Here is a 128,758-nt window from a genome sequence, read left to right on the forward strand (position 1 = left end):
AGTTCCCTCGTTATTTATGACCTAAGTTATCTATCGATTTATTACTATTAATACTCGAAATGAGACATTGAATTTATTGTTATCTTTTTCTGAGAGGGGATCAAACTATCACGACCACTAGAATAATTCACTTTGTCCCTCTTTCAAAACGAGTTTTGCCAGCGTTTACCATCTATTATTTCTCAGATTCAAACTCGCGACCCGTTGGAATGCTAACAATGCTTTATCCCTTTTAAAGCACTTCGGTCATATTGATAATAACGTTATACAGATTGCTTAAATGAAATAAAAACAGATACAAGTAAAAGGCTTTAACGCGTTGAACTAAATGAAAAGGTTGCATTAGAAATGTTTATAATACATTTGTTATAGGTACTAATATGTTATAAAGACATATCCAAGAAGTATTTATATATGTCTAATAAATTAAATATTAGTTTAGAAAATGTGTATGTTAAAATAATTCAAATGATGTTCAAATAAATCAAATTTTGATTCGCATTTGTTATCGCTTATAGCTTGCGCCATATTGGTGTGTAGGGGACACAAAGGGCAGAAAGAAAGGGGCGACGACAACCCTAAATAAAAGGGCTCCGAGAGAAAACTTTCCCTTCTTTTTGTTACGAAACTTATAGAACTTAGTTTAGTAGTAATATACGATATGTGGATCAACTGAATTGTTTTGCTTCGCGAGAGTGTCGCTGATAGCGCGAGTAATGAAAAAGAAGTCGATATCAAAGCAAATCTACAATGAAAGTTACTTTCTAAGAACAAACTTTTTATACATAGGACTTGTATGTATAAAAAGAGTCATGGAAAATGCTCGTTTTTTTTTTTAAACAACACAGCATTGTGTTAAAATATTTTAAGCATTACGCTTAATGGATTTATGTTTTCCTTTTAGGAGCATTGTTCCATGACTTTTATTTACAGAGTATTCAATGAAAATGGAATAAAAAGAATATATAATTCCGTTTTAATTAAATTATGGTTTTGTACAATTCATGATCTCTTGTTAAGATTATATTTTGACTTAATGCTTTGCAAATACCGAAATACAGATTCATAATAACTTGGACATGGAGAGGATTTTAAACATGCTGGTCTTCTTTTATTAAAGGTAGACTTGTCAATCAGGTCTGTAATTAACTCTTTTAGGTTCACCAGATGTTATCGATTGGTTGTGATCAATATTAAAATCCTTACATATACGTAGGTTCAAATCATACGGTTGTAAGACAAAAAATGTTAAAATATGACGAGAATTTTTATTCCTGTCTGCTAAGTTTCTACGTCATTGCTCTAATTTTAAGCCCGTTTGGTCAGTGATCAGTGAGTCACTCAGATCAGAAATATACCTGCTCGTTCTTGGAATTTTAGACATAATAACGATTTAGAGCCTCAAAGATAACATTGCTATCACTTAATATTATTTTAATTCATAATAACATCCACTTGGAATCTAAAGAATGTTTTTATTTTATTATTAAGAATTATTTGTATGAAGGTACTTCCGCTATATATATTTTTTGTTTTTTTTTTTTCAATAATTTCATAAACAGGCGATGGAATCAATTTAAGATGATAAAATACCACAGAGAGAGACAAAAATGTTGGAAATGTAGTGTTAGAGAAAGGTGACATTCACGACCTGACGTTCAATAACGATTTGTCAAAAGACTGCTTAAAAGTCTGCTTAAAACGGAATTTAACTTAAGAGACAGTAAAATTTTATGTAAGAATAGATGAAGTGCTAGTTTTTTCTCATCCAATATGTCAATTGTGAAATGTACTGTGACCAATAAAAGTCTTATAAAAATAAATGTATCGTACAAATGAAAACGTTGATATTGGAAAAATGTTCCACAAATTCAGTGCGAATGAAGCCATAGCTTAAATGAAAATAATATAATTCTCAATGCGCTTGACATTTACGTTAACAAGCTGGTAAACCGAGAAATATTTATCTGACATTGAATTAAATTATAACCCGAAACATACTATTTTATATACATTTTTTAAATCTTGATGAAAGCCATCGCTGAATTTCTATTTTAAGATATCTTTATATCAATATATGCAAAAAATTTTATATGAAACTAGATACAAGGTAACGAGGGATATTTAAAATTTTCAAAAAATATATTTGGAAAACTGTTTTTTAAGATCAAGTCTTTATTTAGCGATACGGAATATATATATATATATATATATATATATATATATAATCTTCCTTAATGTACAAAGAGAACAAATTCATGTACTTATTATTATTTTGTTGACATTAATTGATTATCTATTTAATAAAGAGTGTGAATCTATTAACATTATTAAAATAGTGATACCATAGAAATTAAAACCATTTTTTTTCCCCACAAAATAAGAAAAATATTAAGGAGCTATATTGAATTGTGCGGTAATAAAAAAATATATTATTACATTTTTAAATTATTTACCTATGAACAGTAATAGATTTTAAATGATAATATAATTGATTGTTTGTTGAAACGTCACGTCAATGTAATTAATTGACACGTTTCACATGCCTTTTATACAAATTATAAAATCAATACAACAGCCTACCACAATTATTGTGTTATAAATAATTCATACATAATGTATATACAGATAGAGTGATTCGTATTTTTGACTAGATTAAGGTGATTAACATAAATTTATTAGTAAAAAAAACATATGTTTTATTTGTGGCTGCATATAACATAATAAATGTAATGGATTAAAGTTCTTCTATTTTTGTCCTATGACTATAAGAACTTATTTTTTTTAATAAATTTTATGTTAAACAGACCTATAAGTCTCATATTTTATATTAACACGTGTATATGTAGTTATTTTTAACTGTGAACACTCCGCCTTTATCTTATCTCTTGATCATCGAATGCTTCATCCTTTCTTGTGTAAATTCGATCTAGTTTCAACGATAACTTAACCTAATTGTAAAATTTTGATATAAATATCTGCGTTGAAATAAGTTTTGACATTAATTTTTAAAAACAATATTTGTGTCAGATTTAAAAAGCATTTGTTCACGAAAACAATATTTAATCAAAGTTTTTATGTCTTAAAAAATTCATTGAAATGTTCTAGTAATAATTCACTTTGTATTTATACAAGTCGAAGCCAGAAGCGGCGATTGCAGCTTATTTCGTAAATCTCGTATTTGATTTAGTTCTAATGCACAGGACGGGCGGCGTGGAGCGTGTGCCCCGGCCTTTGTGACGCGATGACGTCACCCAGCGCATGCGCACACACAGACTCCTTTATACACAGACCAACGAAACAACTCAGAATATCATGAATATTATCAATAATGATAAAATTTTATCCAAACCCTTGAATTTCATACTAAAATATTCCGGTTAACTTCATGAGTGGAATATGAATTTAATAGTCTTATAATGTGTTATGTTTTTATATTCGATAGCGCTTATTATTTCTTAAAAAACATTATATATACATATATATATTTTAAAAACTGCACATAAAAAAATGTATGGTTTAATATATGAAGAGCGAGAATTTTTTTTCACAGAGCAAATAATTATTGGATTTCTTTCCCTATACTGTGTGCCACAGTCTGTATTCGCGTCGGCTGCGGGGCATCCAGTCGAGTTAGCCGCGTGAGCTACGCAGGTCCGCTACGAGCCGCTACGGTCGCTACGTAGTCTTTACGCTATAATCGTATCCTACGCTGAGTGTCTTTACCTGTCAATAGTTAAGGTAATCAGGATTGTCAGTGTGTGTACAGATTAAAGAAAGTGTTACTGAAGTTGTTCCAGCAAATAAGGTGGGTGGATATTTGTAGGCGAGATGAAAGCAATTGTTCTCAATTGCGAGTCATATGAATGTCAAGGACACAAATATTGATCAAAGACTTTTTAAGCCTTGCATGTCGTTAGTTCGCTTGTATGTTACATTACTTATTATATATATTTTGCTAGTGCGACAAAGGAATCGCTATCACAAGTGGGGTTGGAATTATTTATGGGGTAAAGTCCCAGACTGTTCCACAAGGGCAGTAAATATAATATGCTTTAAGTAAATTCACTAAAACGTCGGCAGGACGCCAGAAGTTACTTTAATTTAACTCATTTTATATGCTATATTTTTATGGTATAATAAACAAAGATTATACTCGGAGCTATAAAAACTGAATGTTACCGCCTAGAAAATAACATAACTCATTTTCGTTCATCTGACCTTGTTATTATTAATAGGTTTTTGGGTGAATATAGTTATATTTTGTAAAATGGCTTGCAAAAACTTTGACTTATACATAATATAAGGTTTGCTTATTTAATTACACTAACACGTTTATGCTAAAATAAATAGGGCCGTTTCTATTCATATGTTTTACATTACTAGAGTAATGAAAAAAATATAATTACATTAGTGCGGTTAAAATAAAAAAAAAATTACGTCTCATAGAAATATTTGAAGATACATTAATAAAAACTAAGAGGGTTGTTTATGAATAAATATTTTTAATTAAAATTGAAGTCGCTTGGATGTTTGCTATGTAAGAGCTTTATTATATGGAGATGGGCGTCCCTGGAAGATATATTTGCATGCGCCTCTCCGCATTAAAATGATGTGCTCTTTTATATTATTCCTGTGCTCTTTTATATGTTCCTTGATTTATATATCAAGGAACTTTGTGGGTTACGAGGGTTGAGTTTTAGAGTGTATCGTACGGACCACTTGTTCATACTTTGTAACATTTTATACGATGTGACGTTAATTACTATAACATTTATCGGTTAACTTTAAAGATTAATTAGTATGTATAATGCTTGAGTTATTTAAGATGTTCCGAAGATTAAAGCCGAGGTTTAAAACCGGTATTATTTTGTCGTTGTTATATATAAACTATTTTTTGATATTTTATTCTGATATATTCTGATAATTGCGTCCTGTTCCAACTTTTAGCTGGATATTTATAAATCGAGTTTTATCGAATTCAATGAAGTTTTCGATTGTTTAGTTTCCAAGACATCTTCATCGTTCAAGGCGTGTTCTATCGGATACATAATATATTAACTTACATCACACCGCACTGTACGGTAATGCTTTAGTTTATATACCTGGGAATTGAATGATTCTGTTACTCAAACATAAAACCTTCTATATATAGACGATCTTGGCGCGGAGCAGACGGTTAAGTATGTTACGCTTTGCCAAATGAAACTTTGTAGATGGGATTATTGCTCCATATTGCCAATTAGTGAGTATTAGTTAGAATTAACAAGTTTTCCTATAAATAATTAAGTATACATTTACGTATGGTCTCATTAGACTGTTTTCAATATTTAATATGTACATATTAGACCGTATTACACATCCATGGCAAAAAAATATAAGTCGTTTAACTAAGATGTGTTATGTCAATTCTGAAGTCTTAGAAATATTTTCAATCTAGAAATTGGTGTTACATTTAAAACTAAAGTGCTGCACGAACTGTGAATGTTTCAGTATATTGCAAGAAGTTGAAAATGATTGGATATTTAAATGTTCTATAGAAATTAAAGCTAATAATATATAATAGTAATGCATTCTTGAAATTTGTAATTTTTGATATTCGTCTACCTGAGGCTAAATTAAACGATCTAGGAACGATCGTTTGGGAATGTTACAATGCATATATAATTAGAACGGTCTGCTTAAATTGAAGCAAGTGCCTCCTATTACGATAAGGAGACCATTCCCTTAGATGGGTCTTGTATTTTTTATTATATATATTAATGGAATTATTTTTACCAAAGCATTTCGAATTGTTGATTTTTAATGGTATTATATATTAAAATAAAAATGTGTCACGTGATTTGATTTATAAAAAGTCGTTTGTTTTACTTAAAAACGTTTTAGTAATTTTACGTAACATAAACGTTATGTCGACAGAAACAACAGTTACATTTCATACGCTATATATTGGAAATTCCACGTAATTCAATTCTAGATATAAATGGTTATCTTCAGTACGAGTCGGTGATGAATCTAAGTCGTTAGAGAAGTTTCCAGCGCTTCAGTGGTCTCTACGGGGAGCAGCTATACGGACAGGACTCTAGGCCTTAATTGACGTTACATATAACTCATATATAGATATATAAATACACACCCACACATATATATTATTCATTTCATCGAATAACAATTTCTTTATATAAATATCGTATCGTAAAATAAACATAAAAGGCAAATAAAATTATGTAAGTGAAATCCGCACAATAACATTTGCCGTTTGATATTGTAATTTTTGCTTTTTGTATCCTTCCTTCATACAGTCACTGGGAGTAAAGAATGCTTATATAAAATAATATTCATACCCTTTCCATTACAGCTCCTTTGAAGTAAATACCGTCCCAAAGCGTGTCTCCGTTTAAATAAAAACATCCATCACAATACCTTTCAAGTATCTTGATAAATGTAGCGAGTAATTTCAAAGTATTTGTATATAATAGATACTTTGTAACGTTTATTTTTATAAGATATTACAGTTATTTTATTTATTTATTCTATTCTGTTTTACTCTATTAGATTTTGATATATTAAAGTTCTAAAATAGCTAAAGTATTTGTACAAAAATTTAATACTGGAATAATATTAGTGAAGACTTTATTGATACGAACAAAATTTGAATCTGAAACCTCAGTAGTATCATGTTCCAGTTCTTGCCTCTCTTGTCCATTATGTTATCGTGTCTTGCCTCGTTTGGGTGAGTTTTATATAAACATCCTATAAATTTGCGCGTCGTATAGTTAATTTAGCTACTCGAGACAGGTCACGATAGTTCAATTCGCAAAGTGACTGGAACACCCTATTGCGAAGGTCACAGGTTTGAATTTTGCTGGTACAAATTTTCATTCTCACTTTTTTTATTTGGCCTTTAACAAGTAAAAACTCTACATTGGTTTAAAGTTTAAAACATATACTAATAGGCAAAGTACATTTTATATTTATTCATATATTTTTTTGTTTACTATTTATGGATTGAAAGTATAATGCAGAGATTTAATTGTGGCTATAATAATATAGTTCGGAAAATTGCTTAACCTTTTCTCATTTTAGTTAGAGGTCAGAGGACATCGTCTAGAAGCGCGCTCCAATTCTCCAAATTCTATGAAAGGCTTTCAAAGTGGGCCATGACATTTTAGTTACGTCAGATAAAACATATTTTAATTAGTACTAAAAATAATTAATTATTTTCATATAAAATTTAAGAGTAACAAAGAAATAAAAGTTAACTTACTCGTACTAATATCGTAAAATTTGAATTCAATTTATTTAACTCAACCTTATATTTGCAGAAAATATATGGCTAATCATTAAAAAGGAGTCTTTCTTGTGGGTATATATTTTATATATAATCAGGAAACGCAACAGATAAGCATACAGCAAATATTATTACAGTCAATTTCCTGGTAGGAATAAGCCGATTATCATTAATCACTATTAACCTTTAACATTCGTCTAATTTAGCCGCAGTAATAATCTGATCCCTACCAGGGTAAGGTTTATTCCGTCGCATTCTAAAGTGATATCGTGTTACAAAACGGTAATGGTCGACAGTGACTCCAATTTATCTTCCTTCGTGTGGGGAGGGAGCGGGTCGACGCGCAAGCAAATAAAGGGGCCATCTTACAGGTTGAAGTGACTGTCGCGAAATGTATTGATGGCTTAAGATGATTTACACCTTTATAGGGCAACTTTCTTATTGATTATAATGTTAAAGCTAACATGGATTTACAGTTTTAAGATAGATATATGCAAACTTTTAATAATGATATGAAATTCAGTGTGCTTAAATAGGTTATCATAATATAAAAAAGTTTTGCAATTCCCAGTCAATTGTGGCTTCTATGTGAGTTGTAATATACAGGAAATATTTTAAAGTCACAGAGAGTATATCCGCTGTATTGGGCAATATTTTTTGTTTTAAGTACCGTCAAGTTGGTATTTGAATGAAAATTGAAAAAGTTTTATCTCCGGAGACATTACAGGCGTTTTAAACGTATTTTACATTGCTGTAACTCAGAAAATATTGGTACGGGGCTTTTGATACCGACTCAGGATTTACTTAAAAATTATTATTAGCTGGAAGTTGTGGTGGTTTATTTTTCTTGCCAGCTATAAATTTTATTTTAACCTTTTTATTAAACCTGGTCTTAAAATTGTTGTATACTATAGAATTTAATTTGAAATAAGAACTTCATGCCGTGTCGAAAATGTATCAAAAGATATACAATATTTAAACTAAATTTCCAAAGACATGAAAGAATTGAAGATGATATAATTCGTGAGTTATCATTTGTGACCTCATAAACATGTTGTCTTATAGTTTACTTCATCACGTCTTAGTAGCTAGTTATAGAACAGAATTCTATTCGATTTATATTATAGACATCAGTTAGCGGAAAATATTAGTATTTCTTCCCACTTTCATTATATGTGTATCATTATTAGAGATTACTAAATAGTAAACTAACTATTACGTATTACTAACAATAAAGTACACTTAACATTATTATAATTTTAAACAGCTTCATAATATTTGTGGCACTAATAATACATTTTTGATGTAGAAAATAATTTTCTATATCAATATTTCGGCATGTTTAAGAAATTCGATGTGAATGACTCCGGAAATTATTAGTGACTTGGTTTTGGAGCGCGTTTCATGCATAAAATTTACATTTATATTATGCGTAAATAAGAAATGTTTATGGCTTAAACAATATCAAAAAATATCCATGAGATTGTTTGTTTATTACTTAGTAATATTGAATAGCATATTAGGACGGTACTTATCGGTGCTAATTAAAAATGTATTATTTAGGTGACATCGCATGACATAGACTGTCGCACGACATCCGGCATTACGTGACACCATTTCGTGTATTGTCTGTTGATCTTGTCGTCAATTTCCATCATTATCACAAACAATAGGTGTGACTCTGTACGTGTTAATGTCAGTTATCATAGGAATTAATTAACTGGGTTTTTCCGACGGAATCGAATACATCAAATTTATGCGTCGCCTTGTATGATCGGTATTTTTGTCTGTTACTTGGACTATATCAACAGCACACACGCGCATACTCACACACACAGGCAAAGAATCACACAATAGAGGCACATAAATCACACAGAATTTATTATAATATTATAAATACGAAGATTATGATAAGGAGCATTATTTTCATAGTACATAAGACATTAAAAATAGAAACTAAAGAAATTATTTTCGTGTACTTTAAATGTCCAAGTAAGTTTTTGAATGAGACTAATTTTATAGATGAGAAAGTTTGCATGTCTCAAAGAAATAAATGTTATTATCTCTTATGAACCCGACTTTGTCATTATCGAAAATAAAGTTAGTTTCTGAAGTACCTATATGCAGAAAAATTATATCAATTCAATATCCAATCCGGGGTCCGGACCATGTGTAAGAGAAACTAACCAACTAAATTGATGTGACATACCCACAAGTATTACATAGACGACCTCCATGCTATAATGGATTTAGTGCGGTTCAAAATGCTACCGATGTTTCGATGGTAATGTGATGACAGGTGAAAATTAAGCCTAATTTAGTATTTTAGACATCGATATCTGATACCAGGTAATTAGAATCCGTGATTATAACAATCGCTTTGTTGTACCAAATACGCTTAATTAAAGGATTTATTTACGAGTAAAATGTATATATTTATATTAATTTACAGGTGCTGTTTTGTTTATGAAAATTTAAATATCTAATACATTTACATGTTTGTATACGAATATGAAATTAATGTTACAGATTATTAATTTAAACAAACATAAATATATGATGTATGGATCGAATGTGAGGCACTATTCAAATTCTTGCTCTTAATGTAGGTGGGGCATTACGGAACTTAGTACTTTGTTGCAATTGGAACACGCATTGTTCACTAAATTGTTCATGATCGCCCGCATCTTCAATACCTATCAGCTGCCTTTAAACTGAAACGAGATAAGCTGTATAGAAATGCTATTTGCATCACCAGTCGGGACTACAATGGAATCTGACTTTGGATATCGGTTTATGACGTTAATTGTTTGATTGTATTTGAAGTCTTTCTTCATCTGATATTTTCGTGAATGTCAAAAGGTCTTGGTTTCTCAATTGACTATCGTTTAGTTTAATGTATAGTCAATTTAAATTTAATAAAGAATTTTAAATTGTTATAAAACAGAAAGTAATATAAAATATGTCAACTATATTTAACATATTACTTATGACTAACGAAACATGATGAATAAAAGGTAAATCCATTTGGGGTGTACGCTTAATGTTATGTTCACTGAGCGTGAGTAATTTAAAATGATAGTGTTTTTACTATAACATATCTATATATATTGATAATGTTCTAAATGTCTCTTTGATGTAGTGTATTGCTGAATGCCTCGACCGCTCTGACCCCACGATCGATAAACAGGGCTGTCCCTTTAATTTGCTTTACATTTACATTTTATACATGTATTTGTCGTTATATGAAACATTGATAATATATTATTAATCATGTTTTAACAGCAGTGAATTGGAAATATATAATGACAAAGTTATAAACACAAACGAATCCTTTTATTGTAGTTGGGTAACAGAAAAAAAAAAAATTCAAATTCGATTTTTCACCATTTTCAATTTAAACTATTATCGATTCAGTAATATGAAATATTGAAAGAATTTTGATCATAAGATTTGATTCAACTATCATTACTCTGTTTGTTTGGGTAATTTGGTAATAAAAACCAATGATCCTGGATTATTTACCGTAAATGTCACTGGAAACTACTCAGCGGATTGTATAAGAAAGATAATATTTTAAACGTCGGTATTAAGTGTCAAGTTAGCGGTGAAAGTGCTATGTCGTCAACGGATTATGTTAGAGCACAGTGCTTAAGTTTCATGTTTCCTTCGATTAGGAAGCCTTTGTCGCGTAACCCACTTTTTGTATTTAATGTTTTTTGATTTCATTTTCTATGAAGTCGTATCAAAATGGAAGACGAAACAAAAACTGTTGTAGCTTTTGAAGTGGTTGATTATATAAGATCAACAAGTAAGGATTATGAATGAGAATTATTATTTGTCTGCTTTTTATTACTCTATACCTCATTTAGTAATATGTATAAATGGAGAAGATGTTTCAGAGTCTGACGTTAGGCTTTATTTAAATATTTACAAGATATTTTACTAAGTGAAATTTTTGGTAGGATTCACCTTCATGCTCGTGAAAAAGCTAGCAAGTTTTAATATGCTAATAATTTTATAGAAATTATACATATATTTTTAATTTAATTTCGCGAGCATCCCTAGGAGGTGTTAGAGGTTTGATTTATTAGATGTGAAACTGAATGGAGCAGCAGGTTCCTACAATTGTGATACGTATTGTCGTCCATTACTGGTAGTTTAAAGTCTATATTTAGAATAATAAGTTAATGGAACGTTGTTATATAATGGCTCTGTCAGAATCTGATAGATGTACATATAAAAAGTTAAATCTTGGATTAGATATCAAAATTAAAATTAATTTATATAAAAAAATATTTAGATATAGAAACAAAGTTCTATATAATATTTGATGTAGTTTATTCAATATATAAATTTGTATCAAATTCATATATATGAGTACGTTGTTTACGGATGGGTCTGTGCTTCGGGAATTCGTAATAGAAAGGCAACATTAAAACAATGTTCAATGTGAGGCAAGTATTGCAAGTGTAATGAAAGGATGGCGGAGGGTGAGGTCGAATCGATACACACCCCTCTAATGCACCCCAACGTTACTAAGCAAATGCAATACAAGGCAAGATAAACTGGGTCGGCATTTTATTTTATCAGTATTTCGTAGGGGTTTATATTATATGAAATAAATAAATATATATATATATATATATATATATATATATATGAATGTTAATGTGAAAACTGTTAAATAAATTGTAAATTTATATAATAAAATGTACCTGAAATAGAAAGTAAAAAAAATGTATGACTGTATATTAGGTTTAGGGCGAGAACTAATAATTTGCTCCGAGCGTCGTCGAGGGACCGCTGAAGAAAAAGGCTTTTTCTAATAGCATGAACCCTTTAATTTTTATAATGGGATTATTTTCTTAATAATAAAATTATATATTCATATCTTCTTCTTCATTGCTTTGTATTAAAAAAAATATACGTTTTTTTGAAATGTATAGTATAATAATACCTAAATATATTGTAATGTAGAGGAGAGGGTATATCAAAAAAAGGTAATCATAAGCCTCTATTTCTTATATATTTTACTTCAATATAATTTCATTAAATGGACTAGATATCAAAGACCTATACGTATATTACAAACATATTGTCTTTATGATCTGTTATGTGTAGCATCCCCCTTTTTATATCATAACTCTGTTTCCCTTTTTTTTACATCGGAAAAAATATTATGAAAGTTCAATGGACAAAAAGATAATATATACAAACACGTTTACTAATATTTGTGTTACAAAACAATAATTTTATAGAAAAAAGTTTAGAAAAACAAATACAAAATCGTATACAATGAAGTAATTATGACATATTGCGAAATTAAGTAAGCAGATGCTAAATTTCAAACGTTTGAAATTAATGTAGTTGAATCCATAAAAGCCAGTGGGACGTTGTGGTTCTTGTTTTATTGCTTTTTTCCTTAAGTAACCGCAACCGCAATTACTAATAGTACGATTTTACAAACAATGTTTCATGATTAATTGACTGAGACATTAAAAAAGAAATAATGTACTGGAACGAAGATAGACGTTTTAATTTCGACGTCTCGAGTGAGAGCACAATAGATTAATTAGCGAAAGTGACTGGGAGGCAATATTGGGATGTCATCGCTTCGAGTCGTGTTTGTGTCGATTAACGTTTTTTGTTTTTTTTTTAATTTAATTCATCTTAACGATTTGTTAATCATACCTTCTGTAACTTAGAACATGTAGTATATATCTTCACAATGCAATATAAATAAAACTTCTCTAAGACATAAGATAATGTAAATTATATCTTAAATAGTTTAATATTATTATAAAAAAATATTAGCATCTTTAAAACGTGAAAAATGCTGAAAATCATTAATAAAGTGACATTAGATAAAAATAGTTGATAGATAAATTATTACGATTTAGAACGATTCCTATAGATTTCTATAGATAGCAATTTCTATAGATAACACGCATTTAAAAAAATGCCTAATTTCTCATTGACCATCAGTTCGGCGTTGTTCGAACATTTATTTCTCTTATAAAGGCTTTTCAAACCAAAGAGTTATTACTGTTTTTAAACCACAACCTTAAATCTATAAGTACATTTTTACTTGCAATCGAATCGAATGCTGTTGTGGTAGATGAAAGTAGTGAATATAAAGACCATAGTCGAAACATTCTAAGAATGAAAGTTCGTATAATGTGTAACAAAAATATCTTAAATGGCTTCTGAGTGTACTTTCAATGTGTCCTTAAGTTTTGTTAAAACATGCAAATCACGTACCTAAACAAAACTTGATTGATTATATTTAGAATGTAATAAATCATAAGAGGAACTCTCGTAAAAATTTGGATAGCAAATATGTGAATGTTTGCTGAGATGAAAATGTTTGCATATATCTAAAGATCGTTCGAAATAATTCGCTAGTCGTTTCCCCTGAAGCGTTGCGACTACGGAAGAGTACAAAGCCCTGATTCGATTGATTTTTTTTTTACATTGCGAATACTTTACAAAGTTGTAGAAATTTCAATTATGTTTAGTTAAGAAATTCATACTTTCAGTAAAATTGAGGAACGTATTCGCTTTATTTATTATTAACCGCGGTAATTGATCACATTTTCTTGTTAAAAGGATTTTATTTGCGTCGATTTTAATTACTAAGTTTTACAGTCAAGTCAGTTATTCCATTGAATTCTAAGTCTGCTGTTGACAGTATCTGCCTCGCGGTCGAGTAGAGGTTACCAGAGAAGTGCAAATTGCTATCCACTTTTCTAACTTAAGAATTAGCGGAATGTTGTTAAGAGTACTGAAGATTGAGTTTTCTTTTTATTTTTACGTATAGATGAAGTCTTACAGCCTTTTTCAAAACCCTAGTACATGTACATGTAAATATATAATAACTTTGAAACCCTTCATAGTCTATCTATTGGGATCTTATCTCACAACAGACATTATGTAAATAGGTGCCGTATACAATATTGCAAAGCACTTGCTCTTGTTTGCTCAGTACTGGCGACGGATTCATACTCTATTATAGGCGACAAAGAGCATGACTACAATACATTTGAGATTCAAATTTCATGATTTCAATATACGATACTTGAGATAGACTAAAAATTATTCTGTCTGTACAAAACTGGAACTGTACACTCGTAACTACGTACTTTATTCAGTATATATAGTCTTAATAATATTATATTCCAAGTAGTGACAATCTGTATTCATGTTTTTCCAATAACTTAAATATTTAAGTCGAACTCATTTCATTTACTTATCGGTTTTGAAGTATTAATGATCAATTTTTATATTTAAATGTTGATTAATAAACAATCTTTTTTAAGATGGTCCACAAGATAAGCTCACAATAATATAGTTTTTTACCTACATATGTGATCTTGTGATATCACCCACTGTATATAAAATGGTTTGATACAAAACAAATTCGACAGCGAAATTGTTTGCTATTTTCAAGGCAATTGGTCACAATAGCCCTTATGAAATAGCCCTCTAGGGAAATTCTCTTCTTTTATATTAAAGTAAATTATTTTAGCATTAACAGTAGGAATATATTTATGTCCATTATGTTTAATGTTGTAAAAAGATCATAAAGCTTGTATATTTGTCGCTCTCGTTAAGTCTTTTATTTTAAATTATCTAATTAGAAATTTATTTTTCCATTGTTTGAGAATATTTATACGTTTTGAATCAAAATTTTATTATAACGTTTTTGCAATTAAATGTTTTTCCAATATCGTGTTGTTATGTATTTTTGTCTGGTGAGAGCTATGGTCTGGTTGAATCTCAATTTATTATATTATAGTGTGCTAATTATTTGATATGGTTGTTTAAATATTTTATTCTTATCTAGGATATATTATTATTAAAGTATGAGGCATTTTTGAATTTTTCCATATGTATGGTCTATGTAATAAGAATATCATAGCAGAACCCAAATGTTCGGTTCAGTTGTAGATTAATAACTATAGAGAAGAAATAAAAGGATAGAAGTAATATAAAAAAATATGAATAAAAACAAAAATAATGTGTTATTATAAAACCTCGGAAATGTGTATTGGCACGGAATGATAAATCAGAGAGAGCAAAAGTGTATTTATATTATAGTATATTAACTGAAAATATGGGTGTGGTAATAAAAATAAGATGGTGTGCCTGTTTATTATTACGGTTTGAAGCTTCCATCTTTAGAGTCGTGAAATTTTCACGTTCTTCACGTATAAAAAGCCATAGAATGCCCTTTATATATATAAAGGACCGTTCTTGGATATGAATGACCTCAAAGCAGACGTAGTCGCTGGAAAAACTTAATACGTCACCATTTAAATTTTCGCTTTCGAATTCGGAGGAAAGAAATAAAAAATTCATGTTTAGCAGACGCTTTCGGAAAGTAAATTTCCCGAATGTCTAGACTTATTTCCGTTACCAAAAATTATATTATGGGCGTTCGATGTGGTGTGAAGAGGTTTGGAGTTTCTATATTATATGCCTGGGGGCAATGAGCGGTAAATGTGTTTATATGTTATAAATTCAAAGCGCCTACAGCCGGGCGACCCGTGTCAACGAAAATTTCTTCAACAAACAAGTCTACTGCCGATGAAATATTTCGTACACGCAAACCAATTCAATTACCTATGTAACGACCCCGTGTACCTATGTTATATATGGTCCCAATACCTAAAGTATATTTTCTTATAAAATGCTATGTTTTACATATAAAATCAATAGCTGTGAGTCAAACCCTATTTTTACATTGGACGTTGAAGTTCTATTTAAAACTTACTTTAACTATTGTTTATTTTCGAAAATATATTTTTCGAATTTTCGAATTTCGAATTTCGAATTTGCGAAAATATATTCGATACAACAATAAAAATTTATATTAAAACTATATTATATAACAACGAAATAATATTCTAAGCGGTTTCGTATTCACATTTTGAACTAGTTTGCAGTTCTGGTGTCCGGTAAGCCACAATAGAAACGCATAAAACCAGCATGCATCTTGGACATTGAACGACATTATAAAGGATTTGTTTCGAAACGGGTTTGAATCACAGTCTGCAGTTGTTCCGTGCTGATAATATTGAATGTGATGCCTTTGGTGTCACGTTACTCTGAATGCAGTCAGCTTGTTTTACTTCGAGCTTGGATTTGATGAGAACTTCCATTATTAATGCTATCCTTTCAGAAAATGTCGAAAATAATAAAAATATGACATTACATTTACAATAAAAATATGTTCTTTAAATTTCAGTTGTTATTTAAATTTAGATTTTAAAAACAAATTTTTGATAGTATCTCTATTGATTTGTCAGATTAGAGATATTTGGTTGATTGTTTGAATGGCTTGGTTTACAACACATTATCATAACAATGGGTATGTATATTTTATATTTTGATTGTGAGATTATATTTTCATGTGTTACTTTGCGTCAAAATTGCATGAAAAATTAAAAAAATGTACAACAAAGTACCAATAGCTATTATTCCGTGCTTATAATGATAATAGACTAGAATAGACCGTGCTGATAATAGACATTGACCTGCTATAATAGTTATATGTTTTTATGTGAAATTATAAATAAAATAGTCATAATCATGGAAAAAATATATTACAACTATAAAAATAAATACAACGAAAAAATAAAAAGATACGACCTTTCAATCTAAAATAAGTTTACATAAATTTGTATAAATAATGAAAGGTATTTTTTATTGTTAACATGTATTTTACGTTCAGAAATGTTGAATGCGCTCATTTTAATGATGGCCAGATATTTTACTTGTCAAAAATAATATGCCCGGTAACAAACTTAGAACATCAAAGTCGATTTTAAAAATATAGGAATTTGAGAAATATTTTATTTCAAAGAATGTATTTTAAATAAAGTGTAATTTTAGTAATTTTCACTACCAAAAACTTGTAAATTATTATCATTAATGCTGTATCTGTGTATAATTTACATGTTTTATATTATATGGTTTCAAATAACTATGATTTATGATGAAGAATCATTAAGGATCAACAAAACTAAATAATTAATAAAAACTTCCCTTTATAGCGTTATGTTGGTAAAGTTTATTTAGTCAGTTAAAAGCATTAACATTTAGTGTTTCCAAGAAATTAGTATAATCGTTTGGGCTGCAGCTAATTGTGTGTTAAGGTCTTTGTAACAGTTTATAACAGAACTATGTAAGAGAGCTGTGCTATTCAGGAGACGTAAATTACTAAAGGTACTGTAATAGTTACGAATGTATTTGTTACATGATGGCTGATAGTTAATAATGAACCTAACTCCATAAGACGACATTAGTGGGTTAATCCAGGTGTTTCTGCAACAGCTGCTATGGGTATTTTAAAAATTTAAAGTGAATAAATGGATAAGACAGAGGAAATTAATCCGAGAGTATTGATTCTTTCAATTATTAAATGTAATCTGAATCATTCTTCATTTTGATTATGCTGTTCAGTGAATCGTATTACGCTAGTCAAGCACGGCTATATTAAATCTGTGATCTACGTTTAGAGAGCTTTAACTTAGAAATCTTTATTTATAAATAGCCGACAATTTGAAATTAATCTTATATATTTTATTTATTTATATAAAAAAAAATATAATGACATACATGCGACGCAACCAAATAAAAATCTGCGGTTGAAATCACCTGGTCAATTATCGAATGTTATTAGAAAATGGCAAGTGATTCTACAACTGCAACCAGCAAATGTTTTTCCATTTTGTATGGAACATTTTAATTTTTACAAGTTCATTATATTTTCATGTTTATGGCTTCTAGCCTTGAGAAACGGTTATATTAACAGTCACTGTTCTTTGAGGTGCTGCCAGTATTCCCGAGTATTATTATTCTTTGTCTCTAAAAGGCTTTGTATAAAATATTTTTAAAAACGTTCATTTACTTGAGACAAGGGCACGAATAGTCAGAGTTTTAAATTAAATTGTAAATTGGATAAAAATAAAACGATAACTTTAAAAAGTGTATTTTGTAATCTGTAAAACAACGAACAGCTTATTTAGTAGTTTAAATTGAGCGAATAATATTTTTTTAAGTCCATTTCAATAAAAAACTAAGAAAATAAATGTTTTTTTGTTTTAAAAGAATATAAACTTTAGTATATCAGATATAAAGTTTGATTTCGTACAAAATAAAATGTCTTAGTTGATCTTGACTCTGATACAGAGAGTTTTTCGAATTAAGCATTCGAAAAAGCAATGTTTTGTTAAGTTATGGTATTGCTTAGACTTTTATTACAAGTACAATGAAATTGTTATACTCAAAAGTACTGATTTACTAAAAATGTTCTTATTGAAATCAATTACAAAGTATTTTTTGCATACGTTTAAATATTATCTTTATAATTTTATTTTTCTATTTTCTTTTTAACAGCTGTAATGCATATATGTTTAATGTTGTAGTTATGCAAAATTAGAAAAATTTTTTAATTTAAAAAAGGTCAAAATATATTAATTCCAGCAACATGACTGATATATACATATTTGTACAATAATGGATGAAAGTAAGAAAGGTTTAATTATGGCGATGATTATAATATTAGCAGCCACTCTCTATATCATTAGTAGGGTAAACTCAAGTTTGCGTCGTTGGTCGTTTCTCATTTAATGTCAAAACGTGCGAAGTTCTATGAGCAAAAAACTGTGAACGCTCCGTTTGCAGTGTGACGATGCCAGCTAATACTTATCAGACCGGTCGTATATGGAAGATTTTTATATGTGAACCTATAAACTTTCCATAACCATACTGAAAATTTTAATTTACATTAAAAATCGTATTCGTTATTCTGTCGAATTGTTATTTTATATCAAAAGCGGTAGTAATGAAACCGCCATCTAAATGACGAAACCAAACCATGATGATTTTCCAAGCATTCAAAAAGTAGCATTATAAATTTAAATCAAAACAAACTTTCCCGTTTTGGTTGTCGAATACAAAATTCTGACCTTAAAATGTATTTTTAGCTCCAAGAGTTAAACATCACTAATTGCCTACGTAATGTGAATTTTAATTATAAGCGATGTGCAAATGGGTGCCGTTTGAAATGAACTTTAATATTTAAATGGTTTCGAGAGTTCATTGTGAATCACACACTCACTGAGATGGAAACTGTTTGGGATCTTTATTATATAATTATTTATTCTATTCACACGAATGTATGTAAGTTTGTTTGTTACTGAAAGTTTTGGGTATAATTAACTTTGACAAAAGGGAATGTTTCAGGCTTATAATGTCAAATTGTTGAATGTTTTAAACAAAAGGCGTTTGTTTAGTAGAAATAAATGTGTATATAGTTATTATATACAAGCTATATAACTATTAAGATTTATGAAAATATCACTTATATTATACTCGATCACTTTCAAAACATCTTATTTAAAATACAATTAGAAAATGATTTTTTCTTCGTTTCAATATATAAGCGTATAAGTATTAATGATATATCAGATGTGCCCGTGACCATGGTTACTGCAAAGTAATGATTGTCGAATAAAAAACAGCATACTTTTATTAAATTCTCCATTAAATCAGATAAATATAGTTTTATTAAAACTATTATCAACAAAACAAAGTTTTTTATAAAGATAAAAAGAAACGGGAACCTATTATTTTTAGTTCCGAGTGTATTTTCACGAGACTATAAATATTCAGTTCCTCTTACCCATATCAATATTGTCGGTCGTCTGGAAAAAAATAACTCAGGTCAACAAACTATATATCTGCAAAAAAAAAATACATTTATCCCTTGAGAACTCTGAAAATAATTGAAAAGTTAGAGATATGTTATCAATTTTGTTTTAAGCTACAGTCCTAGCATGCGTTTAAGTCATTTAAAATCTATAATTATCTGTGGTAAAATAAATCTAACCTTTTTGGAAAGTTTAATAAAATTTTGTCTGTTTTTAAATTATACACCTCTATGTATAATGGGTTGAAGATATTAAAAAAATAATATAATGTTAAGGACGGGTAAGATGGGGTAGATTGATTATTAATTTACATAAATCTAATAAGATTAAAGAGATCGTAAAAGGCTCTTATAAAAATTTTGGTATCATATTATTGTGAACCGTAACTAAAAATTACAACGGGTAGAATTGCTTATGTCTCAATAATACCAAGTGTGTACTTATACCTTAATTTTAAAATAACAAACGGTACAATTTAACCGGAAAATTCTCCACAGATTATCAGAAACCTTTTTTACCGCACAGCTACGAAACATCAAATTGATCTTAAATAAAGCGACAGTTCCAGAAACAGCTGCTAGGATTATGTTTAAATAAAAAAAAAAAAATATCTTCATTTCTAAAATTAAAATTAAATTGTCAATAATTATTTGTTATTAACAAGAAAAAACGAAACGTATTTTTATGATACTTGACCATTACAGATAAACAATTTTTTAAATTATCAATTACCAATTTAAAAAATTGTTTATCTGTGATGTTTCAGTAGTAAATAGAGAGGCCGTCTGTATTTACATTTTAAATGACTAACCATAACTGTTGGTTTCCTTTTAAAGCTTAGAATTAAGTGTAAGATCGTCTCCGAGCGATGTAATAGGCTGTTTAATTCATAACGGTAATATCTCGGCTCGGTTTAACTAAAACTTTCTTAATACCACGTTTCATCCAAGATTTACATTTTAAGTCTTTCTATTTTATATATAACGACAATATAATCTGTGTTATAGATATAAAGCAAAATATAACTTTGATATTGTTGCAAATTTTACTATTAAGATAGATAAAAGGAAAATTTCATTTTTCATAATAAGCAACCAGATTACCAGATCGTTTATGTATTGTAAATGTGAATGTCTAGATTTCCTATATATTACAAATTAATTGAACAATTTTTTTTATTATTATCGTAGAACAAAGCTACTAAAATATAACATATCTTAGTAGTAAAAATTTCTTAGAATACCAAATAAGCAAACATACAATAATTTTTTATTTAGTTTTATATGTATGTAAAATGCAGTAACGAATCAAATATATGACTTTCAGTCAACACATATATTTTTTATGGTGCAACGTTGTTCAAATCAAATACTTAAGTAACATTACTGATACAAATATTCCACTAACTTGGTGTATTACTTAAAATCACCATATGTGGTTTAATTGTTTTGCTACGGCTGAAATCTTGAACCCGTTTGATTGAAATTCGGTATGGTGGTGGAGAACGCCAAAAGAAAAAATAGTCTATTGCTTTGATATCAAAACTATACCCAGAGTTGATGGGTTAAGTTGATTATACATAAATATTCGAGAGACGTTTTCTATAAAACTCTAAAGAAATATACTTGCATTATCTTTAATTTTCTAAGTTAGATTTCGAGTCAGCTTTATTCCTCGAAAATAAATTCTAAGCATAAAGTTGAATGAAGTAAAGCGTCAGTCATGGAATAATAAATACAAATGGAGTGGAGGACAAGTAGGGACTTACTGTCACTGAGTATCCTTATTCTTTTTGCCACTAAATTTAATGTAGAGATTGACTTGAAATTTTATAATTAACTTACCTTATTCCGGATAAGGAAAAATATAGAAAATGACATGATTGCATCATTTGAACATCGTTACAAAATTTTATAAAATGAATTTATAAAATGGTGTGTTTATAAACATATATACATATGTAGGTAGATAATAACTTAAACATCGCAACTAAGTTTGATCTATATAAGTATACATCAGTTAAAAAAAAGTTTGTTCATTAATACTATATTATTTTTTTTTGATATACATATTTTACTTTTTATTTATTATAAAACAAAAGTGACAATCTTACCCAGATTGCGACCTTATAAAGTAAATGAAACGGAAAAACTCCCTCTCTTTAATTTTTACTCAAATTACAACGAATTTAAATAACAATATGTTAGAATCTACGGAAGGAATACGCTGTTACTCATTACTGTACTACGGAGGGTTAAGTGCGATGTTTAAAGTTAACCCTTTTAGTTGAAGAACAAAAGGGGTCGTAAACACTGAGCACGTAGTTGTTTCTACAAGCGGGAACTAATGTTTTTTAAGGATCGTCTAATCGTTTTAAAAACGGTTTAACCGGCTTTTGTCAACCACATAACTAGATATGTCACTGAAAATAATTATATTAAGATGTGCTTTTTTAATTAATTAATTATAAACATGTGAAAATTACACAAATAAAGTTATCTATCAATTATATAATGTTGAAACATTTTAATTATATAGTAACATGGGATCTTATGATATTTAATTTTACACTAATATGTTGTTGAATTCCTATTAAATAATATTATTATATGTTTTTAAACTAGGTGGTGAAACTAAGATTTATATAAATGAAACTAGTATTATTCGGATTTACTTCGTGGACTATATTATTTAAAAACTACATAATCCCGACGTTTCGGTTATTTTGCAGCAACCGTGATCACGGGCAGACGAGGTGTGATCACGGTTGCTGCGAAGTAAATCCGAATAATACTAGTTTCATTTAAATGAATACTCGCGAAAATCTTAGATCTAATTACTAAGATTTATACTTTGCAAATATATAATTTTTTACAACTAATAAAATAAACTAAAGAAGGGGTTAGAAAAATTTCAAAACAATATATTTCATTTCACATAATGGATTAATGGATTCTTAAAATTTAAAAGATTCTCTTTGAAAACGTCCTTGGTCCATTTCGTTTTGAATTAAGAAATATATCCATTGTTCGTTGCTACGGAGAAATCTCAAACGGATAAACTGCAGGGGCGTACCGGCTAAAAGGGACACGGAAGGTAAAGCTGGAGACGGTGTCGGGGTTAAATCTAATTTTTCCCCCGCTAATGCCCATTCGCCCTCGCTCAAGGTTGAGTGAGCGCGAAAATTGTAACTTCAGAGAGTTTCTGGAACGGGGGTTTTTAATGTGTGAACGCGATGGAAAACGCTCGTGGCTTACACTTTGGATGATGTAATTGTTTTTTACATTTTCAGGTAATAAAATTTCTTTTAGTGTTAATTACAGCTTCGAGACTTAGAAGCTTAAGTTTTGTATTTGTAATGTAATAAACGGATATTATGTAATAACGAACGCATTGTTATCGGTGGATTTTATAGCTTTGTGCTGCTTATATTTTTAGAGTTCAAATTGCTGTCAGCATAAAATTTTGAAACGCGAGCGATATCAGAAAAAACTAGGCTTGGAAATTAATAATAAAAATGAAATTAATATCAAAATTATAAACTCTGATATATATCGATATATTGTTTCTTTTTATAATGTAATAGAAAAATCATTTTAGCAGAGACATAAAATTAAAGTAACTTATCTCATACGACGTAATTAATCTGAACAATGCTACTTCATTACTGTACGTATATACTAGATACATCTACTAATAGGCTATTCTGTGAAGACAATTACTATTATAAATCCGTCTGTATCCATTTTATTTGCACAGGTCACGTATATTTAGCGTGTGGATTGGACCATTGATTCCTGCGGTGTTCTGACCGAGGTTATACCTTTGTTAAATGATTGAAATACTGCGGTTTTTTCGTACCAGAATCGAGTTTTTCATCAAGTAACGTTCATTCGACGGAGGTTGTTTTGCATTTTAACTTTCGAACAAAGTTTCAAGTTATTTCGAAATTTTAAAATTAAAGTTTTTATTTATTTTGTTTCGTTTAAATATTTGAGCGTATTTCAGTGTTAGCGATCATAAATTATGAAATTACGTCGGCTTGTCGCATGTTCGGATGTTATTTTAAATTATTGATTTAAAAACGCTCCGAGTCTTTACGCTCATGTCAGTAATCAGTCGGGAAATGCAAACTTTTCCGTAGTAATGAGTTTCTACATACCAACTAACATGCCAACCAACATCAGAAACTTAAAATTACGCGGACAGTTTCTATAACACACTCATATATATATATACTGCTAATGAAAAACAAAATTAAATACGCTCTCAAAGCATATTCAAAAAGTTCCTTCGTCATGGAAAGTTTGTTTGGAGATATTTGGAAATTAAAATATTTCGCATTTTATATAGAAGCTGTAAAACAGAAATGTTTACAGACAACATTGGAGGATAATCTTTCAAGAATACTAAATAAATTATTAAAAAAATTTACGAAGTTCTAATTAACCATATCTTATTAACAACATTTTTTTTAAATAATATCAATATTCCTATATTTAATTGGTTATATCAGTCCAGTTATTGTCTCGTACTTTCTTCATCACATTTTTATATATCCTGTTCTTATAAAGCAATTAAAATAATCATATTCAAAGCTGAGCCAAAACTGAGCGAAACAAGATTTAGAACCCCTGGCTTATAAATGAAAAAGGAAAATAAAAGTCATGAAATGAGTTGAATTAAGCCTCGGAGCCATCCTAGCAGGATTCTAATTAAATTCTGTAAATATGCTGCATGAAAATGGTTTTATTTAGTTTATGTTCACCAACTGCGTTTCTGTTTGTACTTTATTCTGAAATTAGTTTGAATTTTTTTATGAAACTCAACTCCTCATATATCGAGCTTTGTTACTTTTTTAAAATATAAACAGTTTTCTACTTGCGAGATATTTAAAATTTTTCTATAATAAAAGAAATATAAACACAAACGGCATCCGTTTAAATGATTTTTATGCAAAGATCTTTCGTTAAATCATAACAAGATATACAAGTTCATGTTAGACATTGTTATGTTGTATAATTAAACAAAAGATGTTATTTTTCTTTAAGCAAAACAGCGCGTCTTGTTTCTACATATTTATGGAACAATGAAAATACATATACAATTTTAAATCCTATTAAGTTCTTTTGTCTAACAAAGAAGTCTTTAAATGAGTATGTACAAATAAAATTCAGATATTATTTAAATAACAAAACTGATTTAATTCATGAAATGTAAAGAAGACTTGTATCAAACATTTCCCTTTCGATGACTCACAGCTAAAGATATATTTATTGTCTAGTCTAGATTTATGGCCATTCCAATAGATCATCAATCATGTTGATCGGTCATTAATTAGTTTCAGACGCGAAGATTTAGGCTTTTTAGCATCATCTATCAACTATGCAAACAGATAGTAAGTTTATCCATTTTAATTAAAAAGAATAGTTTTGTAAAAGAACAGATCTTTTAAGTGTTTTTACCTATTCGAAGGAAATAGGACTGAATGGTTCGTTAGTGTTACATTCTATAGAACGATACAAGTTGGCGTACCTGCAAGTAACGCTAATGGATTCGCGAGTGTAAACCAGTATGTTTGCTTACATTCGTTTTGTTGGGAAATATGTTGAAATTGAAAAGGGTAAAAACCCTTCTGTCCTTCACTAAAGTGAAATGTAAATGCTGAGTCCGAAACACAATATAACATTGTTACAATGTAACGACCCCTATTACTTAATACATATATTTATGAACGGTAAGATTTCCATTGAATAGACGGGATATGAATAAATAACCGTAAACAATCGACTTTTAATACCTCCATTGAACCTATCTCAAACGAAATCTGAAATTAAATTTCAATCCACAGTTCCATTTTCCTCATGGTTACAGTTTAATGTGCGGACAAGAGAGAAATCCATAAAATCTAATGGGAGGAATTCTATGGGGCGCCTGAGCCGTCCAGATTTATTTCTGTGGGCATATTTAACGACAGTGGTTTAAGTCTTATTGCATTTCAACCTACTTATAAAGAATTGATCGAATTGCTAACGGAAAATGGAACATTTATTTGATTCACTTCCATTGTTATTCATATATCTAATGGAACACAGGTTACATATTTTGAAATTCCTTTTTATTGTTAGTGTTACATAAAAATATGAGACAACTGTTCAAGGGTTATAAGTTTTTAATGTTTCCAAAAGATATGTACCACTTAGATATTTGTATTTATGCAGTGATCGTAAAGTATACGAGTCGGATAGAAATGTATTTTTAACAGCGCCTTAAACTTTATGCAAGATATAAATTTACATGCAAATCTTCCTTGTAAAATTATATGTACCAGCAACCAAAATATTACCTGAATACGACGTCAGGGATAACATCGTGACTGCACTTTATCTTATGCAAATTACGCCAAGTTGGCATCGGCGAAGTGTTACCTAAGCCAGGCGGTCATTGACTTCGGACTTTGAGTTTTAATCTCCAACTAATGGCTGAAAGCCAATATTATTTTCCATATTTTCCAGCTGAGTGCACGGAAGCGTCAGTGGTTGATGGGCTCATAAAATACCGTGCCTTCGCTGCCACGCCTACCTTGACTTTACTCATTCATTATGAGGCTTGCATTACTTTATAATCTTGGCTATACACGCCTTCAGGTGTAAGAAACTGTTTGTTATGAACTCGGTAAACAGTCGTTACGGAGCTTTACATTCTTGTGTATTGTGAATTCGACGTATAGCTACTCTCTGGATACATATATTTCGAATGTTTGCTATAAAATCTATTTTGCTTAAAATGTTATTTATATATGATAGTTTTCTTGCAAACAAATATTGGTTTCTTTTTTGTATATATATTAATCATTTATATGTATGTATATTCTACTAGATACTGGGTATTTTGTTTTAAAACTTAGATTGACTTTTACTCATCTTACAAACTTCGGTCTCCTGAAAATCCACGAAGTTTTCGAGCCTTTTCGTAATAATAATTTTATAGCGACCGAAATTATTTTCGAAGTCAATATTCAAGCTAAAATTTTGTTTAAATTTTATATCCACCTAAGTTTAGTCAAGTGAAATTTTAAGAAAATTTTGACAACACAAAAATGTTTTCTTATTTCGGGGCTATAATAATTTTCGTAGATGTGACATAATAATAAAATTTTGTACAACTAATTATATAACTTATAAAATTGTATCGTCACTTATAAGATTAGAATGTTCTTAATATGAATAGTGGAAATGTTTTGAGAGCCTCGGCAAAAGTTTATTATTTTCCATCGCATATACAAATCAGACAACATCGTTAGCTACCAAGACATAGGCGAGTGTTTGCTCTCCATTCCAGCGTGACGTATGTGGACCAGGCGCTCTGGACACGTAAATAAATACCTCGATATATCAACTTGAACGTTACAGAATTTTACCCTCCACCGATGATTCACCGGCTTTGAGAATGTTCGTTACCTGTACATTTACTGATTATACATTTCAAACTTACACAAATATTATAAAATAGATTCAAGGTGAACTTCGATAGATGTATGTACTGTTTGGTAGTTTTTGATGCCAAAGTTCCCTAAAAAAATTAATATTTAACTAAATAGATGGGTTTATTTTGTCTTTAATATTTTAGTCCTATATTTTTACATATTAATATAAAATCGAATTTTATATACTAATAACATCCAGATCTAGACAAAGCTGCGTGAAACATGAAACAAGTAAATTATAAAATAAATTTTTAATGGTATTTAATGTTGAGTTAGTTTGTCACTACAAAGTACGTTTGTGTAGTCTTTGTTTAATTGCTCGTTAATTATACGTGTCTATTTTGACAGTCATTAGTAGAGTACTATTATTCATATCGGAGTATCTCTATAACGAAATCGATTGTTAAAAGGTCATTGGTTGCCTTATTAATTATATTCTCGACATGACTGCATTTTGTTTCTGCTTCTTGGGCGGGCTAAGTAGTAAATCGCGTGTTCTCATAAATGGGAACCGTCTGGCGTCCAAAGTTTACATCGCCACAGAAAATATAGTCAACATAATATATGAAACCCCAGCATTAATAAGGCACCGCAGCATATGTTTTTGATTGTTTGATAGTTAGTAGAGATAATTATACATTTAAAATCAAAAAAATATTATGGAAATAACTATTCTATGAAGTAAAATTATTCGTCAAACGATTTCTAAAATTTTAACGGGTAATATTTCACATTCGCAAATGTATCTCCTTCATCTCCTCTTCCCGTGATTACTTCAATTGCAAAGTAATAGTATTCAAATAATTGAAGGAATTGAAGTGTCACTTTAAATTATAAAAAGGATTAAGTTGAAATTCAGCAAGCCATTTGTCCTATTCTGACATAAAACAAATTTTTTGTCAATGGATACCTTGCACAAAAATATACGGAATGATTCTAGGGAAAATACTGAAATGCTACTGCTGAGTTTTTGCGAGTAAAATGTTTAAAAGAAATAAAAAAATATATATATTTCATGCACCGTTCCTAATAGAAAGAAAAAAATATCAGGATCCTTCACATTTGACATTAACTATTGTATATAACGTAAGTTGTAGGGGCGGTACACGTTCGAGAAATTTTCGCACTATATACAAAGTGAGGGGAATCGATTGCCAGAGTCAATGTTAGCTGTCTCTCCCCGACCGCTTCGTTAACCGACCGTATTGGTTTGTCTCATTTACATAACATTATACACGATTATAGTTCAGTGAAATATAGGTAAATTTATAATATACAAAAATAAAATATGTATTTTTTTTGTTGGCTTTTATTTAATAAATTCCCAATTCACTTTGGGTAAAAAATTAAAAGCAATACAATGAAAAATCCTTTACATTGATATAACTAATGTAAAAAGGCAATAATTTTCAATACGTATGACATAGAATGCGCAAAAAAGGCGTTACCTGCGTATAGCTAGAAAAATTATATATTTTTATAATATATATTTTCATTGAAACACGTATGTTTCCTTGATTTAGTAGTAAACAAACAAATATATATCTATTCTTTTATTCACACCATTAGAGGTTTGAGCCTAGCAAATACAAACATATGTGTTTATTTAAAAGCTGTTCAGTAGATTCAGTGGTTCAGTAGATAAAATAATGAATAGGAAATCCATTTGATATTTTCAAGAAGATGAAATAAAAACCAATGATTACATTTGTGTTCGGCCATATTGGAAGTTAATATCCAGCATTGAAGGAGTCAGCTCACGTTCCCTTACAGCATCATAGAACTTTGAGTGCTCTCATGAAGATTATATCCATACCCCTCACGACTTCCAGCGATAGAAATAATGCTTGACTTTTACTGTCGTTACCATAGCTTCTCCTACGCCATTCCATTAGTACATGCAGTTTATACTGATATTATAATTATATATTCTATGAAGAGAATTTATGAACATATATTTCAATATAAAACACAAAATTTACGAAATTTTTCTTTATGAGAGATTTTTTTGCACTTTATTGTTTTTCGGGCTCGATACTTATAATTTCACCACAGAAATGCAATTGAACTAAATAAAAGGAAACAACTGGAAATTGCTAACAGCAGTGCTGCTCACTTGTTTTCACTTATTTTCTCTTTAATTTAATATGGAAAACAGCTGGTAAAAAAATTACTCGTACATTCGCATCTGTTCGAGTTTTAAATGTTTTTTTTTTTTTGCAGTAAGAAATGAAAAAAGCGAATACGATTTCAAATTACTTAACATTTTTTATACTAATGTTTATGTACTAAATAAAATTGTGTTTAAAGCAGTAAAAGAAGAAGCAGTTTAAGATATTATTACACCTAGACGTAAAAAGAATTTACTTTCATCTGTAGTATAAACTTGAATTTCATATATCATACATAAAAATAAAATTTAATATATCATATTTTATTTCTTGACATGTATATATTTATGATTTCTTTGTACTGTATTTTTTATTTTATTTTTATTTATTGCACACAGACGGCTTGCTCATCCACATCCACTTGCAATTACATCCGCTGTAAGTGAGTTAAAATTAAAAGAAAACCTTTAAAACAAATATTTACTTTCAAATCCGAGTACAGTGAAATATATTAAGTACATATTTACAGTGACGTGGTTACGTTGGTCCAATATTCTAGAACGCGTATAACTGAATACGTGGGTCGTTCCAGGTCTGGTACATTGATAATATAAAGTTAAACTTTATAAAATGCCCCATGAATGTTGAAAAGTTATATAGTTTCCGCTTCGCAAACTTTTTATTAAACACCGAGGTAAAATACCGATAATATTTCCAGTCACAAAATGTACAGCCTTGAATAAATGAGTATCTTTGGGCTTTAAAACTTTGGATAAGTTTTCCTCCAAGATATACTTTAAAATATTTCCTTGAGTGGCTTTAATGTATAAAGAATGGAAGAAAGATTATTTAGTTTAGTTACGACAAAAAACCCGTAATTCTTAAGTTTAAAGAAAAATAAAATAAGTTCTTTGTCCGCAGTTTGTTTTTTAATTTGATCACTAGGGAATAAGCCTTTGAAGTTGCCGTCGCAAAAGGAGCTAGGATAGGTCAACTATAAGAAAGTTTTCTTTTACAATCAACATTGTTTTCAGCCTTTTTCGTTTTTTCTTCACTAGTTCCAGCTTCACACGAATCTATAAAAAAAAGATACTTACACTTAACAGTATCGCCATTGTATAAAATAAAATTCCAATACAAGAATTAATAGGTCTTGATCTGTCATAACATTTAATTGTTCTTTTTTTATGTCGATGATGATAATTTTATGATGATATTCCATTAATTATGGTATAAAAATAATGTAACTTTAATCTAAAATACTTTTTTCTTACTATATTTAGTTTGTGTAAGCCTCCATTAAAAGGATCACTTGGGATTGAAAACGAGGCAGTTTGGTTCAAAACATTAAATTAATTAATCAATTGATTGATTTACTCTCCAGTAATGCTCAGTTGGGTAAGGCTCAGTAACTTTAATATATGAAGTTGACCCGTTCAATCACAATATTTATACACCAAATTTAACTTATCAATCCTCTTACATTAATTTATGTATAGGTAACAATCAATAAGGTCGAGTATTAACTTCTGATTTTCGATTTTTATTACACTATTATATTAATACCATAACTTATTTATTGCTAGACGTAAGTTAAGCATACATATAAGTAATGTGAAGGAGTGTGAATGCTATATTTCATAATCTTTTCATAAGTATTTTCTTTATGTTGATCCTTAATGAACTCTGGGAAAACTTTAGGCCATATTTCCTTTAAATGAAACAAATATATTTTTGGATATGCTACGCGGATTTTATTATTTTAAAACTATATAATCCCGACGTTTCGCTTACTTTTCAGCAACCGTGATCACGGGCAGACAAGATGTGAATGTGTGTCAGTCGGTCCTTTTTATTTATTATCTACCGCCATCGATTTCTTATTTTTCTGGCGTACCGCTCAGAATGCGCTTACAGAATGCGCTTACGGTGCTGTTATGTACGGTGGTTATGATGATGAGTATTCAGTATTTTACAATATTGTCAGTCTTCTTCAAATTGTTTTGAAGTTAGATTGTCTAGTAAATATTCAATAATTATTTAATATGCGAAGTTTTTGTCTGAACCACATGACTTTGAAGAGTGCTTATGTAACAAATTATACCTTTTATTTGTTTCTTGTTGAACCATAACTTTAATAGCAGCCATCTAAGTGAAATGAATTGAAAATGAATTCGCAAAGTCACTGAATCGAAGTAGTATAGATCGGCCAGGTGTGATTATTTGTTTCATTTTGAGGTAGTCAGGTTAGTATAGATTATAAATTAATTATCTTTTTGAAGGATATTAACGTACGTAAAAAGTACGTACTCTTATTTCTAATTTTAAAAATCAAATGACTTTATATTGTTTTTAATCGTAGTGTATGGGAGTAAAGTTGATATCCGATTTTCTGAGAACTTTATCGGATAGTTAGTTTTGGCAGCGTCCCAAATTGCCTGCAGATGGTGATGGAACTCGAGAAACTTTTGTCAGGAATGTTCTCCAATACAATCTTTTCTCACGTTTTATCCGCTAATGGAAGTTCTTTAAGTGCTTCCAAGCTTATCTAATTAAATAGCAACAGAGCATTACTGTGTAACACAAGATTCTAAATCGTATTAACGTTTTCATGAATGCACTAAATTTACATTAATTTAATTTTTTCTTGCTCTTATATTTTTATTATAACTACTTTGACAGCACTATGTATAATGTTAGGGATGGAGCTGTTTTGCTTAAAGCCTTTTTATTGCGAAGTTTCGCTAGTTAACGCCAGTTTTTAAAGTTCATGAACATGCTAATACAGTGAAACAGCACGGAACGGCTTCCAAGATGCAATTTAAAAAGTTCCTGCTGGATAAAATGAAACGAATATGTAACGTACTTCAGTTGAGTTTCATTATTTCGGGCTATGTTTTCAATTACCATGGCCTTGAGAGTTAAAATTTTGTATACTGTTTATAAAAATATACAATATTAAATGTATTAAAAAGGCATCGTATGTATTCATCCCTTAATTTTTGCTTTTTTTAATTAACAAGATGCCGCTAAAAACTTTGAAGGCGTATTTGTAGATGTCGGCTCGGACAATTCCTTGCGTTATACTAACAAATCCAAACCAGAACAAATGTTTACATAAATATATTTGCAAATTTTGAATGACAATGATATGCTCCTTAAATAATGATCTTTTAAAATTATTACAGGAGACGGCTCAATATTAAATAAGTTACTTTCGTGCAGGATATTTTAAGTATTTATAACAAACGATCTCAGTTCTTTATTCTGTTCACTAAAACCACTCCGGAGGCTTGACATTTATTGACAAATTGTAATTAAAGCTGAATCTGTTTAATGCGAATTATTAAAGGCGAGCTGAAGAATTCTTAAAGCTATTATAAAAATTACAGATTAACATTGTTTTACATAATTTTTATATAAGTATTCAAAATAATTACGTGGTATCATTAAACGATATGTTTAATGAATGTATAATAATCTACCCTTACAGATTTCCAGAATTCCATTGTGAGAATATTTTGTAATCTCCGAGAACATTTAAATTTTACATACATAATTAAATATGATTATAATACATCATGTATATGTAAATTTTATAGATAAATTAATTTATTAATATGAATACATTTACTCCGTTGCAATCATTTACAACTTCTATTTTCGGTCAGCTTTGCAATATTTTATCGAGACAAAGTCGCGAATTATATTTAAGATTGCGAACGGCAAACAATTATTACCAATGTTAAATGTTTAGGGACCTTAATTAAATTTGGCTAGGTTGAAAAGGGCGGTTGATTAAAAAGGAAAATTTCTCGTCTGTTGTCGAGGAATTAAAGAAATTATGTTACGCTTCTGTAAAGTAACCGTTTACTTTTTTTGTTACCTGCGGGTTTCTTTAATTTTACAAGATGGCAGATTTGCAATTCGAAAATTTTAACTGGCTAATGCTTTATTAAAATTAGTATATCATTTTTCATATTTCAATTTTATATCAGTCTCTTGGATTATTTAAAAGATAAGTAACTTATTTTTTAAAAGAAAAATATTTTGATTATGCTATTACATGTAGGGACAGATAATTCCTATACATGGATTATTTACCACATGTGTAACGTTAGAAATCTAAAGGCAGAAATATCCTGACTCCAACGAAATACAAATCGCCAGCCAGCTAGACTACTTCATGTCCAACATGGATTTGAAAAGATCTGATACAATCTTTATATAAAAGAAAAAGTACTTTCGGGACATATGGCAGTGGAATATCACCTACTGTACCCTGTGTATAAAACGTTAAAGTTAATTTCACAAAGCCAGTTGAATCTGTAGGTAGAAAACGGTCAGTCACTAGAAAATCTGCATTATGTAGAAACTATAGCTGTATACCTTGAAGCAAAGCTTTGAGCTAAGTACCAATTGAAATGTTATTAAGAATAAAAAAACAGTAAAACATTCATAGTAACAGTGAAGAAATTAAATTCTTTATTAAAATCATGTAAAAAAAAACAATTTCCCATTTTATCTATAGCAAAAAAAAAAAATTTTCTTCTAAAACTTTACTTACTGGTTGTTTAAATCTGTTGGACGATCATTTTGAATGACAGAGGTCTTCGACCACAAAGGTCTATGGCAACGTTGATAGGACCGGCATTGTCCACACGTCTTTGTCAATAGCGGACATGAGTGAAGCTTATTGCACGGAGTTCTACTGTTGTTTTAACGTACGAAAAATTGTGTAATTTTTTCATAAATAATTTCTCTTATATTATTCATGCTTCAGTTAAAAAAAATTATCACTAGAACATAAAGAAACTATATTTGAAATTGTAAATATTTATTACTGAACCTCGAAGGACATAGTAAAACATTTTTAAAATTTAATCGTTCTTTATAACATGTCCCCAGAGCAGATTCTGTAACTACACTTTTAGTACTGCCATTTTAACTTTCAAGATACGTGACATTTGGATTTTGTTAAATTGTACATTTAAGGACAAAGGCCTATAAAAATATACTTCAAATATTTTGACTTAGGTATATGTATGTGTTGAAATATGGATTATTCTCCCCCACGAACAGGCCTGCGGCGTTCTAAGCTCGCTCTTATCTGAAGGACAGGCTGTACTAGAGCCGAGTGTTGTGATTCCCTGTTAGCAAGTGCTTGTTGCGTTGAGCTTTTTAATTAAACCCAGTAATAACCAGGGGTACGAAATTGTTTGAACGTAGCCTTGATTGCAATTAATTTATAATGTCTTATTCGAAATGAGATTTACTTATTTTAAAATGTTTATAATGTCTGCATTTCTCATTTAAATTCGTAGGTTTAAGCGGTTCCGTTTAATATTGACACCTTAATTAAATGGAACAGGAATGTTTAGATTGATCTTAATTTAACAGAGAGATTAAATGAAATCGGAAAGATCGGATGTCAAAGAAGCAGTAAAATATAAGATTAAAGATAATCTTCACACAAACATGTTTTGATAATAAATATGTTACTTCTGAAAGATGAAAAAAATATATCAGCGAGAATAATATTTTACATTTCAATTGGGCGAAAGACGGAAAATTAATTTTATGTTGAAAACTTAGGAGCATAAAACTTTAGTGTCAAGGTCAAACCTGAAGGTTATAATTTTCGTGAATCCCCAAATGTATCTTCGACATACATATTTAATTTAAATTGCATTTCCGTATGCGCATCATAACTGGCTACTTGAACACAATGGGTAAAAACAGAGTATTGTTTGTGGTTGCAATTGATACTTATACCTCATATTAATTAATCTTTCAATGTTCAAAGTAAGTATGATCTTTGTTTTATTAAACTATTGTATACAGAAATCTTTGTTTGTTGATTTCATTATGAAGCAATATTATTACTTAAGTACTTTAATAACATCATCCAAGAAATATTTCAAGCAAGTTTTAAATGTAAATAACTTAAATACAGATGTTTTTATATATTTTTTCTTGCTTCTAGTTTCATAAAAGTTATGAATTGTATAAGTTATTTGATAAATAATTTTGTTACATATTTAATCGTAAGGAACATACAAAAGTTATATGTCACTATAATTTAACCATGTTTCGTGTTTTATTTGTAATTTTTTTTTCTTCCTAAATTCAATGTTTTGAGGACTTGGAAGACTAGACGTCATATAAAATGTACTGTGGGAAGACACCAAATAGGGAAGTAGCTACAAATGTTTTTGTAAATGTTGAATGCATTATGCAGAATAACATTTTTTTTTCATTTAATGTATGTTTTATAAAAATAGTATTTAGGTACAAATAATATATCTTTTACTTGAATACGTTAAAGATAATTTCGATGGAAGCTATATGTAATAAAATAAATTTTCCTTTGAACTAAAAAAAATGAAAAGAGAACATCCTTTATAAGTAGACTGAAAACATTCTAAATTACGGAAAAACATTGCACTATCCCTCCATTATTTTGGTTACTCAATTAAATTAGATAATTAATTTATATTTGATATAAGAAGCAATTCAATAATCTCCTTTCTAAATGCAAGTATCAAAATACATTGTGCTTAAAGTTCGTACCTAATATATATCAAAGCGTGTTGTCTTTCAAAATGTTCAAAGGCGAAATAGAATTTATTTTCAAGTAGTTCAATAGGTTCAGTGGCTGGCGATCCGAAGGAGCTCTGGAGTTGATAGATACTCGAGACTGTTTGTATCTAACCCTGAACTGTAAACGTCCAACGCTTTAAACAAATTGCAGGGAGTTTGAGGAAAACTTTATTTCTTAACCCGTCGACTTGGATCTCTGGATTTCGCATTTTAATGGGATTTGAATAGCTTTGTTTGTCTTCAGTGTTTGAATAATTTTTAAAGTTAAGGTAGGAATTTCATTTCTTTTCTGCTTTAAAGTTGGTTATGAAACAGAAATATATGATAGTATAGTCAATAGTCGGTCGTTACTAACGTCGATTTAAACATTTTAATTTGCTCACATTTAGTTAAGATATTTTTCATGTTTGATTTTCTATCCACAATCCAGAGAATTAATGTTAAAATTAAAATCACATTATCGTGTATTCACAGTGAGACAAACATATAAATCTTAATTTGGGCTGTGAGGGACTTTCTAATGATTGATCTTTTCAACGGTTAACATTTTTCGTTTCAGCTTTTGTTCATATTTTAAACTTGAGCTTAGGAATGATTGTCATCAGATAAAAATATTATCATGTAATATTTCATTGTTTTAAGCATCTATTTCTCGTTCGAGTACACGATAATGATTCAGTTAAAGGAGTCTCTAGCTTTGGTATGCACAAAATAATATTTGTTATTTTCAAATAACATTATATTTTCAAGAGTACAAAATCTCATATAGAAAATAATTGATTAATTTTGTAAATTGTATGTATTTGAAATTATTTTTGAAGATTCATTATATGATATTAGAGATTAAATTTTACTTGTCAATTTAAAGCTATAAACTTATTCAATACATAAACGCTCGATTTAGATCAATTTTATTTTTATTTTTTTTAATTTTAATCGATTTGGAGATTATATAAAAATGGCTTCAAATTAATGCTTGATATTGGACACGGATTTATATGGATTTAACTATCACTCGCATAACCCCTATAAGGATTACTCTTGTTGATTTGTGTTCGTGCCATTTTAAAAATTGGAACGTATCATTCATTAATAAGTGCTATATTCTTTTATATTAAATTTTCTGATAGTTAATGTGTAAACTATCAAACAATTTTAAACGAAGATAGAATTTTCTTTCATTAAAACTTTAATTAAAATCAACAAAGCACGTCGTATCCAATAACATTCCTGAAAAGTCTTAAACAATTCATTTAAAATGAAGGTTGTTTCCATTATTAACCATATTCGATGACTTCTAACAACAGTTTATATATTTGTTAAATAGTTCAGTACTAAAATTACGTCACTTATAAGTCAATAGACTGACTAAGCTTTACTGGCTAAGCTGACTTTAGTATATCAATTTACAGAACATGATTAGGAGGAATACTTGCTACAATTACGTTTAGATAGGAAAGTATTTAAATATAATAAATACCTTGATTAAAATACAAAATGTTGTCGATTTATTTTACCTTAAAAAAGTAAACCGTTGTTTCAGTTTAAAATATATCTTTGTATTTTATAAAACCGCCGATGCGTTGAAAGTATTCGCCAGCCCGGGGGCGTTTTCATTCGGCCGTCACAAAAGCTGCCAGTTTTCGTTGGACATCTTTCAGGTATGGACAAAAGTTAATCGTCTATGTAAACGGGCTGAATAGAACTGCATTGAGGGTAACCGTAGCGACATCTGGCGGAATTTTTGGGGATTCTCTAAATCATTACAGTCACAAAGAGCAGTTAATGAGGTAAAATGATTTTCTTTCATTAAATCTTTTTAAAAATGCTAAAAAAATTATATATTATTATAACTACGTATAATGTGGATATTGATTTGTTGCTCCTGGTCCCTAGATTATTTTGTTGTTCTCTCTAAATATTAATTATTGAAAGAATATATGATCATAAGTAACTGTGTACAGACAGTTATTATAGCACTGGATTAAGTAGAGTAAATGCTAATGCATGATAGTGGTTGGATTTAGAATTTCGATTTATATAAAGCATTACTTGATATCGCAAACACTATTTGGGAGAAAGTACAGAGTCACCAAAACATCTTTGAACCTATTTCTTATATACATTTGAATATATTTTGTAATGATCTCAAAATTTATAGAACTTTTACTTCTTTATAGAAGTAAATGTAGAAAGTTTAATACAAAAAAAATCAAGCAAATGATCGGATAAATGGTTGATCACTTATACATCTACTAAACGCGTCTACAGCAAGAAGTTGTGAAGTTTCTTTATTTAAACTCTCTTGTCTACAACAAAGTTCTCAAAGGACTGTAATGAAGTACGGTTTATCGAGAAACGACGTTGCTGCTTCGTAATAGATTAATAGTTGGAATATAGATAAGCTTGCCTCTAAGCTGATTACTTATAGCGAGCGTCAGGTAACTAATTATCAGAGCTTTAGAATAATTTATTGTAATCTGGATGGAAAGTAGCCATTATTATTAGCTGGAATTGGAAAAATATTGTATATACAAACACAAATCTATTTACAACTACAAAATTACTTTTAATATTTTTATATACTGTACATTTAATAATATCTATATTTATATCAAAATTCAACTCTGCTATTTATAACGCAATTGATCAATTTAATAGCGACGAGAATACTTTATCGATCATGGCCCTATTAGCTTTACAAAACTCTCGAAATACGTGAAGCTCAACTATATGGTAAATATGTATATTCTTTACTTATTTTTCTTCTGATTATAATATCTGTGTTCTCAGTCCTGTCCCGGCAAATATATTTTGATTTATTCTTAAATAAATTTCTCTTTGAATAATCTTTATTATACAGATAAGAAATTTCTCATAAAATTTCATTGACTAGTTATTTTTGAGCAATAGACTTTTAAACATTTATACACTTCATGAATATTTATAACATTTCGGAACGATTTTGATTGGTTCTAAAATTAATAATCAAAATGGTGGGTTGTTTGGTATAATGTGAGTTATTTTCATAACTTACAAATAATATTATTATATAGAATAAGTCAAGTAATAAAACGAATATAATAAAAGAATAACTATTGAAATAAACAAAGCTAACTCTGTATCAAGTTAAAATAACAAAAAATTGGTCAGAAATTGAAATATTTGGTATCTGTCTACGATCAAACAATCTAAAAGAAACATCGTTTTTGTCACGTACGTTTTTGGTATATAAAAACCGATAACAAAATTTTTCATCATATTTTATTTCTTATCTCACGTAATAAATCTGTTTCATGCTTTATTTGTAACTAAAAACTACAATGTATAAGAGAAATTTTATGCTTATGCATTTAGTTTTAAGCGATTGCTGTGATTGAATATGACATTTATACTCTGTTGTTTATAACACCTTCAAAATGTCACAAGTGACAAATGACATCCCTAACCAGGTGCCATGGGATGGGCGTGTCATCTGAAATGGATTGCTTGGTGATTTATAAACGGGGATTAACATACTGTGAGATCAAATGCATCGGCCTTTGGTTGCTAGTTACAGGATAAACGAAGCTTGTACGGCTTTGTAATAACCGTTGTTTTATATTTCGTTTCCATTGGCTCTGGTATAATTTTTTTTTAATAATTGGAAGCAATGATAACTTTAAAAACAGAAATGGAATTTAATATAACAATTGAATAATGCGTAGTATTTTTTATAGAGAAAAATAAAGTGAATATAACAATTAAAAGCCTATTGGTCTCATTTATCAACTTGATAAAGAAGATTGTGAAGTAAAGACTATTTTGTTGTTGAGAACAAAAGACGATGCATTTTAGTACTTTTTTTTTAAATTAGTCATTAATTTTCTTGATAAACAATTTCGGTAACCTCAAGTGGACATGTAGACTATTACTAAAATGACGACAGTAAAATAACCAACTATACACATATAACATTATTTATAGTGACTATTATAATTCAGAGGCCCCTTTGAATTACGTTATGACATGAAACATAAAATGAGCGTATCGCTGTAAATACAGAACTGTAACTTAAAAGCACGTCCCCACCTAGTTAGAGAGTTATTTAGCAAACTTTGAGAATAGAAACATACTTGCCGACGCTGCTTTTCCCACTCCAAAACTTTGTTCTCGTATTTCAGGCAGCACGTTATTTCAACTTATGCCAGTTTATAAACCTTTCAGCCGTCAGTGTCTTTATTTGATTGAATTTAACTCTCGCCTCGTGTCTGTTATTAATTTTAAGTTTTTATTAATATTATTATTTTATATCTAACCTTTATATTTTTTTATTTTATAAATTTATGTTTCAAACGACGTAATTTTGCAACCTTCAAATCTTCAAATAAAATCAAGAAGATCAAAGTTAGGAGTATATTCTCTCTTTATAGTGATTAAATAAGTATTATTAATCCACTTCGTATGTAATACTATGATGGAAATTAAATATATATAATTTCATTGCAAATATGCATGCACTGAGTATAAAATACATGATACATGTAGTCATTATACTCGTTCTATGAATATCTTGTTTGTACATTTCGTCTTTGATACGAGATATTTGAACATTTGTGGTATTTTCGTAGCTTTGGCGCTATGACAAATAAACTAGCAACTTTTTGCTGCAATTCCTCAGGATCATGAGTGGAGTTAGTGATAAAAAGTTGTAAGAAATAATAAAACAAATAAAGTGTAGTTCGAAAGATGTCTTCCAGTAATCGTTCGCTGGTATACCTTGTAATAATAATAAAATAAAATCCTAAATGACATTTAAAAACATTGCCGATAAACAAACGGATTCTCCTCCTTTGTTTTTGGTTGTCAAATATGTTAATTAATTTTAAACAATTATATACCAATACCAATAAGGTCGCCGCAAACGTTCGAAGTGTTAGCGATTCACGAACAATTTTAATTAAAGCGCGAAGTATCATAAATTCAAGTCCTTTGACTGCTTTAAAATTAATATGGTAGTGCTTTGAGATGATATATTAGTTAGGTTTTAATCACTTAATGTTTTGTGGCACAAAGTATTGGATCAGTTATATGAGTACCACTTCGAAGTATGATGGATTTGTAATTGGATGTTACTTAAACGGTTTTGTGAGTAAGGATCGACTAATTGACATGTTAATTTCGTTATACCGTTTATAAAAGTATCAAGGAATTAATTATTAGTTTAGGACGATACAGTTTTCTACTAACTTATCATGATTATATAGATAAAAATAAATAATTTGTTGTAATAAAGGCAATTGTGAACGGAATACTCAATGCTTAAAAGTGTGTGAAAGCATTTTAAAACTCGTTAAAGCTCTGGACGCTACGGATTCCAGCCGGTGTAAAGATTTCACGGCATGTGTAAAGTAACTGGGCAGGATTGGAGTTAATGTAGAAGCTAACCTTATAAATAAATATACGAATTATATTTTTAAATTATTTATAATGTTTTTTATTTATTTTAATTTCGTGGGCTCTCGCTGTAAAAAACGTAAACAAAGTTTTTGTTAAACATAGATAAAAGTAAAAGGTTTTAATGTTTATGTTTTTAAAGTATATATAATATAAAACAGGAAAAATCATTAAGCTTCAAGGTGCAAAATAAAGATTAACTATAATAAAAAAAGAGACCAATTATAAATACACAAGACCTGCATTCAATCATGAGATGGTATTTTAGGGAAACATGATCACGAGCTTTAATTATTAGTGCTATTTAAAATTCATAAACGATTTCGCTCCGTCGTTGAAAATGTCGCCATCAATATTTAAAGATGAAATTGTTTATCACTTCTCATTTCTGATTGCTTCTCATTTCAAACTGTAATCCCTTAAGAATATATAGGGAAGTATTCAAAAAATAGCTTAATCAAATCATAGCATACACTACAGTTATTGGAAATTTTAATATTCGACTTTCACTATTTAAATTATAATAATGGGGAATGAATAGTGATTCGCTGTAACCGTAACCGCGCAAAGTACTCAGCACTACCTGGTACGATAAATTTTACGAAGATTTTTAACAAAAACTCGGTTGGTGATTAATCAAAAGTTTTTCACCAAACTAAGTTGCGAGAACACACAAAGCCTTCTTATATTTACAAATATTATTACTCTTTCAACTAATATTTCTAAGAATTGAGATACTTTAAGCTCTGAAAATAAAAGTGCATTTGTAGATATTTTTATTTAAGATTTTCGAACGCAAATTTTATTTAAGATTTTCGAACAAAGTTATTTAGGTTTATTTAGCAACGCTGAATTGTTAATTTTTTCTTTGCAATCTGAAATAATTGAAATCGTTTGTTAAAAAAATGTTATCAAGAAAAAGTTAATAATTTTTAAAATGTTATCTCTAAGAAAAAAAACATTTAGGTTGTAATTAATTCGATATAGTTGGCCTAGAGTGAAGAAATATTTTTTAGTTTATTATAGTCATAAACTTGAATAATTTTATTATTTGTTTCAATATTCAATAAGGAGACTATCACAATCAAGGTGGATAAAAAAAAACTGTGAAAAAGAAAAAAAAGTTAGTTAAGCAAATTGAGGTCGTTCCATTATTCTTAAAGTTTTTATGGAAATTTAAAATGTGACCTGATTCACAATGACATCGAGATCTCTTTGATGTTATACTGTACGCGTGTAAAATTAACATAAAAGGCTTACAGCCCCGTTTCAGAAATTTGAAGGACGGTCTCTTGATGGGAATTGTCACACCGTATAATATATAGGCGATATTTCATTTTGGAGGCATGTGTGATGTTCCATATGTAAGCTAATTTTGCTTATCTTAGACTCATGTTAGGAATTTGAAGATAACTGGTAAATATCATCATCAGTTAGCATTTTATTTTATAATATTTATTTCTTTATAATGGATGTATATCTTATGTCATGCTATTTATAATTTTTGTCTGGGCTTATACGTTTTTTTAAAAGCACTATTATTTTTTTTTGATGATGATGATGATGATTTAAATGTTATTTTACTGTATTTTAAGTAAATCACACATCTACAGCTGATTTTTCTTGATGAATTGGTTATTAATGAAGCTTATATTTACCTTTGTCTGCGTGGGTTGTGTTGTTTGATTTTTATTTAAATAGTTTAAAAAATAATACAGTACAATACTGCCATTTTTGATATAATATTATTATTTAATAATTTTAATTTTTGATTACCGATAAAAATAATTCGAATCACCGAGTTATTGTTTTAAATAATTTTAACAAGCAATTTATTGAAAAAATTAAAATAACATTGTTCCTTTTAACGAACTTTTCGGTAATGTAAACTTCAAATATATAATGGCATTTTATAAGTACGAGAAAATGAGAGAGAATTTTCAGGTGGGTTGACCCAGTTTGAAAAATCGTAATGGTTTGAGATCATTTTGAGATGGGTATTTGGTTGATTTGTAATCACCTACCTACAATATATATCTAGGTTTGTATATAGATGACATTATCTATGTATATATACTTTTATTTATACATATATGTTTATTAAATGATTGAAGCCATTTACAGAATAACGAGACCATCATATATATTTATATCCCAAACAAGTAAGAAAATATATAAAATCTTAATCACTCTATAGTTTTTATACAATTGTAACTCATTTAACGGAAACAAGAAAAATTCGTATTATATTCGTATACCGCTGACCTGAATCCAAGTTAAATTAAATAACAACGAGCAGGTAAAAATTGTGAATTCATTTTCTCGTTTTGCAATACAACTCGCGGAATGATTGACGGGGCAATTACATTTTTTATCTGACAAACGACTAACTGTGGATTATTCAGTGCAGCTTATCGTAAAGTTTATAGTATGATACGCATAAAAAAATGTATGAGACTTATAATAAATCAATTTTTACCTTTTAACCGTCATTTTATAACGTATAACGTATGAAACGCTTAAGTGCAGATAAGTATAGATTGATTGACTTTAAATATATCAACTCTGTAGTGAAAATAAGTAAACTTGCTGCAGTGAGATTTTCATCCTGATTTAATAAAAAGCACACAGTCGACGTTTCTCTTACGCTTTTGGAATTTTAATCAATTTTGTGGGCAATCATTGAGGCTCGGTGAGCCTTCGCAAATTACCGCCTTTAAGCATCCGCCTGAACTATATTCGTCAGGATAACAGTCTTAAATTAAAAAGGGGGAAATTCTTTGTAATTTGCATAACAGCCCGCTTACATTACGAGGCACGTTCAAGTGGACCATGTTGTTTTTTCTGAGCAGACTATTAGATAAAAGGGCAATAAAAGTGTTCGGTGATGTTGAGTAATACGCAATGTTAAGATAGTTAAAAAAAATACACTCGCCCATAATAAAAGTAATAGGAATAATAATAATGTATTAAAATAAAAAATAAATTTATGTTACATGTGAAATTAAACAAATTTCTTTTATTATTTAAAAATGTACATTCGATTTAGATATTTTCAGCCGATGTTTTTGAGTTTTTTAACCAGAATACTCCTATATTCGCAGATGTTTCCCTCGAGACAGTTTATATCGAACGAAATGTAACAAACGACTCTATTGTAAAACTTTTCCTTTGGGACATAATGAAATAGTACAGACATATTTATTAATTTAGGATTCCTAACTTTACAAAAATTTTATTAAAATATGTATATTTAATATTTTATTTCTTAGGTATTTTTTGTAAAAATGTTTTCTGTCGCTGGCAGCTATTTAGCTTTCTTAGAAAAAAATCGTAATTAACAAAGATATATATGTAATGTCATGGCTGTTAGAGCGTCCATATTTTTTTTTCTATTTGACAGATAAATAAACACATATTTACGTTAAATTTGTAGCTGATATAAATAAACCTAAGTGCTCTGAGTAATATACTCATAACCTTATATAGTTCCGATTACATAATTTTGAAAGAAAAATATTACCTAGCCTTTTGAGGTTTAATAAGTTTATTTGTAAAAATCTATACATGCTATCACATGTATATCAAAATATGTTTTTATTTCATTGCTCATCAGTGCTATTATTTTATGAACATTTGCTAAAATTTAAAAATTTGCTTAGCAATAATGTTACTATTCTCCTGTTATTTTAATAATACATTGTAAATATTGTCACAGTCATCAATATGTAGCCACCCTTCACAAATAATGAAATCAACGGAAACAATTGTTGCATTCTGTTAAGACACAACATCATTACATTTAAATTAAAAAATGACAAGCCGAAAGTGTCTTATGACACGGTGACGTCCCTAGAACGAGATTGTTGACCCACTTCGAGCGCAACGCGCGCATTTTAATTAAAAAACTTGCTATACATTATATAATCACCTTAAAATCATATCAGTCTTATAAAAAATTATCGCATAGTACGGTTTTTACCTATAATTTGTGAATATTTGGGACGCGTATTGATTAAATATGGTACGACCTTATGATTTATGCATTGGTTCTGTTATTGAATGTCTTCTCTTGTTCCAGGTTATAATCACAGAGTAGGGACTAACAAAGTGGAATAGTTCTGAAGTAATTAGTTCACCGTCTAAGTTGAAGACCATGCGGGGAGGTGCAGGTGGATAGCATGATATCGCTTGCCACGGCGGCCTGATGGCGCTTGTGCGCCGTATATTAGGCGACGCCCAGGTAATAACATTATTACGTTGTATAATATTAGTTTGAAATAATATATAATCATGATTAATTGTTCCATGTTACATAACATATGAATTTTTATTATATAAAACTCAATTTAGTAAAATTCCTGGACCCTGAATTTGCGAAATAGTATATAACAAGACCAAATTATTATTATGGCACTAATTGTTAATGACGTTTTGGGTAGGTAATTTGAATAGGTAAACTGCAAATAAAGGAATAATTCATATGCCTATAATAATATACACTAGTACAAAACGTTCCCTTTAATTGAAATTGGACATGTTCATATTATCTGCAACGCTTAAGTCACGCTACCTGCGTTTAATCAAACTCAGCGAATGTAATATCCGATAACCTGTAATTATACCGTACTTCAGAACCCCGTTTCATTCAACTATTGCGTCGACACAAAGCTACTTAAACTCGGAATATCCTCTATATTTCCCGACACAATGAAATATCTACGGAAAAAGAAAGCCACAATCAAATAACACACATAACATCAGAAGAAGATATAGCATGAAATATCTTTTATGTGAACAGATATATTTCGCTGTAGTATGTTCCTGCGGGCATTTCAACACGATACAAAGAGCTATGATGGTACTAAATAAGAAAAGTCGACCATTGTCATCCTGATACCGAAATATCATTCTGTATGAAAGCAGTTTCAATGCTGAAATTAAAATTTTGCTAGAGTTATCAAAATAAACATATCATTTTAAAGAGCACTGGTCAAATATAGTTATTACGCAATCACTTACTTTTAGGCGAAACTTCGCAAGATGGTGGACGAGCAAGTGTCAGTTGGCACAAGGGTAGAAGCGGATGCAGAACCAGAGCCCGCAGACCCTCTCATCACTCCAGCATGTTCTGCACTCGATCGAACTGACGATCCTCGACCAATTCCACCCGAACGAAGATTCCTCATCAGCACTCTTGATAAACCTCGCAATAGTTCGCTGAATGGGGACAAGGATTCTACATTGAATCGGTCTGCTCGAATATCAATAAAAAATGGAAAGGAAAATCCTTTTATCGGTAAGTTTTTGCTATTGCAAATAATTTTCATTGTTTTACAGACTGCATGAAACCTATTTCGACTTATATAAAGAAAATAATGTATTTTATTAACAGCCTCTTCACCAGATGACGATAACAAAGAAAATCAAACAAATGGTAAACTAGATTCACCGATCAAATGGTCCACTCAAAATGGTAGTGATAGTGGAACTTATGCTGAGATTGGGACAGGAGCAAACAGTAACACCAGTGAGAAAAATATTCTGGATCCAGCGGACAGCTCTGAAGAAGAAGTTCCTCTACCAGATGCTACGTCTCCGGGAAGGAGCAGTGAAGGCCCTGAGCCCAGAGCTGATATTACTGCATCTCTTGAAGGAGGTACGTAATTTATAAAAAAAATGCATAATATCTCTTAAAAAGCAAGGCTTTCTTTTTGCTATTCTTAAAGGTTTTGTTTCCGTTGCCTATTGGGACATCTTCCAAATTGAGTAATGTACCCCATTGTATTATTAAGTGAAAAATGTCTTTCATTACGAGATCTTTGGACTTGTTCCTGGGCCATCCATTATACTGTCACTTGATAAAAGCTTTCCCAAATAGGATTAAATTTAAACAAAGCACAAATATAAATAACTAAAATTTGATTTCTCTGTGTTTACTTAGTTTATAGGATTGAAGATAATAGTTGCTAACTAGTTAGTCAGCAAGTTTGTTTAACTAATGAAGCAAGTTTCAAATTAACTATAAATTCTTTAGCTCAGCTGGAATAGATAGTAATAATGAGTATTATATTGAGTTATAATGGTTATAAGGATATCGACTTAGGTATAGTTTTATAGGCAGCTGAAATAAAAATAATCAGAAACTGGAAAGATAGGTGGAATTACTAAGTTTGTAATTGGTTTAATATATATATAATAAAAACTATTGTGCAAGATTACACCTTACAGTCTAATGATTTTAATTAAGAATGAAGTTATCCTATTGGTCTTATATACAACAGTTTCTAATCTTTAAAATTATACTATGCATTATTTTCCGTTAATGAAATATAAATCGATAGTGAACAGTTAAAATATTAATTTATTTTATCAAATAAATCAATTTGATCTGAGGTATAGACACGAGAATGATATTATTTATTAGTAATAGGTAATCACTTTTAATTTTGTTGATTATCAGAAAGGAAATTTCTATATATTAGAAGTTTTCTCAGAGGAATAACTGGACTAATGAGCGTGTTGCCGCAGGGAATAAGCTCATTTGTGACTTCACAACTTATTCGAAAGATTGCAAGCATGAAACTTTCTGTCTGATATTGCAATTTGTCATTTAGTTTTCGCTACCTTTTTAATTAGTGTCTACAAATTAGTTTTGCACAGAAGTTGTATTAACATGTCACAAATATTTATGTTTGACAAACTATTTTAAATATAGGTAAGTCTAAAATTATGATTATTTTAATTTTGAACTATTATTTTGTGAAATGTATATGTATAGCCATATTTTGATACAGCTCCTATTTTAAGCCCGAATTTGGTCAAAGAAGGCTGTAATTGTGATTAAAAAATTGATCCAAATGATACATAAAAATTAACTACAAAAAAGAATGGAAAATTGAATACTTTTGACGTGATAATTAAATAGTCGATTTTGAAGGGTTTCATTTGAACAAAACGGGGGAAACATTTAAAAAAATTGATCACCCAAGTCGATACGAATAAATCGTATTAAATCAGGCCGCACACACCTGCGTCCTGCTACCTGACGCATGTTAAAACGAATAATCGATTCGTCTGGACGGGGCCCGTGGCTTTTCTGAGTGGGAGAAGTTTTGTATTGCAATGTTAACTTTTTCACGGGCCTTTTGTTCATTCATCTCTATCGATATAAATCCGCACGTCACATACGTTGCTTCATTAACGTGTAATTAAATTTATCCGTTATACGCTGAATCAGGTTTCGTTAATTATCTTAATCGACTGGATAGAGTTTGCACTCATCACTAGTTCGGCATTATTTAACATTATAATAACGGTTAAATTAAACGATTTAATTAAAATAAGCAAATAAGGATAAAACTAATTGATTGAAATTAAACACGGCATAGCACTCAGGTTGATTTGTACTTCAAACGTAACTAAGCTGTTGATTTAATCAAAATGGTAAACAGGTTCAGGGTCCCCAGGAGGTCGGTCGGATCGTTCCCGTCAGGACGAAGTACCGGCATCTCCAGGAATGTTAACAGCTGCACAGTTGGCGCGCCGACTACGTTTAGAAAATGAGCGCCTGCAGGTAATTTTGTTTATGATATTGGCACATCTGGTATTCCTTAACCGCCAAATATGTACCAGTGTCTATATACAGCTGTCGATAGAGCGTTGATAAGTCATTATGGATTTGATATGAGTACAAGAATTATTTTATGATTTATGATATCATTTTTTAGAATAACAATATTTACAATACTTACCCCAAAAGACATTATATTATAGTTACTTATATTGCTGTCATTAGTCGTTCAAGAACTTTGACAAATTATGAATCGTGAATATGTCAGTTGCTTGCAACGAAATAAAAGAAGATGATGAAAAAATTAAGTTACAAAAATCCCAGGAAAAAAATATAATATGAACGGATGCGTTACTTTATTTACATTAACATTTGTGTATTGAATATTTTTTAAATTATTACCCCACTTTTTATTTATGGATCTATAAGAGGATTATTTTTTTAACACGCTTTTATAATAGCTTTGGTTGTATGTGTGTATCTATGTATGTTATGTATATATGTAACGGAATCTTTGAGCTTAATTTTCACCGGTCTCTAGAGGTCTGAATAATTTGAAACTTTGCATACGTATCAAGGACCGATGACAATGCAATAATTTGATAACAGTTTTCCATTATCCTTATTAGGATCGCCAGGAATAATGAATTCTTTTATTGGTGCAATATTTAGGCGGAGCTGACAAGAGTACGACGTCTACTTGTCGCTGCGGCGGAGAGGGGTGAGGCGGGTAACGCGTTGATAGAAAGGGCCCCCGATGCAGAAGAGCCACCCCTTGATCCTCAGCAACTAGAGAAAGAGCTGTTGCTTGCCAGAGAAGCTGTTACATGTGAGTTCGATTTAAATGTTAATTATTTTAATACATCATTTCGTCTACGATTTTTAGATGTAACATTCAGAATTAACCCCAGAAAACAAAGTATAAAGAATCTTGAGACACTAAAAAAGATGTAGTTACCGACCGGCAGCTTTGACTATATTCTGAGTGATGTGATTTCAAATACAATACAATTGTTTATACCTTGATGATGAAATAAGTACATTAAATTTAACTATACACTTTAACATATAAGCTGTAGTGCTGAAAAGTTTAATTAAAAACGGTTTAAAAGTATTTGAATGACAGAGAAACAAACATCCATACTTTTTCTCAAACTTTCACATTTATAATGTAAGAAGCATCTATTATTTCAAATGACATGAATATTATTTACTATTACTAATTTAATTATTTTTATAGTGATATAAACGAAAAAAAATGGTAAGAAAACACGTGACATAAAATAAATAAATTTGTTCGAGACAAATTAAACGTGTAAGACTTTACGAAGATAGACAATTTGTTTAGACCATGTTCATGATAGGAAAAAGTATTCAGACAGTTTGATAAACTAAAGTCATAATGTTTCGTTGAGTATCAGGTTAAACGCAATAGTAAATTAGTTTTCAAGTCACGTAGGAGGGTTGCCCTCTGACTTTACTGACGGTTAGAAAATATTTCTTCAGTAATCGAAGTCACCAATAACGTTATATTGGTTATCCTGAAGCCCCGACGGATGTTTTTCTGTTATAGAATTGAAAAATATTTCGTAATAGGAATCTTAATACTTTTTACATGATAGGTTAGGAAATACCTCAAATAATTTACTTTTATTTTACTCTTTACGCTTTTTCCATGGTCTCTATTAGAAAATTGGACAAAAATTTAGTAGTTTTTTCCAATTGCAACGTAATTTTTATAATATTCGAAATAAAACATTGTCATCATCATTATTTCTTACAACCATAGAAAAGTTTTAATAAAAGTATGAATGATGCACACTAGCAATAAACTTTTATCCGTGCTATGTCCATATAATGTAAGTTCTCAGGTTAAATAAAATGCTGTGGTAGCAATAAAAAGGATTTTTGTAATCCTATACGTCAAAACGGTTTACCTTATGTGTCGAGTGTAATGACTGACGTTAACGTTAATGGTATACGAGCTTCCATGGCCATCACAATAGATTGGCACGAATCAAAATAGTCTTTATTACCGTGTAGTAAAACTCAGAATTTGTTTTCGATACTCTATTCATATGAATTGACGTTGACAACTATATGTTCGGTTGGGTCTATCGATACAATTAGTTCTAATGTGTATTGACTTTATAAAAACCATAAAAGCTGTTACAGTTGTACTTTATAATAATTTTTAACTGACAATTCTAGTTTATATATATAATAAACAAACCAACTAGCTTTAATATCAATTAGTATATATTGGTATATTATACTAATTTGAAATATTATAAAACTGTTCCTATTATTAAAAAAAAATAGTTTTTCACATCGATCTTTCTAATTTTGATATTTATTTGATTGTTATGGTTTGGATTGTATGTTTTTTGTTTTTATAAAAGTATTTATAGCTCCCGACATGATTAATCGTATCTTGTTAGGGATTTATACAGGGTTGAATATGACATGAGAGTCATTGGATGCGCTCAATGAAGCACCGATCAAAGGGCGCTTATCAGCGCGTAAGCTGCGCTAATCGTTCGACTAGCCGTCTAACAGTTAGCGGAGCTTATTGTCACCTTATTATAGAAAGCCCGTTATGATCATTATACTCTACTAAGCGTATTAGCTTTAATAGATTACATTAGCAAATTATGAATAACCTAAAATTACTTTTCTTAACACTAATTTTGTGAAAACAATAGTCATCCTCAATATTTGGTATTTATTTACGAAAATAGATTAAGATGTTCATATTTTTCAAGTTATTCTCAATACTGATACTCTTATAACGAAATATTAATAATGTATGTATATTCCGCTGCACTAAACCGTATAAAATCGGGAAATATTTAGACAGAACCATCCCCAGAGGAGCTGTTCGTACGGAAATAGATGAATGAATAGAGCACCCTATAGAAATGTTTGGGATACTAACAGTGTCTTTTATTGTAGCTCTAAAAGCCGACAAGAAACGGCTCAAAGCGGAGAAATTTGATTTGCTGAATCAAATGAAGCAACTCTACGCCACTCTTGAGGACAAAGAGAAGGAGCTTAGGGATTTCATCAGGAATTATGAACAGGTATGTACGATTGGTTACAAAAGATACGATCTTCTGTATTCTAGAGCCAGATTATATAGATGGTGCCAATATTTGTATTTAGATCGTATTTTAGTTTGTATACATATACAAATATTATGAATAAAGGCATTTTAAACAAACAATGAATATTAATTGCCACCGAACCATACGTCCCGGCTATTGTTTGATATGAAAATTGGTAAACGGATGATTTTAATTGAGCATTGTAAAAATGATATTTTATTCTCAGCTTTAAAATAATTCAAATAACTGATAAATAAATTGATGAAAACAACATTGCTAGCAAATGAAAACCTTAAATACTTTTATTATTGAAAAATTTTATAATTTTATTAATGTTAATATACTACTGGTATTCTTAAGTATATAAATCATGATTTTAAATTCAGATGGGTCTTAACAATGTTATTGTTCAGTACAAAAAATATATGTAGTTGAATATGGGAATATATCACGTTACATTTAATGTAAAACAAAGATGCGGTCTCGAAGCGGTGCGTCCTCAGCGCTGGGTGCAGAACGAGCTGAACGCGAACGCGAGCGTGCGGCATTGTTGCGGCATGCCCGCGACGAGGCAGAGCGCTCTTTACAACTGGCGGCCGCACTCAGCGCCCGTGATACGCAGTTGCGGCATGCTAGGGAACAGCTTTTTGAGGTATTTTCAATAAATTCAATTGAAATATTTTTAAGTACCTATATGTGGTTTACAGTACTAAAAAACTGGGTAAAGTTTTAATGTAATTCGACTGACATATGCAAGTTATGTTCTTGCTTAATAAAAAAGAAGATTCCTCCAGAATATCGTGTACATACGTAAAAAAACACCTTTTACTGCAAGCTGAAAATAACAAGATTAACGATTATTATGTCAATAATTTACGAAGCAATGTTAATAAGGTACAAAGAATTCTTCATATAACATTGTAAATGTTGGAATTAAGCTAACATAACTATGTTAAAGGAACAATGCCAATGGAATCTCGATAACCATCTCCGTTATGTTGTGGAACGTTTGAACATTGAATTATTATCTATGATCAAAAGGTATAAGTTAGAGGAAATCATGTATCCACTAATTGGTATAATTGAATTAATGTTCAATAAAAGTACCCTTTTCTCAGACTAAAAATCATATGTTCTAGTATCAATTTTTGTATGTTAAACTAGAGTATTTAATATGCCAATTTTATAAATTAAAATAAATGATATCAGTTTTTTTAATTGCATTCAACACACAAATAATTTATAAACTTATCCCGTTAAGCTTGGATAGAGGAAAATGATGGACATCACTCGTTCGAGTGCGATTAATGATATTGAAGCACGTGTACGCGGAAACGTAATATCTCAATGTCGAACAATATTCACTCATAATATATTAATGAAATGAGTATTCTTAAGTGACAGCCGCTGTCAAGCATATAAAACCCACAGGACATGAATTTAATGTTCCGAATTACAATAGATCCATCAGCTTTCTAGAGTCGTGTCTGTCTTTGATTGAATATAAATCTAATTACTGTAACATTTTAAGTGTCTATACAGATAGTTATATATGTATAAGTTGTCCTGAAAAAAATTAAGTATCCAAAATTTTATTTAAGTTTTTTTTTGACATCATAAGCTCGAATTCGAAGTTAGTAATTATTCTGTTAAATTATTTAGATTTTAAAGTATGAAATTTATGTGTTTTCAATTTTCTTCGAAATCTTTTAAAACATTTCTTCCTCAGCATTAAACTTGTGCTTTACAGAGGAATCAAACGTAAACGTTGTGTTACTTTGTGATATGAGATCTTTATACTCAGTGTTATAAAACTAATCAGTACTAAGCTATTTTCATAATGGAAAAACTATAATCACTAGACCATCTGACCTTTGAAAGTATGGTTTAATATTAAAAGTTCACCGACCCAAATACCTTGTTAATTCTTTATAAACGAACTGGGCTAAGCAGTTCTTCTTAAACGAAATATGTATGGACATATTTTAGATGTTTTTTCGCTATTACTTCGATAACTTTATGGAAAGAGCAAATAGTCCAATAATATTCAGACTAATCAATCATTCTGTTTCCTATATAATAACAGCAGAGATTTATGAATAGCGTTTTAAGCATGCCAATAATATAATGAAACAGGATAACATATAGCCTTCAGTCGATCGAACACTGTAATGAAAATGGCAAAATTATGTTAATATCGACATAGAATTTTCTTTATCGGATGGGAAATAAGAAGAGCGGTAATAATTATTCCACGATACAAGCGTGATATATAAGACTCAATCTACCCTCAGCCATCCATCACCGACATGCGGCGTTAATTACAATTTCAAATTAGTCGTTATGAAAACGGTACGGAATATAAAGAACAAATGTTTCCCGATAACATAGTGTATAATTAGGTCAGGTCATATTACAAAATAGATATGTTTGATCAAATTTATACAATATTTACTTCAATTATTTTATTATTTGGATGAAAACATACCTTAATTGGTACTAAGGTACTACGGGGAAAATAAAATGTACGTGATATTATTAATGTTCCCACGTATTGGTATCGCGTTTCAGGGAAATGTTTCGTATACTTGGGCTTCACTTGTTACATTTTATGAAATTTTATTGATAATACTCCAGCATCGTAAATACAGACGGAATAAATAAACCTCGATGAAATGAATGTATTTTTTTGATAGGAAACTTATACGAATTATAAAGGAATGAGTAATTGGAGATTGTCATTATTCATATCCAATTAAATTTTAAACCAAACTTATATTTTGGATGTTATTTTTCAAAATACACCGCATAATATACTCGATAAACTAAGAGAGACTATAATACAATATTCCGAAGTAAATCATTATAAAATGTTTATATTAGAGTCGTTGTAAAAATATTATAACTAGATATATTTCTTATAAATAAAAACGTATTCTTTACACAAAAAAAGCTTCTATAACTAGCACGGTAACCTCATTTTACAGGCTTTACGCGATCAAATGAAAATTATAGCCACTTTGTGTGGCTTTGTTAGCGTTCAGCGATGAATTGTCGATAGCGTAAATATAATAAAGCCCGGATATATAAATGTTATAATAAATATTGAGAACAAAAATATATAAAAATAGGTAATAATTTAGTATAGTAATGTGTAATAAGATTTAATTATAAAGTGTACACATATTGTATCTAATGTGGAATATTTAATTACAGCCGATGTATTCGAGCAATCAACGAGTAACTGTCTTGGGAAACGTCTAATGAATATATCATTCGCTTGCATTAGATCCCGAGTGTTAAGGCTTAGCGAGACTTTAATATTAATGTATGTTTAAAATGTTTATAATCCTTACTCGCTCTATAGTAATGAGTGAGTCAATTTGTTTGGTAATCATTAAAGTCTGATCCTTATATAATCTTGCGAATTGTTGTAAATAAGTCGCTAAGGTAAATTATTTTCTCTACAGTAGGAAATTAATTGTTTCCTGAAATCATTTTAAATCAGTCACAAATTATTGAAGTACCACACACATATGTCATATATATATATATATATATATATATATATATATGTATAATTTCTGTGTATACAAGAATAATGTGTATATATGTATTATATATATGCAAATAAATATATACTTGTTAGAAAATACACACATACTGAAATATAATAAATAATGGAGGATTTTTAATAAAATAAGCTAAGTAAAATTTTTAAATTAGTTCAAAATTTTAACCAAATGAATGAAATTGAATGAAAAATCCTTCCTGAATGTACTTATTATTTCAAGAAAGATACTTTTATTGAAGGCTAAATTTGATCTAATAATTGGTTGATATTAGTCGAGGGCATATAATGTTATCGGATGCAACATAGCTTACCAGGTGCTTTTCCAATAGGCTCGAAGACAACTACAAGCAGCAGGGTGTTTGTCCGAAGGTGAGAGTGTGGCGTCTTTGGGAATTGGGCCTCCAATGATGCTTGGAGGTCCCACTGGTTTGATGGGTGATAGAGGTAGCTGCAGCGCAGATTCTGGAGTTAGAGGTTACTACAATTCTATACTTTAATTCTACTACAGTGTTTTATAAAACCTTTTTCTTCCATGGCTATCCTAACTTGTTATTTTTAAACACAATCACTTACACCTTAAAGTAATTGAATTTTATAAGTAACAAAGTAATCTTCCTGTTATAAAATGAATGTCATCCTAACCAGAGCTTTCATACCAAGTAGAATCCATCAAATACATCCTAAATAGAACTCGTCAACCTTAATTCAGAAACGGCATATGTTAAATTTGGAATAATTGAATAAAGCCGCGTCAGTGACAGGTAGTAGCGATGGTGGCGCCACGTCGGTTTGCGGCGGAAACCTATCAGACTCCACCGCAGAGGGCGCGCCTCCCACCCTCGACCCATACGATACAGATGCTGTATCGCTGGTGTCATCCGCGCACCCTGTATACCAATGTAAGTATTGCTATAACTTACCTTCGAATTTAATTTACCTGATAAAGAATTAAATAAAAGTGTAACATAAAAACAAAAAGAATCGAAATGTTGTTCTAATATTATCTACTTATCAAAATAAATTAATCGCTTCAATAGCAAAAGCTTTTATATAAAGTAAACTCATGGATACCCTGTTTGAAATAATGTGAACGAGTGAACGCGAAATAACAACCGTAACCATAATGGAGCGGTTTTGAGGAAAAATTTTACATTTTACCCCAAGAAACACGTCGTCGCTAACTAGATTATTGAAAGACGTGTCTTGGATGTTTTTAATTAATCTCCAAGTGCCTTAAGTGCTTTTTATATAGATCACAAAATACAAAAATAGAAGTTATTCTTAAAAAGATTTAATTTTCAGATAACATTTGACTTGTTTTAGTTGGTTAAGTTTCCTTAAAGTTGGTAACAATTGTCAAAGTGTAAATTGAAATCTCCGGAGATAAAAGTCTTTACCATTTAGGGATACTTCAAAAAAGTAATTGAGTAAGTAATTTGTCTTAATAATGAATTACATTTTAACGCTTCCACAGTATTTTGCATAGGATTTTGAAATGTATAATGGGAATTGTTTGTAAATTATTTTAATCCTAATTTCATTAATTATTTTAGTTGGTTTTATTGGAGGAGATTTGTTTTTATGTATACTTTAGTATGTATACTTGGTATGTGTTTTAAGGAACATGAAATAAATTATTTAATAATAATCTTAGTATAATACTTTAAAAGCGAAATATTGTATTATATTATGTTATTGGTTATAACTTGTTTGTACAGATGTTCATAAAATTTTGAATTTCATTAAATCATTTCTCATTGTAAAGATAGTTCAATAGTTTTTTTGTTCTAAAAGATAGTTATTCTCTCACCTATATTATATTAATCTATTATATTTGAAAAGAAAATAATATTAGTATCCTTTGCAAAATAGATTTGATTGAAGTAAACAAAAATATTTTTATAAATTGATCGCACAAATCACTTGGCCTCGTTCGTGGGGAAACCGGTTTCTGAAAATCAATTTAGATATATTTTTAAGGAGCTTGTAATAAAAGTCGACCTTTTAAATGTTTAGGTAGGCTAAGTCAACTTTGTTATAATTGAAAAATTAATTTATTTTCTCGCAGCGCCGCTGGGATGAGAAGTTTTAACGATAATGAAAGTTAAAAAAAATATAACGGAGCTTAATTTAATTTCAATTCAAAAATGTTTTTTTATATATTAATATACCTTCGCCTATATAATCTCTCTATCTATAATCTAGGTCTTCAATGTTAATCTTGTATACGACATAAGTTGGTTGTGATTAGTCTTAGTAAATCTAATTTACACTCTTCTACATTCTTTTCATTAAAAACTTAAAGGTTAGGTCTTATTTTGTAATCTTATCAATATAATAAGTAAAGTGAACCAATCGTTTTATTCGATAGTAAGCACGCCCCGTGACTGTAGCCCGACTCTCTCACCACATAACAGCGGTTCATCATTCACAAGATCTATTGATGCTGGATCACTATCTAGGTATGTCTATTTAAATCTTTTTTTAAATAATACCAGAACATTTAAATGTTTCATCAGAGCGAAATCTTTTAAACTAATTGATGTTATATCTATACATAAATCAGTCTGTACTTATGTGCACAGACGTGATGAAAAATATTTTAAGCGGAATTATTAATTCCAGGGAAGAGCGTTAAAAAAACAAAATGCACTTTAAAACGTTGCTAAATTGAATTTAAATGAACTTCCCGGAGGCGAATTTAACAACTGCAAATGATGAGTAGTGAAATGTATATTTATATGATATTTTATTAAGTATTTCATTTGATAGTTAAAAAAATAATATTCTCGTCGATTACATAGATATCATAAAACATATTTTATTACTGGGCTATCGTCAAAGACATTAAAACTTTGATCGTTTAGCAAAAATATGGAAACATAATCCATTCTGTTCGTTTGAACTTTGTTTTTAGTTATACAACCTTGAAAGTCATATACTTAGGTTAATTCTAGGTCAGTTGAGCAGTTATCGAGTCCGGGGGAATGTGACTCTGGTATGGTAGGGATGCGGACCCGTCCTGGGGGATCCAAGGCCGGCCGCGGTCGGGGATCCGCTTGGGGATCCATATCTCGCGTTTTTGCTAGAAGCAGACACCGCACCAAGTCCGGAAGCGCAGCCAGTAGTGGTCACGAGAGCGGTAAATTTTGATCCTTTGACAAAAAAATCCAAAATGATGTTTAAATACTTTTATTATTATTACGTAAGATATTTTTCTGTTTTAATTAGAGACTTAAACTTTGTCTTCCAATAGAGCCAATATACGCCGGCACGGGCAGCACAAGTCGCGCTTGGTCTCCTTTAGGGAGTGAGGCGGCATTACGCGAAGCTGCCTCTCTACCTCTATCAAGATGGCGGGCACCAGCCATCATCGCCTGGCTAGAACTTGCTCTTGGCATGCCGCAATATGCAGCTGCTGTTGCTGATAATGTTAAAAGTGGAAAGGTTAGTAATATTTTATCTCGATTTAAATTTTTTCACTCAGTACAGACCATAACAATTATAATTCGCTTAATAAGGTAAGTGTGATAATAGTTAGTCAAAAATATTTCTATTTTTTACTATTATAGATTAAAACGACGACATTGAAGTTGTAACGAATAAAATTTTTATTCCATTATAAATACTAATGTAACACTTTATCAATCGTAACAGTTAAATTGAATGTACGACTATCAGTACAAAATTATTCACAATAACAATTTTATTACATTTATATGTAAATTACGTTCCGTCACAAAGTCCCCTGATAGATTTATCGATCTATTTGTTTATTTAAATCACGTTCGTTATCGGTCCGTAATGCCCTCGTGTTATTAATATTAGACGTTGCAATTTTATATCAGGATCAAATATTTGATGCCATTCCTTATTGAAAATTTAGAATACAAAAACAATATCAAACCGATAGGAATAACATCCTGCTTTTTGTTATGCAACAACAATTGTGTCTGAGTTGTTTTGAATTAAATGTTTGAAGTAAAATTTGTGACATATTTCTAGTCACAAAACTTATTGACTAAATAGATTCCAGAATGTGAACTCTACATTCTTATACCCTATATTTTATGAGAATCAACTGACATACATAGTATATCAAACGTATGTTTCTGTTAAAAAATTTAAATATTTTTTATTTTACGTAATGCCGCCGTCCTAAAAATAATATAAATATTGAAAATTCATACTGAAACCTCAAAGCTCATAAAGCTGACACTATCGGGAGTTTTTCATATAACGCTCCTGACATCGAGTGCTCCATATTTTATATGAAAATCACATTAGCCGGCTCTCTGAGTGGGAAGTAACAAGATTTTATTAAACAAAAAAATTATGGCGAATATTTAAAGCTCTTTTTAAAAACAAAAAAAATAATCAATCTACCTTAATTATTAAAATTCCGTTTGGATTTTTAAGTTATTAAATATGATTGATGATGAATTAATGTTGAAATCCTCTTACCTAACAAACATTTGCGATTAACGTTATTCAATGCTTTAGGCATAATTTTAGTACTGTATGGCACGCTACTGCAGTAATAATATACAATTACAATGCTATTAACAAAATTATGTCCCTTTAAAAAGAACAAACTATGTTAGCACATGAAATTCTTAGCCCCATATGTTCCATAATGAAAAAACAAAATCAAATCACAGTTATTAATTTAGGTAAAGAGCATGACGCTATTGCGTCAAATATTGTGTTCTGGTTGTTTCTAGATCCGTGCTTTGAATGGGCAGGTTCTGCTCGAGTTGACGGACACGGATCTTGAGGTCGGGTTGGGGGTGACTCAGCCAATGCACAGGAAGAAGCTGCGGCTGGCCATCGAAGAGAGACGGCGGCCGGACCTCGTACGGAACCCTAGCATCGGACAGCTGAGTCATGCATGGGTTGCTGCGGAGTGGTTGCCAGATCTAGGGCTATCCCAGGTAAGTTATCATACTATATTTATTATTTACGCCGAAGATTTTGAAATATGTGTTTAGTGCCGTTCAAGAATATTACTATGTGATTAAGAAGACATTTCTTATTATCTAAGATTGCTACTTTTGCAAATGTTCATGTGGGCACTATTCTGAGATATTATTTTGTCCCCAGTACGCAGAATCATTTTTAGCCAATTTAGTGGATGCTAGAATGCTGGATACTATCAGCAAGAAGGAGCTGGAGAAATATCTTGGTGTTACGAGAAAGTTCCATCAGGCATCCATTGTTCACGGCATTCATTTGCTACGAATCATGAAATATGATAGACAAGTAAGAGCCGATACTGATAATATGATCGAACCTGAAAATATTTTGAACTTGTTAAGACTTGAAAGAAAACCTAATAACCTAAAGGGAAAATGGTTGTTTGTGTGGAAGTGTGTGCTTGTAAAAAGTGTAAAAGTATCTTAACTTTTTTGATAATTTTGTGTATGTATATCACGATATTATAATAGTAGGTAAGTATATAAATAGATTTGGTCTCCTTAATGTTTTAAGTACGGGAGTCCAATGGTGAGGCTTAAATACATTAAATCTTTGTTAATGTCAACTAATTTTATACAATATAGTTTTGGTAAACTAATTTTATACAATATAGTTTTGGTCAACTTCGAGCCTGAATATTAAATTGAAAGCGTAGCTTCCAAAATAACGATATATTATAACACATCTAGTTTAAAAGTACTCAAGAGTTTTATCCTGCGACCATCATTTATTAAATTGGCTCTCGATCCACTTAGAACGAAAAGTCCTCTGATTTGTGAAAATTCAATTAGGTCGATCCGCTTTGTCGATACTATTGACTCATTAATTTGTTTAGTTGTCTACGGATCTAAATAGTTTGGTTATTCTAATTTAATGAAGTTATTTTCGATCATTTAAGTACTATAAATGACACTGGTTTATAATTAATTTAAAAATTCATAAATTGATTGATTCCTTTTTCGAGCCGGATATTAATATTAAATTATTAATTAAAGTTTAAAAATAACAATAATATCTTTCCGAACATTTCCGAAAGTAAACATTGATGGGTATTTTTTCAAAATGTACCATGTGTATAATGAGTCATAAAAAATCACTACGAATGTTTAATAATATTAAACTGAATTCACTTTAGCATAGTAGAACCATTGTTTGTCTCTTTTTATCCCAAAGTAAGTTAAATTCGTAAAATAAACAGCATTTTTTACGATGAAAGAAAGATAAAGCAAAAGTAAATAAATGGCTCTGAAGCCTCTTAGGGCGTGCACAAACAGTCAAAACAGCCTCGAGCAAGCGTCAACTCAGCGAACACGTTACGGCAAACATTTAATACTACAGGGTGTATTTTCTTATTTACTAACCGCTTTTACTACCCACAACAGCAATTCAGGTTGCACTTTATAAATCATTTCACACACTTAATATATGATATTAATATTTTTTTAATTGGTTATCCTAATATATATTAATAAATAATTAATTGACTTTGAATTTAGAATGACAGCAGACTGTTGTAATATTTGGCACAAATAATTCCGCCAACAAAGCCTGGGACTACAATAATTCATATAGCCGCTGCCCCAGTAATCATAGTCTCATTTATCATTTGTTATTCAAGCTCTTTTGAATTCCACTGTGACATTGACCGAAATTTGTCCTCGTTCATCTTGTCCTTTAGGTACTTGTAATAATGTTCTATGAATTATTAGTGACATTTTACACAATGTTTCCTTTTATGTTTCAGAAATTTTGTATATCTCCAGGGATTTGTGTTATTTGGACTTGTTTGAATTGATGATCTCTCTAATTATTTTGCGAAATACTTTGTTCTTTTAACATATATATTTTTTTAATCTTTACATTTTTCCTCACTGGGCTTTAGTTATATGATATTCCCGGTATAAGAATATTATACATACAATAACTATATCGTTCATATAAACATTTCTTCTGTTAGGCACTGGCAGTACGGCGGCATCAGTGCGAAAATGTCGATGCGGACCCTCTGGTTTGGACCAATCAAAGGTTTATGCGTTGGTCTCACAATATCGACTTGGGTGAATTTGCTGAGAATCTTAAAGGTAACTTGTATTTGAAATACATATTACAAATAATGAGATCTAAGATTTTCGCGAGTATTCATTTAAATGAAACTAGTATTATTCGGATTTACTACGCGGATTTTATTATTTAAAAACTACATAATCCCGACGTTTCGGTTACTTTGCAGCAACCGTGATCACGGGCAGACGAGGTGTGAACGTAGTTTTTAAATAATAAAATCCGCGTAGTAAATCCGAATAATACTAGTTTCATTTACATATTACAAATATTTTCTTAGCTACAGAATAAAACATATCATATTGTATTGGTTTTGTACTTTCGTGACAATAGATAGCGGTGTCCATGGTGGTTTGGTGGTACTGGAACCATCATTCACTGGTGAGACCATGGCCACGGCGCTTGGTATACCACCGTCGAAGAGTATAATTCGAAGGCATTTGGTAGCTGAATTTGATGCCCTTGTCATCCCAGCGAGGTATATATTAAACTTGATATAGCCTAGGACTAATCTTTACTTCCATAGTTCACTTTTATTAGACTATCAACATTGCATAAAACTACAGTATTAATTCGAATTATTTAAATCATCGGTGCTCCTTGATACGAGAAAAGACAATTTATTCGATATTCAATTGTACAATTGCAATATATCAAATTGCGACAGGAAATGTGCAAAAATCACAAAATGGCACTGCATGATTGCGTTGTCACGGTCACATCCCGTAGGTATGCAACCTGTAGATAATTATAATATGAGGTGCAATCCTGCAGGTATACGATATTTTGCCAGGTGGAAGAACTGCAAGTGGAGGCTGCCCGAGCATCCATGTTGTCCACAAAACAAAGATAAATCCAAAAAAATCAAAAAACTCTCCTTCAGGAAATAAATGTCGCTTCGATGTCCTTTAACAATTTATAACTTTGTAACATTACCTTATGAAAATACTTAAAGCTATTTTTCCACGGGAATATTTTTTCGCGATACCATATAAGGTGTCTATTTCTTCAAATTGCTCGTGTATATTATTTCTATTGAAACTTTACGAGCGATGAAGACTGATAAGTAATAGAAACGATTGTGGTTTGTTAGTAAAGCGTACGGAATGTTTAAATATCTTCAATACAATATCTTGTCGCGCTCTTCCCCTTCATCTGTGTTAGATTTGATGTCTCGCCGTGTGACCCCTGAAATATTCCAATGCGTAGTCTAGTACGTAACCCTTAATGTTATTCGAGGAAGATCAATTTTGGTAATTTAAGTAAATGTATAACATACGCAGTAGCTAATGTCAAAGCATTTAATGCTTTATAATAGGGGGTGCTATGACCCATTATGGTAATAAGTTCAAGAATATTTTAAATAATTCATTTCAATTTATACATTTTAAAACATAATGAAGTTATTAAATACAGTAAAATTTCTGAGATACAAAAACAGAACCATTCACAATAGCTTTAGGATTATAACAATAAATAGTTTTTACTAAAACTGTAAGATACTTATGTTTTTGACTTGTATACATTCATATTGTAAAGTTGAGAACGGTGTACTAGTTTTAAAATAATACTATTAAAACATATAAATGTGAATAAATTATAAATGATAAACCTAAAGGGATATCGAGCCAATTTCTTTTCTTGACCATCACCCCTAACTTGGCGATCCTTGCATCGAGACAGAACGGTAAACCATTTTATCGATACGTCATGAATGCCTCTCTGTCATCATCATTAGAACGCACTTTCGGCCTTTGTCCACTCTATCCGTCAACTTTCTTCCATAATAAATTTGATTTATTTTCGATCCATATTAATTTCGAACACTGTGATATTATGCTTGTCTACTTTAATTTAGACATTCTGATTGTTATTGTTTTAAAGAGTAAAGAAAAATACTGTTATTTCATTTTGTTCTTAAATGAGTTTATTAAAGAATAACATTTATCAGTATTGTTCTTTATAACACAGATTTCTAAATGTTTTCTTCAGTTTTTTCTAGGCCATTTTTGTCATCATACACAATTAGCATGATTCGTATTATTTTTAAGTGCATCATGCTTTTGGTGTCTATGCCGAATTTTTGAAGTCCAATAGCTCAGTTAGAATACCATAATAAAAAAATCGTCCCTTTCACAAACAACTTAATGTATTCCAATATCTACAGTACTTAAAAAAATAGAAAGTGCATGTTTGCTTTTTGTGTGTTAGCAAGTTTTGCAATTTAGTACAAATTTGAGGGTGAAATAATAAAAATTTATAGCTGACTGCTATCTGACTAGTGTCTGAAATATCTCAAATTTGTACATATAAAAAGTAAAATAAATAACATGGGTCATTTTCAGGAATATGTTTGGTCACCAAATAAGGATGTTGGGAAGACCGTTTTCAAGATCGGTTGCGACAGGCTTGCCTGGAATTGACTTTAGCGCTGATTCTAGACGACATAGTCTAAGGGTAAGGTCATTTTTACATATTTTTTCATATAAATAAAATTACTTCTCTTAACATGATAGAACACATAATTATATTTCCATTTAATATAACTTTAACAAAAATAAAATATTTTGCTACTTTTTCAATCATATCCCAACATTAACCTAAGCTGATTGAGTAACACTCTCGATTTGAATTTCAAAACCATTGCTCCCCTTGACCCGACGCAAATCCATATTCGGCGAACCAACAGTCCAAACGTGTTTTATATAATCTCTTTATAAAACGTTACAGCTCAATTGCATTTACATATCGATTGATTGCGATTACACAAATCATTATCCGTTAGCTGTTTTTAGACCTCAGACTGGTGTTTTTTTTCAGCTATTATCCTCAAATCAATCCAAGAGACACTTTACCGTTTCTAGTCTTTATACATTTATGTATTATTCCTCCAAAATCAGACTTAATAAAAAAACACCACTATTGTTCCTAAAAAAAGTTAAACATCGACTACTGAAACCATATGGGACGCCTTATATTTTCTTTCGAAATTAAAGAACTTGTAGCAAAGAAAACTCTCACGACTATAGCACTTGACGCAATATCGAATAAGCATACTGTAAAAACATATGTACCCAAATAAAAAGCAAGTGAGAACAAATTTAACCTCCCTTAGAGAATATGGCTGGAATAAAACCGGGATTGTTCAATTCTTCGATCACTGTAGCTCACTTCTTTTATATAACCACTATTTATATTTCCTGTAGAGTCCCGGATTATATCGTCTTCTGCATTCAAAATCAAAAATGGTATTAAAAAATTAAAAATTTTAATACAACTTGAAATATCACCGAGGTTCTCTTATAAAGAATGCATACTGGATCCTATTTTTAGGTCACTTTATCGTTTTTTCTGCAGTGCAAGAATTCAAGTCTCGTCGGAAGAATGCGACGAACTTGATTTCTTTCGTAGATAGTGCCAAAGTATTTGATTGTCGTAATTTCGTAACAACTCCAAAACAACTCAAGGTGCTGAAAAATATGTTAGTGCGTGTAGGAGCACTTTAGTTTTTCGTTAACTATAACAATGACAGAGAGCTCAAAATTTTGTAAATTTGATGAGATTTTTCAAAAAGCGCAAAAACCTAATTTTACCCCTCGTTATAAAAGCGAGTCATTATATTTACGATTAGAAATACAACAATAACAAAGCTATTATTATTACAGGGCTCTATAACACGAGCGTTGGGTGTTCTCAAGCCGAAGCACGATAGACCATCACCATCCAGTTCAAGCGAGAGTTCTAGCGTGATGAGTCTGACACAACCGTACATATCTTATTCACCTCCTATAGCAGTGCGGACGCTGTCTCAATTGAGCATGACATACGCTCCACCACCGACACTGGCAGAGTATGAACCGATATATACGCCTTTGAGTTTATATTCCCAGTCTAGCGTATCCACAAAGGATAGCCTTCAGCGCCTTAATGATGGCAAAGATTATAATATCACCCACAGGTAAGCAAGAAGTTATTGTCTTTGGGAAATGATGAGTCTTAAATCAATGTAACAATTAAAAACTGTTTTGATACGTACCTAGGAACCTACCTAGAAAAAAATATATATAATTGTTTTTTTCAGGTACGGACAAAAAGTAGATCAATCTCATCGAGTCAGTTCACCGTTACCTGAAACATCTGACGGAAATAAGCAAAGACGTCACAGACGAGTGAAAAGTATAGGAGATATTAATGCTTCGAGCAAAACGACGGTTTAAACCGAGGAAAAAATATATAATAGTAAGCTACAAATGCTTCTTTATTATAAGGATTTAGGAAGATTTCCATCATCAAGGGGGATTTTTCGTGTATTTTAGAGTAAATCGTTTAAAAAATTAGGCAATAATAGAGGATTGGCATTATACTCGATAAATATTTTAAAATTTAATAGTCATAGTCATCGTGCAAAGTATATGCTATGTGTATCCGAATCTTAAAAAATGTACTATGGAATTAAAATTTGTTCTTTTCAGTTAATTTAGTTTCTATAAGTACACATTACTAATAAATTTTAATATTGAGAACCATTCATGTAAATCTTTTGAATATCAAGGTTCCTATACCCGTTAAGTGTTTTTAAAGTCATATCAATTTCAAATCAGACAACCTAATAGACTGATGACTTATATCAAAACTAAGTTTTTAATTATACCTTATAAAGTTTTTAATCTTTACTTAATATTTTTATATATTTTTTTTTTATTTTGTTTTGAAGCTGTATTGTTACTATACACTGTGATAATAAAATAACACACACTTAAGCATCTTATTTTGATATGAAATTTAAATGGTATTAGTCAATTTGTATGAATAAATAATTTTAATGTTCATTGCAAACGAGCTTGAATTTGTAATAAAATATTTTTTTTTATTTTCATCTTTTCCATTTATATTTAATTTCGTTCACTTTTTATTGTTTTTTTTTTTTTATATATTTTAATGTTATGTGATTCCGTTTTGATTGTGATATTTAGTTACCAAATAATTATGAATGTCGTAAATAAAAATAAAAAAATATTCCTTGGTCGTTTTATTTACATTTTTATATGATATATAATGAACTTTTTCGTGGTCATTTTGATTTTTACAGCATGCATGACGCTATTGACAATTTTACGCGACTTTTAAAAATAAAAATTTGTAACGTCAAATTAATTATTTTTAAATGCAGACCCGTTTTTTTAATAAAAATCAAAAATAAGTAATCGAAATATAGCCAATCGTATTTCATGATTGTAACCCAAACAAATTTTGAACTTGATGCAAGAAATTGACGTACTGCTTTTGCAACATCTTTTTATTAAATTTTTTCACTGAATGAATTTTGGCAATGAATCTGAATAAGTAGTAATCTGACTGTGCAAGGTCGAGACTAAATACTGAATGCGGTTCAAAGGGATAAAGGGTTTCATGGTAAGATTCAGTGGTTCAAGAAGGAGTACAATAATACCAATTTTTTCATTCGTTATCCGCGTTACTTTTGAATTATATGGTTTAGAATCGTCTTATTGCAAGAGAACTTCTTTTCATTTAACTAAACGTGGATATTTCTCCAATAAAATCTCATAAAACGTCCTTATCAATTGTCATAGGTACATAAAAACCAACATTACTTATGAGACACCCTCTGTGTAACATTTTAAAGCCTAATTCAATATAAGTTGTTAATGTAGAACATGATGACGTCATCGTCACGATTTTATTTAGTAATAATAGTAAAATGGAACTTACAAAATTAAGTATTTTTTCTTGCATTTTATAAGAAAATACATTGCAGCTATGGACTTATCTATTGGTGACAGTGAGCATGTAGGTGAGAACTGCTTACGAGACATGATAAAGTTCGAATATTGATTATTGACGCTAGCTGGTGTATCGTTCTAGAATTTTATATAGAACCTTTATAGAACCTATTTATAAAACCTGTATGCAAAACCTTCCAGGAATAACTCCTTCAGTTTCTAGCTTCTTTAATATTAAACCTTAAAATATATATCTTTTTATTATTTTGTCTATAACCTTATTTACATGACAGATTTTTAAAGTCTTTAGGTATCTCAAAACCAAAAAAGCAATGTTGGAAAAATGTACTTTTAACATAGTATAAATTGAATAAAATAAAGAACATAAAACCTACTACTACATTCACTTTCATTCCTAATCAATGTGTGTGACGCCATCGGCTCTATTGTCACCACGATGTTACTGTAATATTAAATATATCCCACGCTGTTTTTATATCCCAGCTTTTAAAAAGAGCCTTCGCTATCTCGTTGATTATTTTCTCCACTTTAATATCATTTGAGAGCTTTGTAAGGAATCAAAGTTTACTTCCCTGTAAATATTATGGATTAATTTTTAATTAACAAAACTTTTCTTTAAAACAATGCAATAATTATTCTTTTTCTTTATTTTACATGTGAAGTGAAAAATATATATAAAATGGAAATATATCGAGCACAATACAAAAGTGGGTAAATCAATGTTAATTTGACAGGTTCATATTTTCTGAGTATTTCACTTTATTTATTTAGCTTGTTGATTGGGAAAAGTTAACAAGCAATTTAATAATTCGATAAAAAAAAAATCTTTTATGTTTTATTTATATTCTTACGATGATCCCTATATTTACTAATATTAAATGAATTGCAGACAAAAGTTAGAATCTCTATATATTTTCGATTGTATTATTTCCGAAAGCGAAAGATAAACTCACATTACTTTTTAACCAGTGTTTCAGTTTCTACTACATATTAACATTAAAAATACATACAACATTTTTAAATTAAAATTGCTGGTTTTTATTATAAAATAAAATTGTAAATCTCCCGTGCTTTGAATACTGGTGATGATTGTGGCCACTTATATCAGAAAGCTCGTTTGAATTTTTACTTAAAATACGTAATAATAATAATAAATAATTTTGATACCTAAATTCTATTTCGTTAGCAAATAGCATACTTCCAAACCGTTGCCTTAAATTATGAAACCATATAATACTGTTTATAAAATGTTATATAAAAATGGAATAAACATGATAATCTTAATCTTAAATTCGGGATATGAGAAGAATAATTAAACTAAATATATTATTAAAGAGGCTTGCCCTCCTAAAAGTTTGAACGGAACTTTTGAAAAACAATTTCAGTATATTCTTTCAGCGATTAGATAAAAAAAATAATTTTGATATTTTTAACAGTAAGTGTAATTAACAAGTAAGTGTAATCTCTGAGGTTATTAAATCTGGCTAAGTATAAACTTAGAGTATTTAGACACCACTGACGAGCGGTGAAGGAGAACATCGTGATGAAATCTGGTCTTATAATTTAAAGATTGAAATCGCAAACCTATCTTGAGCAAGCGTGGTGATTAATGCTCTAACCTTCTCCATGTGAGAGGAGGACTTTGCTCAACAGTGGGCTCTGATAGGCTGGTGATAATGATGATGAAGCATAAACTAGAACGTGATCTATTTGTTTAAGAAACATGTCTGATTAACATTTGTAACAAGAAAATTCCTTTCTAGAATACACCTTAATATAAAATTTTTATACATTAATATCAATAGAACTAACTCCCAGTAATGATTTGTGTCAGAAACTAATTGACAATATATAATACGTCTATTAATAATATTCCAACCTGCGTTAATAAGGTTATGTCTTGAATGACAGACCTCACTAATTGTTTATCTGATTATTTAATATTACATTTAATAATATCTGCACAATATTTGATATATATATATACATATATATATAAACATATTAAACAAATGTCTTTTTTTAGTTGTTATAGTGATATATCTTTTAACTTGAAACACAATAATCCTTAACAAGTAAACAAAAAAAATATGGACTTAGAATAATATACCTACAACTCCATTAATCTTCTAGAAAAATTTCCGCAATACGGGCAACGGATTAATCCGAGGAGCTTACGTTTTTTCAGTATTGTAACGACTTGTTTGAGAACCACTCGCGCATACTACTTAACGAACTTGCTAAAAACGTTCTTCAGATTCCAGAGACTTATTGAACCAGCAAGACAAAGAAAATGACATGTATTACAATATACGTAAAACATTATTAAAGCGTAAACAATGTTTTAAAAATATATAAAATTTAACAAAATCTCGAAACTATGATAAAACATTTCGTCATACTATTTGAAGTCCGAAATTTTTTAAATTGCTCCTGTCATGACAAATTCTTGGTTTCTAATCAATACAAAAATCTACTTAAGGTAACTAAAACAAATATTTTCTACTAAAACCAATTTAAATTTAAGTTAGGGAAATTGGGTCTAGTTTAGAATGAGCTCATTGTTTCCATTCCACGAACTTAAACTTAACAAAGCCTTTATTGCTAAGTTATGTTACTCATGACCTTATATATACCAAGCTACTTTTTGGTCAAAATAATCTAAAGCTGTTAATATATTTAAATATATAATAAAAAAATGATTATTAATGAGATTAAAAACACGTGAATTCTATACAGAAATATTCATGTATATATAATATATATATATCGGCACTATCAGCATTAATGACGGATGAACATGAAAATAACTTGAGGCTGTCATTAATTATTATAAAAACTTATCGGTATTCATAATAATTGTTAAAATTAAAACGAAATCAAAGACTGTTTAAAAAGAGAATAGAACTATGTTTGAATTTTGGTATAAATACGACGCAAGACAGCAGAGTTGGGTGAGTGCGGACCATTGAAGAATGTGACTATGAAGAAGAACATTTAGGAGAATTGAAGTTTCATTTTAAAATATCATGGAATGTACTTGAAGAAGTGTCATTAGTGACGTCAGCGAGGCTGGCGTCTCTCTCTCTTTAAACAACGAACTTGTATTAAATCCGATATATATATATCTTTATCACAAGTAAATTAGACTGGACTTTTATCTTGCTGTCACTTAATTTTTATATTTAGAAATTAAATTATTACTTTTTCCAACATTTTTCAATTTTTAAGGTATAGGAGTATGTTAAATAACTTTCAATAAGGGAGAAGTTTAATTTATTTTCTTAAATTTTGTGTTTATATCATTAATTTTTCCTCCATACGAAAGTTGTTTAGTTTTCAAAACTAATTTAAAATTAATCTCATGCCTTTTTTCAACCAAGTACTGTTGCCTTAACAACGTCGGTCAACAAATTAATAAGGATAACCGTTTTCTTGAATATTGTATACAGAATAATAAAAAAGTTTACTTAAAGCTTCACACTAGAGAGAATGGCATCAGCGCCTCAAATAAACTTTATGTAAAAAATTGTCTAAAACCTGTTAGTGTGCTTTCGACTTCATTTTAATAATTAAGTTTTTCAACCCAAAATGTAGTTTAAAAAAACATATCATAAACTATGACACGAATTGGCTTATAAAATGAGATAAATGATTTTGTGCCTACGTTTTATATATTATGATGTTATTAATGTACGCGAAAATCACATTCCATATGGCCTTTGAAACAAACCGATATTCGATATGTTACATACTAAATAAATAAATTATTACATTTCTGTCGACAGTCGCCATCGGAACTTAGCACTGTAAACTCGTCTCAATGATTAAAGTGTAAATTATAATATTACAATACATATATACTAGATTGCCTTTTCATTACGACAACTGCAAGACTATTAGGCAAAATTTTAATAAAGATAACCGTATATTACTAACTTTATAGTGAAAAGATTAGACACAAAGGGCTTTGAAAAGTAATAAATAGCGAAGTTTTCCAATTACAACAGCAGTTTAATACAGTTTGTCTCAGTTCAAAGTACTCATTTGAAAAATCTTTTATACTGTAGAATTTCATTAAGTTAATATTAATGTCTTGTTTTTTTTTTTTATATATATATAAATAGTTTTTATCCTTCCGGAGTTAACGGTGTCTTGGAACTTACATTATTCTTTGTTTTTTATTATTATTTTTATAAAATAAAGTTATTTTCCCTATCTGTTTACAAAGAACAGTGAGTTTTTCCTAAATATTCACATATTTTCTTGCAATGCTAATGGAAACAAGTTAAATAGGAAATTAAATTCAATCGCTAAGTACATAAAGTTGTCGGGTGTGTAAATAATGATAATTGTTACAACTGTTTACAGACGGCTGCGACGATTAAATTAGAAAGTTAGGAAAAGTTAGGTTCTTTGTCGAGCTGGAATATGATAAAGAAAATAATATGGCATGCATAGTTATTATTATTTAAATCAAACTCTCCAATTTTTAAATACCAAAATTGAGCAGTAATTTTTTCCACATCTGTTCATTGAACATATTTATTTTCATACAAAAAATTCTCCACATACATTTTTATATGGATCCCTAACACTATTTTATTAAATAACACAAATATATGAAACAACGATATTCAATAACAAATAGAGGAAATACAAGTAATAGGAATTTAATTTCTCGGGATGCTGAAACAAACCACAAATTTAAATTTAACCACATTTTCTCCTTACTATTGACTAATAAACAACTTGTCATTGAGAATGAATACTCTAAATGAGTACTAAGTCTATGTAAGTGTTCAATATTAATATGGGGTTTTCCAATAGGGACGCTTGAACTTTGACAGCTGATTGCGGCCATGTTGTTTGAGTGACAGCTGTCAAATGCAGTGTGTTATATTCATTCCGTCCTCCCAAACCACCATGGCAGGTTACAGTGTCGAGCAGCACGTGCAAATCATAAAATTGTTTTATGAAAATGGGTCTTCAGTTCGAGCAATGTTCCGCGCACTTCGCCCGTTTTACGGTCGCGATGATCGTCCTGCCGAGTCGACTATCCGTCGATTGGTGGACAAATTCGAGTCAACCGGGTCAGTTAACAATCAGCCGGTTCCCGTGCGTCAACGTAACGCGAGATCTGCCGAGAATATCGCCGCTGTGCGCGACAGTGTCCTCGAAAACCCGCGGCAGTCAATTCCGCGTCGCGCACAGGAACTCGGCCTTTCGCAGACGACAACTTGGCGAATTTTGCGTTGTGACTTGAGCCTGCACCCGTACAAGATCCAGCTGACCCAAGAGCTCAAGGTTAATGACCATAGACAGCGCCGTGTGTTCGCTGACTGGGCATTAGAGCAGTTGGAAGTTGACGCCGATTTTGGCAAAAAAATCATCTTCAGCGACGAGGCGCATTTTTGGATGAATGGCTATGTCAACAAGCAAAATTGCCGTATTTGGGACGAGACCAATCCACACGAGGTTCACCAAGTGGCAATGCACCCGCAGAAAGTGACTGTTTGGTGCGGATTTTGGGCCGGAGGCGTGATTGGTCCGTATTTTTTCGAAAACGATAATGGTGTGGCCGTCACCGTCAATGGTGAGCGATACCGGTCGATGATAACCAACTTCTTTTGGCCTGAAATCGAGAATATGGATCTGGACAACATGTGGTTTCAACAGGACGGCGCTACGTGCCACACAGCACACGCTACGATGGAAGTTCTGCACGAGCAATTTCTGGACATGGTCATCTCGCGCGGAGGCGACGTGAACTGGCCACCGAGATCGTGCGATTTGACCCCGCTGGACTTTTTCTTGTGGGGTTTTCTTAAGTCGCAGGTCTATGCCAACAAGCCGCAAACCACCGATGCCCTCAAAGTCAACATACGCCACGCCATCGATCAAATACAGCCCGATTTGTGCGCCAGAGTCATCGAAAATTGGACCTTTCGTGTGCGCGCCACCAACCGAAGCCGTGGCGGTCATTTGAATGATGTCATATTCCATACATAATGGGGTCGATAGACCTTCCAAATAAAAAAAAATTTCGCAAATATCTTTCCTACATGTATTATATCATTCCTATATGTATATATTTTTTGCATTTCAAAGATCAAGCGCCCTTAATGGAAAACCCTATATTTGATGAAATTAAATTTTCTTATAGTAAATTTAACAGTTCATGGCGTAATATTGATATTCTTCTAATGGCCAATTTATTGTTAACCCTGTCAATATTAATTGTGAACTTAATTTAGAATTATGATTTTTTTTTCTTTTGTTTTAGACATTAAATGCTTTAGCAAATCATTGTAGATATATTATCTGACACATAAAGTAGATATTTATTTGGTCGCTCAATACTCAATTCCGTTCGAGATGACAGCTCAGCCAAGATCTGAAAGCTTCTAAGTACACTTAGAGTTGGTAAATTAAATCTCATACTTCCGGCAATATTGACATTGAACTTCTTCTCTTCAAAAGTGTTTGATTGCGGAGATGTTCACACTCTCATTTACTGAAGTCACCTTCTAAGTTCAGATTTTTTTATTCTGCTGTGTGATAAATGTAATTTTAAAGATAGCGTTCTCTGTTTGACTTAGAATGCTACAGGCTCAGACAATATTATAAGTAATGTGATCACCCCCATCTAGGTCGTTATTGCTCCTGAGCTCCCTTCTAAGTTTCCTCTAATCCAGATTCTGTTCTGGTCTTGGCATCGTTACTCTATTAGTCGAAGTCACCAATGCCATTCGTTTTACGATGGACAATGACTATTTTCAACTTGGATTTTAATAATCTTTTCAAGTTTGTTGGTTATCACATATTATAAGTTCCTTAAGTATATCTCCATCGGTCCTAAGCGGGTTTCAGAGTTACATCTCTGTTACTCCACAACGCATTCGGGTTGACAGCATCGTCTTGTAAGCATGAATCCCCGGCAGGGGTACTTCACAGAGGCGTTTCGTTTAATTATTGATTTTTTTACTAACCTTGTCACTCAACATATTTTCTCTCTCTGTTATTGGTATGTGGATGACATTCAAATGCATCGGCATTCGTTCCTTGAAAATCTAGCCTTTTCTAACTCAAGCATCAATAATGTGTTAGCGTTTATTAGCAGTTGGATTAAGGATTATATCTTGAGATTTATTCTATTCTTTTTTTTTAACCCAACTATATTTTCAGTTATTCTAATTGGCACTCTCTGCTTGATTGTAAGGGTTGACTGACGTGATCTTAATCATTTTCTTTTACAACGATGTAGCTTTAGCATTGCTATAAATGTGGAACAGACGTTATCTTGACAAAGTTTTATAAACCTGACAAAGTTTTCTAAACAGTCCTACACAGTTGTAGGCTATTATATTATTTAACGCCTTAGCTCCTCTTGTTCAGTTCCTCTAAATGTTTTTATAATGGTGGTGGTGCTGGTTGAATGTCGTAAAAATCATGACTTCCATGAAAATTATTCAAGTTAGGAAGTGGTTTTTACAAAATAGAAAATGTTTTGAAATAGGACTTTGCTTTTTGTCAGTTAAAACCATTCTCGTTCAATATAGGTTAACCAGGATACCAATATAACAATAACATTTTTATTGTTCTTATATGCGAAACCAACAATTTTTTTATACCTCAGACCACTTGTAACTTATGTATATTAAGGACTTTTAATAATTATTATAATTAAATTAAATAAAATGTAACATTTATTCAATTGGTTTTTACAATTTACTTTGACATCTAGTTTGAAGTATTCATACTAATTTTAACATAACTAGGTAGATGGCGTTGTATATTTGTTGCAAAATGAGAGAATGGGTCGTATGTGGGCAGATAAAAAAGTAAGAATGGAAAAAAATAAAAGTTTTGGAAAGGAAACTCGGTCTTCAGGTTATTTTAAGACTTCATAGTCGCTATTTTACGAGTATATATTTAGTCTTCGAGAAGCTTCTATGGTAAGTTTACATCGATAAAGTTATAGTTCTCTTACTTAATATATTATATTCCTATTTTTTGAGCATTTTTTCTTCCTTGGATAATTAACGAAAGTGCTATACACATTAAATTCAAAAAAAATAAGTAATTTATGCCAGAGTGAGTAGTAAAAGTACATACAATAGTAGAGAAATATTTGAAATTTATTATTAAACTGTTAAAACTTTAATAGCGACATAGTGGATCTACTTACTGCGTTCAAAGTCATCTATATTCTATATTATTTTATTTATTAACGAGAGTTATATCAAAAGTATGGTGGTATGGTTTAAAGATTTCTTCTAACCTTTAACCATGGTAACTTATGTTCTTATTATTTGTAGATATTACAGCAGCATCGTACACTTCCACGTTGTCACATTGTTAGCAAACAAGCAAAATGTAAGACTGCATATAAAATCGAACGAGATAACAATCTTTTATTTATATTTCATCTCCAAGCTACTCTTACTTATTTCCTTTCAGAGGAAAGTAAATAAGTCTATGTTTAATAATATGTAACGTCGTTTGTTATATATAATTCTACTTAAATAGTCTTCATAATATCAGTTGCTTACATCTTTGAAGTATTTTCTTGCGTAATTAACATATTTTATAAAAAATAGTTAGTTTTTATTTTATGAGTGTAAAGACACATATCTTCTCGCATATATCATACTTTGTGCGTTTCTATATTATTTTACAGCAATTATAATTATGTATCCAATAATGAGATTTAAGACTTTCGCGAGTGATCACGGCCAGACGAGACATTCACATCTCGTCTGGCCGTGATCACGGTTGCTGAAAAGTAACGTCGAAACTTCGGGAGTATGTCGTTTTTTAAAATAATAAAATACGCGTAGTATAATCCGAAAAATATTAGTTTTATTTAAATGTATCCTATATTCGATCATCTAATGGGTAATAAATCACATAAGATTAACCACATTTATAGTATATAAGAATAACATATATAGTAAAGTTCATTCAAGAAAAGTATCACAGGACATAGTTTCCAGCTGTTAAGTTGCTAAGCCTCGCAAGTCGCAACTACCCCATAGAATATTTTATTATTAAGTAAGCGTCATACATGTTCGGATTACGTCGCCTTCGTGACATTTATATATATTTTTTTTAGAAGTTGGTTATATTTTGATACTTTTATTCTTTAATCGTAAATAATATTATGAAAGCTTATTATTTGTGTTTGAAATAGTTTTTTTTTATAATTATAAAGTGTTTCGAAAAAGGTCTGATTAGTAAAAGAAGTATTAATTTAGTTTGTGTCACATAGTTTCAAACGATAAAAAACATTAATGACCCAAGGCTAAATAATTTATAATATTAACTGAACTATATTGAAAAAAGGCAATTTGGTAAATCTTTTTATAAAGTAAGTTATGAATTTATTATATAAGGCCTTAATTAATAAGGTGTAGGAGAACAATTTATCATCTTCTGTTTATCATTAGCTTTATATTAAAATAATCTTACCTACTACAGGCTCCTATCAGTTCGTTTACTTGATAAGGGGATGGAGTCAGACGCGAATAAGAGATAAGCCTGGCTGTGTAACGCTGTTACTAGACATTTTAATAAAGAACATTTTAATGATAATCATCTAGAATTCAAAACATAGAAAATCTCAATAGTTCATATGCATTATAGTTATTTTACTACTTATTGAGAGATACTTAATTATTTATTGTAATTTCACTCAGGCATAGAAATTATAACAAATTTTAAATGAATATATGTATAACCAAAACGAGAAAGTTGGATTTTTTTATTACCTTAAAAAGCCTTCAACTTCGTAGCGTTCATCATTCCGCCTCCAACCTATTTTAGGAACAACTTAATCATATAATCTAGAATTCTGAAGTGTCTGAGAGTAGGGACATACTTTTGGAAAATTTAACTTCTGCTTGAGCTTTGTTTATAATCAATACATATGCTTTCAATTATACATACAACATTTTTACGAATAACTTTAAATCTATAAATACTTCTCAATATACTCGTAAAAATAATTTTATTTGTTTATAAAATAGAAACATTGTATTTTTTTACCACAAAATATATATGTACTCGATTCTAAATATTATTGGACAGATTAATAAAACGTTATATTTCTGAAGCTAAAACTGACCCTTGACATATGAAAATTGCTTTTTTTATTCCATTTAAAGGGTCATAATATATTTTTTGTACTATGAATATTGTATTTCACTTAACCTTCACCTTGATTTTACACTAACACAGTATAAATAATCCCGTCAAGACAGCTACGTTACTGAGGCCGAATAAAAACAAAAAAAAACTACTCAAATTATTTTTTTATTGGAATTAAACTTCATGCTATTGATTGATGTACGATTCTTTCATAATACATACAACAAAATAATAAACCTTCATGTAGAATACTGTACTAGACATCTCTGAAATAAATTACTGATAAAGAACAGTTCGAAACTTATAGTTTTATGTAACATATAAAAAAAAAGAAACATTTACAAATAAAAGATAAACTATCGCATAATATATCAGATGTTTGTTATTCTTTTACTTTGCCGAAGTAGCTATATTAGATAATATATTTTTCTATTCTTTCAAATATAAATTAATAGATTAATTTTACTCGTCACAAACCAATAATGGTGGTTAAATAGTTTGAAGTAAACAGAATTTAATATTTCCCATCAAATAATTCGAGCACTAAAGCCATATTTTATTCCTAGTCATATGCATAATGGATCGTAGGCTTTTCGCGGTTATTAATAATGCACAGGATCAATGAAAATATTGTCCTATATATGTTCGAATATTCTAAATACGTTTAGTCAAAATATAGAGTAAATTTTTTTCGGATATGTTCCACGGCGGCTCAATTATAACACACGACGAAATGCCTTTGACATTACCGTATTTATTATATGTATTTCTATGATTAGAATATTTTTGTCATTAAATACGTAAACAAAATATCCCACAAATCTCACAAATTTTTAAAAGCAATGTATTTACGATGGTGGGTTTGATTTCATTTAAAATTTAAATAAAATAAAAAAAGAGAAGGTTACCAAAACTCACAGGTTCATAGATTTATGGTTTCAGAATAACATAGAATGGTGCGACACTCCATGATCAAGTGAAACTACGAAAAGCAACCACCGATTTAATATGGAGCAAACTTCTCAGTCACGTAGGTCCCGAAGAAAAGTTTAGCTATGAATAGTTAACATTTATTTGACAAATAAATATAAATTCTGTTTATTTTAACCAGATTTATGATACAAAATGCAATATAAAGTTAAGTTATTATAAAATATACATTAAATTCATATGTATGATGTATAATATTATTATTAATAATAATTTATAAGTATAATAAGGAATTTGTATCGTATTTAATATTATTTGGTATCAATATATAATTTGCAATTATGACTTGCACATTAACTAGAAAGCTTGTGGCCATAGTCCGAGCAACTCAATAGAAATGTCAAGTAAATTAAACATGACTCAGGTTAATTACCATGTTTATATTTAAAATAATTTTATTTGAAATGAGATAATATTAAAATATATTTTAGATCTCTCATGACCACATACTTAAACTTAAGACTTTCAATTATGGAAAGAACTAAAAATCACTTTATTTAATGTGGTCAAGACGATTATAATATTTAAAAATTAGTTTTCAGTGATAGACCACCTTTAAGTAATACATTTGATATCCGATCACCTTTCAGCTAATGGCTAACTTTATGTATCAAGAAACCCTCAGAATAGAAAGTGAATGTCCGAGTTATAACCAATAATTACAGAAACTTGTCTTGTTATTAGTTGGTAAAATATAGGTATCTGTAAATCTATTGGTAGTCTGGACTATGCGGGGAATAATGCAAAAACTTTTTTGTAGAAACTTATTTGAATATAGATTTCGCTGTGGTGTTACCAATTACGAAGGTTACGTCTAGAGAATTGCAAAATCGCATGGAACGGAGTCAAGTGAGAATTAGCATTTTCAATTAAGAAGATGAGAGCCATCTTATGATTGGCATTCACAAGGTTATATTAGGCCCGGGGTCACAGTTTAAATCAAAATTCTAATGTTTAAGGGAGTAACGTATAAGCGTTACCAAAAAGTATGCTGTATTTGTCATAGTTTAAATATACATGTTTGTCATTGTTTGTTTCTTAAATGTGTCATTTTATTTATAAGTTATATTTTAATGTACTTCTATTTTACGTTTCCTGTACTCTACATTTCAAGAAAAATGCCAGGGTTCCAAAAATACAGATTTTGTTCATAAATAAAGAAAGTAAGTCAGTTTTGAGTACGGTTTTTTCGTTTTGCCAACTATAAAATAAACGTATTAATAAGATACTTAAGATCACATAATATATATTATTGCTGTCAATTTGTTTTGAGGTAGTATAATTTAAAGTATTTATATATTTTAATACGACGACGAAACCCAAACATAATTCATTATCTATGACAATAGACAAATGTATGAAATGCATATATGTATGTAGGTTTTATCACGTTTCGTTCTAGGAAGATTGTGATGATGGAATAAAAAGAATTATAAAAAGATACGAAGGGAAGACTTGGAAAATTATAATAAAGTTAAAGATTAAATTCGCTATGTTGAAAATTTTCCGACAGGGATTTTTGTAACAATGTCGAACCATAGTGACTGTCATTATCCTTATGTAGACGGTAGAACCTACTTACTAAGCTACTAAGAAATTCGTTGTAGAAATAGTGAATTTAACATAAAAAATATCATTAGTAATAAAAGCCTCTAAAAATTCATTTATTATTTTTTATGAAGTTTCACATTATTTAAGCGTATATATTAAAACAAATCAACGCATAAAACAGATTAATAGTTCTATTATAATAAAAAAAAAAAAACAAACGGAGCGAGCTACATAACACCATTTAATAAAGAAATATCTTAAACTTTCACTAAAAATAGTTTTTATTAAGTCTAAGAACATTTTCTTCCGCAAAACTTATCATACTTTATACTCTTTATACAAACTAACAAAATTATTCTAACAGCAGATAACGGTGACGCTTTGGTTAAAAGGCACTGAGCCGTACATCTAAAATTTTGCTACTAGTTATTAAGGTTTTAATTACTTAACGTTTTTAGTACCAGCGAGATCCTCGCTTTAGAATCCCATCATTCTGTTGAATATAAAATTTATTTAAAAAAAATATAGTTACAATATACGGCTTATAGTTTTGTGAAGAAATTAAAAATAATTGTAGTATAATTTGATATAAAAAAAAGTCCTGTTACTCTAAATTTTATTATTAGAATATCGACAATTTATATTTTGTTTTGTTTTTTGTTAAGAAAAGGTTGTATTTATTAAAAAAAAAACACATATATAAACTGCTTTGACTGAAATTTATTTTCAGCGTGTATTTTTATAAATAAATGTCTTGAACAGTTGAGCACCATAACACAAGTTCGAGTTTCATTTTCAAATCATAGTCGTTATATTTTGTTTATCATTAATCAATTTAAAGTAGAAAAAATAATTTTTATCATGATATTCAGTAGTGAGCTAAGAAGCTGGTATATTTAATGTGCAATATAAAGTAACTGAAACAAAGAGGTACACCTACTAAACATTTTCTTACAACTATAAGCCATTCCCAGGAAAATCAACGGGAAACTACAGTAAGACTTCAACGTTCATTTGTAATAACAGACGTCTAATGAACTTAAAATGTATATGTGGATCTAAATGAATAAATTTAAAAGAAATACTGTTAATTTTACCCAATTTTTTTTTAATGTCCATAGAAATTCAAGCAAAACATACGTCGCTAATAAATGTAAAATAGTATATTAGTAAATATAAATAAAATGCTATGACTACCACAGTACTTAAGACAATTCGGGTTTATATTGTAAAGGTTATCACTGGCATATTAATTTTAACAATCTTACTGAATTAAAAATATATTCCACAGGAACTTAGTGGCTACCTTTATGTGAAGTTGAAAATTTGCATGGTAATTAGACCTTGGAGAAGACTAAAGAGAAATTAGCAATTCGAATTATGTATTGCTAACGACGACGGATTTAAAGCTGGAAGCAAATTATGATGCAGTTTCTTAAGTTCAAAATTGAAGTATTTTATCCCAACATTGTAATACATTGGATCTTATTGAAATACTAGCTGTTGCCCGTGACTCCGCCCGCGTTTTGGTCACTTTTCATAACCATATATATATATCAAACTTAAAATGGACCATAACGTCTTTTTCCCTTAACCGATTTTGACGAAACAAAGATTTGACAATGCTCCTAATTATATGTGATCCAACTGTGAAAAAACATTCAAATCCATTGAGTAGTTTTGAAGTTATAACGTACCAGACAGACAGACAAAAATTCAAAAAATTGTTTTTTGGTTTCTATGATTCTTTTTTAATTACCTCCTATCAGTTTTTTGGAAAAATATTTAATGTACAGACATTCGATTTTCACTGTCTAATTATATGTATACGATGCGAGAGTCAACAGTTCTAACAAGCATGTATTATATAATATACTATTATAATAATAATACTACTACTACTACTTACTTATTTATTGTAATGTTATAATATATTATTGTTCCATAAAAGATATACATATGAAGATGTCATGTAAAAGGATATTAAATATATGTTAAAAGCATGGTTCTGGCATTGAACTATTGTCATTCATCAAGGGCGTTTAACATTTTACTCTTTTGTTTACTCTTTTCCTATTTCTCACCTGTATTCTATTGACTTATACTTTATACCATTTATATATCTGCTGTATTTTAAGACGTATCATAAGAAAGCTAAGTCTTATGTGATTATATAAATTGATAATATTTTTTTCGATATTTTGTATTTTTATTGGAGTTAGAAAAACGATTTCATCCTATTGAATAAATTTAAACTCTTAGTCAAAAACCTACTAATAACTTAACTTTTATAAATGAAGCAGTATACTTTTTCAAGATTGTTTTTACCTTGTTTGTTACTAGTAAGGTCAAAAGTATAAGATATATAGTACAGTACACTTTAAAGTTAAGGTAAAAGAACCTCAAAATTTTGTGATAGAACAAATAAACTAATACTAATAACTTTGAATAACTTTCAGTTTCAATTTCTAAAAATAATTTCGAAGCAGAGAAGTAAAAATATTAAAGAATAATATTAATGACAATATTAAAAATTCTCTTTAATATTGTCATTAATATTATTCTTTAATATCGTCATAGCCAAAGGTTAATCCTAATCCTAATATTTTGTATTTGGAATATATAAATTACTAAATAGTATTTCCATACATTTTCAAGCTGAAATGCAATATCTAAACTCAAAGACACATAGTTATCTAAAACAGGCAGACTTCAAAGCTTAATTTTTATTAAAGTGACAAACACATTTTTGCTGATAAATTAAATTTTATTTACAACATTTTATCCATTTCGAAAATTGTTTAAGCAGCGACAGAAATATTTTAAATAATTTTAATAACATCTGCTCTCCTCAACTCGTCTTATCTCTTGTCGGCTCACTTCCTATATCCGGGCGTAATGAGTTTACTATCTGAGTCTCACATCTAAAATTCGTTTTATAGTTTTTTAGTAAATTGCATCTTAAAACTTTGATAGAGAATTTTGATATTTCTTATTTAAATAATCTTAAATGAGGCAATCTAGAAAAAACTTTTTGAATATAAGTAACGTGTCATTTTATTCTCATGTTTTTAACGACAGTATCAATTTTTTTATTTCACCCAATAAATCGCAAAGTTTTTATGGAAGTCTTAATTAAAACTCGACAAGCAATTAGTATGCATATATTTTTATATTGAAATTCAGAACTGGTTTCAGAGAGAATAATATAAAGCGTGAAAACAATAGATATGATGTCGTACAAAAACTAAATTTCGTTTGTTGTAAACACAAGTGAGACCATAAGATATACGATCGAATATTCCTTTAGTTACATACGAATTACTTTTTATTTATTAAATATCGAGTTATATGAGAATAAATAAATTGAGTATTATACTACTGTTTATTAATGTTTAGTTATTTAATCTGTAAAGCACCGACTTCAAAAAGTGATTAGATATTAAGAAATTATATATATTCAGTTAGATGTTAAATAAGATTAATGGGAAGTTAATAAAAATAACGTTCGGTTATGTAAATTAGATGTTTAGACGATTTTTGTTCAGATATTTATAATTTATTATTAGATAGGTAAGTAAGGATATTTATTCCTGTAATCCTATGCAATTTTTTTTTTTTGTCGTTTTTTTAAAAACAAATATAAATTTATTAACATCACAAAAATTCACACAATTTAAAATAAAAGCTACTAAATAATAAAAAAAACATTTACGAGCCTTAAAGGTTCTTCACCAGTTGAGGTCAAAATTTGTCTATTTGTATAACATTTCTTTGATACAATAAATTTATCAGAAATCTTCTCACGTTGAATAGTGAACTGTTGATTTAAAATAAAATAACAAATATCTTTATATCAGAGAATATGACACCTGATTATAGGGTTTTCCGAACATTTAAAGTCGTGGTGGCCTGGAGGTTAAAGGACCGCCTCTCATGCGTGAGGGCGCGGGTTCGAAACCTGGCAAGTACCAATGTGATTTTTCATAGTCATATGTACTTTCTAATAGTATTTAGACACCACTGACGGACGGTGAAGGAAAACATCGTGAGGAAACCTGGACTTATAATTTCAAATTATAAGTTTGAAATCGCCAACCCGTCTTGAGCAAGCGTGGCGATTAATGCTCAAACCTTCTCCATGCGAGAAGAGGCTTATGCTCAGCAGTGGGCTTCTGATAGGCTGATGATGAATATATTTTTAAAGAGAAAAGGCCACTCAATAGTAAACTTGACGATAACACAACTGCATACATGTCTCAATAATATAATATAAACTTACGCATATTTACTTTAGACAAGGGTTTATTATTTAATACATATTCAGCAGTATTGATACAAAGTAACGAACAGAATAGTGTCATGTATGCTGTTTGTGTTTACTTTATAACGATAGATTCAATAAAATTACGACAATTTATACAGAGGCATGAGACATAAATTTAGAAAATATAAAAAAATAATTATTTGGTATTAGACCAATAACATTTTAAATGTAATTTAATTGATATAATTCTGGATATCCCGAAGTTTTCAAATCTTTTTCAGTTTTGTATTGTTTTAGTGAACTTAAACTAACCTAACTAAGCTAACATACGAATGCGCTTAGCGATTAAGTTGTTTGAGGAAGTTAAACATGAGATATCTGCCTGGGCGAATTTCAAGGCTTTTTTGTGTTTAATTGTTCGTCAATAAACGACTGAAACTAAAACAATTTAAATCAGCAGACTTAGTTTTGTTCTTCGCAATCGATTCCTCAAGTTTCTAGCGTTCAGCTCTAGATGCTTGCTGAAAGCTTTGTGTCTTCAGATCTGGCGTGCGGTTACGGTTGTAGGATTTCATATTTTTGTTGAATACGTCCCTGGTGTTGCATAATAGTCAGCTATATTTGTTTTATTGAAATAAACATGTTTATTTCAACAGCACTGCAGATTAATATCGATATACCGTTGTTTTACTAGGGTAAGTCTGCGGTTTGCCAAAACAGATATAATAACTCGGCTTGTCCACTGTGTTTATACACTTTTGAGTTTGATGAGTGTTTACTTCTAATGTCTTAAATAACTTTTTATGTCATTTTTATTTGTTTTAATTGAAACCTTCTTCAAGATGATGCCTTTTCTGTCGGCAACTCACTGTAAATAAGGGTATATGGAAGGGTGTTGCTAAACTGCGGGTGGTTTCATATAATTCTTACGATCCTCTTTGAATGTTCCGGACTTTGAAGGGCAGCGCCATTTCGTGACGAGTGGACAAAACTATTAGCTGTACGTTTACTAGAACATTGCTTTTGTTAATTTGTGTAAACAACAAAAATTGCGTAAGAAAAGGCCGCTAGGTCGGTTTTGAGTGAGTCTTTCGAGAAGCGTCGTACAAACGATACAATCTATATTGCCTGCGATCATAATAAGGTACATATATATTTGTGCTTTCTATTAAATACCGTGTTTATATTACTATCCAAACCGTAGTCCATAACAATACTAAAGATGCTTAAAACTATATTAACATAGCGTGATGATTATAAAATAAAAATAACTTATTAATAATGTAAAACACAAAAATAAACACATATTTTATTCGATCATTAATAATAGTTTTTAAATATAAGATTAACGAGTCAAATAGCTTGAGGTCTACTTTTAATAAAGGTAGAAGCAGGCTGTCAATCATGGTTTTTTTTATCATTACAGATAAACTCAATTAAATATCCCAACATTCTAAATGAAAAAAAAGATAGTCCTGCTGTCTTTTCTGAAGCTATGGTGGCAATCGACAAGTAACAATCCAATTATTAAGAATAAGTTTTTAAAGGTATCATATTGAGCAGGTTAGTGAAGAAATTTATTTATAGATGGTAGATTTAGGGGATTTATTATTGACAATACCTGGTGTAGGCTTGTATATTCGTATTAATTCGGGTATTTAGATAGGGACCATCACCCAGACCACTTTTGACAAGGAGCTCTTTCTGAATCCATTCCTTAAGATTATAAGACATTTATTTTTTTAACATGTGCGTCTGTATTATTTTTATTAATCTTCTTTTAATAATCTCTAGAATCTTGAAAAATCATTGTAGGAAAACTTACTTTAAATATTTGTTTAACTTAGTATAAATCCAAACAAATACAATAAAGGTATCAAATTATACTACGAAATTCACTTTCATTCCTAATCAATGCGTGTGACGCCATCGGCTCTATTGTCACAAAGATTTTACTACAATATTAAACACATCCCACGCTGTTTTTATATCCCAGCTTTTAATAAGAGCCTCCGCTGTTTCGTTGATTATTTTCTCCACTTTAATATCATTTGAGAGCTTTTTAAGGAATGGAAGTTTACTTCCGAGTTTTGATATTAAGAAATGATTATATAGCAGCATTTTTTTTTTAAACACACAACAAAAAAAGGTGTTTATTTAATTTCCTGCTCAAAGTAAAGAGAAGGGTTTAAATACAAAAAAATTGGAAGTCAAATAAGGTACATTGGCCAGGTCCATATATAAATCCTAAAAAGAATATCAAAAGAAGAAGAAACGATCATATTATTCACATCACATATCTATCCACCTCAGATCAAAAACCGAAACGATAATAAGCAATCCAATAATAACGAGAACGAATTAATTAATATATAATGTAATTTGCAGATATAAAGTTTCCAAATTTTTTTTATGGCGAAAACTAAGACCAGATTACCCATTCTCTCTCTTTTTTTTATGTTTTCAGTTAATCTTAAACGTGAACTAGTAAGTATCTTTAAAAGTTTAAAGTACAGGTCTTTCTTACAAAAAATAATTGTTAGCCCCACCTTGTAAATATTCGTGGACTAAACTCGTTTCGTAAGAAGTATATTTTTTATGTTAAAAACTATAATTTCAGCTTTGACAACTACATTCTGTTCCGTTAACAATTGAATGAGTTATACACATATTTTTTTTGTACGTCAAACATAGTATCACAATACAAGTTATAATAATTATGGAATAGCAGAAATAGAATAAAGTGATAGATATATTTCAATCTGAAACTACAGAAATAAGGCAATTGAAAAGGGGAAAAGACCTTGTCTGTTAAAAGTTTAAATAAAATTATATATATGTACTATCTGTTACCTGCGACTCCGTCTGCGTAAGAAAAATAATAAGAAACTATGACAAAACTTTAAAGCCCCGTAAGCGCCCTGCCTCCCACTCGCGCGTTATAATTTCGGGATCTTGAAAATAGTATCCTAAGTTACTTTTTATTACATCAGCTACCTGCCAATAAGTTCCGTTAAACGCAGTTCAGCGATTTTAGTTATTAGCCGAAACAAACATACACTCGTATTGTGTTTACATACATATAAAAAAATAGGGGTTGGTGATAAAAAAAAAGCAAAAATTTAGGGTTGTATGTATTTTTTGATGTCACATTAAAAAAAATAAAAACAAAAAATTTCGTTTAAAATGAAAATAAAACGTTGAAGAGTGAATAACCATTATCACTAAGGGGTATGAAAAATAGATGTTGGCCGATTCTCAGACCTACTCAATATGCTCAGAAAATTTCATGAGTATCGGTGAAGCCGTTCGGAGGAGTACGGGAACGAACATTGAGACACGAGAATTTTATATATAAGATATATATATATACGGTTTCAGAGTTCGAGTAAAACTTGAATTATAAGATTGTTAAGAAAATTTAGTGTTCGGAGATTTTTAAATTTGACCGAGTGAAACCTAGAACGTGAGCTATTAAGGAGAGAAATATATTGGATTTAAAGCATTCGTTACAGGAGCAGTCGTCTCAGGAATAAATTTCCAAGCTAAAATTTATACAATCTATTCCTCTAAAATAAATACATGCATTAAAATAGAGCTTACAATGGTCTTAATATCTTCAAGAGGTTGTTTTCGTCCTGATTTTAATATAGGGTAAATTGTTTCTACACACAATAAGGCTTAACAATGTAAAATTACAAAAAAAACTCATGAAATAAAATAATATCACATCTCGCCTGCCCGTGATCACGGTTGCTGCGAAATCATCGAAACGTCGGGATTATGTTTGTAAAAATAATTATAAACGTTTTATTTCAGAAATAATATCAATTCAATCAATCTTCTCAAAATTTCAAAGTAATATCGCCACTGGAATAATCCATAGAATGACATTTTTTTTCAGTACACAGGAATTGTATAGATTCGTTCCATAAACCACTCATTCGTATTTTAGGAACTTCCAATATAAGATCACCGGATTCTATTTTAAATTACTTCCAGAGAGTAATTGAATCATCAAAACCAAAGAAAATTTGTGAAACTGAAGATCAAAGGCGATAAAATATTATTAAAATATAAACATCACAAGCTATATCTAATACAGCATAATTATTATAAGAAATCAACGGAATTATAGGAAATGGTTTCTTTTCTTATTCTCTTACTTTAAATAATTTGAACAAACATTTCAACGTAAAGTAATTTAAACTTGAGTTAGTGAAGTTTGGAATAGTTAACCCATTGTTTTCGTTCCTCTTATTTTAATTAAACAAAAGCCTTCATTGTTCAATTATTTAATTCATGTCGTTATAAAGAACGAAATCATTCTCCTTTCACAAAAATATTAAAGCCATCACAATATTGAGATACATTAATATAGGTTTAATTATTTTAATAAATATAATGATTTTGAGAAAAATTGGTAATGATTAATAATTTTTTTTATTAAATGATATATCATTTAAATTATAATAAAATTTACCTTAACAGACTTTCGAGAATAAATTTTTAAGAAAATCTTATTATTATCATATAATTAGACTGAAAACATAGGATTAACCACGAATAGTTTTAATAAAATCTAAATTGAAATGGTCTCCTAGGAAGCTGGTACTTGAATTGTATGTTTTGAATATTTAGTCTTACACAAGATCTTAAATAGATGATTCATAAATTAACGAAAGCAAATACGTCAGTTGATAATACAACATATATATAATATATAACTTCTAAGAAATAGATTTTTTTTTGCTTCAAAGAAAGATTTTTATTCCATATGTAAACACATTCGTCTCCCCTCCGTTCTTCGGCTCTTTTTTTATATTATGGCATATATCAGTTATGATTTATTTCCATACTGCCTATATTCCATTAAATGTATTGTATTTTACTACCAAATTAATTTATCTCCCAATGAAATTTTATATATTGTAAAGTAAAATCTTCAATAATATAACAAAACCTGAGCTATGACTATATTTTATAAAATGCGATTTGCTGATTACCCGGAAAGTTCTGAAAGCGATCAAAGGCCTAAGTACGTGTTTAAAATGGGAGTACAACACCGACTGTTACAATGTGTCGATTTAAAAGTTTGTCTTATACGAACCAGATTTTTTTTGGACTTTGTTCTGATTTTTTAACATGACTCGATATACTGAATATTTATTTATTTTATTTTATTAAATTTAACTTACATTCTAATAAAATAAATCAATCTAATGAAGATGTCAAAGCATTATCTCTATAGTGAAATATCATGTACAGAGTTTTAAATTTAAAAATTAGGTAAGTATTCCAATTACGCCGGCAGTTTAATACAATTAGTCTTGATTAAAGATATTCATTGAAATTGAAAAACCTTCTCTGTTCTAAAGTTTAATTAAATAATTTATTTCTTATTTTATAAGAAGAAACTTATTCTAGAATAAGATTTTTTATTATGTTTAGAAATTAATTTGTTGACGTGACACGCATATAAAATTAATTAATTAATCAATTAATTAATATGAATTTTTATTATATAAATAAAAAAAAAGGTTTCTTAATAATCAGTATATAGAATTTCAAGCAATCATTTGTTTAAATACAGTGCTAATGAAATCAACTTCAATGGTAATTTAAATTTAATCCTCAATTAAAAAAGTTATCAGGAGTGTAGGTAATGAGCGTCTCGGTTGTTCGTAAAGGCTGGCAGAGGAAACATTAAGGAATAAGGAGTTAGGAAAACTAATATGAATTATTGTTTGAATTTAATCCTTATAGTGTTTAATACCTTTTTTTTTTTTTTTTTTTTGATGACGCAGGGAAACTCTTTTTACGAGCCGTCTCACCGGCCTTGGTGGGGCCGGAGAGGATGTGTGAGACTCGACCTGGGCAGGTCCCTACTCACTAAAACCACTGCGAAAGCCATCGGCCGCTATGTTGGTGCACCCCGGATCTGTCAGCGACAGGGCACACCAGCGACTGGCCGGTCCTGGCAAAGACCGGACTTACTCCCTCGGAGAAAGGAGGCGATCCCGGCAATTAGGATCGCCCCGACGACGCCGGGCTTTCACAGGAGCCGGGTTACCAGCCCGACCCCAGCCCGGAGTGCAGGGGCGCTATTGGAGGCGTTGCGAATATCGCCTCCGGCGCGCCCCCCCCCGTCGTCTGCGGAGGGAGGGTGCATCAGCCGCAACCTCCCGTTCCCGCTCAGATGCCTCCTTCGTGGACATGACCGTCTCACAGAAGGAGGACACCGCCATCCAGGACCTGTCACTCTCGAGCATCTTCTCTGCGACACTCGAAAGCGACAAGCCCACTCCGCCGAGTGCCGCCACAAGGTCTTGGCGCTGCGCAGCCCATCTCGGGCACACCTCGAGGGTGTGCTGGGCTGAGTCGACCGCAGCGCCGCACTCATGGCAGCCTCCTTCCGGCTCTCTCCTGGCCACCCGACACAAGTAGTCACCGAAGCAGCCGTGCCCGGTGAAAACCTGCGTCAGACGGAAAGTGAGGGGCTTGCGTTTCCGCATCATCCAACGCTCTAGGACCGGCCGGAGCGCAGCCGTTGTACGTTTACCGTACGGCTGGCCCGCCAGGTCCTCCCCCCACTCCCGCATAAGGCGCGACTCCCCCTGCCGGCGAACCGCCCGGATCTCCTCTGTCGAAGGGTTCTCTCCGAGAGCCCTCCTACCCGAGACGTAAGAGAACACCTCGGCGAGAACCGACGCCACAAGATCCCAAGGCGGATCGCCGGCAAGAGCCGTCGCTGCGGCCCAGGAGACCGTACGGTACCCCCTAACCACCCTCACCGCGGGCGCCCTTTGCGCCGAGCACAGAAGGGCCTTGACCCCGCGGCTCATCGGGCGATCAGCCCAAACGGGAGCACCGTACGTGGCTATACTCCGACAGACCCCAGAGTATAGCCGCCTGCAAGCTGCGCTGGGACCTCCGAGGTTCGGGAGGAATTTCCCCAGCGCACCTGCCGTCCTCCTGACCTTCGGCCCCAACTCTCTGAAATGGGGCACGAAGGTCCACCCTCCGTCAAGGGTGAGCCCCAAATATTTCATGGTAGGGCTCACCCTGACCCTCCCTCCTCCTATGAGGAGGGTGGCACCCGGCGGGGGTCCTTTCCGCCCAGTCCCGCGGAAGAGGAGGGCTTCGGTCTTGTCGATTCTGACCCGAAGCCCCAACCTCTCTATGCGGCTGACCACGAGCTCAGTTCCGACCTCGGCCAGCCGCGCCGCCTCCTTGTAGCTCCGTCCCCGGGATAACACGAGGGTGTCATCAGCGTAGCATATGACACCCATCCCGGGGAGGAGGCGGCTCCGCAGGACCCAGTCATACCCGACGTTCCACAGGACAGGTCCCAATACCGAACCCTGTGGAACGCCGTTGTCGACTGTCCACCACTCTATGGACCCCCTCCGGTTCTCGACGGCCACCCTCCTCTGGGAGAGGTAGCTGCCTAACAGCCTCCTCAGATACAGGGGCACTCCGAAGTATACGAGTGCCGCCTGTATCACGCTGTGTGGGAGGCTGTTGAAGGCGTTGGCGATGTCCAGCGACACCGCCAACACTACCTCTCCTCTGCGTTCCGCCTCTTCCGTCACTGCCCTCAGGCGTTTGAGGGCATCAACGGTCGACCGGTGGGCTCGGAACCCGAACTGGGACTCTGAAAGTCCCGGTCCCGAGCCTTCCTCCAGGTGCCGAACGAGACGGGTGGCTATAATCTTCTCAAAAGCCTTCCCCGCCTCGTTCAGCACAACCACCGGTCGCACCGCAGAAGCCGAGTCCGGAGGCCGGCTGCCTTTCGGAAGTAGGCATAGCCGGCCTTCCTTCCAGGCCCTCGGGAACTGCTCGGACCTCAGACAGAGGTCGAACAGCTCCCTGAGGGCTCCTCCGAGGTGCACCAGGGAGAGAGCCAGAACCCTCCCGTGCACCCCGTCCGGACCCGGTGCGCTCTTCTTACTCTGGAGGCGAGCCAAAATCGCCTCCATTTCAGACTCCGTGACGGTGGGTGGAACGCGGTCGCCCTCTTCCAGCGTCTGCCGAGCCATTCTGGGGGGAGTGAATCCCGCCGGGGCATCGGGGAAGAGTTCCCCGACGATCCCTCTCAGAACAGCCGGCTGGAGCACCTCCGTGATGGGGGCCGACTGGGCGCAGATTTTGTTCCGCGCCCGCTTGTACGGTCGGCCCCAGGGGTCTCGATCGAGCCCCTCCACCAGCTCCAGCCAGGCTGCCTCCTTGGCTCGACAGATGGCCTGCTGCAGGATCAACTTTTTCGCCACGTAGACCCTGTACAGCCGGCCATCACGCTCCTCGTCCTGGGGTCGGCGTCGCCTGCTGCGGGTGTATGCCCTCCTGGCCCCGTTGCAGGCGACCCGGAGGTCGGAAATGTGGTCCGACCACCAGTATACCGCACCCCGCGGGGGTGGACGTCCAACTGGGGGCATCGCCGCTCTGCAGACGTTATGGAGTACGTCCCCAAAGCAACTAGCCCCCTCGTCCACCCCCAACTCCGCACTCCCCGGGAGACTCCAGCGGCCGACAACGGCCGCTTCCTCAGCCAGTTCCCGGTTGAGCCTTGATAGGGCCCAACGCGGAAACCGACTTCTCTCCCGGGACGACGAGGAACTCGACGCTGGACTCCGGCGACCGGCAGTAGTGGCAGACACTTCAAACCGTATGTAGCGGTGGTCCGAAAGCGTCTCCACTCCTGCCTCAACCCTCCACCCCTCCACTCTGCGTGCGATGTTCGGAGTGGCGAACGAGACGTCCACCACTGAACCTCCCGACCGTCGCACGCACGTCTGAACTGTCCCCGTGTTCAGTAGGGACAGTCCGGCAGTTAGCGCCCATTCCTCCAGCTCCCTTCCTCTGGGTGTTGTGAGGGGGTTTCCCCACGCCGTGGACTTGGCGTTGAGGTCCCCCATCACAACCACCTGGAGAGGCGCTAACTGCCCTACCACCGGCCCGAGAGAGTCGAGAAATCTCTCAAAGGCCGGCAGGTCGCGGTTCGGAGAGAAATATACCCCGACTATGGCAATCTCCCCCCGAACCGCCGCCACATACCCGTGGCCCCTCGCCTTGACTGCGAGGGGGGGCACGGCGCCCGGCCGCGTGACGATCGCCACGGAGCCGCCCGTGTCTCCCGCCCAATGAGGTTGGGCAGGGACATAGTACGGCTCCGCTATGACCGCCACGTCAACGGCCCACTCCACCATGGACTGCAGGAAACTGAGATGTCCGGCCATTATTCGGACATCTCAGCTCCCGACGCCCGCCTCGAAACCCCCGCCCTTTGTGGCTGGGCCGGAAGTTTCCCACGGGTGGACGGGGGGCGGCACGAATGACCCCCCATCACATGGTCCGCCGGCTTGCTCGCGTCCGCGCACACAGCGCAGCGCGGTGACGCGGAGCACTGGGCGGACTTGTGGCCCTCCTCGCCGCAACGGTAGCACAAACCGCTGCGGTCTTTAGGACTGGGACACGCGGCTGCGACGTGCCCCATTCCCAAGCACTTGAAGCAGTGCTTGGGTCGTGCCTCCATGTAGGAAAGCCGCACCTGGCTCCACCCTACCGAGATACCGCCCAGCTGCAGCAGCTTTTTGGCCGCCATAGCCGGCACCTCCAGCAGGGCAGAGCCGGTGCCGCGAAGCCCAGGTCGCACACTGCGCACCCTGACCTGGGCCTCGGTGCAGCCCCCCTCTCGCGCGACTGCGGCTATCAGCCGGTCCGCCGTCGTTGCATCGTTGAGGCCCGTGACCCTCACGTCCGTGAACTTCACGGGCCTCGACACCACCACCTCCTCCGCCAGTGCGGACCTCAGCTTTGCGGCCAAAGCGTCGGCTTTGTCCGCACTGGTGGAGCCGGGCACCTCAATGATGCGGGCCCCTGTTGCCGTTGAACGGATCCTCAGGGGCCCTATTCCCAGCTCCTTGGTGTCTACCTCCTTTTCGGCCCTCAGGAGGACTGAAAGATACGACGCTCCCTTGGCCGCTGCTTCAGGCCGTAACTTTAGCATTACGGCCTGTGAGCGCGGGAGCGTCACTTTTTTAGGGCCCTCCTTAGGGCCCGCCTTCTTCTTTTGCTGTGGCGCCGATGTCTTTGGCACCGGCACCACTTCCTTCTTCTTAGGGGCCTTGCGGCGAACCACCTCCGTCCATCCCGCCTTGGCCCCATTTCCCGCAGCAACCGGGTCGGCCCTACCACTTGATGTGGATGGACCGAACGAGGTCCAGACAACCTCTTTCCCTCCCTTTGCCCTATTGGCCTTTCCTTTGGAAGGCGCAGGGAGGGAAGGGAAATCCGCCTCTGAGATCACCGGCACCGAAGGCGCCAGTGACGGGGCCGTCTTACCGGCCTCCCTTTGCACCGCCGCACGGCGGATCGCCACTCTGGCGGCCACGGCGACGGCCGAGTTGTCACCCGTCAGGGGAGGACGGATGACCTCTTCCCGCTTGAGCCGGGACTCCAATGCAGCCAGCCGTCCATCCACCAGGTTGCCCACCAACCTGGCGATGTTGGCCTCCATCTCCTGGAACTTGTCCCGGCTGCTTTGGCCGTCAGTAGCCGCCTGTACCGCCGCCACCCTTTCCCGGCGCATCTCCTCGAACTGTTGGCGGTGTGCGCGCACTTCTTCTTTGAGGCCCGCATTCTCCCTCTGGAGCCGACCAATGTCAGCTCTAAGACGGCGGGTCTCTTCTGCCTCAGTGCGCGCCACCAGCACGTCGAGGACATCCCTTACGAAGGCGGAGGCCTTCATGATTTTGGAAGAGTACCCCCCTTTCAGGTTGGTACTCTTCCCTACCAGACCCTTGATAAGATCGAGGCTCTTCTCCGCCTCGATCATCATCGCCTCTGCCCCCATCGATCCCAAATCTAAAGGAACCTCCTTTCCCTTCCCCTTTGATTTCTTTCCCCCGACCCTCTCCTTTCCCAAACTCTTTTCAAGGCAGGAGTCGAAGGCGGACTCCGACTCCTCCTCTTCCCGCTGGCGCAGGTATTTCCGGGCTCTAGCAAGGCCGGCACCGCGGCCCCGCTTTCCCACCATATCCAACCCTCGAACTACGCCACCCCCCGTTTCGGTGTCGGAGCCAGACACCTCCGAAAAGAGGCGCTTGGCACCCAACTCCGATTCTGGGCGCGACGACATCGGGTCGTCAACTCCAAAACTCTCATCCATTAAAATGCCCGGCTTTCCCCCCCGGGCAAAGCCCCCACCATCATCCTCCCTATCACTCATCTTATCACACCTCAAACAACCAAAAACACACCTCAACACAAACCAAAACACAAAGAAACAGTTGTCTTCACACTCTTCCATAGTGTTTAATACCTAATATTCCACAACTTTCTTATTTTTGTCAAGTAAAGGTATATATATATATATATTATTTTTATTTTATCCTAAAAACATTATTTTATGCATTAAAATATACTAAAACATATCTTTGCGCTCTTTAATAATACAAAGAGAAAAGTAATGGAAATAAAAGTTTTTGGGGTGATCGTAAAAAAGCCACAAATCTGTTACGAATGAACTTTTCCTTTCCTATGTCTGATAAATAATTTGCTAATGAGTTTCAACACTTGAAATAAGTATGAGACTATATTTAAATATTGATTGCGAAGAGGGAACTTTTATAAGGAACTTTGTTAAATCAATAATATTTATAGAGGCATGTTATTGTAGGTATATGATATATTCTTAAATTAAATCGTTCAAATAAATATCCTATAGATAGAAAAATCACGAAATTTCATACAAATAAAGTGACCTAGAAAGTATAAAAAATGGAAAAAGTTTTCAAATAAAACTTTGGTTTTTGTCAATCAAAACCGTTCTATTTCAGTGTTGGATAACAAGGATATCAATGTACCGAAAAATTTTTTTTAATCCCAAACAATTGGTCCCTCGGACCGCTTACAACAAATATATTGTCTTTCTCTTTTAATACCAGTTTTTAATGTTTAGTTCTAGATTCAGTGTTTTATTTGACATAGCGTTTCGAGGATTAATGTTAATTTAGAAGTGACTTGATAGATGGCGCTGTATATCGGTCGCATGAAGTAGTGATGGATGGCGTATACTGAAGTTGTATTTGTGAGCAACCAGTTGGAATACGGGATGGAATAGAAATTGAAGATCAACAAAGAAACTTAAAGCTTCATAATCTTTAACAAATGAAACGACGTAGATCCAAGCGTCCGCTTCATGGTGATCTACTATCAGAGGAATACACATATTTGATCAATACAGACACAATATCCTTTACAGCTTTTATGTTTGTTACTGCAGATTCTTTTTGTATTTTTTCCTTTTTTCGTTGGGTTTGCTTACAAAAGGCAGCCTTTGTGTAAAATATATTTATGTATACGTGTGTGTTGGTAGTAAATGAATGCAGCTGATAGCCAAGACATGCGAAATGATATTTTATTAATTCAAATGGTTACTCTCTCAAAACAATTTCTTACTTGTTACTGTTGTTAAAAAAAAAATATGTTTTAAAAAATGCAAACACCGTTGTTCAATACGATGGAACAAACTTGGTTTACTTTAGTCTTATTATAAATTATTACCTACATGATCTACGAGGCATAATCCAAAACGCATCTTTTATCAAACTAGTGAAAAAAAAAATTAAAGCCGTATCTATAATAAATATTTATGATCAAGTATTTTTAGCACAATCACCCCACAGCATTGTTTCCAAGTAAAGTTGTTAAGCCTCGCAACTACCCCATAGAATATTATATTTTTATACAACTATCATACGCGTTCGGAATACATTGCTCAATGTTTTTATATACTCTATTTTTTCTAGAAAGTTCGATATATTTTTATAATTACCATAATTCATATTTATTAAATATTATAATTGAAGCTAAAGTTTAAATGCAAACTTTGCATTATCTAAATTTGAAAAACAGATCAAAATTTAAGCAAGGTTTCAGAATTTTCTGAACTAAAAATTATACCACCCTTTACAACTACCTACCTAAACCTAAATACCTAATCTATTTTTACATATAAATTAATGTCGCATTGTTTATCTTTAGCGCTACAACAATATATCAAGCTACGACAGGAACTAACTTCCTATCAGTTAGTTCACTTGATAAGCGGATGGAGTCGGACGCGGATAAGAGATAAGCCTGGCTATAGAACCTAAACATGGCGTGGCTGGACATAGAAAAGAAAATATCCATCGCCACTTCAGTTTGCTCTGCTTCATAGCATAGAAGAGCAAAGCATGGCATAGTAATTATAAATTTACATCGGCTTACTGTCAATACTATTTCAGAGTAATTAAGTAACGGGATTACTTTTTGTTATTTTATGCAGTCATAAAATTTATAACCAATTTATATATGAACATAAATTTTAAGACGGGTACTAAAAGAATAAATTGATTTTTCTTTTGTTTGTTTTTTAACTTTATACTTTGTACCAACCGCTTTCAAATTCATTGTGACAAACACTTCGCCTGTGTTTAAGGAAGTCTTTCATTATATATCATAGAAATTCTAAATATTTAAAAGTAAGTACATCCTTTTGGGAAATCAAACTTCAGCTTTAGCTCGGCTTAAAGCGGATGCTACTTCTATTACAGTACTTTCTCCATTCTTAATTACTATTAATAATTAAAACCCGCTTCATGCTTTTGTTTTAAATATAATTTTGTAAGGAATAGTATTGTTTTTAGAACACCAGTGTAACAAATAATTTACGGTTACACGTATACAATGCACATCCTATGTTGTATTTTATGTATTTGACGGAATGTTTAGATAAGATAAAGAAAATATTGCTGAAGCTAAAACTTACTTTTGACTTTAAAAAAACATTTTGACATTCTATTTTAAAGGTCCCATTATAATAATGAACTCTGAATATTTTATCATAATTTAACCTTTACCTTGCTTTTACACGCTAACACGGTATTAATAATCCCTTCGGGCCTTTGGATATTTGTATCGTAACTTAGGAGTAAAATAAGGAATAAACGAAAGTTGAATATTAATTTTAATGATCTCTAAAACTTTTACCTAAAATTCCTTTAAAATATTTTAAAACGTTTATGAAATATAACAAAATTTATTTAATTTTTATAATTTGATTATGATACTTTATTAGGTTCCTGTGACTCATTTGTTACGACTTTTTATGATGTGTATCATATCTTCTTATGATGTGGGCTTGTCTCCAGTTTATAATATTTTGGCTATTAGAAAGTATTTTATCCCAGTAAGAGAAACTACTGGATAGTACAGTTCCGGGAGAAGCTTTTCTCCCGCTTCTTTAAGAAGATATTAATCCAACCTCCAATCACTGTTCTCGATGCTGCTTAAAGTGTTCCTTTTGAGGTCTTTTGAGGTCTCTTGAGGTCTTTTGAGGCTTTTGAAGTCCTTAATTTATTTAAATTTATTGTCCCCATGGGACGATCTTTGCATAGATTCACCAACCGGCGAACCCAGTCTACAAAATGAAAGGTAATTAAATAGGTTTTGTGAAAGTTTTCTCCCGGGCTGTGTGTGATTGATACTATAAGTTTTAGAAACGCATCTTGTGCAAATATAATGTCCTCATCCTGATCAATTAATTTGCTTTTTCAGTTGTCAATAAAATGAGGCCTTAAACTCTAAATATAAATTGTTTGTGTTTGCCAAATGTGTACTACTAAAATATTGTAAAACAGTTTTAGAGTCTCAACTAAGACGTGTAGAACTGTTCTTTGGCTACTGGAATATCTTTAAAGAGGGATTTTTAAAGTATATTCGAATAATTCTTAGTAAAAGTTGAAATAATAGGTTTATGTATTAGGAGGGTTATTAATACGCAAAATCGCCATCACTGTGGTTACGGGCTAGATAACAGATACCACTAGATGGATATAGGTTTGTGTTGTCAATTCAGTCATTGAAACAACAATTTGAATTTAGCGTTTATTTTGTCCTCTACATAATAATAATAAAAAATATTCTTATCAGTTCAACTATTAATTATTCCTATTAACGCGAAATCGTGCTTGACAAAGGTTTGCAATTAGGAAAGGCTCTTTCAGAGATTCGCGTAGCAGATCTGGTCCAGATCTGCTAGATAAAGATATTCTGCCACTTTCAAGCTATTACAAAGAAGAGAATTTTTGTCAAATTCATGCACAATAGTAATCGTTTTATCAGTTTGGAAGGTAGAAATATTAAGGCCAGGTGATGACTGAAATTTTACAATGTCTACTGTCGACGGAAAGTATTAAGAAAAGTCACTTTCATATGCCATGCCTAACACCATATACTGTTTGACTTCATGAGGATGACCTCGAAGCTAATAGTTCTATCCGGAGTATATGTACCTCTTGAAAATCTTTGTGAAAGCTTCCCGTTTCAGTTGCCATTCCGGATACATTTCCATCATGAAAAGTATCCGGAATCTTTTGTACCGGCGTGGGAAATGCTGGGCTGTTTACCAAGATTCCTTAGTGTCTAATTACTATGGTTAATTTTAAGTTCAATTAAAGAGAGTTTTCGACCTAGTATCTACTTTTTATCTTTATACGATAGCATTGCTCGATTGTCTTTTACCAAAAATATCTAGGCAGCTTATAATCGACTTTATGTGTAGTAGTTTTTTGGACGGCACGAAATTTCTTGTTTTTTACATGACTTGTGATCCGATCTTCGGTCAACAGTCCTGATAACTTCAACTATCCCACTTGAATTCCCCAACCGGTATAACTTATGGCAGAGCGTTCGAGACAGCTTAATACCACCAATGCATCTAGCGTACTACTGGCTCTAGAAAAGTATTCTGGTGATACAGATGACCCAAAATGAGTATCAGCTGTTTTAATATTACATGGTCTGTTTGGAGAAGGAACTGTTTTGGGCAATGTGACGCTGAAGTGCCATATGTAGCGTAAAGTACTTCAGTTCCGACTGTTATACGAAATTTATCCTCAAACCCCGTCGTTTAAGAATATTGATCCCCAGAATGTGATGCACTTGGTGTGCTTTAGTTTAATTTTGTAATTATAGGTGTTAGTATTGTAGTATATTAGTGTATAAATTAGGGTACTTAAATATATATAAATATAGCAATTACTAATTCGGGATTAAAGGCAAATAACATTCGAAAGAAAGGTCTGTTGTTAGTTAAACCACATGAACCCATAATATAGAATTATACTCTAACCTACTTATTATTTAAACTTTATTCTTAAGACATTTCAAAGAAGCTTAAGGACCCAAACAAAGAAAAAAAAAGCTGTCTAGCCGGCTTAAGAACCCTCATTTGACCTCAGACCTTGATTTCAATTATGGAAAGGGATTTAGCGTAACACCATGTTTTTGGTTTAAATAATAATATATAATGGATTTATAATTGATATTTAATGTTGCATGGAACGAGGCTGAGTAAGAATTAGCATTTCAATTAAGCAGATGAGTATCTCCTCATTTCATCTCCTGATTGACATTCACAATTAACCTCAGGGTTAGAGTAAACCAGAAATACTTAAATGAATAAGACGACTCATCTTTTGTTATCGATATATAATAATATAATCGATTCTGGATCTTAAATAGATTTTTCTCACGGGTTTATGATTAGAACTTCAAAGCATTTTATTATTTCAGTTTTCATTTTACAGTATAAAGTATATTTATAACGTAAGGCGTTAACAGTTTTGATTAAATAAATATTAAAATTCACTGGATTCGATTTATTACCTGTAGAGTATTGGTAAGACTCATAATTCATAAAAAAAAATATTTCTCATAATCTTCTAGAACCTATATATATATATATAAATTTAAATTTTATAAATTGGTGTTTTTTTTTAATGAAAAATTAGCACAAACTAAGTATAAACTCTCACAAATTTATGCGAAGTGTCATACGTTCTGTCGCCTGTGACTTAAGAAGAGGGTTAAGAAAATTAAATAATTTAAATTAAAGATAGGAAGGGCAGACTTAAGACAGCTGAAATTGCAGCTACGACGACTTTCTAGCGGAGAGTTACACTAACTTTGTCAAAATAGACTTAATACAATCAGTCACAAATAAATCTACCTAGACAGTCATGGTACTAAAGAGCAAATCTACCAGAAGATAGAATTTATTAAAGGAAGATGCAAATTTTATTATACATGAAATATTGCGTTTTGATTTGGGACAGTCAATATGGTTTTTGCAATTATGGTCTATACTAAATTCTACGTTATACTCGTACATATATAAGTGAAATGTCATTATAATATGAAATTTTCAATATATATAATATTCTGCACAAAAAACTTTTTTACATTTATGATTGAAGTGACTCTGTTTGTATGTTTATATTTAATCACAGTAACATGGATAAAAAAAAATTAACCCTTTAATTAATTTCAGATAACCTTTAATTTGAAATTAAACAACCGACAGGACGTTTTGCTTCAAGGAACAAACTGTCCATCTAAATAAGAACAAATATGAATACTTCACGGTTGTAAGTATAGCAAAAAATACAATATTATTTTTGTCACAATAAAATTATACACGAATTTTTGACTTAAAAAAATATTAAAGAAAAATGAAAAATTTTTCACATCAAATATTTTTTACTGAGACTATTTCCGGTAACTAATTTTATTCTATTTCATAGAAGACTATAAAGAAGAATTTTCTTCAAGCTTAAGACACTTTGTTTAAAAGGAACTGTTATTAAGGTTTTAATTACTTAAAGCTTTTAGTACCAGCGAGATCCTTGTTTAATAATTTTCTCATCTAGGAGTGTAGAATTCGTTTTATACACAAGACATAGGGACATTATATGACAAAAAATTTCATGAATTCATTATAAAACTATAGAAGAATAATATTTTTATTTGTTGTAATTCATAAATCTAGAAATTCTTATGATTTGAGTATGATTCTGCAATTGTTTGGCCCATTAGATGATAATAAATCATTTAATTATTATGAAATCTTTCATTGGACAAATAATAAGAAATTTTTTTAATCCTGTATTTAAAAAGCACTTTATTATCATACATGATGGATAGATGGATGGAAGGTTGAAGTATATTTGCCCCTAGAACTACTTGAAAATCAAGTACCACACTGTAAGTAATATTGAGTTTTTATACATTGATATTTAAAATGTCTTGCAAAAAATCTGCTTAGAAGTAACAATTTAAAATTGTTAATAATATTTCCTACTACATATCTAAAAATCAGACCGCAGACTATAAGTAAAGTGAGAACAATTCTTACTTACTTTTAACACCTGGTACCTGAGATTTGGCTGTCGGTATAAGCTAGCAGATATGTATGTTTACGTTCCCTGTAGACACTAATACTAACCTATTGTGTATGTTTTGTCCATCAAAAAATTATTAGGGTCTGGCGGCACTGACGTCTTGGACGATAAGACGCCTTATAAATCTTTGAAATATAATCTTTTTAATAAATTTAAAATACGAAAGTTTCATATTGAATCTGAAGATAAAATCTGATCAATACAAAATAGACTTATAATATACAATGCAATTATATTTATTAGTAAAAAGAAAAAATGAATCAGAAGAGAAATATAAAACCCTAGATATGAAACAGAATAAGAATAAAATTTTACATAAGAATAAATTTTGTATTGGCTCACAAAATCTAAATAAAGGTAAAAATCCAACAGGTGACTACTTATGTTCGATGTTTTTTCATGATAGCTAAAGTATTAAAATGTTAAGGTAAAATGTTTTAGATTGGAATTTTAAAGACTCCGTCATAATAGATTGCTTTAAAATGCATATTGCTTTAAATCTATCGTAACCAGCAATATCCAATTCAAAGTGTTAATTTCTCTCTAAATTCCAATTATCTGGCAAATTTACGACTTCACATAAGTGGAGTTCGTTCCAAGTATATTTTTATTAAATAAAATATAATTAAAATAAATATACTTTGTAAAATAATTTTAAAATCTGGTCTTGTTTGTATGGTTTGATGTTTTAAATTTCAACCTCTCAATCTCTTTTCGGACAAAAAGTTATTCGAACAAACAGTAAAAATATTGAAATATCCATATTTATTAAAAATCTTATGTGGATTATATTTTTAAGACAAAATTTACATTTTGTGCTTATTAAATTATTTGTAGCATCATATCTGCAGTCACTGCAGATCCTTGTTTATGACCCGAAGGCATTGCTTGACGATGTTTTCAGAAAATGTTTTGGAATTTTAAAGTTAATTGACAGTGAAATCAAGTAGACTTGTTATAGACATAGAAATACATAAAAATGCTTTGTTATAAAAATACGGAAAGCTTGAATTATTTCCTCCGACAATTTTAAAGTGGCCCACAGTCAGTATTAAGTTTCAGAGAGTTTATGATTTTGTCTTATTTATTTTTTTTTACCATAACAGCAATTCCGAGATCAGAAATTGTTTAAAAAGCAATGGAATATCAAGAATAGATAAGTCACATAACATTAAACTAATTTAAAACAGTTCATTTTATAAAGAGTATTTAGTATCGCATTAATTTTATGACCATAAAACTAGGGAAGCATTGTTAATCTATAGTTTGTTGGGGGGGAAAACTCGTCTAAACTCATCTAAAATTAAAATGCTAAAACTTCTTGGTACACAAGTATTTAGCAATTAAAAATAACTACATATTTAATAAAAAAAAAAGTATTTTACTAAGAGAGAATTTCAGGCAAATTATATACCTATACGGAAACTTAACTTGAAATTGTATGTAGTTTAAGAAAAAAAAAACTTAATTCATATTTATTATAATAGTATATCAAAAGAAGAAATCAACAATATTATCTTGCATCATCCATAATAATTGAGACTTTTTTAATATTATTTGTAAATAACTTCCATATACAATAAATAAACAAAAATATATATGAATTCACTGAAGTTCTTCGTCACGAACATGAATTTATTTGTTGTTGCATACTTTTATCGCCAGTTGAACTCTAAGCCAAATGAATCTCGCAGGTAAATTTGTCCTCCGTGAAGTAAAACGAACGTGATTACAACGCGTTTAGATTTTTTTTCTTATATGGTACAGATTGCTGCTGAAATATTTTGTTTTTTAAGAAACATTGAACTATTTATTTTACGAAGTTAAACGAACTCATTCACAATAAAAGTCCGTAATATTTTCAATCTATCTTTTGAATTACTAAAATTATATTATTTCAAACAGGAAGTAAAAGGAAACGTTAGACAGAACTTTGTAAAAATAAAAAACATACCAAGACAAAACTCTTAGTATTCTTTAAAATGAATAGCAATTATTTTTATGTACGTACGTACGCAAAACGTACCCAACATTTTCTGGAATTTAATGAACCTAAACTTTATATTAGCTAAAGGTGGGAAAGCCTAGCTGTGATCAAGTTATTACAACTTAGACATGAACTGGCTCGACTGAGGAAGTACCACCCTCTAAAATCAAAAGATCGGCGTGAAGCAGTCTTTAGTGGCTACGTTTCAACCTATGATTGAAAGAGCCGGTTGCCGTTTCCCTTTTCCCACCCTTTCCTCTCCCTCTCCAACAATCAAGGTTGGCAATGCATCTGCAACATCCCTTAAGTAGCAGATGTCCATGGGCCATGTCTGCTCGTTTACCGCCTTTGGTATATAAAAAGATTATCAAATATGTACGTATACAGCCTGTGGGTAAATATCTTCTGTCTCGTGTCTATTTTTACTTTCGTAATGTAACTCCGAAGTTCATTAAGTGATTTGGTTAAATCTTCACCCTCATATATATATATATATATTTTAATATTAAGAACTTTAGGTTTTAATATTAAACCTTTAATAAATTCTTATAAAATCCAATACGTTTATGAATCATTGTCATTTAATTCTACTTGATTACCAAAGAATGACAACACTCGGTTTATTGAGAAAATTTACTTAATGAATTGTTTTAATGTCAAAATTAATATATTAGTGTATTCTTTAATATAATCATGAATATATGGTTGAACACATCACGAACAATATAAACCCGAAATCCAATCCCAGCGTTCAATAAGGTTAGCTGCCTGTCAAAGGAATCATTTGGCTGACTGTGTTCTTGGTACGAATTTTGTTACTGAATTCTTGATTTTGAAGCAAAGCGAACACTCACAAAGGTTTTTACTTAAAAATTTGTATTAACAATTAGGAGTCTATCTTTTTAATTTGCTACACCTAATGTTTTGTGAGTTTTTATTATTAAGTTGTAATATTTTATGATTGATGATATAGAACTTCTGTAATTCACTTAACATCAATAACAAAAAAGCTAATTTCCTTAACGTAATACAAGGGAAATTATATAGACCCCTTTCACTATAGGAGCTTAGTGTTATGATTTTCATTCAATACATTTTTTTTAATGATCAGGTAAAGGTCAATGAACTCGAATTTTTACAAATTATTTTTTATCCGGTAAACTTATTGTTACGTCATAAATATGAATTATTTTTTTTATTTCTTCTCTATGTCTTATTTAATGGTTTTCTAGTTTAAGATGATTTTTTAATAATCGAATAGTATTTATAAGTACACTTATCTCGATTTAAAGAAACTAAAGTTTTGTAAACAATATTAAAAAATTTTAAAGTTGCTAAATATGCTTAATACATTTTTTTTTTTTTTTTGATGACGCAGGGAAACTCTTTTTACGAGCCGTCTCACCGGCCTTGGTGGGGCCGGAGAGGATGTGTGAGACTCGACCTGGGCAGGCCCCTACTCACTAAAACCACTGCGAAAGCCATCGGCCGCTATGTTGGTGCACCCCGGATCTGTCAGCAACAGGGCACACCAGCGACTGGCTGGTCCTGGCAAAGACCGGACTTACTCCCTCGGAGAAAGGGGGCGATCCCGGCAATTAGGATCGCCCCCACGACGACGGGCTTTCACAGGGGCCGGGTTACCAGCCCGACCCCAGCCCGGAGTGCAGGGGCGCTATTGGAGGCGTTGCAAATATCGCCTCCGGCGCACCCCCGTCCGTCGCCTGCGGAGGGAGGGTGCATCAGCCGCAACCTCCCGTTCCCGCTAAGATGCCTCCTTCGTGGACATGACCGTCTCACAGAAGGAGGACACCGCCATCCAGGACCTGTCACTCTCAAGCATCTTCTCCGCGACACTCGAAAGCGACAAGCCCACTCCGCCGAGCGCCGCCACAAGCTCTTGGCGCTGCGCAGCCCATCTCGGGCACACCTCGAGGGTGTGCTGGGCCGAGTCCACCGCAGCGCCGCACTCATGGCAGTCCCCTCCCGGCTCTCTCCTGGCCACCCGACACAAGATGCTTAATACATCAATTAGTATAATGAAATGTAAGGTTTCGCTGTCTGAACGTTAGAGAAAAATATGTGGATTCGTGTAGCTTTATGTGGCTCTGATGCGTGTCAGCGATCCTAGCCGCCTATATAATTCGATACCTAGCCATATTTTCTAAGAGATAATCCTCATTTGGTCTGGAGGTGAAAGGCCCGCCTCTCATACGTGAGGGCGCGGGTTGGAAGCTTGGCAAAGTTTCCCGAATCATATGTAATTTTTGAGAGTATTTAGACACCACTGACGGACGGTGAAGGAAAACATCGTGAGGAAACCTTAAAGGTCTTATAATTTCAAATTATACGATTGAATATGCCAACCCGTCTTGAGCAAGCGTGGCGATTGAATGCTCTAACCTTCTCTATGTGAGAAAGGCCTTTGCTCAGCAGAGGGCTCCTATAAGCTGATGATGATGATGATGAATCCTCATTTTAAATTATATTTTAATATCGAAACAACAGTGTTGGCAGTCCAATATAATCAATAAATGTATTTAAAAAAATTGCTACCCAAATTCATTATTTGACACGGACAAACTCGCGGGTACATCTAGCTGTTAATAAATATTAGTAGAGATATGTTTATTATTCATTTACTAAATAGATTTATACGGTTTTAGTGTTTTTCAAATACCAAATGTTTTATATTATAATGAAATTAAATAAGCTATGGTTTTTTTTAAATGATAGAGTAAAATTAAGATTTACAGGTAATCAAATAATCTAATGGCCTTTTAAATACCTATAGTGCAAGGATAATTTACAAATATAATGGATAAAATCGAACCTTTGTTGTCATAAATAAAGATTGGTTTAAAAAACGTTAAGTATCATGACTCAATTATTTACTACTGATAAATATAAACTCATTAAAACGTACTACATCGATCATACCTACATAAGAATTTACTAAATCTGCCGCAATATATAATTGTAAGAGTTTGGAGTAGTCTAATCTACTAAACTGTCCCATAAGTAGTTGGCCAAACAAAACCAATTTTATTTTTCAATATAACCACCATGAATACTAACACACTTCTGAAATCTCTTAATCTTTATAAAAATAATCATAATGTTCATCCTCAAATTTACCTAAAATGCCCGCCTGCAACTCTTCATCACTTCATCCTTCGAAACACCAGCGGTATGAACAGGGGCGTTGTCATGAAGCAATAGGGCACCTTTATACAGATTGCTTAGTATATAAATTATAAATTTTGAATAAGCGCCGTTCACAACTGTATTACGTTCTTTAAATACCACCATCAAAATACCTTGAAAATCCCAAAAGATATTTCACATCAGTTTTTTAGTCATTCAGTTTTTGCACCTTTGCCTTTCTAGGGGTCTTTTCACCCTTATAACGCCATTCCATTGACTCGCGCTTACTTTATGGATCATAATACAAGAACATAGTTTTATCTCCAGTTACCACTAACTCGATCACAGTCTTTGAATTTCTTCCACAAAAATCAAAAAACTCAAACGGCGCTTACTCAGATATCGTTTCGGGTGTGAGCACTTCCACAGGTCGACCGTCGGGACCAAAGCCTTCGACGGTTTCTCTCCCGAGGCAAAACTATTTCGCCAGATTTTTCACTGTGCTATAGGAGGAGGCAGATTCTGTATACATGCCATCCAATTGTTCTTTTATTTGGGCAGGGGATATCTTTTTTAAATAGAAACTTTATGACACTTCGATACTCATTTTTCGGCATTTTAAAAAATTCGCGACTTTTGTTATTCAAATGCCTGCTAAACTAAGACTAAACATTTCATGTCGATGCGTGTTTCTTATATTAAATACAAGTTTGTGGTGTTCTGAAGATTAAAGCCTGCTCCTCATGCATGAGGGTGTGGATTCGAAGGCTAGTACCAATGTGATTTTTTCCGAGTTGTACGTATTTTCTCAGTGTACTTAGACAGGCGGTAAAGGAAAACATCGTGAGGAAACCTAAACATATAATTTGAAATTACAAGCTTGAACGCCAATCTATCTTGATAAAGCGATAATGCTCTAACCTTCTCCATATGAGAAGAGGCCTTTGCTCAGCGGTGGGCACCAATAATAAGATGAAGATGAAGATGATGAAAAGTTACTATTTAATGCAACACAACATGTAGCGGCAGGTTGCATAGAACTATATCTGGCCAGTTCATTACAGGACTGACTTTTTGTTATAAAATATAAAAACAAAGAACATATGTTTCTAGTATTTGAATTGGATCTTTACAGAAGTAATGATTTAGACTTACATATGTATTATTCTTTAAGATTCAGTTTCATCGTTTTGAAAAAAGTGACTTTCAAAACTGTCACTATCTACATCTGACGCGTTGTGATGACTGGTTTATATGATACGTAAGCTTGTCGCGATATTTAGTAGTACGGAAAATCAAATAAATGAAATAACTTGATGTCAATGATTTTCACAATTAAAACGTTCTAAGCGAGTAGCAGTCCAAAAATTCAAATTAAGAATACAATTAAAATACTGTTTGAATATAACATAGCCAGTGACCGAATACTTTTCCTACATATGCTTCAAGTTAAAGCCATCATCCTAAACACGCTTACATATAACAGAGAGATTTAAAACACGGAACAAATTTTTAGTTTTTTCTTTATTCAAAACAAAATTCACACTTTAGCACGTACGTTATATTTTATTTTACCTTTTCTCAACAACTAGTTTAAATTGTATTTTAATAAGCTCCTCCGCTCAACTCGTCTTATCTCTTGTCAGCTTACTTCCTATATCCGGGCGTAATGAGTTTGCTATCTAAGACTTCTTATCTGTCTTAGATTGCTAGTATTTTGTGTACATTGCATGTTTATTCATAAAATTAAGATACAGAATTTTAAATTTTTTATTAGAGATTACATAAACATATTAAAAGACAATCTAAAAAAACACAATTAAAATTGTAATAAATTTGAAATATCATTTTGGTATTTTTGTGAAAACAAGATTGTTGAAAATACTTTATTTGCATTGATTCATATACTGAATCATTTTTTGTTTTTCCTCTACGGGTGTTCTCAAGATATTATAAAAAAAGTACTGCGAATTTCACAGTTCATAAAAAAAAATAGCATATAAAACAATAATACCTACAATAGAAGAAAAAATATTCACCTAATATTTAAAATGACTTATTTGGGAATATATAAAAGTTGTTTCAACAAAATAAAAGTAAATTTAAAAGAAAATAGAAAAAATATAATTAAAAATTCATTAAAACATCGTGCCCTTTCTTTCCCCGACCAATGAGTCGAAGGAAAATGTGGGATTTCTGGTTACAGGGCCTGGAGTATCCACTAAACCTGACAGCGACCTTTATAAGCGAACTACAGAGACGCTTGCGCATTCAACCGTGACATTCTCTCAACCTGTTGTACCCTGACTTCAGACGAAGAATTAAAAATTTTATAACCGTCATATCAGGACGGATTTAAATTTGAAATCAAATGTTTATTTGTCAACCAATGTCTGTACTTTTGATGTCTGATAAAGATGTCGTGACTTATTCTCAAGCCCAACTATTAATACTATAAGACTTCTTTACATACTTACTTGAAATGTATCAATATTCAGAAGTCAAAAAAAGGTTTTTTATAAAATATATCGAAACAGGGACTATGTTCGAAAAAAATATAAGTACATTAGATAAAAACTACAGTTATGAATTTTGGAAGCCTAGACTGACTCCATTCTAGTACTTATAAATATAAAGATAAAGTCGGTGTTAGTATTGCTAAATTGAAATTGTCAACGGTTCTCTGATGTACGATCCCTTGTTGCTGTAAAAAATGTTCAGCTACCTCACAGTGTTCACAATTGATACGTTGAAGCAATGATAAAAATGTCACATTTCAAAAGTATTTTCCTTTGTCCATGAAATAATAAAAAAAATGCATGAGCTGTCAATGCACAATAATCTTCTGTGAGAAGCCTTCTATAAATACAATTAATATACTATTAATAATACTATAATTAGAAGTATATTAAACTCTTCTTAATCTAGTAAATTTTTTAGATATAGAATAACAAGAGTTATAGCTTCCAGTTTAATATTTGTTTCTACGGGCTATGTTATTATATTCTTTAAATATTTCACTTAAATTCCATGCTATAATAAAAACGGCACAGCTTCTTGGCATTTGTAATGAAGGAAAATAGATTAGGTAATTTTTGTTATTATTATTTCATCTTAAAAACTTATAATAAATGATTGATTACATAATTTATCCTATTAAAGATATTCAATACACTTTTTATCTTATGAAAGATCCTAAAATGTTATTGATTATCTTGAATTTATAGTTAATACATGCCTTTATGATGCGACATTTAGAAACCGCTATGTGAATAATATCGATGTTTTAATCGTTTCTTCATCAGTCTCTAGCTCCGTCATTAAAATTATCTTCCGAAATTTGACATAGGTAAGTAAAACACAAGAAAAATAGTTAATTTCAAGATCTATAACTAGAATGAACATTCATAGTTGGTGTGAGTGTAAACAACAAAAGGGTTTATGTTGATTAAACATATTAAATGTTTGGCGATGTAAAGAAATAGACAGAGTTCCTAAACATTTCTATAGAAACAAAAATAATTAATAATTATACATACTACGTACCGTACTAAATTTAAACTATGTCTCACCAAAATGCATAAATATTCAATATATCAAACATAAGGGTCGTGACTGATCTTCGAACAAACTTTATAACTAATATCGTGGGAAAAGAAGAAATGTTTCAGAAGGTCATGTGTGAGAGAAATATAAATTAAAAAATAAATGTTCAGAAGGGCCAAGTGAAAGAGAAATATAAAATAAAACTGTAGGAACATCCTGTATTTATAGTAGAGAGCTGGACTGGGTTTTGTTAATTGAAAATTGAGATGGCTCGTCGAACGCACGATCCATTGTTAGTTTTAAAAAATCTGTTATTTTAGTGTAACCATTGATACAGTGAAATTGCAGCAAGCGTCATGGTTTTCTTCTTTGTAAATGAAATAACAAATTGTTTTAATCAGTTTTTAATAAAATAAGATCTTCAGTAGGCAGTAAACACTATTTACTATTTACAAATCCTTTTCCCAGCTTAGAACGTCCTCCGTGGATGCGTGAATAGAAACTAATTATTAATTATAAACTCTTTATTAAGTCCATATTACAAGCAAAAATTATAACTGAAAAATGTTTTATTAAAAAATGAATTATTTTTGAACGATTAAACTTGCACACGTAACATAGGCCCAAAAAGCCGTACATCATTTTAATGAGTAGCTCATAATATTACACTTCTAGACCGAAATGCCCCAAACATAGTTAAAAACGACAACAAAGATACCGACTTTCAAGATGTACATTTAAAACTTAAGAACAGTATCCTGTCCAAGCTTTATTATTGGTATAATACCTGACATAAATATAATTTTTGGAATGTGTATAATTAATTGAATTTAAAAATTTATTTCTAAATAGGCATAAATTCACTGTAAGGGACTCAGTTATTTTGTTAATATTTACGGCATTATCAGATAGGAATTTATTAGATGGAATTTGAAATTTATTTCAATATTTTGAGTAACCTTTTTCAGATATTTGACTTTATAATGATAGTAATTTTATCCTGCTGTCCAATATTTATTATATAAAAATAATAATTTTATTAAAAATTAAGCAAACAAAATAATAAGAAGGTTGTAGCCTCAACTGAGTTTAACGCCAGCTTTTATAATGACATGAATCTATTGGAAAAATATTTTTAAACACATTGGACTTTACGTGTTAGGCCTGACACACATGTTGATAAATATATTTTCTTAGCCTATTTAGCGTCTTAACTAATTTACTTATCATATATTAATTAATAATTATTTCTGTAATAATTATTTTGCAAAATTTTGTGTCATACCATTCGTTATAAAGATAACGCTTTACTTTATATTTATGCCTAGTGTTCGCGATACACGGGTAACTTTTTAAAATTCAGATTCAGAAAAGGTAAAATGAAATTATTTTCGTGGAACTGAGCCAGTATTATATTGCTTGTTGGTGTCGATGGGTTTTTTGAAAGTAGAACAAAAATCTGCTTTATAAACGTCATTATCATATATTAATCACGTTCAGTAAGTTTATAATTTCTTTTAAAAAATATCATAGTGTAAGAAATAAATAAATGTATTTTGGAATTACAAATTAGTGCACAAGGATTCCCAAAACAATGTTACCAAAACCCAAATATCTTAATGTATATAATCAATTATACATTTTTTTATGTAAATTGGAATTCAAAGCTATTCTTATACATATTTATTTTATTTATGTTTGATTTCCTTAAATAATCTATTAAACAGGCAACAAGGCGGTCAAGATGACATATAGTTTCATAATAAATATTTAAGATATTTTAAATCAACATTCAAAATACAAACAATGAAACAAATAGCAACAATTCATAAAATCGATGTCAACAATAAAGGTATCTGCAATAACAGCTATGATTATATTTATTTTTCTTCCATTAATACTGGGATAAGTTGCTATTTTGAAGTGACTTTCTAAGAAACAAAGATGTATGTATAGAAGGAAAAGATAGTCGTCGCTGGATCCAAAAGTCGTATGTCCCTAAAGATATTCCGAAAGTATTAAGAAAGGGGAAAAACATTAATTTTTTTGGACGATAGTTAAAAAAAACTCATTAATTTATAAATTAAAAGAAACCCCCAAGGGTTAATTTTAAAGAAACTTTACGTAGGTCAAACGACAGAGCAATACATAGATTAATGAAAAGGGTACATAGTCTAATCATAACAGAGGTATTAAGTATGAAGTTATTTAGACACTAACGATAAATGTTACTTATTGTTAAATTATCTTTTAAGCAAGATGACAAAGTGTAGTATGAAAAAACTGACGAAATCTATCATGAAAAAAATTACCAAAACTAGTATGAAATAAAACAAATAAACTCAACTAAAAATCATATCTAGCTATTACTATCACTTTACGGTTATATTTAGTTAAACTAGAAAGGACTGCTGACCTTACATTTTTTTCTAAGACACAATCGTCTGCAATGGTAGGATAAAGTGCACAGGATAGAAAATAAACAATGTGCATATCAATAGGGGTTTTGTTTTAAATTCATCACTGGTTAATACATTAATATGTAAACTGGAATAATTATAAAATGTAATCTTAGAAATGAAAAAAAAAACTATTTCTTTGTTGTAATTTATGGTAAAATTACTTTGATAATATTTATTTTTAATTTTTTATTATATTATTCACTTTTTCAACTCTGTCTTTTAATTTCTATCACGTATATATAATTTTGTAATGAACTGTGATGATACTATTTAGGTCCTATGTTATTTTTAATTCATGTGTCTTTACAAAAAAATTTATAGCTAGTACCAGATAACCAAATAAATGAAACTTTAGCTCTCCATTCATTATCGCTCTCCGTGACATTTCATCCAACGTAAAGAATGTATTGTATTGTGATTGTTTGACAGATATAAAGATTGACACCTTTATTGATAACAGTGCCTTTAGTAATTTAATCGCGCGTACAGAAATTCTTCGAGTATAAACAGTCTGTACCTTACTGAGTGATAATCAAATAATTTATTCTATATAGAGGATGCATTGTATTAGTCTAATTTATTTAAAGGAGTGCAACGTCACGTTGTTATACTTATATAGCTACTTGTATGTAAGATATAACATTAGAAAATTTATTCGAATTGAACTCTAATTCAAACGTAAACTCATAACGGCCGAAATGACTGTCTAGAAATTAAAACAATAAACCAACTATCAACCATCTCTTTTTTTTTTAATTTTCAAAACGTTTCTAAATGTGTCTTATCGTGTTCAGACTCCGTACAGAATTTTCTCTTTAAATTTAAAATCTGATTTTGTTCATGACTATATTTATCTTGAAATTTACGTTATAATTGTTTCTGATAGCCTAGAAACTATTAAATAAAGTTAATTATATCGGAAAAAATGTAAGGAATTTTAAAAGAATAAATTGCGACTAGTCAGCTTTACGGATAATTCCAAAGATGCGAATACTTTAAATCACTTCTTTCGCTCGCCTCCTCACAGACAGATCAAACCGACCGGGCAGTCTATATGTTTTATCATATATTTATAATATCATAATTCTACGAAGTAAGGTCTCTGTGGAATATACTGCGCAAGAATGTCTTGGTTTTTGGGCTTAGTATTATCATAATTTTTTATTACTACTCTATTATCAGCCCAGTATTATTATTGCGTTTTGATTATGATTTGTGATCACACTTTTTCTTTTTTTGGTTCTCGTTACTTTTTCCTTAAGTCAGTGCTTGTAATTGTTTCACTTTATTTGTACCTCATTTTTTACCAGTTGTTACTTTCAACTGTTTTACATTTGCTATTGCTTAAGATCATTATTAGATTATTATTATTATTATTTATTTTTTTTGTTCGTGAGTGAACATGCAAAGAATGTTATATGCGAATGTCGAGTTAGCCTATAAGTGGGGTGTACAATTAATGCATGTAACAAATTAAATTATTTAGTATTAATTAGGACTAAGAACTAAAATTGTATACAACGTTGGCTTCCTATTTAAATAAATAAAATCCTAAAATTTTGATTAATATTCAAATGAAATCAAGATCCTTATAGTAATAAGCTTCTGTTAAATATACAATTCTCATAAAAATTTCATTACTAAATATGTTTACTATTGTGAAGGCTGCCTTGGCAATGGAAATATAATTCATTGTATTTTTGTATATTTCAAAATAAATATTTACGGTTGTTGCTTATTTTGTGTTTTCAATCAAACACAAAACAAATAAATTCATTTTATATACGTGTACATTAGTTTTGAAATATCAATGATAAAAAATAATAATATTGAATTGGGCTGTTTAAACCACATACTTTCTCGATAAGTTGCAATTAGTAATCGTCGTAATCAATCTCTATGTAAGTGCTTATAAATTTGTCTATCATTAATTTATCCTCTCTTCCTTTGATACGGCATCTAAACCATTCTGTACTGACGTATGTTATTTCCAGGTCTAGTCATGAACGTACGCAAGTTTCGACTACAAACAATGTAAATCCAATCTCCTTTCTCAATGGGATCAACTTCCTCTCAAACGAATCATTTGCCTTCATTCCTGGTTCGACTATTGAACACTTCATAATGAAGCAACGAAATAAAAATTTGAATTAAAATTATATGAATCAAACAAAGTTTTCGACTAACAATATGAAGCATCTGTTTATATACACATTCGTGAATGAGGAGTGTTTATGCCGACTTTCGTATGTGACTTTTGTGTTGAGGGGACAAAAGGCTCTTATTTCCTTTCCTTCCTGAAAAAAGGAAGTTAAACACCTTTCTTTCTCAATTTACACCGTTCCAGACAGATTTTTCGAATTATCTGAATAACGTCAAAAATCAAGGTGCCTATTATATTTTTATTATATCAAACCACAATGTTTCCTATTTAAAAAATATGAGAGTACATATAAATTACTATAAATAATAAATTTATAACACATTATTTTATTAAATATTAAAATTTCATTATATCTAAATATTGTTTAGCCTTATATTTAAAAATGATCTACTTTAACTAGCTACACTTATGTCCTGTCAACTTACATCCTACAGTGGCGCGTATTGACTTTACTGGCGGAATTATCTTCGTAGGTTCATCTGATTGTTATTCCATTTAATTTGAATAGTTTCCCGGAAGTTATAACAGCCAATATAGTCGTAAAAACATTTGCAACCGAGATGTACCCTGCTTTGACAAAATCTTGGAAGACGTGCAGACCCTGTTTATTATAGTGTGATATCTCCATGATCTGTAGGATAACGTACCGTATGTTGAACGGACACTTCAAAGCACACTTGGAAGACAGTACGTAATACGTAATTATTTTCTCAGCTACCAGCAACACTGATACTACCAGCCAAAATCGTTTAGGGGGAAGGCTATAGACAACAAGAGTGGTGCTCTCACAGATACAATTATCTTCAAACTTTCTTTCAACTGGCACGTAAGCCTTATTGATAAGGGTTTTAGGTACAGTATATATGGTCTAATAAGCAAGATTTCTGCCCCTAATTGCAAAAGTAAAGCACTACATCACGTCAAAACTGCTACTTTGTATATACAAAGAACACCGCCAGTCATGCCTGAAATGTTGCTGTCACGTTTAGACAGGCGATGAAAAGTGCAACTTCACAACTTTGGACTTCGTGGAGAAACTACAAAAACGCTTATTAGTAAATATCTTAAAACCAATCCAGATAACCTCGAACACAGCTACGTAGTAGCCAGTGTTTCAGTATTTTACAGTCTATACCTTAAAAATCTATACAGGACTGTAAGCATTCATTCTTGCATCTCCTTATAGTTATGGCCAACCAGACACGGCAGGTTTCTATCGTTTTATAGAATACTTTCCCAACGTCCGGACAAAGCGATAAACTTCTTCCTTCTTCATACCTACAAAAAAGGATTGGAATAGTTTGCTTACCTCTGTGTTTAATACCAATTAAAATTTGGATGTATTTAAGATTAGTGTGAATGGACTGCTACTGAGATAACTGCACTGATTACGACTTTATTTTCAACTACACACACGTCAAATGGCAGTCAAACGTACAGTCGTTATTAAAATAATAATAGTAATATATTAAAAAAATATATTTCCGAAAATCTTGAAACATCAGTTGAAACACAAATATTTTTTTTTCTATTTGTTTTAAAACTACAATCTATCCCATTATCACCCACTCCTGTGTATAATATAATTACATTACTCTCTATTTCTACAACCTCTATTTTTTTATTAATTTCGCATACCGAATTCGTTCTGTATTTATTTTCTTTATTATATTACGTTTAGATACATATGTATATATGTTAACTTAGTAACAGACGCATATTACTGTATTTAAAAAATAACTTATTGAAAATCACAAAATCCATTAAGCACTTAATGCATCAGAGTTAGTCAAGAAATGGTAGCTACAGAAGGTCTCGTACAGTAAGGATAATGATAAAGTTGTCAACTTTTACATTCATTAATAAACCATATTAATTGAAAAAATTTTAGATACCAATCAATGATTGCTATATTTTATGCCTCCTCAAATATATGAAGTACCCTAGTATTACTTCCTCATTACACACTATACACAAAGAAATCTCTCATTGATCAGATAACTTTCTAAGGTATATGACATAAATAAAATTTAAAAGCTATGGAACACAATACTTAGAAAAATAATATACGTAACTATATGTTAGCGACAATTATCATAAAATGTTTATCGTACTAAAATAGTTACAATAGTAAACTTAACCATTACTGTTCGTTTTATTTTTATAACGTTGTTGCACGAGCAAAGAATTTCAAGAATAGTGATTATTCTTTTTTAAATGTAACGAGTACAACAATGTTTTTGGCAAGTAAAGTTGACTTTAACTTTTGTACCTAGGAATTAATGAAACACAAGTGGTATATTTCTATAATAACAAATGAGATTTATCAAAGCTAAATATATATTTCTGTTTGATTTCGGACGGACTTCATTTCTAAGAATATTCGATTGACATAATATTGATGCAACTTTACTATCTTTATATTTGAATATTATTGTTTGTGTGCTATTCGCAAACCAGGCGTAATCTGTCAAACACACCGAACCGTTTGTTTGGTTAATATTCTTGTACACATAAACCTGGTTTCAATTTCACAATCTCTGCAATGAAATAGCTGGTTAACAGAATTACTAACACGCGCGCAAATTGGCGGTAAAATCTAGTACGCATAAAAGCGTTCATGATAAGTATTTATTTAATATTGTGTAAGTGAAACTTGATAAAAAGAATAGCTAATTGTTGTAATTTTTGAATTTTTAAAGTATTTTATTTTACATAAGTATTTTATTTTAAATAAAACTTCTTATTCATTTACATATATAATATTATACGACCCATTTTAAAGTTTTTGATATATTTAGTTGTTTATTACAAGACTCAACACTCAACAGTATGTGACTAATACAGTGCATACATTTCTAAACTTTTATTTCCTTAAGGTTTTGATCAAAGCTTACTGGACAAGGGACAACACAAATATACAAATTCCTGATAAGCAACCTTGTCCTCGAGTCTTAAAATATCTGATTCGTCTAATTCCTAAATTTTTAAAACGAATTCGTTGTATATATTACACTTTCTCTTATATGCATATAAATAACTGGAAGGAATAAATTAACAACAACAATTGCATTAATATGGTAGAATAAAAGATAGAAACCAAACAAAGTGTAAATTGAATATAAACTAAAAGTTTTGGTAACTTCTAGTATTTTTAGTTTAAAAGTTGAACTCGCTATCGTTGAACTGAAATTGTCGACCGTTCTCCGAATGCACGATCCATTGTTGGTTTAAAAAAATATGTTCAGTTACTTTAGTGTGTTCACAATTGATACGCTGAAATTGAAGCGAGCAATAAAAGTTTTGTAATTCAAAAGCTTTTAAATTTTTTTTACTTTGTTCATGAAATAACAAAAATGGGCTTTAGGTAGATTCGATGGAATTAAGTTCTTAGTAGAAGTCAGTATCCTCTTGCTAGTCCTATTTCTAACACAATTTCTAAGTGGATGGATGAATGACAGCTGGTAATCAATTATTCGAGCTAACATGTTTTTCAAATAGTAAGATTATACATCTTTGTATTGGCTAGTAACTATATATTTTCTTCGAGATAAGATACCTGAAAAGTAATTTCTGTAGATACCAATATTTTTATATACCTTAGTCCTAGTCCTAGTCCTTAACACTTTAGACCAAAAGACTTTTTATATAATGTCTCACTGTCAAATGTATCTATAAATAAAACTTTTTATTCTACAGCTCTCATGTATTTGATATAAAAAAATGATAAGTAAATTTATGAAAACGAACTTCTCAACTCCGCTATGAAAAGAAAATTGGAGTCCTTAAAATTCTCTCTCTTTTTCTCACTAAGTCAATATTTGCAGCAGACAGCACATTTATTAAAATACTAAAATAAGCATTGACTTTTGCTTCGCTTTTAAAAAATAAATGTAAAGTTAAATATTCAACTGGTTTTCTATGACTGTTGCCATCTGTAACGACGAGTTTGAAGTAACTGTTTGTTAAAATAGATTTTAAATTTCTAATGAAATGCACATTTGTAACTAAAAAAAACAATTAATCTTAAACAAATGTGTTTCGCAAATTCAATTCTAATCAATCCTTGTACCCTGGCATATTTAAAATGTAGATTTTCATTTTTGTTTCTATGTTATGACGGCTGTTATTTTTTTTTTGATAAACTTATTGTTTAAAACTTCTCTTCATCAAATTGAATTATTATCCGACTCGTTTATCGTTACAGCTATACGACTCTGACTCGATTTACCAGACTATTTAAATTAAATAAGGTATTTGTGCACTTTACCATTTTGCTATATTTATATATGAATTTAAATTAGTTGTATAATGTTGAAAGTTTCATATTTTATTATAAAAACTTCTACAGAAAAGCTATACGTTTATTTTGTTAATATTGACGTAATATCCGCGAAGACATTAAATGTTAACAGCAAAAAAAAACAATTTTTGAATTTCGCTATCGATAGCTTTCAATGTATTAGATTTATTGATCTCCACATTTAACTTTATATATATATAGGTATTCCAAAAAAAATAACACATAAAAGTTACGTATGTATTTATATAAAATTCGTTCATATAAACCTAAAATGATAAAATATAGTGGATTTTTATTGCTGCACTTTGTATTAAATTGTTTTAATAGTATGAGAGCTTACTATAATTTTTTCTTGAACAATTTTATAGGTTGCAATACATAAGATTTTTTTAAATATCAATTAATAGAAAAATTAATAAAGTTACATTACAAGTCTACTTCAAACCGTTTATAAATTCAGCTTTTTAAGTATGAAATAGAGTTAGTGCTGTTAACATTTCGTCCCCTATTTATATGACTTTCAACCGTCGAGGTATTTTTGAAAAACGTCAGATTTGTGTTTCCAGCCTTTTACTAATTATTTTAATTTACTACGCACTAATTTGTAATGCTATATTTTAATAACATCTTAAAATTACATTTTTGACTCTTAATCAATGTTCGAAATAAAAAAATCAATCAACGTGGCATATTTCCTAAGTAACAAAATTAAATTCGTGTACAATCTTAAGTATCTGTGATAATTTAAAATACCAAAAAAAAATAATGGAAAAAAACTTTGAGAACACATCCTCCATGTCTCTTTACTACAAACTGGTTAGTGGACAATTATCCCAACTAATGATCAGTGGGAATGAAGTCGTAAATCACAAACACACTATGTCAGGAATAGCCTATTCACTCTTGCCTTGAAGAAACAGACCCAAGGAAATTGTTCAAATTCTTTGATGTGTATATGAGGAACGAGGCAGCGTGTCGCTTCGCTTAGAAGCAAGGAAGATCTCAAATGAAAGGATGTATGCAACCGCTTCTGGTTGTCCTTTGTAAAGAAAAGATGCAGGAATTGAGTCACGCAATTCTCGCACTCTCATTAAAGTGTGTCCTATAAAATACCTAAAAGCTATGTAACGCTTACAGTCAAGAGTGACTAGATAAGTTTTGTAATTAATAAAACAAGACAATATTAAATGTATTAGTGAAATTAAAGCAAAATTTCGATCTGTTGATTTATTACAATTTTCGTTTCTGTTTCTTCTAAAGCTATATCTGTAATAAGACCGAACATGGTATAAAGATGATATTACTTCGTACACTGAAAATGAGAAAGCATGATTGTTCTATAATTTGAACGCTTAATAAAGCGTAATTCCTGAATAAAATATACCAAATACTTATAAAACATAGTGTGATTTTTTTTATAAAAATCATTTTGAAACTAAGGTCCATTATTGGGGGGTAAAATGTTGATTCGACCAGATTATTAACAATTACAAGAATGTTTCATTTGATGAGTGCGAGTGGTCTTAAACCTAAATCTCCCCTTACTTTCATCTTGTTTTCATCTTAGTATTCCATCATTTGTTTAGGTTGGAATAAAGAAATATCTGTTACTATAATTAGCGTATTTATGTTTATAATTGAAGGTTGTGTTCATACGAATATTTTTTTTATAATCCATCAGCGATCAAAAATCTTGGTGAAGCAATAAAAAATGTAATGCATTTTTAATTAATGTTCGTTTCCGTGTTCTGTTTTCACAGGAAATGATATTATTTTTTAATAATCTGTAAGCTTATAAAAAATAGGAAATGTAAAGATTAGTTTCAAATAAATTAGACTAAGCCTAGTGAAAGTAAAAGCATGGATATACATATGTATTCACATATAATAGTTTTTTAGTCGCCCGAACAATTTAATGTTGACTTGTCAATCCACAAAAATATTTGTTGATGTCTGTGGCACAATATACAAATACAAATCAAAATACTCATCATTCCTTTATTGATATAAATATAAGCTAAGAATGTCAACGTCTATCAAATACAGCTGGCGAGTCAAATACGCAATTATATATCGCAAGTTGCATATCAAAATACAAAGCTCAGTCGGTTTCTGTATATAAGATTTGGTTTTGTTTAGATATATCAAACAGTAGAAATAATATTATACTATTTCATTTTAATTTAATAAAATTTTATCAAAGAATATTTAATTAAAAAAATCAAGCTCTCACTATAAAATGTCTTCATTGAGTTTATAACACTTTTGACAAATTGTAAACAAATTACTTCAAGCATAAGAAAACGCTTTGTTTGAAAGGCATTGAACCATACATATAAAATTTAACTTCTTGTTGTAAAGATCGTTATTACTTAACGCTTTTAGTGCCCTGGGGAACTTTATTTTATAACACCCTTCTCTGGGAGTAATTAAGTTTGAATTAACTACAAATATATTTATATCTATTAAAAACAAATAAATAACAAGACTCGAAATATGTAAGACTGAGGTGATTTTCATATTTAAACCCTTATTTACTGTTTGAAACAGATTCCTCATGGAATTCTGAGTTTTTGTACTTTTATTGGATCTATTAAATAAAAATAAAACTGTATACACTTTAATTACATTGACATAATAGTCACCATGTTGACGTTTGTCAGACACTATCCTTACACTATGCATGCTCTCGACCTTAACCTGTGTGTGTATGCTGTGAAATCAGCTTTCTCCTTCCATTTTCAACTAGCAGTAAGCCGCAAGTTAACAGAGTGACATGAGTAAGTAAAGCCACAAATTCTCCACATCTCACTTTGTCTCTTGAAACGACTCTACAGTTGTTTTTCAAATGCCACAATTTTTATTAAAGCTACATTTCCTAATGAAATTCAAAATGCTTATATTATACTAGATGTGATCAGTAATTTCACCGTGCCTACACATAGTCATATTTTGTATTAAATATAAACGGAGAAGATTATAATACATTACAATACGCTATATAATTTAATACGCTTGTATAGGATATATTCCTAATATCATGTTTTTGGGGTATCTTAAAATGTCATCAATATTTTCATATACATTGTTCTCATGTACATGACAAGGTCTAAAGTAGGTCATATGGTAATATGAAGTAGTATGAAATGCTGAATTTCATAAATTTAAATAAGACTATGTATTACAATGTCATAATGATGTGCACTAGCTTAAAACTGAACAAAATGCATAACAGGGTTTAAATTCACGGTCATTTGCGTTACATAGTCCAATATTCTAATTTCTCTCTAATCCTCTCCAAGTTCTTAATAGCATGCAAATTTTCAAACCAAAATAAAAGTGGCCCAAGATTTCTTTTAGAATATATTTTTCTTTTAGTGAAATTGTAAATGGAAACATAAAAGAAATTCTATCTTATTCTATACAAGAGCATTAATAGTTTGAAGAAGAATGGTTGTTTTAGTTCTGTCTTTATATAATTTAAATCCTTAAAGTTCTGTTTGTAATATTTTTATTTTTCTAAACCCATATTCATTAAAAAGTTTACTTATGTTATAAATGAACGTTACCTTTCCAATAGTTTTATGTTTCAACAACTGCATTCATTATAAAAAAGATTCAACTACATTGTAAATATATAACGACGTGTCATGTCTCAGACACAACAGATCCTTGTTTATGACCCGAAGCATAACTTTACGATGTCGTAAGGAAATGTTTTGGGAAAACGTGATATGAAATTTATATTTAAAAGACGTTTAAAATAATATATTTAAATAAAAAAAACGACTTTAAAAAAACAACATGGGAACTAAAAAGCAAAAAAAATAATTTTCTCTTTAAATACTATTTCATAAATCAACCTATATAATAATAAATTCTAAATATTTGCAAAAAAATCGACTTAAAACTTAATGTAGATGAACGAACAGTATTTTTATTTGATTAAATCTAATTTTATACCTAAAAATTTCTTAATATATAATCCACCTGTTCAAGTCGGTGCCTTCTACAGATTAAGTAACTTAACACTTATATATAATAATGGAATAATAAATAAGAACGACCTTAAAGTAACCTGAATCTAAATAGACTTACGCTTATTCTTATATACCTCGATATATTCAATAGAAAACAAGTAATCGGTAGGATGCTACAACTAAATTTCGTTTATTCTTAACACGAGATATATGATCGATTATTCCTTAGCTTAACAATGATATCGGAATTAAAATATTAAAGAGACCTATATTAATATCTCATTAAATCTATATTTTTCGAAATAGGAGCTGTGAATTCGATTAAAATAATACTTCAAACATTATTTGGGGACTGTATTAACATAAGAAAAAAATTTAACTTTGACTGAATGTAAAATACACAAGAGCATAACTAAGAACGATTCCTGTTTTATCAAGTAATTAGTGAAACAGTAATATAAATTTCATAGTATTAAGGAAGCAGAGTAAATCTATCGTGTCTTGGGAGCGATTACGCTTCCGAGATTAAAATGCTAATACCTACTTGGTGGAAACGTAATCGATTTTAAATTAAACTTCATATAGATGAATAGATATTTTAATTAAGACATGAATATTATTTCTATCCGTTTTTGAGCCTTATGGAAAATCACACGTATACTGCATTCTCGTGACTGAGTATTCCTCATGTATTTGTTATATTTAATTTTAGATATAATTTATCCATTTATATTTTATTTTATCACTTTTAAATTCGAAAAATTATGGTGCAATTTTTAATGGTGAATTCTCGGGTTTGTTGTAGGATATTTTTCTGGAGACCTCATTGAAGATAGATTCCTTTTCAAATGATAATTGCACACGGTTCTCATATTTATTGTATGTAGATATTTAGCGAGATTTCATAACTAAAGAAAGAAAGAAAGAAGTGAATATTTCATCCAAATTTGTTCGGGGTCGGCTCCAACAATTGTAACAGAATTGTGTTTGTGTATTTTATATCAGGGCCGAGTAATTAAAATACAAAGTCACATACACAATTAACTTTTCACATAATTTACCCATCGTTGGTTTTTATAAAGAAGTATATAATTTAAATAAATAATGGGAAATTCCTTCTTTTATGTTCATACCTTCTTTTTTATGTGTCTGTTACTTGTATTATATTACTACCAAACTAAAACAAATGTATATATTGTGGAAAAATGAGAAGGTAAGAGAGGGATGAACTACATATAAGCAGTTGTCAAACCAGATCAGGACTCTCTTTTAGATCGTAAGCTGCGTTAGTGTAATAGATTAATCGATAGTAGATTTTCGGAGTGTGTTAAAATCTTTCGTTTGTGTTGTATTCCGATTTGTATTTCACGATAAATTTAAATAGAGATAGTTGAAAGTTATTAATTTAAATATGTTTTTAATTTACTTCGAACATATAACTTCCTTTTAAATGTAAACTCTACATTTAATTTATTTCTATCCGTAAGTTTTTTGGGAGCTAGATATTCTTTATTAGTAGTATGATTTATTACGATAAAATGATAAACACTCTTCATGAGCCTAAAATAACTAATGTATTAAATACAATACAAAATTAAGTTAACCGAAGTTATTAAAGTTGTAGATTTATCTGTAGATTTTTAAGGGCATTAGATATTAAACTCCAGTGGAGTTCCAACACAAAACAATAAGTAAACTTATCTTTTCAGCGTTTGCCGTCGAGACGATAACAATTAACGGACGTGAATGCAGCTAGACTCATTTATTTTTTGTTATTAGTTACGTCTCACTAAAATTCGATGGTGGTGTTTTAGTATTTGGTAGTGTTACTATCGTAGTATTAGTAGCAGTGTTATTCGAAGTAAGTGCTGATGTTAATTTAAAAATTTCGACTTCAAAAATTGGCCTTTACTAAGAGTTTAAATATTCTACTCTCCCAAGCTATACGAGAGTAACTGTTGAATTTGAATTCTTGAAATTAAATAAGACCTGACTTTGAAACATAATTTGTTTTATTACCGAAAACTATAGATGTCCGATAGTCTTTTGTTATTAAAACTGTATTTCCAAAAGGATTCCTGCAGACCGAAAATAGTAATATATAACACTAACCGTTACCTTCGACTCCGTCGGCGTAAAAAAAAATGAAAAGCCTTTTAAGCGCCGCACGCAGCCTGCCTCCCATTCGCGCTTGATAACGTTTTATTTCGGAATCGGGATACAAAGAAGCCTAAGTTACTCACTATTACATCATCTACCTAGCAATAAAAGTCCCGTCAAAATCGATCCAGTCTTTTCAGAGATTAGCCGGAAAAAATAGACAGACAGACAAAAATTGTAAAAAATGTTATTTGGTGTATGTATTGATATATATTCATATGCATATAGTAAAAAACTGTTATTTCAATATCACAAATACACACTCCCATTTTATTTATATCTATAGTTAGTGCATTTGTGTAAAAGTATTTTGATTTGTTTGAAGGCTTTAAATTTTTGAACAACTTAGCGGGCTTATGAAAATGTCATGTCTATTCAACTTTTTATATCTTATTATAATATAAAATAATCTAATTAATATTGGCTTAAACCGTGATTAATTATTTTTTTTAGTAACTGCTAACTTACAATTTTCGAATACCACAGGTGTGCAGCCAGATAGCAACTATCAACAAAAAAAACTAAAATGTGGCTTCCATTAAAAAAAAATGTAATGTCAAAAAAGTTTCTGCACTTTTTTTTAAAATTAAACTAAGATAAAAGTGCAAAATTACTTTTGAAGTTTAAATAAGAAACAAAGCGTCAATCTCAAATAAAAAAAAGTACTGCATATTTTCATAGATCCGTCACGTGCCTGTTTTATAGAAACACTTATTGTTACAAAAATACGTGCCTCTGAAAAAGTTGACACAAAGCCAAAGATAATATATATAGATAATAAAGATAATATAGATAATATAATAAGATTTTTTTTATAATTTTAAGTCAAATGTTATTTTATTGTATTTCAATATTGAAATTGTTACATTAAAGCAATATATCTTATTACTTTATTAATATTCTGTTACGAGATAAGCCAAAGTCAACAAATATGTTAACAAAAGTCTAAAAAACTTGTATTTATTACAATAAGACCAAACCGATGTGAAAAAGGAAGAAATATATTTGCCTTTATAATATAATTTATTGTATATAACTTATACGAAAATAAAATGA

At 31.3% G+C, this 128,758-nt stretch overlaps 1 protein-coding gene across 7 annotated transcripts; it reads left to right on the top strand.

The window, feature by feature from the left end:
• The first annotated feature begins 3,633 nt into the window (after positions 1-3,633).
• On the top strand, positions 3,634-67,795 carry LOC116770067 (kazrin). Of its 7 annotated transcripts, none has more exons than XM_061527836.1 (20): positions 3,634-3,808; positions 45,731-45,892; positions 46,678-46,948; positions 47,045-47,308; positions 49,104-49,225; positions 49,895-50,051; positions 52,178-52,305; positions 52,805-52,981; positions 56,233-56,377; positions 56,650-56,802; positions 58,275-58,365; positions 58,861-59,045; positions 59,160-59,350; positions 60,628-60,837; positions 61,007-61,165; positions 62,838-62,961; positions 63,275-63,419; positions 65,287-65,398; positions 66,607-66,899; positions 67,023-67,795. In XM_061527836.1, exons 2-20 carry the CDS (start codon positions 45,857-45,859, stop codon positions 67,156-67,158), a joined length of 3,099 nt encoding a protein of 1,032 aa, XP_061383820.1. In that variant the 5' UTR covers positions 3,634-3,808; positions 45,731-45,856; the 3' UTR covers positions 67,159-67,795. The 7 variants fall into 7 exon arrangements, with proteins under 7 accessions (XP_061383820.1, XP_061383823.1, XP_061383821.1 ...); XM_061527839.1 differs by having other exon boundaries at positions 60,649-60,837; XM_061527837.1 differs by having other exon boundaries at positions 56,659-56,802.
• Positions 67,796-128,758: the final 60,963 nt, after the last annotated feature.

Source organism: Danaus plexippus (assembly GCF_018135715.1).
Source record: "Danaus plexippus chromosome 13 unlocalized genomic scaffold, MEX_DaPlex mxdp_15, whole genome shotgun sequence".
Classification (NCBI taxonomy): Eukaryota; Metazoa; Arthropoda; class Insecta; order Lepidoptera; family Nymphalidae; genus Danaus; species Danaus plexippus.

Bases quoted from the DNA above. Each gene is read 5' to 3' on its own strand.
- LOC116770067 (XM_061527836.1), top strand. From the start codon at position 45,857: ATGGCGCTTGTGCGCCGTATATTAGGCGACGCCCAG. The intron at 45,893-46,677 runs GTAATAACATTA...ACTTACTTTTAG, and splicing joins GTATATTAGGCGACGCCCAG to GCGAAACTTCGCAAGATGGT. The intron at 47,309-49,103 runs GTACGTAATTTA...AATGGTAAACAG, and splicing joins TACTGCATCTCTTGAAGGAG to GTTCAGGGTCCCCAGGAGGT.